This window comes from Cibotium barometz, chromosome 31 (genome assembly GCF_041138505.1).
Source record: "Cibotium barometz isolate CiBa-2024 chromosome 31, ASM4113850v1, whole genome shotgun sequence".
NCBI lineage: Eukaryota > Viridiplantae > Streptophyta > Polypodiopsida > Cyatheales > Cibotiaceae > Cibotium > Cibotium barometz.
The window spans coordinates 35595109-35736447 of NC_141076.1; the positions used below are offsets into that span (position 1 = coordinate 35595109).

Here is a 141339-nt window from a genome sequence, read left to right on the forward strand (position 1 = left end):
GTCGTGTTGTTTTTATCTCTTTGTTAACATTGAGTTGAAAGCAAGTATTGAGGGGTTGATTATATGGTGATTAATTTGAGAATTAAGATTTAAGTTGTAATATTGGTGAAGGTGACGATTTTTAAACAAGGAATTTTGCAAAGCATGGGGGATCCATTTCATCAAAATTGACTAGATCAACACCTTAATCAACTATGGGTGAGCAGCACACATTAGCAGCATAATTTAAGCTGTAGGGAAAGTTTAATTAAGCATAATTATTGAAAATTCAAAGAAAAACCCAAAAAATTTACTTACAAAGTACTTGGTTTGACTTTGGGAAAGTGAAATTCAGCCTTCTAGCTAGCTCCAAATGTCACCCACAAAAATCACCAAAAATATTTTGTTTCTAATTTTCTAAAATAATATGATATTTTCTTTTGATTTTCCATGCCCAGCTCAAAATTAAGATTTATCATCATAACTCCCAATAATGAGCAGCTTTAGATTTTTTAAAGCTTTTCGCCCAATAAAAATTCTCACACCTAATATTTACCACACCGTTTTTCTATAAAATTTAAATAATATCTATTATTATCTATCTCTCAGTCTCAAAATTTGAAAATAATTTTATATCTCAAGGAAATGGCCAGCTTAAGAAAAATTTCCGAGATAAAATTCACAACTTCAAATTTAGTAAGCTACATATAGTATCCTGGGAGGCCCTTTTCGCTCTTCTCTCTCTCTTTTTGCTCTTATTATAGCAACTAGATAGCTCTTTTTCATAAATTAAGTTATGAGAATTCCATTAATTATGATAAGTAATTAGGGTTATTGATTAGAGAGAGTGGAGAAGTGAAATCGCATGATTAGGCTTACTGATTAGAGAGAGTGTGGAGAAGTGAAATCGCATGATTAGTGCAATTTTACATCTAAAGCAGATTATAATGTTGATTTGAAATGATGGTAAATAACACTAAATATGTATTGCAGTATTATTAAAACTTGAAATGAGTCTAATGGCCCATGCTAGTCTCGTGGTGGTGGTAAGGAGAAGTTCTGGTCGAGGGTCTGACCAACCCTGACCCCGGGTCCTCAACTTTGGCTTATCTAGGTCTCATGTACAGGTAGAGGTACCAGCAAGGAAGCATGGTGAGTTGTGTTGTAGGCCTACACCTGGGTGGTCTGGATTAGTCCAGAGCTTTCCTCTTCATATGAGGGCCTTTACACACTGCCCAATCTCACCAAATGCGTGCTCATGGTCTAGGCATGAGTTGGTAGTCTTCAATGGGCAGGGGGTTTACACACCACCCGAGCCAGAATCTTTCAAAAGGTTAGTATTCAATGCATTATTGAGATAAAAGACTACAACTGTACTTCAATTTGATTGGTGGGATGAGCGGGTGTCCAAGTTTGGGCAGCCAATGCTGGCTGCCCATGAAATTGCTTATCTCATGGGCGCCAGTCAGCTGCCACCTCACCTTTTGAAGTCTGCTCAAGTTTGGCTGTGTAACAGGGGTGCGTCCATCCAACCCAATTTAAGCATCTTAATTGGCTCCCAGCATTACCGGTGGTGGGCGGGTAGACCTTGGTGTGTAAAGGCCCTGATTTTGGATATATATAGTTGTCTTCCTTGGGTTGTTGGAACTACATAAGCACGATGTACCTTCTTATAGCATACTTACACGATGAAGCAACTTTGTTTATTTATATTTCACAAGTAATGACTTGATAAAGGAAGTTTCTTTTTGAATGTTTTCCAAATTGTCATGTTCCATGTAAATCCTTATGTTGTTGAAATGAAATCCCCCTTGGGCTCGGAGTTGGTTTGAGACCCAAGTGGAGGCAACTCATGCATGCGAAGTGGTTGAAGGCCCAAGGGTAGGTGGGTCAGGTACTCACAATTGGTATCAGAGCACTGATCCATGATTATACATAAATCCTTGTCCTTGTATTTCAGACTAAAGATGCTAGGATTCTTAGTTACTCGTCGGGTTGAAGAAAGGAGTATGGATGGTCCTATTACCTCAGTTTCTATGATGGCGATCTTATCTTTGAATGGAAGCAAAGCTACAAACACTCACTCACTCAATGTAGGATCATATTGCTTATATACTAGCTAACCCTAAGGCACCTATTCACACTTAGAGATGGCCATGGGGCAAAAACCCAATAAGACAAAAGTGCCCATGGCAGAAGTACATGACCTTATAGTGTAATACTACCAAATATCTAACAAACTTCCCCATAGTACAAATGTGAGAATTATAGAGATTACAAACCACCTTTGAAAAAGGGAAGGGACCCAAAGCTTTGCGGAAGGCCTCAAACTTTTTGTTTGATAAGGCTTTAGTGAAAGATCTGCCACATTGTGATGTGTACTACAATAGATCAAATTGATCTCTCTAGCATGGAGTCTCTCTCTTACATAGGGATAATGCACTTCAATGTGCTTAGTCTTGGAGTCTCTCTTTGACATAGTGATAATGCACTTCAATGTGCTTAGTCTTGGCATGAAAGATAAGATTCTTTGCAACTGCCATTGTGCTCTGACTGCTATAGAGAGAATAGGAGTAGGGCTGTCGACACAGACATAAAGATCCTGCATCAATCTTCTCAACCATACACATTCAACTGCCACCATGATAATGCATTTCAATGTGCTTAGTCCTAGCATGAAAGACATGATTCTTTGTAACTGCCATTGCGCTGCTCTGACTGTCAGTGAGAATAGGAGTAGGGATGTTTGAAGGGACACAAAGATCCTCCATTAATCTTCTCAACCATACACATTTAGCTGTCACAATGAATGCACCCTCTATTTAGCTTCACACGATAATGTTGCCACAGTTAGTTGTTTCTTGCTTAGCCAAGATATGCACAAATTGCCAAGGAAGAAACGGTTTGTGGATTGTTATCGTGTATCATAATCACCTGCCCAATTGGAATCATTGAAGGCATGCAATTCTAAATCACCATCCTTGGCATAGAATAATCCAAGATCTTGAGTGCGTTGCAAGTAAAGATATGTTTAACTTCTTGCCAATGCTTAGAGCTTGGGAAATGCATGAACTTTAAAAGTTATAACACACCATAATGGATGTCTAGCTAAATAGATTAGACATTCAAAAACTTGATCATAAGTGGTTATGTGGAATGGATCACCGGCATCGTGCAGACTAAGTTTTACACTAGGTTTCATTGGTGTAGAAATTGCTTTGTAACTTTCCATATTGGTACTATCACTAGCGTGTCATCTATGTAGAGAACGATAATAAGTAAAACTTTCACATATAAAGTGCTTTTCGTAGGACTGTTTTGAAATCCTAGTCTAGTCAAATAGGCATGAATCTTTTGGTACCAACAAGCTTTAGGAGCTTGTGTCAAACCATGTAAAACTTTATTAAGCTTGCATAACTTCTAACCTTGACCAGGTTGGTCAAATATAGCTGGTTGACTTACCTAAACTTCTGTAAATCACCATTCAAAACATTGAAATGATGTTTACCAGGTGCACTTTCCATCCATGATGGGAAAACAAATCAAATGGTGGCCATATGGGAAGTGGGAGCAAAATTTTAATCATAATCAATCCCTTTCTATTGTTTTGCTAGGGCATAACCTTTTGTAACAAGTATGAACTTGAACCTGTCACTTAATCCATCTGCCTTTCTCTTGACTTTGAAAACCCACTTAGTACCATTAGCTTTTTTACCAAGTGGTATATCCTAAGAACCATTTTTGTGAATGGAATGAATTTCATCTTGCATGGCTTTTACCCAATTTGGATCTTCTTGAGCCTCTTTAAAAGACTCAGGTTCATCTATATCATGTAGAGAACTATGAAATGCAAGGTGCTTCTAACCCATCTAGGCATAACCCTAGATTCATTGATTGCTGATCTTTTAACATTTACTGCATCTTCTAGCTGATCTAAAGTTGGTGCATCAATTCGTGGAGCATTTCCCCCTTGCAACAAATAAAGATTAGTAGGTAAATTCTGCTGAGATATAATAGAAACTAGCACATGTAACAACCCATCAAACACGTCTGAAGAATTGGCATAAACATTCTTATTGAATTCCATTATTAGATAGACAAAATCCTCTACAAAAACGACATCCCTATTGATTAGTAAGAGGATCGTAGATACGATAACTTTTTCTTTCAACACTATAACCAATAAAAATGCATTTCACTGCCCTGTCATCAAACTTAGTTCTGTTTTTACTAGAATGTGTATATGCTAAACAACCAAAGATACCAATGTGTTCAACCCTAGGTTTTGGATTGAACCAAGCCTCATAATAAGGAGTGATATTTTTCAAAGCTTTAATGGGGCACCTATTTAATACATAGGTAACATAAAGAACTACTTCCATCTAAAACTTGTGTGGAAGCTACTGACCTTTAACCATGCATCTAACCATCTCCATGAGAGTCTTGTTCCATCTCTTAGCAACACCACTTTAGTGTGGTGTATAAGGAGTTGTACACCTCTAACATCTCATGTTGTTGCAAAAGCATCAAACCACCAATAGAAGTGTGGCTAAACCTAGCAAGGTGACAACTAGGCATCTTTCATGGCATTAGAAATGTGTGCCAAATCGACAACATCATGCTTGTCATACATGTCCAATTTATACAAATCATTGGTGGTTAAAGATCCAGTAAGCACAATTTTTTTGTCATGTTCTGTGTAATCATGTGCAAATTCAACATTAAGACCCCACCTTGCTATAGTGGGTACAAAAAGCATATTCTTTTTAATTCCTAGAACAAAGTTACATTTTGAAGACAAATATCCTCACCACTTGCAATAGTGAGAACTATCTCACTAATAAGCATTGTTGGTGCACGTAACAATGTGGCCAACTTGCACAGTCTCCATATGTTTGACCAAACTTCATTGGGAAGTTATGTGCATAGAAGCACCATTGTTAAGAAACCATATCAGTGATAATTGCACTGAGACATGCATCCTGTTCTGCAAATATCCCCATTAGTGAGAAGTCTTGATAAACAACGGCATAGCAGAGTCCTCTTTCTTTGAACTTTGATTGTCTTATGAGGTAAAACTACTAGAACCCTTGTTGGATTCCTTCTTCTTCTTTTCTTTATTTGGAAGTTTGAAGCAATTTTCAATTGCATGTCCATGATTTTTGCAATAACAATACCTTTGTTGGCTATTTGAAATCACCCTTAGCCTTAGAAGTTTTGTTGAAATTGGTCTTCCACTCTAATTTCTTGCCCTTATCCTTGGCTGCTAGAGCTTGATCACTACTAGAACTCTTAGAGACACTCCTGTAATAGTAAGCTAGCAAGCTCTTGATAGGTAAGAGTGGCTGCATTGCCTCCCAATAAAAGACGGAGGGAAGTATTAAAACCCATATAAAATTTAGGCAAAGATTTAAGGGTCATGTTGATCATGTCCTTTCAGGAATGACTTCATTTATATTGGAGAAGTTACTCTTTCAAGTCCTATTATTTTGTTAAATGCTCATTCATGGACCCTTTTCTTGCATATTTTCATTTGTTAAGTTGCCTTTTGAAAGGCAATTCTTGCATCGTTTTCAGCATGATACATAATTTTTAGAGTGTTCCAAGCAAGCATGGATATTCTACAAGAACGAATGTGCAGAATAGTAGACCTTTTAACTGACAAAGAAATCAATGCCAAATCTTAAGCATCATGAGAATCCCATCTTTGTTGTTTAATAGTAATTTGAGTAACTTGTTGTTAGATTTGTTGCCTTGGCTCTTTGAGGACTAGCCGGAGTAGTTGTAGTAGGGCGGCAAGGGCATTGACAAGTCCCCTATAAGCCTTTTGCAATAAGGACATTTCTGACCATAAAAATCCATTGGGAGTAATTTGACCCATCTAATTTATTCTCTTTGGAAAGAATACCAAACAAATCATTTGCAAAGTTATTGGCCATACTCGATTGCTAGCGAATTTCAGAAGGAAAGATGTAAAAGAAAAGCTTGAAGTGAGGTCAGTTAGCTGTTGTGCTAATGGGCTCACTGAAAAATTGTCAGATTACTGATTGAAGCCTTTGATTGTGCGATTAGAGAAGAAGAATCGTTGATTAGAGAAGGACAATCAAGGATGATTGAAAATCACCGATTGGATGATCGAAGGTATAATCGGACAATTAAAGAAGCCTTAATTAAAGAAGCCTTAATTGAAAAAGCCTTAATTAAAGAAGCCTTAATTGAAAAATCAGAGCGATTGTTGGAGAAGTGGATTATTGCACTATCTGGCGATTACTGAGTCAACTGATTAGAGAAGTTGGCGATTGGAGAACTAGTACAATCTTAGCGAGATGATTGGAAAACCTATAGACGATTGGAGTGTAAACCAAATGTAGAACCATGTGATTGTATAATCAAGTTTTAAAAATGATTACATAATCAAGTGTGATCATTTATTGCAAACTTGAGTGATTGGATTGTTGAGAGCGATTGGAAAATCGCAAATGATTGCAAATTTTATCTGCCACATGTCACACTATGGTGAAGTGGTGGAAAAACCAATGGAATTAGACATTGACATCCATCGATTGATTGACAGACTATAGTGTGATAAAAATTAGGAAGTTGAGACCTACCACCTCTGTTGTGCTTGATTGAACTGTAGCCTTTGATATAACTGTAAGCTACTGCCGACTGCACTTTGTTGAAAACAAATAGAGAAGAAGACTCCAAGCAAGAGAACCCCACCTATAATGAGAGCTTGGAAAGCTAAAGCTTGTAACTAACAAGCTATTAAATCCTTAACCAAATTGAAACCCACATCATTTTACAATAGAATAGAAGTTATGAAAAGCTTAAACAAATAAGCTTTGAAACTAGAAGCATTGTCTGTGATACCATTGTTAACTTTGAATGCAAGGAAAGCTACAAGCACTCACTCACTCAATGTTCACAAATGAAAGAGATTACAAAGGAGAGAGAGTGTGTGTAGAAGGACTAGTTCACTAGAAGCAAGAGCTTAAGGTACAATGAAGTACAAAATGAACAATAACCCTAAACTAAGGATGAGGTTGCTTATATACTAGCTAACGCTAAGGTGCCCGTTTACACCTAGAGGGCCATGGGGAAAAACCTAGTGGGACAAAAGTGCCCATGGCATAAGTGCATGGCGTCACACAGTGTAGTACTACCATCATCATATCAGGATGCAAGGATAATAAGTTCACTTCTCGGTTTTGGACTACTTTATTTGAGGCCATAGGAACTCATGTAAATATGAGTACGGCCTATCACCCTAACATAGATGAACAAACTAAGAGGATTAGTCAAGTTATTGACGATATGCTTAGGGCTTATACAGGGTAGTCAAGGACCTAAGAACTGGTTTAAATTTTTTTACATATGATTAAATTTACTTATAATGCCTCTTATCACATAGAAGCTTGGGAGTGTCTCCATTTAAGCCTTGTGTGGGCAAGAATGTATTACACCCTTAACCTATTTAGACCCTTGATTAGATTTAAGGTTGCAAAGCGAATGCTGACAAAATAGATCGTTAAGTCAGTTGATTCGGCAAGATCTTAAAGCTGCGTAGGATCGATAGAAGAGTTATCCAGACCTAAAGAGATCAAGAGACTATATTCAAAGTACACCTTATGTTTCTCTGAGTTAACACAAATGAGTTACCTATCCTTGGGAAAGTTCTGCGAACTCTTTCCTAGGTATTGTGGTCCATATGTGATCACAAGGCAAATTGGTGATGACCAAGCCTACGAGTTACTGTTGCCTACTCATCTACGATTCATAACATCTTTCATGTAAGCCTCCCTTAAGAGGTATATGGCTTACCCCTCCCATATATTAGATAATGCTAAAGTAATCCTCCCATATATATTACCCCTCCCATATATTAGATAATGCTAAAGTAATCCTCCCTAAGCAAGAAGAATTTGAAGTAGAGCTAGAGCACATATGAAGCAAAAGAAGTTCTATAGTTAAATTGATTTCATGATTAAGTTTAGGATTTAATTCCATTATTAATCACTCATTCTTATGAGCATTGGGTTAAGTTGCAGCATTTAATCTAGGGTCTATTAATGAGGTGGAGAGAGGCTTTGGTTTCCCTCTCTTATACTATTTGCGGTTGACAGGGGGAATTGGAGAGAGTAAAAAAGTTATTCTTTTAAGTAGTTAATGTTAAGCATGTATGCATAATGAGTCTTATTACTCAAGAAAGTGTCCTTTCATTTTTGATTTAAAGAAGAAACTAATAATATGCAAAAGAAATCAAGGTGTGTGAGTTTAAGAACAAAAAGAAGTTAAGGGCAATGAGTCTCTTAGATAAGAACCACATGAATTCATGATTATATCTTTGTGCAATTATGAAAGGATGTTATGTTGTAATTTAAACCAAATGGATATCAAGCAAGAAATGGTGCAAGCATGCTACCCCTTTGATAAGAGAAATTGGCTAATCTATGTATGGATACAAAGAGATGGAAGAATTAAGCCATAATTTGTACTGTTACATGTAAAGTATATTATAATGTTGATTTGAAATAATTATGAATAACATTGAATATGTATTGAAATATTACCAAAACTTGGATTGAGGCTAATGGCCCATGCCAGTCTCATGGTAAGGAGAAATGGAGGTCAAGGGTATGACCAATCATGACCTCCTCCATTTTGGGTAGGGGTGAGATTAGGATTAGTGGTCATTGGGTGTGGGGGATAATGTATACTACGCAAAGCAACCCTTGGTGAGACTAGCTGCCTGATTGGGTAGACCCCCTTCCAAATGTAGGAGTAAAATAGGGGAGCGAGTCTACCAGAGGTGTAGGGGTTGATTGGGGTAATTCCCACATATAGCAACATTTGGTCATGGGGGCTGGCTCTGTCAAAGTCTCTCAAATTAACACAAAGATATGGGGGGGCTGATCGGGGTGATTCTCTAGATCTACAACATGGGATGGCCATGTTGTAGACCTACGGGTGGTCTAGATTAGACCAAAGCTTTCCTCTTCATATGATTTTGGATTGTCTTCTTTGGGTTGTTAGAATTGCACAAGCACCTAATGTACCTTCTTATAGCATACTTGCATGATGAAGTAACTTTGTTTGTTTATATTCCACAAGCAATGACGATAAAGAAAGTCTCTTTTTGAATGCTTTCCAAATTGTCATGTTCCATGTAATCTTTGTGTTATTTTGAAATGAAATCCCCCTTGGGCTCAAAGCTGGGCATCTAGGACCCCAAGTGGAGGCAACCTATGCATGCCAAGTGCCCGAGGGCCCGAGGGAAGGTGGGGGTCAAGGCCTCACAACAAAGCTCAGCTAAGCCTAAGAAGTTGGGCATCTAGGACTCAAGTGGAGGCAACCCATACACGCGGGTAGGTGGGGGCCGGCGGGGCCTCACAAAACAAAGCTCAACTAAGCCTAATAAGTTCTTCAGAGAAAAAGTGCAATTTTAAGGAACAAGAAGAATTGTGGTAAGGAAAAAATAAGAGCTTTAAATCAAAACACCTTGCCTTCTCGTCGTTCGCAGAGGAACATAAACAAGTGGTGCATGGCTTTATTCCCCTCTGCTGCTAATTTCTCCTAATTCCTAACTTGATTAGGCTAGTTCGATGGATCATTTCCTTAACCTACTAGTCAATGTCTTAAAAGTAGGCAATTTGGTTTAGAAAAGGTTATTTGAATAATTGGATTGGGAACTTGAACCAGGATAGTAGGGCTACTAAAGGTTCTTATGATGTGAACCATGAGTAGTAGTACAAAGAGATATACACGTTTGGGGGTGTGCCTCCTTGGAGACATACACTATAAACATTCTCTCTAGAAGTTATAGTGATTGCATGGAAATCCTTTAGTCCCTTGTTTTGATCACCATAATTTTTCATGTGAACTCTAATGGTAAGGATACACTTGGCAACAAGGGTAGTCATGGATCCTTCAAAATCCTTTAATCATCCAGTATGATTGCTAAATTTTTGGACGTAAGTGTAAAATTTGTCATGCTAACTAAAAGATGGGTGCAATAAGAAGGTGTGCTTAGACCTTCTCACCATGCATGATATATATGGGTTTAAATTTTATGGTTTCTACATATAAGAGGGTACAAAATTCCTACACTTATTGCCTATATAATGCATATTTTTAATGACTCATGCATGCAGCAAGAGGCAATCCTTAGGCAAATTTCCCTTGCTATAGCTTGAGTAGTTCTCTCCCTTGCCTCATGCATGCAAGAGGCAATCCTTAGGCGAATTCCCCTTGCTATAGCTTGAGTCATTCTCTCCCTTGCCTATTCAAAAAAAGCCTCACCATGTCTTGGGTAAGAGGTCCCCCCTAGATCATGTTTCACCAACTTTGTATAAGTTTTTCAAGCTATTTAGTTTGGAGTTTAGGTTGCATGGCCTCTATCAATCTAACGACCACAACATCATTCCCTTATCCTTGTGCTAGGGAGGCCTTGCACATGCATCATAGAAGCTTCTAAGACATACTATCTAAAGATATCGAGAGGTAGTTTCACCAACTTTGTATAATTTTTTCAAGCTATTTACTTTGGAGTTTAGGTTGCATGGCCTCTATCAATCTAACGACCACAACATCATTCCCTTATCCTTGTGCTAGGGAGGCCTTGCACATGCATCATAGAAGCTTCTAAGACATACTATCTAAAGATATCAAGAGGTAGTTTCACCAACTTTGTATAATTTTTTCAAGCTATTTAGTTTGGAGTTTAGGTTGCATGGCCTCTATCAATCTAACGACCACAACATCATTCCCTTATTCTTGTGCTAGGGAGGCCTTGCACATGCATCATAGAAGCTTCTAAGACATACTATCTAAAGATATCGAGAGGTAGTTTATTATCATATGTCTTGTAATGCTGGGATTTTTGTATGACCTAAGGTGATTACACAATTAGAAGATCTAGAGAGCTTGCCAATGTGTGTGCAAGTACCATGATTTAGGTTAAACCCATTGCACTAGACAAAAGGGTGTAAAGACTAAGGTATTGAAGGGCCATTTGGAGCACATTGAGCTAGGGGGAGAATACTTCCCCAAAAGGGGGGATGAGAGAAAAAATATGAAGGTACCCCATAAGCCTAAGTGGTAAAATTGAGGGAAATCCTCTTTGTGTTGAGAGTAGTGTTGTATTGTTTCTCACCGATTTCCCTCTTGGCGGAATGGCAAGACAGCAGCCTGAAGTAATAGACCAGTCACACAGGCAATGCCACGGGAGGCATGTTCCCACCCACCAAAGCTTTTGGATTTGAACATCATCTCTAGAGTGGTCATGGGGACACCCAAAACTCTGCTCTGCTTTAGAAATTCACACTCTCACTCTAATCTCTCTCTGATACATAACTCTCTCACTCTCTCTCTCTAGTGCACATCATGTTTATTAAAATAGAGACACAACACTCTTATTCAACACATTGCAGAGAGTAACACAAAGATATAATGAATGGCAACATTGCTCCTTGTTACTGGATTACTTCTGGAATCATTGCAGGATCATTAGAGAGCATCGACACAGAGACTACTACTTCCTAAGTACTATGACCATGTTTGCATCCAGATTAAAGGGTTGCTGATCTGGAGCAATAGGGATATTGTTGAACCGTTGAATCTGTTGATGGGCTGTAGAGCAGGCAGGTGGCCAATGTGTGTGCAAGTACCATGATTTAGGTTAAACCCATTGCACTAGCCAAAAGGGTGTAAAGACTAAGGTATTGAAAGGGCCATTTGGAGCACATTGAGCTAGGGAGAATACTTCCCCAAAAGGGGGGGATGAGAGAAAAAATATGAAGGTACCCCATAAGCCTAAGTGGTAAAATTGAGGGAAATCCTCTTTGTGTTGAGAGTAGTGTTGTATTGTTTCTCGATTTCCCTCTGGCAGAGGCAAGATAGCAGTCTGAAGTAATAGACCAGCCAGGCAATGCCATGGGAGGCGTGTTCCCACCACCCACCAGAGCTTTTGGATTCAAACATCATCTCTAGAGTGGTCATGGGGACACCCAAAACTCTGCTCCGCTTCAGCAATCCACACTCTCACTCTAATCTCGCTCTGATACATAACTCTCTCATTCTCTCTCTAGTGCACATCATGTTTATTAAAACAGAGACACAACACTCTTATTCAACACATTGCAGAGAGTAACACAAAGATATAATGAATGGCAACATTGCTCCTTGTTTACTGGATTACTTCTGGAATCATTGCAAGATCATTAGAGAGCAACTGCTCGACACAAAGACTACTACTTCCTAAGGACTATGACCATGTTTGCATCCGGATTAAAGGGTTGCTGATCTAGAGCAATAGGGATATTGTTGAACTGTTGAATCTGTTGATGGGCTGTAGAGCAGGCAGGTGGCTGAGTCACCACACCAGTACCAAACAACCAAGGCAGGCTCAGAGAAGTCACCACCAATACCAAACAACGGTAGCAATGTATCAAATACATCCGGAGCATCAATTGATGGCTGTAGCTGTCAATTGTCAAGAAAGCATGGGTTGAGATGCATATTCATCAAAGACGGCATCTCTTGATACAATTAGCTTTTGACTAGATGGAACATACAGCCGATATCCTTTGCTTTCATTGCTATACCCTACAAAGATACATTTCAAAGCCTTTACTTCAAGCTTATGTATGTGCAGTGCTAGTACATGCATATAAGCGAGACAGGCGAATACACACATATGAGTAATGACTAAAAATTTGCCATTCCAAGCTTCATAAGTTGTCATAGATTTCAAAGCCTTAATTGGACAGCGGTTCAATACATAATTGGCACACATGACCGCTTCAAGTTAAAATCTAGAAGGTAGATCCTTGCTTTTAAGCATACACCTGGCCATTTTCATGAGTGTCATGATTATGACGTTCAAGCATACCATTATGTTGTGGTGTATAAGGAGTAGTACACCGATGAGAAATGTTGTGGTGTATAAGGAGTAGTACACCGATGAGAAATGTCATAGGACAGCATGAAAGTAATAAAATCATTTGACAAATATTCCCCACACTGTGAGTACGCAATGTCAGCAGCTTATGATTATAAGCATTTTTAGCAAGAGGAAGAAACTGACAGAAAGCTGAGAAGATATTTGACTTGACTTTTAGACTATACACCCACCCAGCAGAAGTGTGTATGACTAGTCATCAATGAAAGTCATAAAGTAGAGATGTCCCGCGTAGGACCACAAAGATCATTGTGCACTAGGTGCAATGGGGGAGTAACATGGACAGTGTCATCTTTTGAAAAGGACTGACGATGCATCTTTCCATACATCCCTCGCATACATGCTTGTGGGGGAGCTATATAGGCAGTAGATCATGAACCATAGCTTGATGCGGTAACTGCATAAGAGATGGAAAATTCAAGTGACCAAACCAAGCATGCCAAAGCTTAGTGTCACACACTAAATCTGTGGCATGGACACAATCAAGGCATCTGCTTGAGGATCAGTACTCCTGTTATACATGTCAAGCCTGTATAGGCCATTGCCCAATGTACCAGACAAGAGAAGCGCATCAAAATTAGTTTTGTCTCGTGAATGGAACAGCAATGATCAGAAAACTGAACCTTCAAGCCAGCTTTGGCAAGTGTTCTGACAAAAATGAGATTCTTGTAGATTCTGGGTACATACAAGGTGCCAGCAAGAGTATAAGGATCCCTAGAGCATGAAGTCAATTGCACATTGCCAATGCCTTTGATGGCATACGATGCATTGTTAGCACACAAAACTATTCCGCCCGACGGAGCATCTCTCAAGGTAGAAAACAGTTACTTGCATGAAGTAATGTGCTTAGTGGCATCAAGGTGGCACCGGAATCAAAGTATCAGTAAACATCTGACAAGGATAGACAAGAGGCAGGAAGATTACATGTATCTGCTCATGAAGGAAAAATCTATGGGGGCTAGTTGAAGGAAGAGATGAATGCCCAGAGGTGAGAGGGGAAAATGAGTGGAAGAGCAGGAATGAGAAAGCATTAGGAATTATCGCACTCAGTTTAAATGATAAAATCATTCATCACATCATAGGGATACAATGGGCAAAAGATGCATGGGATGAACTCAATAAATTATTTGGCACTCAAGCAAAAAATTCAAAGATAAATCTGTTAATACAATTCTACAAACTGGATATGAAGGAAAGTGAACCTTTAATCACACACTTGAACAAATACAAAAGCATTAAGCAACTACTGGCAGCCATTGGCAAAAAGGTAGAAGATGATGAGGCACTAGTAGTAGTGCTTCTGAAGAGTGTGGACAAAGGTGAATATGAAAACATTGTAGCAACATTAAAGAATGTACCTGAATTGAAGCTACATGAGATAGAAGGAGATCTACTAGAGCAAGAGACCAGGGTCAAAGAGAAGAAACGGCTAGACTCAACAGCGCAGGAGAAGAAAAAGCATTCTTCACCCGAGGAGGATTCTCTCAAGGACGAGGACGAGGAAGAGGCAGAGTAGGAGGAAGGACCTTCACTTGCCACAACTGTGGGAAGCCAGGACACATGGCAAGAGACTGCTACAGCAAACCCAATGGAGAAGGAACCACATCGGCAAACTTCATGGAGGCTCCTAAGAAAGTGGAGTCAAATCATCTTTTCTGATAGAGAGAGAGAGAGAGAGAAACCCCACAACCCAATGTAACGTGCCCCAACAGAGTAAAACCACCTCTGAGCCACCGATGATGTAGGCCATGTGGTAGATGTATGTGTGAACACTTTAGTCAAGGTCATGGGCACTTGTAGTAGCCTTGGACACATAGAGAGAGAGAGAGTGTCAAGGACTATGAGTTTAGGGACTTGAGGCACTGGTCGCGAAATATCAAGTAAGAGGGAAACTTGGTATAGGGTCTAGGTGTGCTAGGATTATTTACTTGAGGGGAGGTGTTGAAATATACAAGTGAATAGGGTATGTACGGGAACAAGCCCTTAGCAAGAGGCTGTAAAAGAGAATCTGTAAATGTGAGAGAAGCTGTGAAAAGGTGAGAAGTATCTACTACTGGGAGAGAATAAAGGGTAGCATGAGAAGATTTAGGAGGTGTGGAGATATTCTGGGAAGAGGTGGAGAGAATCAAGCAAAAGAGGTGGAGTGAATCAAGGAGAGATCAGTGGGATTAGATGCTTGGATGTAAACTCTATAAATTGAGGCATTGGCCTAATGAGAATTTGCTGGTTTTTGATTATCCATGCCTACATTAAGCTATCAATTAATTGCTCACTAATCATGTTTTAATTATCATCTAATCTCTTTTCTAATGATGTTGATTCTAGCATTTGATCCACCATAGCTCATCACATTGCTGCAAATTTAACAGTATGGCTCCTTCCCTTAAGTTGATGCTATGTTGAAAGAATTTGGGGCCAATGCCCTCCATGTCCTCATACGACCAACATCTTGATTTTCTTTCAGTAAGGACACCAGCTCTTGCTTGAACTCTTCTTCCAATTCTAGACTAATCTTCACTGGCTTTTCTTCTTTTTGGTTTCCCAAATTCACCTCTTGTAGTTTATCCGGGCTTACTTTTGCAGCATTTCCCTTCTGGTTCTCTTTTTGCTTTTGCACCCAATCACGGATTTCTTGCATTTCTTCCTCTTGCTCAAGATTCCGGGCCCATTCAACCTCTTCTAAGGCTTTCTCCTGCATGGTTTTGCTTAGTTTGGTTCTCCTTGAGCCCTTTGGTTTTGCAGAATTTGATTCTTTTTCCTTTACTTCTTTGGCTGCTGCTTCCGCTTTCCCATCCTTTGTTTCTACATAATAGCACCCCATTACTTCATCTACATGTAACATGTACAAGGGCACCAAGTTGGGATGTTCGCGGAGTATTCTATCCCCTTCATCATCATCAAAGCTTTCAGACATATTGAATGTTTCCGCATGAACTGGCCTTTGGGCAGGTTTTACTGATCCCCTTATTCCGGAAAGGTCAACATACATAGACTTTCTGCTTCCCTTTTCTGATGGAGATTCTGTTTCTGCCCCAGCCTATCTTCACTTTGCCGTGTTTTAACCCTGCAGGGCCTTTCCAATAACACCTGGTAGGACCCAGTGTCATTTCCAGTGGTTATGACCACTAGGTTGACCCTGAAGTCTACTTGCTTGACTTTCATGTGAGGACATTTTTGAACAATTCCCTTAGGAAACCACCATTCTATTATCTACCATTCTTATGTTGAATGGAATGGATTCCCATTTGAGACCCAATCCTACTGTAGTTTCCTCTGTAATAACATTTACGCCATATCCACCATCCAATACTGCATCATTGATGAGTACATTGTTGAGTGGAATTGTGAATTTGGCCACTTCATCATCTCTAGAAACTGGGGTTCCTCAACTTGCATTCTACGACATCCTAAAGTTTCTTCTTCTTCTTCAGAGTTTTTCAATTCTTTACTCAGTCCTTCAATGCCTGCCATCAAGATTTTGGCCTTGAATCTTGGACATAAATCCAGCACTTGTCTCAAAAGGACCTATCTGTCCAATAGCATTGATACCACATTAGTTTGCAACCAATCAACATCCTTCTTGTTTTCTTCCAAGCTTCTTTCATTATTGAGCTCTGATTGCATCTTGTGCAGATTTCTACTTGCCTTCGATAGATTTATACGACTTCACATGAGTTATCCTCCTTCTGCTTGTCTTACCTTCTTTCTATTTCCTTTGTGGCTTGAATCCTCGCCTTTTCTCGCTGATCCCAGTCCACAACTCCCTTCTTATGGGCTTTGGGTGAGTCATGATTATCCACCAGAGTTATCACTATTCCTGATTCATTAGCTTTAGCCCTTGTGATTTGCTAGGATGTCTTGAACCTCTATCAACATGTCGTCCGGTTGCATCATGTTGGCTTGGCAAGTTTCTTTGAGTTGCATTAATTCCTCCTGTCTTTCCTCATCGTGCTTTTTCTTCATGGCATATTCCACCTTGGTGTGCTCAGGATGTTGGCAATAGTAGCATGTGAAGGTGGTAGATCCACCACCAACATGTCCTTGGCTTCTCCTTCATGAGTACATTTTGCAGCCTTTGCTCCCATACCTTCCCTCGGGGGTCTTCTTTCTACTCCTTCCATGCTGTGGGTGCTCTATTTTTCATGTTGTATCTGTAGTTGCATGTACTATGATTGTACATGTTATTAATGTTACACGTCGGTGGCACCATGCATTCCTCCTTGAGGTGGCCTTTCTGTTTGCATTGAGAGCAGAACACATTTTTGCAGAATTCTGAGCTTTTTCTCTTTTTTATTTCTTGCATCATCTGGTTCATCTGCAGCACAAGTTCCTCTTTTGCCTTCTTTCTTGGCTTCTTTTTTCTACCATTTTGGCTAGCTTAACCAGTTCCTCTAACTCCTCTTTAGTTTCGATATCTTTCTGCTATGACCTCTGTATGGATGCCTGGCTTAAGCCCTTGGACAAACCAGTTTGCAACAATTTGCATCAAGGGTCAGGTTTGTTCTGCCACCCTTTGCCTCAAGCTTAGCAATTTTGTTGCATAGGCTTCCACATCCATGTCTTCTTGTGTCGGAGTTCTCTCATTTGATCACAGAGTTGAGTTACATACTTTATCTTATAGAATCTCCCTAGAAAAACAGTCATGACCTCTTCATAAGTCTGGAAATGGTTGTCTTGGTATCTTGATACCCAATCGGTGGCTCTGTCTTTGAAGGTGTTCATGAAAGTGTCTCTGTGGATTTCACTTAGCTCTGGCTGTGGATTTCAATTAGCTCTGGCTCTTCCACATCCCCAGGTATGGCTACTTTCCAGTATTGCTCAAACCTCAAGTCTGCATCTTCCCCTTTCTCTCCTAAGAACATCGGGAAATTTTTGGCCAATGATGCCATGGCTCCCTTGAACCTTTTCCGGGGGTGTTCTTCCGAATTTTGTTGCTCCACCCTTCTTGGGATTCTTGGACCTAGAATGTACACAACTTTTAGCTCTTGGCACTCCTTTTCTTGGTCCAAATTATTCTTGAACCCTAAGACTCCCTCTTGCTCATGTGGTGTTGTGGAAGTTTCTGCACCATCTTCCTGGTTGGAATAGTGTGAGGCACTCCCAGCTGTGCGAGCTGCGAAAGGTTGTCCACGCCGCTGGCCTTCCCAAAAATTTCCCTCCATGTTATGGCTTTTCCACATGCTTGATGTAGAATTAATTGTGCAGAATCAGAGTTCTCCTTTTTAGAGCTTTTCCTTTTCCTAAAGGTGAAAAATGCTCCTCAGAGGAGATTTTTTCGCTTCACCATAGTATCCCACAAGGAAGAGTAGAGATCTTTGATTTTTCAACATGACATTTCCCAGTGGTTTTGCAGAAGTGAATCTCTAGCAGGGTCGCTAGGTGTTTCTCGTTGCTTTCACTCTTAGCGAAATGCAAGACAATAGTCCGGGTTAACAGACCAGTTAGGCAATGCTGTGGAGACATGTAGCCACCCGCCAGAGCTTCTAGATTCAAACACCAACTCTGGTGTGGTCATGGGGGGGACACACAGAACAACGCTTAGCTCTGGAACTTCTCACACTCACGCTCTACTCACACACCACCACATAACTCTCTCACTCACTGCCTCTCTCTCTCTCAAGTACACAACATGCTTCTTAAAAGAGAGTTGCAACATTCCTATTCAACAAATTGCAACAATTACACGACATGAAGGGAGAAGCAACATTATTCTTGTATTACTTCTAGAACCAGTACAAACTCACAATTGCTTGACATAAGACTAAAAACATGCTCTTCTACAATCTTCAGCTGGCACCTTCTCCTCTCTCTCTCGCTGCTTGCCTTGCACCATCCTTTTAAGCTCAGGCTTCTTGATCTTGGCAACGACTACTCTGGTGGTTATAGCCCGCCATCTTCACACGTGTAGTACCGAGGTGGTGCTCACGACATGGAAGGTGGTCAAACTGATCAGACTGCATGCTCTACCACCACTAAGCTACTGGACGCCACCACTGAGCTACTGGGCGCACAACATTAGCGCACCCACATCGAGGAGTTGCATTGTGGCTCCCAACAACACATGCTTTGACAAGGCTACGGTAGGCTCTTAACGTGAAAACTGTGGACAAGTGTAAGTGTATTTATGAATGTGTGTGTGCACATGTAGGTGAGTGTGAGTGTGAGTGTGAGTGTTTTTATGAATGTGTGTGTGCAGGTGAGTGTTTTTATGAATGTGTGTGTGCAGGTGAGTGTGAGTGTGAGTGTGGAGAGGGGTTGCGCATTTTAGAGGGTGTGAATGGATATAGCGGCGGGGACTGTGCACAACATGCAAATGTGTGTTTAAAGAGTGTGCATGTGTAGGTGTGTATGTTTTATGTGTATGCTCGTGTGTGTAGAACGTATGTACGTGGGGGTGTCTGTGTGTGTATGAGTAGTGCGTCCAAACACATGCAAGAAAGAGAGAGTATAGAAGAGAGAGATCTCACTTGTATTCCATTGCAAGGGAATGAATATGTATTGCTTAATGTCAAAAATGACTTATATACAAAATGACTAGCTTGCACACTAGGCTGAATAAACGTAATAGGGTCCATGGCCCACTAGTTCTACTCTTAAGCACTAGTCTTCACAATAGGCCGACGATTAAACATAGTAAGGTCCATGGCCACTAGATCTACTCTTAACCACACTAGCCATCACACTAGGCCGAATAAACATAATATGGTCCATGGCCACTAGTTCTACTCTTAAGCATGTGTATACATGAAGTTTGTGACTTTTCTATGTGGCATTAAGCTTAGGATAAGGCCTCTTCATAGATTCTAGCGCACTTTAACAAGGAATGGGCTTCCCTTCCACATCGGGTAAGATGATGGCAAATCGCCTTACAATAGGAGACGAGCGGGTCAAACTATGTTAATTGATAAAGTGGTCAACAATATTCATAGGAAATTTTTTAGCATACACAAAATATTTTCTTCCTTGACTAGTTCGTTTCGGAGGTATATTTTCTAATATAACTACTCTTTCAAATCATAACTCTCCCACAAATCTATAATGGACTAAACCCTTGTTATTCAATATTTGTATCCACTCTGGCAAGGGGGATGAAATACCAAAGGATCCAAAGATCCACTGTTGAATAAGGTCATTAACCATATGCAAATACTTTAAGTTCAAGGGCAAGCCGCCAAAGAAGCCATTGTCATTAATATTTGTCCTATAAACTCCCCAATGTTCCACCTACTAAGAACTCATAATGGTAGCCCATGGTTGGTTCCTTCATAGCATGGTGACTACGACCAAGTAAGAAGCCATTATCATTAATATTTGTCCTATAAACTCCCCAATGTTCCACCTACTAAGAACTCATAATGGTAGCCCATGGTTGGTTCCTTCATAGCATGGTGACTACGACCAAGTAAGAGGATTTCAGAGTCATGTGGAGATAGAGATCCAATGTTTCAAGCCATGTCAAATTAACTGGTCTCACACCAACTTTAGGGCTACAGGGTGTTTATCCTTATTTTGCCTCCATAAGGGTGTCCTAGGTTGTTTATCCTTATTTTTCCTCCATAAGAATGCTCTAAATTTGGATATAAATATGGGCCAATGAGGCTGCCTTTAGGGCAAGATAGATGTGTGAAATTGCAAGTATGACATTATAAATGTTTTGGTAATCACTATCTTGACATGGAGAGGCACCAATTCTTGGGCCCACTTATTCATTTTGGAGTAAAATCTATAGTAGGGCTATTTAACGTGGTCATTACCTACACTAGATGTCTAAATAACCTCTCTTGGCATCTATAGGTAGCCAAGTCCAATTCTTTTTAATAAAAATTATGTTGGAAGGAACAATCATTAGAATGCCTAGCATAACCATAGGGATTAGGATTAGGAAGCAAGGCTTAGAGGAAAGATCTTAAGTAGCTCTTGTTATCAGTATGAGGAGTCACCAATGCACATAATGATAAAGATGATGAGATTAAGAAACTTATGAGCTAAGAATCAAGATGAGTAATCAAGTATTTGCAGTCGATTAATCCTTGTATGCAAAAACTAGAAAATGGTATGCGTATACAAGCGACATGTTATGGAAATGAGAATTGTGGAATTATTTGATATTTTATGTGATATTTATGGTACACTCATTTGCCACATGGTCGCGACTGGCTACGCACGAGAGTGTGGAGCAGTGGTTACATCGTGTTGGGTGGATAAGTGAGATTTAATGTGTCTTGTGTTTTTGGTGAGCAGATCAGTGCACGGAGTAGTGTGGGTGCGATGGATTGCGCAACTATCGTATTTTGATGTGCGATGATGGTCGCCCACCCATAGTATCATTTAATTAAATTGCAACAATTTTAATGTAAATAGCCAAGCTTGGGGACCAAGTTACTTTTTGATATTAATGGCTCAAAGTGGAATGTATCAAGCTATATTTATGAGCACTTGCTTTTTGCTAATACATAAATACATGCATGAGGAAGAAGCGTGCTCACCCATGCATGGGGGGAGATTGAACCCATTCTTTTTGTAGTGCATAGTTTGATTTATTTATTGTCCAAAGGCTAAAACAAGGTGGAAAACCATTAGTGGGTTTGAGAAAATCATAAAACCACCTTTAATCTCACTAATCCTCTTCATAATCCATCTTTATAGATGAAATCAACTCATTGAGGGAATATTACTCTAGCTTCAGAATTGCTAAGCTTGTCCTCAGCTTGAATTGTATAATGGAAGGCTAATATAAATCCTGCAATTTACAGATTTTTAAAATTATCCCCTTGGACGAAAAACATGCTGCGTTGATTTCATGAAAGGGATGAAGATTAAAGTTAGTTTTATATATATATATATATCCTCCAAATTTTCCTCCTCCTTCTCTATTACGCAGCCATTCTTTTTTTAAAATTTTATTTCCTCCTTCCCGACGATGGCGTGGCTACGAATTTTCTTTGTTTTTCGTTAAAGCGTTGTGCGCTGCTTTCAGCATGGAAAGGCTAGTATATATATATATATATATATATATATATATATATATATATATATATATAAGAGGCTTGTTAATAAGCTTTGGTTAAAGATTTAACCATGGCTAGTTATTCTGCCCAAACGGCTGGCTCTAAAGACTATCACCAGTTATTAAAACTGCAATAAAAAAAAATTGCTGCGGGTGAAATTTCTGTGAGGGAGCCTTATTTAAACCTTGCTAAGAAGCTTTAGAAAGCTTCAATTGTCCTTATTAAAAATAAGACTTTCAAAACCCTTTGCCTATAAGCTTTATATTAAAGCTTTGTGTAAAACCTTATATTCTACAGCTTTATAATATAAGCTCTAAAACACATATTATAAAGATTTCGTTTTAATATTTTAGTTTTAATTTTATTTTATTTTTTTAAAAAAATGTCCACACCACTCAAGCTCAAGCTTCAAGCGAATTCAACATCAAGGATTACAAGAGGAAAAACAAATTTGAGCAAACTCAAAATCTTCAAAGCATTATCCAAGGCTACCATCGAAACTCTATAAAATCAACAATGTCTCATACTTTTGTCAAGACTTATTTTTTACAGATTAAATCAAGGCTTCCTAATTACACTACTTACTCTTCAACATACGAGCTTCCGACTTCTTACGAATTACGAATGAAAGCTAAGTAATAATTACACTTTCTAAATTTTATAAATTAAAAATTGAAGTTCGATAATATTTTAGCTGATATTTTATGTAATATTTATGGTACGCTCATTTGCCACATGGTCATGATTGGCTACAGGCGAGAGCGTGGAGGAGTGGTCGCATCGTATTGGGCGAATAAGTGAGATTTAATGTGTTGTGTTTTTGGTGAGCAGATCAGTGCACGGAGTAACGTGGGTGCGATGGATTTTGGCCGATGCGCAGCCGTCGTATTTTGATGTGTGATGATAGTCGCCCACCCATAGCTTCATTTAATCAAATTGCAACAATTTTAATGTAAATAGCCAAGCTTGGAGACCAAGTTACTTTTTGATATTAATGGCCCAAAGTGGAATGTATCAAGCTATATTTATGAGCACTTGCTTTTTGCTAATACATAAATACATGCATGAGGAAACGTGCTCACTCATGCATGGGAGGAGATTGAACCCATTCTTTTTGTCGTGCATAGTTTGCTTTATTTATCTTCTTCTTCTTCTTGTCTATTTATCAAGCTCTTTGTTATGGCTATGGAGGACTATTGTGACAGCATGACACCAAAAGAGAGAGAGAGAGAGAGAGAGAGAGAGAGTGCATTGAAAGCTGCACTCGATAGAGCTTAAAGAGTTACTGCAAGTCCAAAGTAGTTAAATAGTAAGATTTATAGACACATTTCATGTACAAAAACCCATAAGCATTTGGTTGCCACATAAACCAGTCACAATGGCATATGATACAACATTTTGAAGGGAGATACCATGATGCCACCAGTAACAGATAAACACCACCTTTAAAAATCTGTATTAATCAGGCACAAATTCTAGTTTATCTTCGTAATCAAATACTGGAGGAGGCTCAGGACCAAATGTGTCCCATGGCGACTCGAAAAAGAAGAGCTTGCGACTCCTGTTCCTCAGAACAGGTACCTGCTAACGAACACTGTGAAAGGTCAGAAGACAAGAAAAAGGAATGGCAGATAGAAGATTGTCCAATACTCTGAATAAAAAAAGGTATCTCTTAGAATGTCTGCACGGTAGCAGTCCATTTTGTCTTCGGCCATTTATGTTCGTGATAGGCAGAGCCCATCACCCATAGCTAGGAGTACTTCACCTCTTCCCTGCTCTCTCATTTTTATCTTTTATATTCTAATTTCTATATGTGCACTTGTCAGTTCATGTTTTGGCTACCACGCTATATAATTTGTGATGAATGCCCGTAAAGTCACGGCCACATGATAGAGCATGTATGTATGCATGCCTGTGTATGCAGGGGGGAGAGTGTGCGCGCACGCACATGTGTTGCGCGCATGTAGGTTTGTATGTACCAGTATGTATGTATGTGTCTGTTTATATGTACCAATACATAGATGTGTGAGCAAGCAACGTGCCCACGACGGACACACATACATGCATAGATACATACATACATACATTCATAATGAACAATTCTAAGAAAGTGCTATCAAAAAACAAGTTGGTGGGTGTTCCGGAAGGATTTCTGATGAAGATTGATATAATCACTATATAAATAATTTAAGTCAAGAAGGAAAAATTCAAGGGGAAGTTCAGAAGCAGACATTCACGTACCTCCTCCCACATGAGGGCTTGCCTGATCCTTTCCAATCTTTTCTGGTTCCTTCCATAATCATTTGAGGACACTCTACGTGAAGCAGAGTGGATATTCACAGTCGCATCAATGGAAGGGATGCTGAACAGGAACTCCACATCATCAATTGTACCATCCTTGTCAGTGAAGACTACATGTATATACCTAGATGAGGTAACACAAACAAGTTAATAACTGTAAATTCTTTAACAGACCTGCAACAAGATTAACTTCATGCTTAACAACACACTCTGCAACCTGCCTGTTCCCTTGCTCGGCAATTATGCCACCCTCTTCCACAAGAATACGCTGCATTTGCTGAAAAGCTGTGGTTAACTTTCCAGGAAATTCCCATGGTGCAATAAAAAAGCCAGGCCTGCACAAAAGAGCAGAAATGGCTTCATATGCTTACTCCAAAACTATCATTGGATGCTGAATGATGTGGTTAGAATGCCCTCGTGGAATGCTGGTGCAGCGCTTTGCGCATCCGGATCGAGAAGTCCGGGGTTCAAGTCCCATTCCTTGCACTTTGGTGCTGTCATGTGAATCATCATAAGGGACTCATGATCTCATGCATGCATTAATCATCCTGAATTCAAGTCCCATTCCTTACACAATGGTAATGTCATGCGAACCATATGTGGTCTGTATTACATCATCTCATGCATGCATCAAACAGAAAATCAACCCACACTGGCATCTTTATCCTCGTGAAAGAAGAAACTCAAAAGTGAGCATGGTGCATGTATGGATACAAGTAGTATAAAGATAGATACCTGTCATCAAATGTGGAGACACAATTGGGGACAGCACCACAGGCACCAAGGGTCTCATCCACAACTCCGAGACACGTGGCACAGTTGCCTTTGGTGGGCTCCACCTGCTGCTGCTGCTGCCGTTCTGCTTGCCTGTCTCCTCCTGAGAATCCCAGCTCAAAACCTGCGGCTCTTGCAGTGTGCAACTCGTTCAAGCTGCCCAGAAAGAGGCAGCTTAGCAGAAACCCATTAAAGCATTTGGACACGAGACCCATCTGCATCTTTGAAAGCTGGCCTGAGCGGCAGAATTGGGCGATTGAAACCTGCTGCTCTCCTCCTCCTGAGTGGCATGTAGAAGCTCCCCACCACCATCGGATCGCAGAAGCGTGGAGGGCGCCATAGCAAGAGGAGGAGGAAGCCCCCCAATGATTGCACAGCCGTCGCGAGATAAACGTAAGCTGAAGGCGAGAGCAAGAAATCACGCTTGGCGGCAAAAACAGCGCTGGGAGAGCCATCGAACACAAGCCTGCTACCTCCCTCGCTCTCTCTAGCCTACTACCTCCCTCGCCACGTGTATGGCTTTCAAAACCTTCCAAATTTGATCTTTTACCTTCCAAATTGATATTCCTAATGGCTCTTTCTTTTTTAAAAGATTAGGACCTTTAGCAGACACCATCGTCGTTTTACATTGTGCTTTTGCTTTTATTCACAAGCCAAGAGCAAAGGTCAAAGACAAAGGTATACACCTCATAGCTGCCGTTACGATTAGGCAATGCAAAGGTGTCGCGAGAGAGATTCAGACCCAGACCCTAGCTAGAGTAGTCGAATATTCTATCGGTTGTACGACAACATCCATGCTTTAATGGCTATTTTTTCCCACAAACCATAGCTCCCACTAATGAGATAAGCCGCATTAATCCACACAAAAAATTGAAAGGAAATTCTTATGGAGAGGGGTTTTTATTTACTAAATTTTATTAATTCAATTTTATTACTTGGTATGGAGATAAATTTTATTAATTCAATTGTTCCTTCTCAAAATCGATGGTATGTATGGTTTAAGTATTCAAATGTTCCTTCTCAAAATCAATGGTATGTATGGTTTAAGTATTCAAATGAAAACTTGACAAAATCAATGGCATGTATGGTTTCAGTGTTGACAAAAAGCAACACGTAATCAGAAGGAAAAGAACAAATCACACTATTGTTGCCTAACCAAATTCATTCCCACAGTGGGCTTCTTGTCACAAGGGCTTTTGGTTGACATCATATTACAGCTATGGTATGCTCATGAGGCACGGAAGGTAGGATCAACCAACTATTGTGTTGAACAGCTAGGTGGAAGGCTTTGAGCTAGGCCTTACAATTAGCATGACACCATTGGCTGACCCTACAATTGGCTAATCAATTGCCTTGAAATAAATATCATTAGTCTATATTTAAATGCAAAAGCATTCTTGTGTGGAGGCAAAACATGGACAAATAACCTATGGCCCTATTAAGATGGGCAAAGTTGGTGAGATCAAACCGATTTGATAGGATGGCAATATTGGATCTACCTCTGCACTTGAGTGCAAAATCCTCTCACTTGTTGGTCACTATGCTACTACAAAGGAGCCAACCATGAATGAGGAAAATGCTTGGACTAGCAATCAAGAAGCATTATAGAATGCACGACTGTGAGTTTTTAGAGAATTTGGTAGTTCTGGTTACTGCATCTGTCCTCCCTTGCTATAGTGGGATACCAATATTGCAAGGAAAGAGGATCTCTGGGATATATGAAGTTATGATTGATTGGAAGAGCAGTATACAAGGATAGAGATCTATAAAGGAACTAAATGAATTAGACATGCTCCACCAAATTCCTGTGAATACCAATCTAGACTTTCAAAATTGGGAAAGGTATGGTAATTGGAGAATAGTGTTAACTTCAAGCATGTACATTCCCATGAAGTTTCTTGTAGAAGAACTTAAAAAGCTTTTGGGGGATTAGAGTGGAAGGCAAATACTTGGAGAAACAGATTCCAATGGGTCGAGCTAAGCTGAATCCACCCCAATGATTCAAGAGATGAACACATAACCTAAAGATTCCAATGAGCCTAGCTAAGCTCGATCCACCCCAATGATTGCACTGTTGGATGTGAAAGAAGATACTTTGCATAGACTCACAGACAAAACATGCACACGAGCTCAGTGAACAACAGAGACGATAGTGATGTAGCTGGAATGTACTCGAATGAGATAACAAGTGAGTGGAGTATAACTCTAGTAGCCCTAACACTAGGGCTGACATGTATGTTAACTCACTAAGGGTGTTTTCTCATGGGGAAAAGAACCCTACCCACCAGCACAGGGTAAAAAGTACCCGTGATAGCTCAGTTCACACTTGAACTTCTTGGAGGCAGAAAGCTAACAAACCCCCTGCTGATGTGAATGGCGTGAACGGATACACGGTGTGGCAGACTATCCTGGTATAGGTAATAAGTTCAGAGCTTGTTGGAAAGCTTCAAACGTCTCCCTCGAAAAGGGCTTGGTAAATCCATCTGCCACATTGGCTTGTGTTGGCACGTAGTAGGCCAAGGCTATCTCTATAGCATGAAGTCATTCCCTGACATAGTGATAATGCACCTTAATGTGCTTTGTTCATGCATGGAAAACTGGATTCCACAACACAACTTCTAATGTGCTCTGACTCTATCAGTGTAAAGGGTGGTAGCAGACTGTTGTCTGATACCAAGATCAGCCAAAAGACGGTAGAGCCAGACACACTCCACAGTAGTTATGAATGCTACCCTATGTTCAGCTTCACAACTGGATGTGGCTACAGCCGGGGCTGCTTCTTGCTGAGCCATGAGATGCATGAGCTGCCAAGAAGTAAACAGTATCTATTGGTTGACACTCTTATGTCAGAACATCCTGTTTAGTCACTATTAGTGTAGGTAGACAAGCATAAGAAGATGCATTGCTATTAAACAATGCTAGTGCTAAGTGCCTTGTGAAGGTAGCGAAAGACACGCTTCAGTACTTGCCAATGTAGAGTATCGGGACAATGCATAAACCTACTCAATTGTGACATTGCATACTGAACATCCAGATGATATTGCATAGATATATAAGGCATCCGATAGCTTACTGATAGAGGTGGCTACATCAAAGGGCTCAGAAGAGTCCTTAATTGACAATCGGGAGACTGGGTTCCACAGGAGTAGAAACAATTTTACAATCTGTCATTTGAAATAGTTCCAAGAGCTATTAAATGTATCTTCTTTGAGATACCATGATGCCCCCCTCGGCCGAAACAAACTGGAAACTCAAATAATAATGTAGAAGACCCATGTCAAAAAACGTAAAATGTATTCTACAGGTCAAATGAAAGGTGCAATGTGCCCCTTGTCAGGGCCTATCACGAACAGATCGTCCACATAAAGATTGAGGATAAGGAGATGATCCCATTCTTTGTGTGGACATAAAGAGTGCTTTCAGTGGGGCTACTCTAAAATAAGCAAGAGAGCAAGTACGCATGTATCTTCTAATACCAAGCATGAGTGTTAAATTTGCAGCAATATGATGAGCTATGGTGGATCGAATGCAAGAATCAACATAATTAGCAAGTGATTAGATGATTAAGATGAGATTAGTGAGCAATTCTAACAGCTTAATGTAGGCATGGATACTCAAAAACTAGCAAATACTCATTAGGCCAATGCCTCAATTTATACAAGTTTGTCCATGATCTACTCCACTGATTTGTTCCTTGATTTGTGCCACCTCCCCTATATCTGGGGGGACACCTCATCCTTGATTCACTCCACCTTTTGATTGATTCTCTCCACGTCTTCACTTTTCCCAGAATATCTCCACACATCCTAGATCTTCTCATGCCACCCTTTATTCTCTCCCAGTAGATACCTCTCACCTTTTCACTGCTACCCACTCATTTACAGACTCTCTTTTACAGCCTCTTGCTAAGGGCTTGTTCCCGTACACACCCATTCACTTGCATATTTCAACACCTCCCCCTCAAGTGAATAATTCTAGCACACCTGGGCCCTATACCAAGTTTCCCTCTTACTTGGTAGCCCGCGACCAGTGCCTCAAGTCCCTAACTCACAGTCCTTTGACACTCTCTCTCTATGTGTCCAAGGCTACTACAAGTTCGTGACCTTGACTAAAGTGCTCACACATACCTCTACCACATGGCCCTACATCATCGGTGGCTCAGAGGTGGTTTTACTTTGTTGGGGCAGGTTACATTGGGTTGTGGGGTTTCTCTCTCTTTCTCTCTCATAAAAGATGTCCTGAGTCCTCTTCCTTATTAGGAGTCTCCATGAAGTTTGCTAATGTCGATCCTTCTTCATTGGGTTTGTTGTAGCAGTCTCTAGCCATATGTCATGGCTTCCCACAGTTGTGCAAGTGAAGGTCCTTCCTCCTCCCCTGCCTCTTCCTCGTCCTCGTCCTCGTGAGAATCCTCGTCGGGTGTAGAATAGTCTCTCCTCATGGTCCAACCCTTTCTTCTCTTTGACCTTGGTTTCTTACTCTAATAGAGCTCCTTCTCTCTCATGCATGCCTCAATTTATACAAGTTTGTCCATAATCTGCTCCACTAATTTGTTCCTTGATTTGTGCCACCTCCCCTATATCTGGGGGGGACACCTCATCCTTGATTCACTCCACATCTTTTGCTTGATTCTCCACCTCTTCACTTTTCCTAGAATATCTCCACACATCCTAGATCTTCTTATGCTACCCTTTATTCTCTCCCAATAGATACCTCTCACCTTGTCACTGCTACCCACTCATTTACAGACTCTTTTTTACAGCCTCTTGCTAAGGGCTTGTTCCCGCACACACCCATTCACTTGCATATTTCAACAACGAGGAGCCTCTTAAGGCCATATAGTGCTTTGTGCAATCTGCATACCTGATGCTTTGCACCTTGCTGAACAAATCCAGGAGGTTGTGTGACATAAACCTCTTCCTACATATCACCATTCAAAAATGCACTTTTGACATCCAACTAATGCACTTTGAGGAAATCAAACTCAGTGACACTTTTCATGATGCATCTACTAGCCCATGATGATAATGGCAGGAATCATGCTTTCTATTCACAAAGGGGATTTAGAGGCAGGGGGAGATTTGTATCTCGAGGTCATGGTAATGGTCGTGGTAATGGTCGTGGATGGCAGGATAGGTCACCACAATAGAATTTTCAGCCTTCATATGGTGCTAGAGGTGGTCGTCGAGATACACCTCAGAGAGGTAGAGGTAATTCTCGTGGAAGAGAACATTGTGGGGCAAGGCCAACAAGCATCTATGCAAAATGTGGAATGCCATTACTGTGGAAAGCTTGGTCATATGGCACATGATTATTACCGTAAAACAAAATGATTTGAGAGGGGGTAGAGCACAACAGAGCACAACATGGTGGAAATTTTGCACAACATGGTGGAAATTATGGAAATGGTGAAAATTTTGCATCAAGCAGTCATGATGGTAGTGCAAATCACTTGCTTTTTCCATGAAACATGTCGTGGGATCTATGATGACACATGGTGACAGTGAGATGACACTTGGTATATGGACTCTGGAGCATCAAACCATATGACTTGTCATGTGAATGGTTTGAACGTATGAAGCCAATTGATGTGAAAGGCTATGTGGAGACAGGTGATGATTCCCAGCATGCTATCACTCATATTGGGAGTGTACCATTAGTGATGCGCAATGGGCTAATGTGCATGTGAACTTGCCACTACAAACAAGTTCTATTTCTATGTCTTAGCCAACAGAGTCTGAGAGTAGCACTATACGTCCATGGTCAGGTTGAGACATGAGAGTGTGAGCACTGGCAGTAGTGCTGTGGATAAAGGGAAAAAGAAGGTTGAAGGAATTGGCATTACAGGTTATGAGTCATCAAGTTCAGAAAGTTTGGATGAGGAACTTGGCATACCAGCTTTACGCACACCAGGTGCAAGGCAGGATAGATATGTGCCTCCACATGCTAGAGTGACAGGTGTTCAAAGTGATTCACATGCATTGGGGAGATCCCAAAGCGTCAAGTATCCAGTTGACGGGGGACTTTGCTATGCATTACACATATATGACCTCTTTGGTGAAGCATGTGGAACCTACATACTATATAGAAGCTATTGGGAAGCATGTATGGGAGAAGGCAATGGATGTTGAGATGGACACATTAGTCCATAATAATGAAACTTGAGATTTGGTTGCCTTACCACAAGGCAAAAATTTCATTGGTTTCAAATGGGTTTATAAGGTGAAATGCAAATCAGATATGGTTCCATTGAGCACCATAAAGCGTGGCTGGTAGCTAAGGGTTATGCACAAACCCAAGGCTTGGACTATGATGAAACATTTAGTCCAGTTGCAAAGATGGGAACAGTGAGAGCAGCCATTGCTATGGCTGCAGCAAATGGTTGGGAAATGCATCAAATGGATGTGAAAAATGCATTTCTAAATGGTGATTTACAAGAGGAAGTTTATATGGCACAGCCAGAAGGATATGTATACCCGAGGTACCCCACTCATGTAAGCAGTTAAAGAAAGTATTATATGGTTTAAAGCAAGCACCTCGTGCTTGGAGTATTATATGGTTTAAAGCAAGCACCTCGTGCTTGGAGTGATAAGATAAGTCGATATCTTATCTCCCTTGGATTTCAGGTTTCTTCAGCAGATTCTGAGCAGATTCTTCATTCTATGTGAAGAAAACAGATCATGGGATTGTCTTGCTTGTCATCTATGTGGATGACTTGATTGTCACAGGAGATCATGCATATCAAGAAGGCATTGAGTGGGTAGTTTGACATGAAAGACCTGGGTGAATTGAGATATTTTCTTGGGATTGAAGTGATCACACAACAACAACAACAACAACAACAGTAGCAGGCAGCCGCCTACTACAGACCAGGGATCTCCTAGGCCAAGTACTTCCAGAAAAGAAAAGCAAGGAGGAGAGCCTAGTGCAAGCCCTGAAGGCTACTACATGGAAAGCAACACACTGGGAGAAGGAGGCCAAAAGGCTGGCAGAGAGAAACAAAGAATTACAGGGTGTAACACCGTCTAAGGAGTATACATAAATTTTGAGAGAAGCCTATAAAGACAGAGACGAGGCCAAATCATAGGCAAAAGAGTATAAGGAAAAACTAGAGTAGAGTACAAAATTTAAAATGGATATAATCAGAGAACTAAACACTCTGGAATTGGAAATGCAACATTGTTTGGAAAACGAAAATCGGCTTAGAAGAGAAAGGGCCGGATTGGAGACTAGGTAGAATAGACAGACCTCCACCCAGAGGTAGATAGAGGAGGCACGTCTAATGGCGAAAAAGATACAATTGACCCAGAAAACAAGATTGCAGTGGAAACTGGAGTTGAGAGAAGCAAAAGAAGAAGTCGCAATGCTATAATCTGAAATTGCCAGGTGAAAGTTGATGCAGAGCTTGCCACAGAAAGCACCAAGATGCTACCGGCCGGTGTGCCAAGAAAGGAGTGAGGGGAGCTGCTAATTGAGGTTCGAAAACTGTAGGACGCCACCCAAGCCCTGAAGAAAGAAAATGAGCGCGTGAAAGATAGCTTATTCAACAGCTCAATTACTCCATGGGCCAGCACAGATAACCCATTTTTCGAAGCCTCTCATGTGATGTTCTCAGAGCTACTGAAGGCTAACATGGAGTTACCACAATACTTTCATAATGCAAACAGAATAAGGTCTATATTGAGCAGGAAATCTCTTCCTTCGAAACATCCTTGCTCTCAATTCTTGTAGAAGTGGAGCACCAGAGGCCAAGATGTAGAAAAGTTGCAAAGCCCACCTCTAGAACATCAAGTGGAATACAGGAGGTCGAGTGGAGGCCTATTCCAATGGAAGAAAATAAAATTCTAAGCAAGACCCTTCAACCTATGGTGAGAGTTTTTGACCTGAAAACTTCGTAGACCGACAGCAAGGGTCTTGGGTGTTCAGAAGAACAGGTGTCAAAACTAAAGAGGTTACAAAAGCACGCCACATACTCTGATAATGTATACATTTTGCACTGCACTCCCTCAGAAATGTTTGAGAAGTTTCAGGAAAAGTTTATCACAAGGAAGTGGATTCCAGAGAAAAAGCTTCAGCATATCAGGTGCGCCAAGTGTTGCGCCTAGCACAGCTGAGTGCGAAAGAGCACTCATCTGATTAGTCTGACCACATTCCGCATCGTGAGCACCACCTTGGTACTACACATGTAAAGATGGTAGACTGTAACCACCGCAGTAGCCATTGCCAAGATCAAGAAGACTAAGCTTAAAAGGATGGCGCAAGGCAAGCAATAAGAGAGAGAGAGAGAGAGAGAGAGAGAGAGAGGAGAAGGTGCCAGCCGGAAGAGCATGTTTTTAGTCTTATGTCAAGCAATTGCTGTAAGTTTGTATTGGTTCTGAAAGTAATACAAGAACAATGTTGCTTCTCCCTTCATCTCTATGTAATGGAATTGTGCAATTGCTTCTCCCTTCATCTCTGTGTAATTGCAGTAATGTGTCGAATAGGAATGCTATAACTCTATCTTAAGAAGCATGTTGTGTACTTGAGAGAGAGAGAGAGTGTGTGTGAGAGAGTTATATGGTGGTGTGTGAGTAGAGCGTGAGTGTGAGAACTTCCAAATCTAAGTGGTGTTTTGTGTGTCCCCATGACCACACTAGAGTTGGTGTTCGAATCTAGAAGCTCTGCAGGTGGCTACATGTCTCCCATATCATTACCTGACTAGTCTCTTACCCTGGACTTCTATCTTGCCATTCCGCTAAGAGTGTAAGCAACGAGAAACACCTAGCTTGTCCATAATGTCCTCACTATGTTGTCACCAGAATGCTCCTTGTTGCCAATGGGGTGAAGGGAGAGCTCTCTTCATCTAGATGGAGGAAAATTGAGATCTATCTTCGCACAGTGATTCTCTCTTACAAAAGGTGGGGCAAGAAGGAGATAATGCAACAGGGAAACGTAGAAACAATCCTATCTAGAAAGTATCCATCAATCATGCAAGATTCAATTGAGCACGAACAAGCAAGAAGAAGGGGGGCTTACAAGGAATCTATTTTGCAAGAAAATGATTGGGTATTGCTTCTTAGTGGTAAAAATGACTTATATACAAGTGACTAGTTTTCACACTAGGACGACCAAACTAAAAATGGTACGGGCTCTATTACTAGTCTTATGCAATTATGTACACAAAGCCCTTAGACTTTCTCTATTACTAGTCTTATGCAATTATGTACACAAAGCCCTTAGACTTTCCCTATTAAGCTCAAGGTAAGGCCACTTTATATGTTCCAACATCATCTTACAAAAGATAGCCCTACTATAGATTTTACCTCAATGAATAATTGGGCCCAAGAATTGGTGTCTTTCCATGTCAAGATAGTGATTGCCCAAGCAAGAGTGAAACCAACTCATCAAAATCTGGTAAGCCTGTACTCAGAATAGAGATAGATGTATCAAAAGACTTGTACTCCTTGCCAAGACCATGCAAGGCAATGTCTACCAAATAATTGATAGTTGCCAATGCATCTGCATTCTTCTTTATCTCTTGTACATAATCATGATACTCCTTCCTTTCCACTTCACATTATGAATCTGTTGTCTCAACTGAGACTTACGAGCACTAGTATCTATATCAAACAACTTTACAAAAGTATCCCATGCATCCTTGGGATTCTCAGCATCATGTATATGTATGAGTATAGCATCCGAGATACATATAGACAAGTAATGCAAAACTTTGTATGCTCTCTCTGACTATTGTTTATGAGCTACAACTTGTTGTTGTGTAGGTTGTCGGGGTAGATTTGGCTTTGGCTCTGCACTTGTAACAAGATTCCAAAAACCTTTTCCTTTCAGAAAGCTTTTGATCATGTACTTCCATGCCTGGAAGTTCTTTCTATCCAACTTCTCACCCACAATCTGTAGTACTGGGTTGTCTGACATATTTGCTCAATATGCAAATGCACCTTCTGCACACATCTAATTCTATAAATGAGCCTTTCTCAGCTCAACCACACTCTAATAAGTGTCCTAGATACTCCAAAGTACTCAACCAACTTCACTATTAGACCAATTGTAAAAGTAGAGAGAGTTATTAGTCAATTAATGACCCTCTGTTTCACTAATCACTATTTATAGCCTTTTTAATCAACTCATAATTAGCTCCTAAATGCATAATTGCTCCAACAAACCACATGGCAACCTTCTCCTCTATGTGTATCACACTATTGCTAAGAAGATTTTGAGGTTAATCAACCACCAAGCTAGTATTTGACCTCCACTATGCAAAACTATGCAATTCTGCCCTGTTTCTGGCCTTCAGGCTACGTCGCCTACTATTGGGGGGAGCCATGTCCCATCTCACCCAATGCATAAAGCCATAATCCAAAAGCTACAACACACTACTTGTGTTGTGTCCACAAAAAACTAACCCTAGCTACTGTCCACACACTATGACCAGCTGCGGTCATTTATGTCTCACACATGTTACTACCTAACACGCCAGCACATGATTTAATTGGCACAAGCTGACATCGAGCTTGAATCTCAACGAGACTTTGGTTGGCTTCTGTGTTTCTACTACTTCCACTTTGAGTCTCTCCACTTGAACCTGGAGCATATTTTTCTCATTGGTGAGGGTTCTAATCTTCCCTTCACCCCCCAGCTCTTTTTGCTGGACCAAGGCCTTCTCCAACCAAGGCAAGTTTGTTTTGCATCTCCACATTATGTTGAGCCATGATTTGTGCTTTGTTCTCCAATTCCTTAGCTTTGTTTGTAGCTTTTGTGAGTAGACCGTGTTGTTGATGGTTCAGGGCGCACATCCTATAAATAGTGTTCCGGGGCTTTGACTCATAATCCTCCACTGTAGCGATGGCCTGAGAAAGAATGTTATGGGCCATGGTCATCAACCCTTTGTTCATGCTCAACTGCTGAGTGGGGAGTTGCACCTCTAGTTCTCTGGGCAGCTTTGGGCTGTGGCTTGGATCTTCCTGCATTATTTGTGTTAGAGTTGCCACCCAAGGGCAAAGTTCTCCAGGCAGCTTTGGACTGTGGCTCGGACCTTCTTGCATTTTTTTGTGTTCGAGTTGCATCCCAAGGTCGAAGTTTTGGTGGTATACAAAGTTTTGCCCCTGCAACCATCTTGCCCTTCTGTGCCTCTTCTTCTCTATTTTTCTGTTGTTTCCCTTCTCTTTTCTTTTTCTCTTCCTCCTCTTTTCTTCTCTTCTCTTCTTCCTCCTTTTCCCTTTTTTCCTCTTCTAGCTTCTTTTTCTTTTCAGCCTTTGCACAATAGCTTCTCGCTTCTGTCTCTCCTCCAGTTGCCTTTTCCTTTCCTCTTTCACTTTTTTTTCTTCACTTCTTTTACGAGTCTGGCAAGGTCTTCATCCACTCTATGATTTCTCATTTTGCTTGCCTTTTGGGCTATCTTATGCCATTCATCTTCATCATCCACATGATGTTCGAACGATCTGAAGGTTAGTTTGGTGGTCTTCGAGGATCCTCTGGCTTCGTGGTGTGATCGTCCCACATTGGATTCTACAGACTTGAGATCCAGAGACTTGGCAACTTGGGTGATTGCCCTTAAGTGCGCATGCACCACCGTTGGCTGTTTTTCTTTGGCCCATGTGCCTACTCATTTCGCCAGATTTTCCTTATAGATGGCTGCCCAATTTATTTTCTTCTGCTACTCTAAGCAGCTTGTAATTCTTGTTTGACATATCCTCCAGCATTCCCATAAAAATTACATTCTTGCTTCTGTTCTCTCCTCTAGTTGCCTTTTCCTTTTCTCTTTCGCTTTTTGTTTCTTCACTTCTTCTGGGTCTGGAAACAGGTCTTCATCGACTCTATGCTTTCTCATTTTTTTGGTGGCCTTTTGGGCTATCTTTTGCCATTCATCCACATCATCTTCCAACGAACTGAAAGTCATTTTGGTGGTCTTTGAGGATCCTACGGCTTCGTGGTGTGATCATCCCACATTGGATTCTCTAGACCTAAGATCCATAGACTTTGGAATCTTGGGCGATTGCCCTTAAGTGCGCCTGCACCACTGTTGGCTGTTTTTATTTTTCCCATGTAGCTACTCGTTTTGCCAGATTTTCCTTGTAGATAGCTACCCAATTTAATTTCTATCCTGCTTCTATAGCTCTGAGCAATTGTAATTCTTGTTTGACATGTCCTCCAGCTTTCCCATGAACATTACATTTTGTAAAAAGAAGACAAATTGCTCTCGTCGGGTCTCATTTGCCATGTCCTTCACTTCACCTGGTACATATTACATGTCTTTGGGATTTCTTCCTCCACCCTGGGCTTTATGTTCGTGTCCAATGCCCCATCCATTGGCAACCCTAGCACGTGGTGCATTGCGAGCTCCGAAATCTTTATGGGATCCTTCCTCTCCACATGCATCGCGTTTATCTCAAGAAACTGATTGATCAGTTTGCTCCCATCCTCAGGGTCTTGTAGGTCCTCCCACACCAGTGATCCAAGAGCTTTTTGAAGCCACACTTCTTCGCCCACTCCTAGTGTTCGTTTTTCTTGATGTTGGGAACCATCATCGGCATCATGCAGAGGCTTCTCTCTGGCCTTTTGTTAGGCCTTTGTGCCTTGTTGATCTTTGGCATGGTTTTGTCTTTAGAGAGAGTGCTATGAATTGGTGAGAAAGCTAGGAGCAAGAAAGTAGGTTGTGAATGTGCGTGTTTTGGCTCCTTGTGCTCTTTTTTGTGATGCTTTTTTCTCTTTACTTCCTTTCTTGGAGCGTTGTCATTTTTGACTTGATGCTTTTTGATGTGACTTGACCATTGATTCATATCATTCCTGCTGTCTTAGCTTAAAGGCATTAAACGTTGCTCGTCGCCTCCCCACCTTACCATTGCATGTGGAGTTTTAATGATATTGTGAGTGACAGTTGTCCTCCATGCAGTCATTTATTTCGACATTGTGGCCATTTGCATTGCTAACATGGATCTGGTTGGCGTACACTTGGTTGTCTTTGCTGACCTAGCCTTGTTTGGTTGTAGAATTATGATCTTTTGTGGACTGGCCAAGCATGGGGACTCCTTTCGCGGCTTTGTTGCTTTGTGGGTTTTCCACGTTAACTTCCTGACAGCAGATGCTCCGTTGGTCCTCCGCTCGTTCTTCTTTTGGTGTAACTACCACCAGTTGGACCACGTATTTTCTCATCCTGAAGCCGTTCACTATTCTGGGGAAAGGTATTCCATCCAAGCCTTCTAGTGTAAAGGCGTTCTGACTTATGGGGTTTTTTACCAAGAATGGGCCTATCCAATCGGATCTTGATTTTTTTGGGGTGCGATCCCAACTTGGAGTTGTAGACCAATACCAGGTCTCCTTGTTTGAAATTTTTGTGCTTGAGATGTATGTCAATCCAGGCTTTCCTTCTCCGCTAGACTATCTCCTCTTGTAGAGAGCTGAGTTGCCTTTCCTCCTCTAAAGCTAAGAGCTCTTGTATTCTGTGCTCCCGAGATTCCTCCATTGGTAGCATCTCTTGGATGGTCACTGTCAGACTGTGTGCTGCAAATTCCAGTTATAATTGCAATTTCACACATCTATCTTGCACGGAACAATACCCAACAATATCTTCATTAATCAAGACCGATCGAAACAAAATTGCTAATCATGGCTTGCAAGCAAACACAAAAACCATGTGTTGCATTGTCCACTACATACACCAAAACAAATCAAGTTGAGTCACACTCATCATCTATAAAAACATGACGAGCGTGACATCGATCTACATGGTCCTTCTCAAAACGTGCATCTCCAGCCATGGTTCTTACCATTGCTTCAGCATACTCTAGCAGAACACTTTGGATAGAAAATAAAGAATAAAAATTGTTTAGTTTTTACAAATTCACATGTTTAAGTATATCTGTGTATTGTAGATCAAACTTGAATGTTCTTGTCTTTAAACATATGCATGAAGGCAACCAAAATAACAAAATTCATAACAAAATAGAATGACAGTAGTCCAAGTGCATCAAATAACAAACCAAAATAATAGTCATCAATGTAGCACTGAATAAGGTCTAGTAGATGCTCACTAATGACAGTAGTCCAAGTGCATCAAATAACAAACCAAAATAATAGTCATCAATGTAGCACTGAATAAGGTCTAGTAGACACAAAACCCTCATCAAAGTCCATCAAAGCACATAAACGACTAGACCTCAAACATGCCTTAAGTAGAGGAGCTGTGCCACAGCCCAACTCAAAGGCAAATACCACCAGGACGACATAACAACTCTAAATATCATGCAATGAAAGTAATGCTGCGCTCCAAAACCCCACGGATCTCCACACCCCTGAGATGCCTACTAGCATGAGACACACCTGGCAAATAATGGTATGCCACCGAATCCATAGGATACATATGAAGCGCTTTGAAAAGAGGTGCACTCTCCAAGCAGTAAATCATAGGAATCATACCTTATCTGCAAACTACAAAGAGCATAGAAGAGGTATACTGCAGTAGGATGACAATAACCAAATGAGGCAAGAAATGAGGTATACTGCAGTAGGATGACAACAACCAAATGAGGCAAGAAAAATCATATATACCGAACAAATTTCCCTGGAACCACCACTAAACACACTACCTCTATTATCCTGAAACCACCAGTCTCATTGTATCCATAGGGTGAGTGATGCATGACAATAACATGGTGCCGAATCTCCAAATTTGATACACGGCAATAATGCTCAACCCAACCCACTTTCTCTCCTATAAAACATAACATAACTTTTATCAACCAAATTGCAAGACAAAAGTAAATGCTTGTAAGCTTCACATGGAATATTACCTCCCATCAATGCCATAATCAACAACCAGCTAGACGCGGCCTATTTCTAGGGTTTTTTAATGGTTTTATAGCTTCCAAGACAATCTTATTAGTGCTTTTGGCAAGCTCTTATTAGTGCTACCTTTGTGCTATTTTTTAAAAAAATGGTTTTATTGCTTCCGGGAGCTCTTATGCTAGGATTTATGGAGTCGCTTGGCATATTCCAAAAGGGGAAAAAAACCCAAAAACAAGCCACGTGTGTTTCTGGGGTTTTTTTTCCCTTTTGGAAATATGCCCAAGCCACCGATTGTAATGCTAAAGCTTCTTCTACCTGGGGCTACCTTAGTCATTTTTGAAGAGAGAAAAAACCCTCAAAAACAGGCCACGCCAATGCGGCCTGTTTCTGGTGTTTTTTTTAATGTTTGTTCTAGAGCTCCAATTCATACTAGGGCTTCTTCAAGGATAAGCTTCAATATATGGCACGCATACAATAAATATCTAATAAAACTATTTATCTAATGCATACAATATCTAATGTATAAGATATCTAATGTGTAAGCTTCTTCTCCTAGGACGGAGCCGCCTTAATCATCTTAGAAGAGAAAAAAAAACCCCCCCCAAAAATAGGCCGCGCCGACGCGGCCTATTTCTGGGTTTTTTATATATATTATGTTTGTTTAAGCATAGGCTTGTTCATAGAGCTTCTTCAAGCATAATCTTCAATATACTAGAGCATGCAGCGCAGCCTATTTCTGGGGTTTTTTTAATGTTTGTTCAAGCATAGGCTAGTTCATAGAGCTTCTTCAAGCATAATCTTCAATATACTAGAGCATGCATACACTATCTAATGTATAAGATATCTAATGTATTATGCTCTTATTAGTGCTCTTATGCTTACTTTTATGCAACACGTAGTAGCTATGCATAAGAGCATATATATGTATAGATCTTATATATTTTTAGATCTTATGTGTATGTATATCTTATATATGCTCTATATACAATGCCTTAGAGCATGCTCTTATATCATATAAGTGCATAAGATCTAAAAATAGCATAGCATAGTATAGCTTATACACATAAGAGCTAGGCTGCATAGAATCTAATTCTAGGAAAATATGCCCAAGCCTGGCATTGCTGGCTGGGCTAAAGCTTCTCCAAGAGCCGCATCGGTCATCTTTGAAGAAAAAAAAACCCCCCAGAAATAGGCTGCACCGGCGTGGCCTGTTTTTGGGGTTTTTTTTATGTTTGTTCAAGCATAAGCTTCTTCAATGTACTAGCTCTTATATATGTATAGACCTTTTGTGTATGTTTAGCTCTTCAGTCATCTTTGAAGAGAGAGAAAACCTCCAGAACCATATGTTTGTTCAAGCGTAAGCTTCTTCAAGTACATTTTATGCTGGAGGTAAGAGTCATAAATCCCTACTATGTTTCTTTTTTTGGTTATGCCACACCCTTACATGCTTGTGTGTGATTTTTAATGTTGATATTTATGCATATGTGCTTGCATATAGCTCTCCAAGTACTAGAGCTCTAATGCATTATGCTCTTACATCCATAGAGCTCCTATGTATGAGAGCTCTAATTCATTATCCCTAATGCATTATGCATAAGACCTTTAATGCACGATTTCAAGAGGATAGCACATAATGCAAAATGCATGCATGTATAAGATATCTAATGCATAATCCAAGTTTCCAGGGTTTTTTTTTATGTTTTTATAGCTTCTTCAAGTACATATTATGCCTATATAATGTCTCTAGACATAGTATGAGTTTTTTGCTAAGTAGCAACTCTATGTGAGATCTTCTTCTTCCATTCAAGGTTGATGTTGTTAGGCTATGGGGGAAGATCTATGTGCTTTTCTACTCTCTTAGGGGCAGTGCATGGCATGGAAATTCACATTCTCATCATCCATATGTTCTATGCAGAAATGTTGGCATTTATCGCCTATATTATGCCAACTTGTTACATCTAACCCACACTTGGATGCAACTATTTTACCCAAACAAATCTAAAATAGAAAAATGTTTGTTGAGGGCATAATTAGGACAGTTAAGTGAGCATTAAGGATGCATGGAGGGTTTGAGATGAAGTTGAAGGGTTATGGAGCTGATGTTTGAGACATAGACAAAGTTCAAGGTAATGCGTAGTTTAATGGTCAAGTTTTTTTGGTGATTCATAGGTGAATGGTTTTGTTTTGAAGGATAAATGGTTGTGTTTGGAATGATTAATGGTTGTGTTTTGATGTGCAAGCAATCCACCACTGTTGGTGAGGGAAAGCGTACCAAGAGAGAAAAGGCACAAGCAGCTAAAAAGGAAGGGAAGTCTCAGGCAACAGTTAGTTTGGATCAAATTCGTCGTGTTGTGGAGAGTAATATTGAGGGTGTTCAGGATGCTGAGGGTGTTGTGGAGACTAATATTGAGGGTGTTCAGGATGCCCAGGGTGTTTGTATGCTAAGGAGGAGGTGGACAGTCAGACAGTGGACTGAATCTATGCCGGGTGGCTCTCTTATGGATGAGGGTAGTGGCAAATAAGCTTTTTTACAGGTTGTACCTTATGTGATGAGATCGGAGGTGCCTCCATTGGAGGATAACAAAGATGAGAATAAGATTTACATTGACAAAGATGAGGATATCATGCAAAAAACTAGATTGTTTATTTGTTTTCAATGTCCTATGATACCTTTGTGCAGACTTATTCCTTATGCCCGTGCTAGGGGTTTAAGGGAAGATGTTTTTGGTCTAAAGATTGCATTTGGCAAAGAGGGATATTTGCTAGAAAAGGGAGTATTTATAGTTTCCATTTGGACATGTGAAAAAGAGACTACCTATGTGAATGATGACATTACTAGTGGATGGGATGCTATTTGGCATGACATCAACAGGGAGTTTGAGGAGTTAAGAAGTAGACCGGAGTTGCACATCCTTGTGGGTAGGATGTTTTATGTGTGGGAGGGAAACCATCGTACGGTGGCTTGGACACAAGCTATCAAAGAAAGATTTTCTCAAACAAGAGCAAAGCACCACCGTGTATTGTGTACGATCATTGATCCTACATGTGTGAGCAAGATCACTCTCTTGGCAAGCCTTCAAAGGATGAATTAGTAAGTTGCATATAAATTTATAATTGAGATCTTGATCATGTGGTGTTTTTCTCGAGCAAATTGTAATTTTTTATCTTCATTTTTTAAAGCTTAAATACTCATGCTTTGGTGACCACAACCTTGTAGGACGAGATTACGAATTGTGCCAACATTAGTGTTGTTAATCATGATGATCACATGAAAGATTTACCAGAGAGAGATAGAAAGTTAATTACTTTGACTATAAAGAAGAATACAAAGGGAGCCGAGCCTTGGTACCCTCTTATTACTTGTAGATACTTGGGAAAGCTTGTTTAGAATGTGAGCATTTGATAGCTTAAGATTTGTTTGATACTCATGCTTTGCCTTAAATTGTCATGTGATGATATTTAATGTTATGTGAAGGTTCAAATTACTCAAGACTTGAAAAAAAGCTTGAGCAAGTGTACTTGACCATGGGAGAAGATGAGGTGAAAAAATTTGAAGCCAAAGAGATAGAGGAATTGACCACGAGATATGGTGACCACATAGGGAAGGTATTTTGTCGTGTGTTTTGCAATGATGAATTGCATTTCTATTGAGATTAGTATAGAGTGACTCTATTTGCGTTTCAAGACAATGTTAATTTTGGACATAGTGTAATGAAAATGATATCCATTTGTGTAGAATCATGTCTATAGAAAGTAAGTCATGGTTTTCTATAGCTACTTGTGTTTAGTGGTTTACAATTTTCAAAACTTACTCTTATATCGTATGCATACTTTCCTTTGTGATGTGATTTCTTTTTGCTTTGAAGCTGGCTTTGAAAAGAGGTCACTCTTAAAAAGATTTTACAAGGGGCAAATGCTATCCTTAAAGATTTTGTGGAAGAGCCTAATGGCATGGTGGTGCCCAATGATTGCTTGCTCTATGATTATTACGAGGAGATAAAGATTTAGAAGAGGAAGCAATTGTTCCCTCTTGAGATAGGCCAAGACACAAGGGAAAAAAAGAGTGCTGAAAAGGCAACAAAGAAGTCTGACATGGTCCAGATGGCTGCCCAGAGGTTGATTTACAGGTTGATGTTTTTTGCAAGTGGTGTTGGAAATGTTCTTAAGAAAATGCTACATTCTTTTTAGCTCAAAGATGCTTTCTCAATCATATGTTGCTTTTCAATGTTTTCTGATATTTTGTGTGTTTGAAAGAAAGGGGTAATTTGGCTATCATGCCTGTAAAAGAGCAAAGAAATGTTTGGCTATAGATAATGAGGCTTTGTGTATGTATCCCCAAAGTATGCATAAGTTGTCCAAGTGGGAGCTGGAGATGTTCCCTTGGTGGACTGACTTTGAGAAAGGTCATGTTTTGGAGAGAGCGAGAGAAAGATCTCCACCAGAATTTCAAGCTTGGGCATCCTCTCGATGTGGAGAAGGTGGTTGATGAGGAGGTGGAGAAAAAGAGACCTACACAAAGGAAAGGTAAGTTTGGTTATTTATCAATGTAGGCATTTTATAGCTATTGGTCATTGTCTTGAGTTGGTTGTTGCTTTATTTTGCATGTGTAACATAAAGGTAAAGTTGTGGAAGAGCAGCCAAGGGTGGACTTATTGGATGCAGAGATAGACATGAATATTGAGGATGCTCATGATGATGGTAACTCTTTTCCAACGTCTCTAAAATTGAGCTTGGGATATTATTTTTTGTTGTGTTGATACTACATTATGTCAGGTTATGATTTTGGCTTTCTGACTATCCTTTCGACAATGGCATGAATAAGGAAAGTTGTTTTGATAATGAATCTTTCTTTGGATTGTCTTCAAGATGAGGACCTTTACGGTAAAACAACCTCGATCATTTCTAAAAGATTGATAACATATGTCTACCAGCCACATGTGCCAGTTTCAAATGTGTCATGTGGGGATAGTCCAAAGTGTTTGGCCATTGTTGGGGATTATATTGCTATTGGCAAGTGTTTTATAAATGGCACAAAGAATGCATCTTACACCATAGCTCATGAGCACATGCAAAAATCCACACCCAAGGGTAGACACTATGCAAGGAAACGGAGATCAGTTTCTTGGGTGACTGATTTGATATATTTGGACCTCCCTTTTGGTGAAGTGGTACATGGTGCCGCCGACTCTAGGCCCATGTGGGATATAGTGTCTAAGGACCATGTGTGGTATGGAGTGGGTTTGGCTACATCGACTCTTGAAGATAGTCATCGGCCAGAGTATGTGACTGTGTGACAGTAGACCGTCCCTAGGATAGTATGTAGAATGCAGAGAGTGTGGAGAAGTGCATGTGTGGAGACTTAAATGCCCAAAATAATGTGGTCAATTCGCACAACTACTCCTGGTAGTAGCAAAGAATGCCAGGAGTAGAATGTCGCATGTGGCTCTCAAATTATTGATGTGGGGTTGGATAGAAATAGTAGAGTGCTAGCTACATGTTTTTGGGGTCGCAGAAAGTATCTTGATGGAGTTGTTGGGGGGTATGTGTGGTTCTGCAATTCGTCTCTGACACACTCTTGGGCTGTTGACGAGGATCATATGATATGCGCACCAGGACCGACGCCGTCTGGGGTTTGCCATGTGGTGGAAGGTACCAATTTGGATCGTCATGAAGTTCAGATGCTTGAAAGAAATGGATTCATCTTGCAAAAAAAGATTGTTGTTCCACAAAGCACACAAAATGATATGGTTGCAAATGGTACGGTGTCTAGTGCTTTTCATCCACGCTTTCATGTGACGGGAAATGGTACGGTGTCTAGTGCTTTTCATCCACGCTTTTGTGTGACAGGAAAATTGTGAAATGGAGGACAATGTTAACAAAATAATTTAATGAGAATGTTTATAAGGGTCAAAACTTGGACGAACAAGTTATCCATGAGGCCATAGTGGTATGCAATGAGTCTCATACCTTCTACGTAAGCACTAATGGATCTAGAACACTGGGAGTGAACTACTCTGTTATGATCAACAATTTTCCAAGATGCTATTAATCCCATTTTGAATTAACAAATATGCTCCTCCATTTGAGGACATTAATAAGTGTTATGCAAAGGCACTATAAAAGTTGTACATTATGAGATATTGGCCACCCAAGGCCTTAGTTAAGTAAGTTTTGGGCACCCAAGTGTGAATAAGGGCCAATCATATATAAGGCATTTTCTCATAAATGAATGGACACAATTCCCCTTTGTGCCAGTTTTCTGACATTTCATGCCGTGAACTATTCTCTGCAATCTCACGGCCTCAGAAAACAAGTCGACAGTATCTGACCAGAATTTAATTGGGGCAGCAAAATAGCTTATCAAATCCTATTCACATGCACTTGAGATCTGGAACGCTCATCAGAGATGACCTCACTCCTTTTAACGATAGTGCATCAAATCACCTAGGATCTTCTTATCAAAAGAGTGTGGGTTCAGGCCACTCAGTAAGCACTCAATTGAGTGTCTTAAGGAATCTGACCACCATCGAAACTAGTAGTGAAGAATCCATGGAAGAAGGGCTACGATACTTTGGGTTTGGGGAAGAGGAGAAACCACCCTTCCCTACCAAATCCAACGGTATCATTAATATAGCCCGAGGATTTTTTGGTCTCCAAACCAGCAATGATGAAGAGGCACAATATGCGGGCTTGGGTCCGTCAACCAGCATTGGACTTGGTCCAAGGCAAGAAGTACCTATCCAACCTTCCCCCCTGAATGATGAGAAGAGACATGGAAAGCGCAGCCAGGACTGGTCAAGTATTCTTCCCAACCTCAAAGGAAGTAGAATTAGATCTGAAAAGGATTGAGGTAGAACGACAACTACGAGAATTGAGCTTAAGGAAGCAAGAGCTTGATACTCGAAGGGCTAGAGCCAAACAAAAGGAGATGGGAAGTGTGAACTTACTCCAATCACGTGGTAAAGAGCATGAATTAGTCATGGGCAGGAGTGAGGGAGAAATTCCAAACTTAGAACCCATTAATGATGAAGAGCCAAGAGCGGAGGAAGGGTTTGTAACCCTAAATGAAGGGGGATAATCTACCAAGGGAAGCAGGTGAAGTGGAAGACCGCCTGTACACCAAGAAAGACATTGAGCAGATGATCAATCATCCCACGTTCCTATAGGACATGGAGCTCTTAATTCTATAAAGGTGTACAGAGACGACTAATGATGAGCCATTACAGAATGACATGGCCGAACCGTCCCAGATACAAAAAATACCTAGAAGAGCCAACATAGGAAGGGGACGAGGTTTAGCTAGGGGGGGAGTAGCTCCTCAAATACCAAGGGCATATCCAACCATAGATCTTAATGCGGCCATGAGAATGGATTTGTTGAATATGGCCGTAGAAATGGACCGAGGAATGGTCAGGGAACTAGGCACTACTCTAGAATCTCGACCCTCCCAAATGAAGCCACACATCATTTCAAAGCTCGATCAAAAATTCTCTGGGGATGGGTATCCTATTTAACATGTAGAGATCTTTGAGTCCACATGTAAAACATGTGGGCCAATAAGTGATGTAACAATGATTCATGCTTTCTCACTCACCCTAGAAGGAAAAGCACATCAATGGTTCCAAACCCTCAAACCCAATGATAAAGTCAATTTCACACAGCTCAAGAATGTGTTTGTGCCCAGCTTTGCCAGAAGTGGTGACAGATGGAGTCTTGTGGCATAGCTGCACAACATCAAACAAAAGGAAATGGAGTCGATGCGAGACTGTGTGTCGTGGCTAAAGCACTTACATTCAAGGTAAAAACTACACACACCAAGTCCTTATAAATCTATGGGGTCTTTTAATTATTTTTACTTTTTTTTAATTATTATTTTATTTAAATTTATTTTTTAGAAAATAAATAAATAGAGAGAGCCTTTTTTTAAATTTTAATTTAAAAAAAAGAAATTAAGGGGGAATTTTAAAAAGTAGTCGAGGGAGGGGTATTTCAAAACTTTAACGGATAATTTTTTTCCAAAAAGTGTGTTTGTGTGTGAGAGAGTATAAATTTGTGAATGTGTGTGCGATAGAGGAACGTGTAGGTGTTTTAGGATTGTGTATGAGTTTTGTGTGTGAGGGTTATGCACACGTGTGCATGTGTGTGCAGAAATGTGAGAGTATATTTGTGAATGTGAATGTGTGTGTGTGCCCATGTGGGTGAGTGTGGATAGGGGGTGCACATGTATGGGTTTTTAGAGGGTATAGATGGATAGCGAGGGGGTGTGTGTGTGTTTTATGTGTAATGCTCGTATGTGCAAATGTGTGTGTAGTGAATATGCACTTGCAGGTGTCTGTGTGTGTGCATATGCTGTCCAACCACAAGCAAGAGTGAATATGCACATGCATGTAACATGCCCATCTTTATTAATAAAAAAAAATGTCCCTGTAATAATAGATGAATTTATGAGTTTCCATGGTGTAAAAATCAGTGATTTTAATAAACAACTCATTTTCACTTAGAATCTTCAAATTTCGAGTCCAAATTTGGAATCTGTGTGTAATTTTACCCTAGTATAGGATTTTATAGCATCCAAAACAGACACCGGATCAAGCTTATATGCAAATTTTAGCTATTTTTAGTCTTAAAAATGATGACCTTTAAACTTTAATAAATGCACGACCGAGCGTCCGATTGACGGACGGTCTGCACTCCAAATACTAGGGGAACATCTCAGACATTTTCGTTGGAAAAAAAATTCACCCCCCAGGCACTCCGGCACCTAAATTGAGGCGGACACCCCAAATTTGGGGACCCCACCCCAAAAAGGAACGTACACACTCACTAGGGTGCTCGTACAATGGCCGCGTAAGGACCAAAGGCTGACCGCCCATTGTATGGTCCGCACGTACTGCCATGTGGACATCCATGCTGCCTCTGACCAAAGGGTGCATGCGTACCATAGCTTTTCCTGTGCACCACCACCGTATCTTTCCTAAGGCTCATGCAGACCAGTGAGACCAGTACACTTTGATGGTACACCGTCCCTTTCACCTGTACTTTGCTCAGTACCGCAACCGTACCCTGCACCTATATAAACCCCCGAGTGCTCTATGACCAGTACCTCACTGCGTGTAGAGCACACCCCTAGGCTGCACGCTACACAAGGCCATATCACGAGACCGTACTACCACCCTGCGCCTGCATACTATACTTGTTGGTACCTGCAGTCATGCCTCACAGCCTTCCTCTCGTCACCTCCTAATCAGCTATCTGTGAGATAAGCCCATTTTTAGTCACCCCACTCTTGTGAGAGGAGAGGGTGTCCTTAACTCTTCTCCCCTCGCCCCTTGGTGTGAAGAGACTTATAGCAGCCCTCACCCCTTCAAGCAAAATGTTTTTGCCTTTAAGACATCTCACAATCCCCCCCCACTTGCGTAGAATTTAATAAGAGGTTTTTGAGCTTAGAGGAGGTTCAGACGTTGCGGTTTTTTTGCTCATAGAGTGAGCAAACGATCTCGGAATCAAAATCTGACTAAAGCAATGTGATTGTAGCATCAAGCACTACAAGGCGGTGATCAAGATGGCCCCATCCCAGAAACGCCAAAATGTCACCTCGGGAGGGAGAAGCATGCAACAATGAGATTAGAGAAAATGCTCCTATTGCGGCTTCAACCCTCCCGTTGCAAGCTTCACAATGGAATGGGGGCCAAGTTAGCTTGGTTATCATTTAAAAGGAGTTTTAAATTATTCTTTAATATTAATTTCAATAAATCAAGAGAGAAGATGTAAATTTTTCCATTGAAAGATGTTGCCATATATATAGGCAGTGATGTGTGTGAACACACTTAGGACCGCCGGGGCACTTTTTCCCTCTTTAGGAGGTTTTTTCCCCCGGCTTGTATATACGCCCATCCTTCTAGGGCTAACTTATCTTTGTACATTGACACAATCTAATACACTTGTGTTGTGTGCATTCTTGCTTCTTCTTCTCCAAGCTTTGTGTGCTTTCCTGCAACCCTAATTCCAACAATTGGTATCAGAGCAGGCATCGGCTCCCAGGGCTACGCAGCCAGCACCCTCCGACTCACGTTCTCCGATTGAGGTGAGTTTTCACGAGCGCTTGCAGGTCCCTATACTTTGCATATAAGCTCGTAGGGCTTTGCGTTCTCAGAATTTGCATCTGAGGTCGTTTCGGGCTCCGTTTTTGCATTTCAAGTTCTGCACAGGTATTTTCGTCATTTTCTGCAGAAATTTCGACAGCAGTTTTCTGCAAAACAGGCATACATACTCTATTGTGGACCGTGCTACATAGCACGAGTTGTTTTCTGTTCAGTCTTTGCTTCATTACAGGCAGCTTTTGCATCAGTTTCAGTCAGTGGCCATGGCTGATAACAGCAATGATGTATTTCGCATGTTGTCTGCTGAAGACAAACTGGATGGAGACAGCAACTACCCACTTTGGGCATACATGATGCAGCATGTTTTGGTTGCAAAAGGAGTGTGGAACATTGTGCAGGGTACGGATGTACGTCCAGGCTCTGTGGATGTAGGATCTGTTGAGGATGTTGCAGGTTCTAGCAGCTCTACTGTTGCTGCTGTTTTACCCACTGCTGAACAAGCTCGTTGGGATGGTAAAGATGCGCAGGCTCATGCCTTGATTGCACTTTCTGTCAAACGTAACATCACCCCACATATTCGTTCAACTAAAACAGCAAAACAAGCTTGGGATATTCTAGCTGGTTTGTATGCAGGTCGTAACGAGGCAAAAATCGCTTACCTGCGTAAAGAGCTAGAATTGAAGATTATGCAAGAAGATGATGACATGAATGTTTTTCTTGCTGAGATTAAAGATCTCAAAGAACAGTTGATTTCTACAGGTGAGATTATTCCTGATCATTCTCTTGTGCAGACTGTTCTTGATGCTTTACCTGAGACATATCAGACTTTTGCTTCCACGTGGAGACTTCTTAATGAGGACAGACCTGATGCTGTCAAGTATGATACTTTAGTCAACAAGCTCTTGCAAGAAGCGCAGTCCAGGCAAAACAGGGCCAGGCAGCGTGCAGTTGATCAAGCATTTATTGCTGCCCAGCAGCAGAGAAGAAGTGGTAAGGCAGCCCCTTCCACTGTTTCTTCTCCTATTAGTAGGTCTGCAACTTCTTCTCCTTCCACAGGTAGCAACAATAAGTCTGAGAAGGCTCTTGATAAAGGCAAGAAAAAGACCAGGTGCAACTATTGTAAGACAAATGATCATGTCATTAAGAATTGCCCTAAGTTAAAGGCTAAAAAGGCAAAGAAGAAAGAGTCAAATGCAGCCACAATAGCGGATGCATCTACAAATGCAGATTCTGCAAATGTTGTGCAGGATACAGAATGGGCATTTAGCGTGTATTGCCAGTATGACCCATCTGTACATGATGCATGTTTGGCAGTTTCTGTTGACTCTCATGTTTGGTATTTTGACAGTGGTGCTACAAAGCACATTACCTCGCATCGTGATATGTTCACTTCTCTTGAGGCTGTCCCTAATGGGAATACTGTCACATGTGCCAACAATGCTTCTTACCCAATGAAGGGCATTGGTAAAATTATGCTTACTGCTGCAAATGGCAGCGCTTTCACACTTTCAAATGCTTTGTATGTGCCAGGGATAAAGAAGAATCTATTGTCTGTCTCTGCACTTGCTAGACTTGGACTTGTAGTCAAATTTGTGGATGACAGATGTACTGTTCATGATTTGACTTCTGGTGATACGATTATTGTATCTGGCACCTTGTTTCGTGGGCTGTATAGGCTCAATTCTTATGACAAGTGTGTGGAAGATTCAGCAAATGCAGTTTCTGATGAAAAGGCAGTTTCAGATGCAAAACTATGGCATGCTCGTTTTGGTCATCTGAACTTTGCTAGTTTGCAGCGTTTGCAGAAATTTGATATGGTTGCTTCATTGCCCCCTCTTGAGGCACCATTGAAACATGTTTGTGAAGGCTGTATTTTGGGCAAAATGCAGCGTTCTGCGTTTCCAAAGGATGGTTCTGTGCGGGCCACTCGCAAATTGCAGCTTGTACATAGTGATGTATGTGGGCCTATGCAAACTCCGTCATTTGGTAAACACTTGTACTTCGTGACTTTCATTGATGATTACTCAAGGCATGCATGGGTATATCCACTGAAGGCAAAGTCCGAAGTGTTTTTGTGCTTCAAACAGTTTTTCCTTATGGTTGAAAATGTATCCAATTGTACTGTGGGCACCCTCCGTACTGATCGAGGGGGGGAGTACATGTCTAAAGAGTTTGATGCATTTCTGGCTAGTCGTGGGATAAAACACCAATGTACAGTGCCGTATACCCCTCAGCAAAATGGTGTTGCTAAGAGGAAGAACAGGTCACTTATGGAAATGGCACGATGTATGGTCAAGAGCCAAGCTTTGCCACATGCGTTTTGGCTTGAGGCTGTCATGTGTGCTGCATATGTACTCAACAGGTGTCCCACTAAGGCCTTGCAGTCTATTACTCCATACGAAGCTTGGCATGGCAGGAAGCCTTCTATTGGTCACTTGCGTGTCTTTGGTTGCTTGGCCTATGCTTTAGTGCCTGTGCAACAACGCAGAAAATTGGATGATAAGGCTGTCAAATGCATTTTTGTTGGTTACAGTGCTGAGAGCAAGGGTTACAGATTGTATCATCCGCAGTCAAAGCGTATCTTGATTAGTCGAGATGTTGTTTTTGTGGAAGATGCTGTGCAGCCCTTGTTATCATGTACCAAAGAGACAGGTGTGAGCTCACGAGATGTATTTGATACGTTGTTGCCTCTCTTTACAGGTGGGAATTCAAATGTAAGTCCTAATGAGGCAAATATTCAGCCTATGCAGATTTCAAACGACATCATACATCAGCCTATTTCTGATGCAGATTTACAGGATGTAATTCATGAGGATAGGGCTGAAAATGAGCAGGCTAGAGGTATGCCTAAATGGCTGGTGCAAACCTTGCGTGATAGTAAGATTGATGCACCTATGACTAGTCGTACTCGTTCAGGTTTTCAGCATGCCTCTTATGCATCAGATTGTTATGCTTTGGCTGTGTCTAGTATGTGTGAAGAGGAAGAACCTCTTTCATTTGATGAGGCACAAAATTCAGAAAATTGGTTGGCTGCAATGCAAAGTGAATATGATGCTATAATGAAGAATGGTACATGGTCTTTGTGTGATTTGCCTCTTGGTAAAAAGGCCATTGGATGTAAGTGGATTTTTAAATTGAAATGAAAGCCAGATGGTAGTGTTGATCGCTATAAGGCTAGACTTGTTGCAAAGGGTTATGCTCAAGAAAAGGGCATTGATTTTGATGAGACCTTTGCTCCCACTTGTCGTATGACCTTGAAGACTGCAAGCCTATTGCTACTCCAATGGAGACAAGTTTGAAGTTGAGTCTTCATGATGCTGGAGATCACTTTGATGTCACACTCTATCAGACAGCTGTTGGTTGCCTCATTTATGTATGCATTACAAGGCCGGACATTCAGTTTGCAGTCTCACAGGTGAGCAGGTTTATGCATAGCCCAGGGTCTCAGCATTGGAAGGCAGTTAAACGCATCTTTCGCTACTTGAGTGACACCATACATCTTGGGTTGTTTTATCCCAAGGGGGGATCGTTGCCGCCAGATTTACATGCTTTTTCGGACTCAGATTGGGCTGGTTGCTATGACACAAGAGTGTCCACAAGTGGTTTTTGTTTTATGCTCGGTAGCTCATGCATATCTTGGTTGAGCAAGAAGCAACCTACTGTGGCCACTTCTAGTTGTGAAGCTGAGTACAGGGTAGCTTTCACAGCTACGGTTGAGTGTGTGTGGCTCAGACGGCTTATGGCTGACTTGGGTGTTGGACAGGAGTCTGCCACCTCTATCTTCACTGACAGTCAAAGCGCATTGGCAGTTGCGAGAAACCCAGTTTTTCAAGCTCGCACAAAGCACATTGAGGTGCATTATCACTATGTCAGGAAGAGACTCTCAGCAGGAGAGATCAGCTTGGCCTATGTGCTAACACAGGACAACCTCGCCGATCTTTTCACAAAGGCACTTCCTCGTGAGAAGTTCGAAGCTTTCCGCAAAGCTTTGGGCTTGCTCCCCTTTGTGGATTCACCTTAGGGAAAAGTAATAGAACACAACTATCGTAGGGCACTTACCAATGCTTCAAACTTGTGTCCCTTGAGGTCTCCAAGCTCGATCTTCACATGTGCATCTGTTATGGGCTTCCACACCTCCAAGAGGGAACTCAATGCATTCACCTTAGGGAAGAGCAATAGAACACAACTGTCGTAGGGCACTTATTACCAATGCTTCGAACTTGTGTCCCTTGAGGTCTCCAAGCTCGATCTTCACATGTGCATCTGTTATGGGCTTCTACACCTCCAAGAGGGAACTCAATGCATCCACCTTAGGGAAGAGCAATAGAACACAACTATCGTAGGGCACTTACCAATGCTTCGAACTTGTGTCCCTTGAGGTCTCCAAGCTCACTTGAGAAGCTCCAATCCTCCCAACTCCACCTCTACGCTGTCACCACCGTAGAGTCGGTCACACCACCACATAAGATAATCACTCTCTCTCACTCCTCAATACAAGCATGCAACATACAAGTATAAAGAAGGCACAAGTGCTAGAATGCTCTCTCTCAATCTCTCTCTCAAAGACAAAAGCAAGAGCTCTCAATAGCACAAAGGGGGATTGTGTCCATTCATTATGAGAAAATGCCTTATATATAATTGGCCCTTATTCACACTTGGGCACCCAAAACTTACTTAACTAAGGCCTTAGGTGGCCAATATCTCATAATGTACAACTTTTTAGTGGCTTTGCATGACACTTATTAATGTCCTCAAATGGAGGAGCATATTTGTTGATCCAAAATGAGATTAACATCCCCCTCTACCGGATGTAGGTTCTGTTCTCAGAACCTGTTATCAAGGTTGAAAGACATGGTCGCCAAACTCATGACGATAGAAGTTACGGCACGACTGAAGCTTTTTCAGGGTTTTTCTAAATGCAGCGTGTAATCTCTAGAGCCCAGTGTCGACCATGTCTTCGAATGTGACATGCATATAGGTTGGTAGACACCTTAGGCGATGATAATACAACATCATGCTTCTGTCACTTGGTCCTTGATTCATGTCGAACTGATCAGCACCATATCCATCATATCTTTCCTTGGGTTTATCTATCAAGACCACGAGCAGTTTTAGGAACCGAACACGCCACAATTGCCGAGTCCGAGATACGGCACCATGCCCGTATCCAATTCATCATCTGCTTTCTTTGCTCTCCTATATCTGTAAATGTTGCAGGCATGAAGATTGGGATGTTATAACAAACATGTGAATCCCGTTGCTTCTTGAAACTCCAAAGGTGTCCATCTTCTCTTCAGTGGCATGTACAAGGGAGCTACTCTTTGAGTTGGTGGCACACACATATATTCATGGGTATATTCTAGGATTGTGAGGTACTCTTTTCTCCAATCAGGCTGTATTTTGAAATCCTCCGGCTTGGGGTTGGCATCATCTGTGATAATTGCTATATAACCCCCTCTTATGTGGACTGGATGAGCCTTCCTCCACCTGCGGAAGCAGTAAACTGATCATAAATGTCACAATTCTTATTTCCAACAGATAAGCCAATTATGGATTTGCTAGCTTTGTGTGCCGTGCCACGTTGGACCATAAAGTGCCCTCTCTAGCGAAAGGCAGTAGCTCTTCTAATTTTGGTCTAGGTGCTCGGAGAGGGTACGGTACATAGGGTTGCTTTGTTGGTGTGACATCTGAGTATGTTTCTGGTAGAATCCGCCGAGTTGGTTCAAAGGGTGTTATTTGCATTTACACCTTGAACATGAGTTTTGGTTTGAGTAGCGGATTTCTCGATCTTATGAAACCTTCGTACTCTGCAGAGCAGACAAGGACTCAAGAAAAGAATCATCAGTAAATGGTTCAATTGTGTCTTGTGGTAGAGTGTGACGTACCTCCTGAGTTGGCCGTGGTAGAGACGGGTCAGGTGCCTGTAGCTCCTCGGGGGTGAGAGTGTTAGTGGGAAATTCTAAGGGTTGAGAAGGGAGAGTAGAAAAAATACAATCTGCTTGAGATTTATCAGTAGGCGGAGCATTTGGATATGGATTAAATAATTTACGGTGACATTAGAATATACGGGGTAAGTAGGGTTACATGATGAACTTGATGTTTCTTCTTGACCATGGCCTGAACTTGGGGGTGGGTGGCTAGGTTTGTGGAGCTTCATAAAGTTTTGTAGCTCAGTTATATCCTCTGAATTTATGTTGGGATACTCAATATGTGTTTATATCAAAAGTATAAAGGACGTTGGTTAACATGGCTTCTAGATGTTTGTAGGTATTATGATATAGTTTTAGAGTACCAAAAGGATGACATAAAAAGGATTCACATAGATTTACGTGCTAGTGAGTATTATATACCTCTAGCCACCCATGGCTTATGATCCATTCATAACTTCGGGCTACAACCTTGTAGTTGGCCGGTGTGTCAGGAATATCATCTAGAACAAACAAGGCTAGTACATTGAGAAAAAGGTCAGTCCATAGACTGGTGGGGGGCATGTGCCACGCCTTGTTGGTTTCTTTGTCTTTTTCTTCTCTTAAAAAAAAAGAGGTGTCAAGGTTACTTTTGATGGGAAGTGTGTTAGTGGTGTGAGAAATTGAGGGGATCTTAATGTGATGTGACACACGACAGGGTCCAAATTCTTGTGATTTGGTTAAACACTGTGAAAGTGCAGGTCGTGAAAGTTAGTTCCGTGAATTGGGGTAACTTCGTGAAATGGAATTCTGTGAAAGTTAGTTTCCTGAAATGGGGCAATTCCATGAAAGTTAGTTTCATGAAATAGGGTAATTGCATGAAGGTTAGTTTCATGAAACGAGGTAATTCCATGAAATGGAATTCCGTGAAGGTTAGTTTCGTGAAACGGGGCAATTCCGTGAAAGTTAGTTTCGTGAAATGGAATTCCGTGAAAGTTAGTTTCATGAAATGGGGTAATTCCTTGAAATTTAGTTTTGTGAAATGGGGTAATTCTGTGAAATGAAATTCCGTGAAAGTTAGTTTCGTGAAATGGGGTGATTCCGTGAAATGGAATTCCGTGAGATGGGAAAGCCTGTGAAATTGCAGGAGTAATCCCGTGAGATGGGAAAACCCATGAAATTGCAGGTTTTTGGCTTTGAGCTGTGAACTAGTGAAGTTTCGTGTTTGATTAATCTGATTTCATGAATGCATGATGTTATTGAACTGCAGAATGTGGGGTTTGTGCAATGATGATAACGACAGACATTGTTGACAAGGGCAATCAATGATTTCAAATCTTGTAATTTTATGTTTACGAAGAAAACATTTAAAAACATGAAAAGAAAGAAAACGCAAGGGGAAGGCACAAGCTCCCACCTCAAACCCGTATGTGTCGACTTTGCACTTAATGAAGTAAGGAGGAAAGCGATGAGAGAAAGGCTCGATGCTTGCGTTGTGCACATGATGAATCGACGAATGCAAAATGACGAAAAAGGAAGGAATTTTGATTTTATGGTGCAGCCGTCAGACTGAGCGGTTGCCTTACTGAATAATTCCACGTGTCTTCCTACAATTGGTCAAGAAAAAGTAACCGTTTCATGGCGTGAAGCCTTTTGGACCAGTTCACGGTGTGAAGCTTTTAAGACCAGTTCATGGTATGAACTGCTTAGAATGTTTCACGACGTGAACCTTTTTGGACCATGTGTGTGCACGATTGATACCCTATATTTCTCTTCATGCTCAGTCACTCAACCATGCATTCAAAGATTGGATGAAGAGAATGATACCCACTTTTACCTTGTATCCATTTTTTGAGTAATGGATACCTTCATCTTTTTATTGCCATGGAAACCAAGGTGGTACTTTGGCACTTCTGGGCAGGTGTTGTTGCAGGCGTTTTAACTTTGTGTGAGAGTGCTTGATTCTTCCCTCCACCCAACTGAATAGTGTTTCTACTGAGTCATGTGGATTGGGGCTTGTAAAAGTGTACTTGTTGCACCTTCTTTTTTTCAATGTCCTTGTCTAGCTCCTTGATCAAGGTGGTTACAAGTATTGGTTTTGTTATATTTAAACCATCCTGTTGGGTTGGCTCTTTCCTCTACATTAGTGTTTGTGCACTCCTAGCATTGGTTTTAGTTGGGAGTTGGTTCTGAATGCCTTTACTGCCCTTTCCTTTATATTTGGAGGTATTTGCAATAGTGCCACTGGGTGGAGTTTGGGCACCCATACTATTGTATTGCCCTGGTAACAACCTTGTGCCATTAGCAAGTCCTTTCGAACCCATTGCTTATGAAGGCTTTGTGGAGTGCTGTTTTGTTTGGAGTACCGCCAATTTACCTGTGAAGACCATTTCTGTCCCTTGTCTTGTCTTTGAACCTTTCTTGTTGATTCCTTATTAACACATTTTGCATCCTTGTAGAGCTGGTTTCCTATGTATGTCCTTGCAAGTCTTTGAGGTAAGTTATTAGGTTCAACTACACTCATGCGCTCACATTGTCATGTCTCATGTCTATTATAGCTCGTGTGTCATGTCTCACATTTGTTGCAACTCAACTCTCAGGTCTCATGTCAGTGGGGGTGAATTGATTCTATGCTACTAATTTTAATAATGCATTAAAAATATAAAATGCATTGACAAAAATTCAACTTTCTCACTCTAATCCACACTAAATGGAGCTTGTGCCTTTTGTTTTCAGAGTGTTATCTCTGAAGACATGCTAAATGGAGCTTGTAGTTTATGTTTTTATAATGTTATCTCTCCTACAAATGCTACATTATTTCTTAATTTAATGCAACAAAATTAAAGCCTTATGGGCTTCAAAAACATGCAAATCACTAAAGAAATAAGGGTTTTCCCCTTCCAAGTATGAAAATAGAATGACTTAATGAGAAAAAGCTTCAAAACAAAATCAAAACAACATATCCAAAGCTCAAAAACTATATGCTTTTCAGAGTGTGACCTCCTAATCAACATCAAGTAAAGTGATCGCAATAGCTTAGAATGGATGGAAAAAGTAGCTAAGCCCTAGGCTAGTCATCATTGATGGTACCACATATGTTCAAGTCAAGAGCTTACCTTAGCCTTTGTGTTGCAACAAGTGTCATTTGGTACTTTACCGTAGAGCCACAAATCCAACTTTCCTTGTGGGTGCACTAGCCAGTTCATCACGTCCTCACTCCATTGTCAAACCAAAATGCTTCCATGGCTATAAAGTCCATCGCCAACTTACAAAAGATGGGCTTCTATTACCCTTGGGGTAAAATGGCAATTACCTTGAGAGGATGAAACCATGTTAACCTACGAAGTACACGCAGCCATGCCTAGATCCATGAAATTCTACACATAGCTAATGGTAGCCTTCTGCATGTTAGGCACCTCGAGCAGGTGAAACCATGTTAATCTGTGGAGTGGTTACACACGTAGCCATGTTAACACACGTAGCCATGCCTAGATCCATGAAATTCTACACATAGTAATGGCAGCTTTTTTTGGGCACACTTTATGTTAACTCTCCTTTAACCAATCTAGTGCACACTTGCACTCAAGATACATATACCCATGTTAACACACATAGCCATGCCTAGATCCATGAAATTCTACACATAGCTGATGGCAGCCTTCCGCATGTCATGTTTTTTGACACACTTTATGTTAACTTTCCTTCAACCAATCTAGTGCACACTTGCACTCAAGATAGATAGCACTGTCTACTACTTATGTAATCGAAAGAGTGTTAAACATTGTGAAGAAAACGATGACAATGGTCATTTCACCTTTTTATAGCCTTCCACAAAGTTTCAATTGATAGCACTGTCTACTACTTATGTAATCGAAAGAGTGCTAAACATTATGAAGAAAATGATGACAATGGTTGTTTCACCTTTTTATAGCCTTCTGCAAAGTTTTAATTGATTTGGCAGTTCAATGGCTAAGTTTATTGCCTTGTGGTCAAAGGGAGACTGGGTTCAAGCTAGCAAGAGAGCCCAATAGTGTGTATGCTAATGGATGGAGCCAAAGATGGTGTGTGGATGAGTAGGTTCTCACTTGGGTGTGTATGCATAAGACATACACAAGGGGGCTAATAATTGGACCCAAAGATCGTGTGTGGGGCAAGTTGGGTGCCTGTGTTATTAGTGTACATAGGAGGGGGTGGAAACATGCCTTGTTAGTGTGTGAGTTATTCTTTTTGCATGTTGGCTATTTTGGGTCTTCTTCTTCTTGGCTCATGCATGAAGCTTGAGGGCCACATGGTAGGGTTTGATCATGATAAGGGTTCAAGCAAGTGGCTTGATAACCCTTCCTTTTCATCCACCTCTGGCAACCCCATCTCCTATAACAACCTTCTCTAGTACACATCATAGCTCTCTCTCTCTCTCTCTCTCTCTCTCATATGTAGGGGCTACATCTAGGTGCACTACGCCTCTCTCTCTTTCTCTCATCGAAACCCTAACAAAATAGGACTCACTCTTTGTTCATTAGAGATCCCTATCATTCTCTCTCTCTCTCAAGTTCCTCCGCGTGTGTGCGTGTGTGTGTTAAGCGCAACCTGTCCTCTCTCTCTCTCTCACCCATGCAACAACTAGGCCATGGCTTTGACACCCTCTCGATTTGTCAAGGCTAGGTGAAGTGAGCAAGGGGGGAGGGGGTGGCGCAAAGCAAGATAAAGAGGCGAAAGGGCCCCGAGGTTGTGAAGCAGGTCACACTTGCATTCTACAAGTAAGGGTGCAAGGGGCACGAGGCAAGAGCTGGTGCCTTAGAGATGGCCAAAGTGGTCAAATGGAGAGGCACACCTTCAATGTGTAACGTGAGAACCTTTCAAAACCTTCGATGTCTATTATGTAAGGTTTTTAATTAATGCGAATAGGAACATCTAAATAATATCCCTAGGGCTCTATATAGAAAAAAGAAAATCAGCAGCAACGTTCCGTGAAGAGGGCCAATACGGACGCGAGAGGAAAGCTCAACGGGGCCCGCTTCGATTAACCCGCAACAGCAGGATAGTCTGATCGAAGCGGCGACACACGTTCAAGTGAGTATATCCATTGGGTTCTGCTAAAACGGTGGTAAAATTAGGGTTTGTTAAAGCTGGGGTTTATCAGGGCTTAGCAGAACAGCTCTTTTTTTGGTACAGAGTAAGTACTTTTATGTGAAGGGGTGAAATTCGGGTTAATTTTTTTTTTTCAGAGTACTCAGGATTCACTAGAGCGGATGTAGTAATGGTAAAGGTGGCAGTTTCGGGCTGTGTGCATGAATTGTCTGTGTGTACTACACACATATGTATGTGTTTACAATTTTTACACGCGTGTGTGTGCGTGCACATGAGAGAGAGAGATGATGATGATGATGATGATACTGACGACAATGGTAGTACTTTTTTGCCCCCTCAAAAAAACCATTCTATCAGCCTAGAAGGCAGAATACAAAACATGCAACAACCGTAAAAGAAACACAGCATGGGCGCTACCTCCATGGCTGGTCGCTCTCGGAGAAAGGCTACATTGCTAATACAGAAGTAGAAAGCCAAAAGGCTACATTGCTAATACAGAAGTAGAAAGCCACACTAGGGGCCTACTCTGAGTGGCGACACCTGCCTCTCGACCACCAATACCTACAAAGAGTGCCATCTCGGAGCCTTTCTACTAGACTGCTACAAAATAAAATGATAGTGAACCGGTGGAGTGCCGCCTGCTAAAACCTCCATCTGCTCCCTAGATGTCGAAGCAACTGAAGCAATGGGTGCCTCTGAGGCTGGGTAGTCTGCCTCTCCATTGGGTCCAAGAAGCTCTCGAGAGATCGCGAGTGGGTAATCGATCGTCAAGTCGAGGCGAATGGGGTCTTCTGGGCCAAAGCGGGAGCCTGCTGAACCTCTTGCTCTGTGTGACTTGAGGAGGGATCAGGATTGGGGGGGGGGGTAGTATGCTGGCAGCTGGAAGGAGGAGGGGGGCTTCTCGTGGTGAACTTTTTGTTGGGCTAACTCCAAGGGAGGGGTTCTGGGCGCCTTGGAGGGTGTGGGCCGCGGGCCCTAGGTGGCCACTGTCAGGGCCAGTGAGTCTGAATCTTGTGGCCGCTCAGGTCTGGGAAGATTTAGAGCCCTCCTCTCAACTATGGAGGCGGCTGAGGGGGGTGTTTGAGCGTATGACCAATTGTTGGAAGGAGCAGCATACAGTAATAGGGAAGCCTATGGCTCCTGCCAAAGGGACTGAACAAGGAGAGAAGCCATGGTGCCAATGGGCTAAGAACACATGTCCCTCTTGAACTAGTATCAGGCTTGGTGCCAAGGTGCCCTTAGCTTGGGTCGAACTCGATCCTGATCTAACCTTGTCCATGAATTCGATATCAGCAACAAGGTTGATGTGTACGTACTGTACGTAATGTACGGTACGTATTTGTACGTTGTTCCGTACAGATAAAATTTTTGTGTACGTAAAAATACGTACCATTGTAAAAAATATCAATCTATATGGCATTTCATATCAAAATAAACATAAAAAGATCCAAATACATTTTAAATTGTGAGAGAGACCTACAAGACAATCTAATAAGGTCTTTGCTAATACGCATTTGATTAGTAATCACAAAACCCTTGCCGCATGTTGTAAAACTTGTTACTTCAGAAATCAAACATCAGATACCAAAACCATTTTTCAATCAGATGACAGAGATCAATCTTCAATCACCAATCACCACTCTTAGAAGTTAGCTCTATATAAACTGATGAATCAGTGTTCACACAACAAAAGTCTCGACTCTCATCCATGTCAAAAGGCTGCAAATGCATCAAAACAAACTGAATACAATGCACATACTACATAGCAAGCTGCAACACTACATCATAGAAATGTCCTCAAAAGGCCCATAAGGGCTAGTCCAGAGTCTAGACTCCACAATGAAACATGATCTAAGAGTCAAAACTCCTCATCAGATGATGATGATGACGATGCACCAGAAGAGAGCAAGTCCCCATCTGTCAAGACATTGCCCTCGTCGTCATACTCAGGCTTTGCCATCACGGGCACATGTGATGATGTGAAAGATGTATCATGAGATCCATGTGCTACATCATCATCTCCTGGCTCACTGTGAGTATGAATGAGAGTGACAGCCTCATTCGCCCGAGTCCGCTGCGTACGAACAGGCAGCTTCCCCCGACGAATGCTCCTCCGTCTAGCGCTCTCTGAATCTGCAGCCTCCTCACGCAAAGGTATCGCCAAAGCCCGTGCGCGTGACCTTGTGACACGACGATCGATGCTCTCCAACTCTCTATGAAGGAGTCGTATAATATCTGCCTACTCGTCTCTGACACGCTGCTCCACGTCGCCCTCAGTAGAGGTTGGCACCATCTTCACATGGGTCGGATCTGCCTGTGGAAAAGCAAAATCCGACAAGTCAGAACCACAAGAAATGACTTATATTGAAATGTGTCAAAAGACGTACGACAGTTAAAACTTAAATATACCTGCTTGGGTGCCCCCAAAGCATGATAATCTCGCACGAGCTTCATGTTAGCTCGGCAATACACTAATCGCTCCAGCTGAGCGGTACTAAGTCGATTGCGGATCTTCGTGTGAACCAAGGAGTAGGCACTCCAATTGCGCTCACAAGCACCAGCAGAACAATCCTACGATCACGAATCACGATACGATTTCGGAGTCAAAACCCTTAATGAATCAAACTTTAAAGATGGATGCAATTGTGAAAGAGTCAAGAGTACCTGCGAGAGGATTCGGAGAGTAAGATGAGTCAGCTTTGGAAGACCTTGTCTTCCATAGCTCTGCCACCACGTGAGAGGAAATTTCGTCGCCTCCTCTCTCAAAACCACCGCTCTAGCAAAGGATGGTCCTAGATTGTTCATAAAACTCACCATCTCTGCATCAACCTCAAGTTGCTCATCCTCGTCGTACATTATGTTGATGTACTGGTCTTTCTGCGTGAGCAGAGTGCTCTCACTAAACAGCTCTGGCTTCTTGTAGAAGGGATGAAGCAATGCAGCCATCCCATGAATGGGACGGCTCATAAATGTCCATCGCCGCTCTACAATAGCCAGGATGTCACCACGGCTACAAATTGACAAGCCAACATTCCAACAGTCATTATATAATATAACTTTAAACATATTGTTCATTGTTGCAATGTGCATATTATTTAATATTAATATAATCAACCAAGAACAATATCCAAGTGTACACTCACTGAGACTCCGTCAATGACGTACAGGTGGCAATATGGCGCTTCATCTCCATGAAGAGATGATAGACCAGTCCAAGAGTAGAGCCCTCCATATCTGTGATTCGGAGGAGGACATGGATAGGCTGCAATGCCACCGTCAAGCTCTGTACCTCTGTCCAAAAGGCCTCGTCAAGCACTTTCCGCTGAATGTATCTAGTGGCCTCTGTCTGTGCATGGTGCATAAACCTCCATTTCGGGTCCACCACAGTCTGTAGTAGTGGGTCCCGCAATCTAACAAGCCTCTGCAAGACCAAGAACATATAAGAAAACTTGGTCTTCGAGGGTCGCACCATATCAAGTGCACTATGGCTCCTGAAGATGGCCAAAGCCTGATGTTTTTTTCGGAAAAATGTAGTAATCTTCATGGCATCTGCAACATTAGGTTGCACCCATGGCAACTTTCCAATATCCTCCATCAGCAGGTCCAAGCAATGTGTAGCACAAGGAGTCCAAGCAATGCGAGGAAACTCTGCCTCGACCAATTCACCCATACGCTTGCAATTTGAAGCATTGTCTGTCACCACTTGGACCACATTCTCTGGCCCAACATCCAAAATTGCCTGTCTGATGTGGTGATAAATAAACTCAGCACTGATGGATTCTCCTGCCTTTCCTGCATACACAGCCCGCAAGAAGTATGTGCCAAGACATGAGGACACCAAAATATTGATAATGTGTCGTCTACGCATATCACTCCAGCCATCAGATATGATGGTGCACCCAAAAGACTGCCATCCTGCCTTGACAGGTACCAATGCCTTGTCTATCAAGGCTTTCTGCTCTTCAAGCATCGTGGTACGCATTTTGTTATACTCCACCCCGGACCACGAGTCTGTGTGGCCAACCTCTGCTATGGCCCTCACCATTCTCTTCCATTGATCAGTCCTCAGTACATTGAAGGAGATGTTGCACTCCACAAGAGTGCTTGCAATCTCCATCTCAGCCACTTTTTGTCTCTCTTTCACCCACGAAAGAGATGACACACGTGAAGGCAAAGTACTCTGTCTCAGCACATGTGCATCATCATCCTCATCACCCTTCTGCATGACACGGGCCCTCTTTCTGCCCCCTGTAGACTGGCTATCCTGTGTGGAAGAATCACCCATCTCCCCCACAAGCACATCATGAAGTGTATCTTGAGTGTGCTGGCTGCCCCTTACCTTCTTTGAACCCTTTGCTGTTGATGAATTCTCAGCAATGAGCTTGTCTCTGATATCCTGCGGCACCTGCTTGCACCCACCACAATTGCCGGTGGTGCCAATACCTGTCAAGTGTATCACGACACGAGAAATTGTGCTCGTGAGCTCGAAGTTGCAATACTTGCACTGCCATCTACGCGTGCCAGAACCAGCTTGGGTCGGCGTATTAATAACACGGATGACATTCGTGTGCTCCTGCCAGTAGGGGTTGCATGGCTTCGGCATATTGGATCCTGGAAGCTCTGTGACACAAACAAAGAGAGAGAGAGAGCTTAGAGCAGAGTACATACTCCAAAGGAAGAAAGAGAGAGAGAGAGAGAGAGGGAGAGCGTAGAGCATACTCCAAAGGAGGAAAGAGAGAGAGAGAGAGAGAGAGAGAGAGAGAGGGAGAGGGACCCCGGACTCGGGAGGGAGTGAGAGAGACGAGATTAATCATGTAGTACATTGGCAGAGAGAGAGAGAGAGGGGGAGAGAGAGAGAGAGAGAGAGTACAGTACGAGACAGAGATGCATCATGAGGGACCAAGGCCATGAGCGAGAGAGCGTGTGAATTACCTAGTTGCAATGTGCACAGTGTGCAGAGACGGAGCGAAACAGAGCACTGTAGGCGAAACAGGCGAAATTCCAAACAAGGCCAAAATCGCACGGTGAAGGTCAAAAAGGGGTTTTTTTTTAAAAATAAACGTACGGATGGATCCGTACGCGTACGGATCCGTACAGTACGTTCCGTACGGTACGGATCGATCCGTACGTATGTACGGATGCAACCCTGATCAGCAATCCGATCATACTATCCCAGAAGGGCTGATTGAAAGAGATCCCCGATCCGACTACGTGCCAATCTATTATCGACAAACTTGTAGACAAGGTGGTGGCCTCCAACGAGGTGGCCGAAGAGGCTAGGAGCTGGAGATCTGCTACCAAAAATGACACTAGGGATGTGATATGCAACGGAAGTCTTTGTATTGGAAGATCCTGTCACACAAATGCTCACACCGTCTTCTGTATCCTGAGTTTCGTGAGTTTAGCAATCCACTTTAATACTTCAAACTTTAAAGAGATGAGAGAGAGATATATGAGAATTGTACACAAGATTGGGTCCCAACTTACCCACTGAAGGGCCCCCTATCCCGATAACGAGATAGTATTTGCTGTATTACCTTAGAGAGAATGACTGTGGACTGTAGATAAGCCAAACGCAAGGTCTCGGAGGATCTGAAGCCTGGTTGAGCTGTACATGGCTGTAGAAACACCTCAATGAACTGATCTGGAGCCTATGCACTCTTCCCAAGGGCATGAGGAAGGGGTTGCACACGTGAGGCTGAGAAAAGAAGGCGGTGGACTGTTCTAAGCTATGTTAGAATGCTGTAAATGCTTATGAATGATAGAATACCTTTACCAGACGACTGGTGTATGCCTGGATGATGCACTGAATGCTGGATACTGATGTAGACTGATGAATCAAGGCTGAAACTGCTGGGAATCTGCAAACGCAGGTCTGTAGGGCTGAATACTGTTGTAGGGCTGATGCTGGACTGAAACGCAGGGCTGGACTGCTGTAGAACTGTAAAGGCAGGGCTGTAGAGAACTACACACAGGCCGGCTGAGAGGTATGCAGAACAACGCAGATATGATTGCTGAGTTGGGCCTGTGGAGGTACTGTATGGCTGCGCCTATGATCTGCAAGGACTGCTGAGCTGCTGAATGTCTACTGGACTGCTGCGTTGATGTACAAGTACTGCTGTACGGGTGATTGAAGCAAAACGCAGGTTCTCAAGGCTGGAGAAGCAAATGAGAAGCTCTAATGGTGTTGGATTAGTCTAGGGCTGAAGGCAAGGGTACTCCTAGGGCTGAGGAGGAAAGCTCTTAGCACACTGAAGACTGAATGAAGAACTAAGCCCTATGCAAGCCTATTTATACTAGATAGGGGTTGGTCAAGTTGGATGGTCATAATTTAATAAACTTTATGTTTATAAATGACATTAAATGCTAAATAAATACCATAAAATATGGGAAAAATACGAGATAAATTCTAGTAAATTCCCTAAGGCTTCTGGGATGTTCTAAATGATGCACAGGCATATGAATGCATATTATGCAAAATGCTGAGTGCTTTCTGATGCAAACCCTAAGGCTTCTACTAACTCTACATGCATGGATGATTCTCTCCAAGTGGGTTAAGGGACTTCACTGATTGACTGACCCGCTAAGGCTGAGGAATGACCTACGTAGCTCGTGCCTGACTTATCCTGGACTGAGGATGTACAATGGGGTCACGGCGTATGACAAATATCATCCTACTGGGTTCTAATAATGTACAAATGTTGCACTGCTGATGATGAACCCGTTTGTCACCATGCACTGAGTGCAGAGTGCATGTGACATTCCCTCTTGCTTAGCTTGGCGGCAGGTTCATGGCTTCCAAGTAGTCCACTAATAACTGGGGATACTCTTGGAAGAACTCCTTGTCTAGCCATACGGCTTCGTGGGTACCTCGATCTCAGAATTTCCTATAGAACTGACATATTCGTCAACTGGAACCATGCTTCCATCGATGAAGAAGGATTTGCTCAGGCTCAATGACTTCTGCTTCGTCTACCACGTCTGGCTGCTGTTCATTTGAAACATCAAACACTCCTGGACCAACATATGGTTTTAGCCAAGAAACATGGAAAACATCATGCATTGTCCAACTGGTAGGCAACTTTAACTTCATGGAGACATCACTTAACTTCTTAACTATTGGAAAAGGGCCAAAACTACATAATGAAAGCTTGGGACAATGTTTGCCCACTTGTTTCAATCTTTGGTTCATGATGCACTGAGAGACCCAATTCCCTTCCTTGAAGTGGATATCTCGTCTAAACCAACATGCCTGTTTGTGAACTGAATAATGGCCAGGCTCAAAATTGAGGGCCAAACTGGGTTGAGTACCAAACTCTGCGGAATTGACATATTGATCTTCTAAGTCTTTTCTAGAGATGTTGAGAATGGTAGACTCCTGACTGGTCTGGATGCTAGTCTTTCTACTAAGAACATCTGCTACTGGGTTATGCTGACCAGGGATGTACTTGATCATTTTGCCAACCTGGTGGAAGAGTGACCTTGTCTAGTGTGCTGAGCACTCCATTGGGCACTTGGCATCCTCGGGAGCCACTTAAGCGCTTGGTGGTCTGTGGTGATTGTGGAAATGTGTCCATAAGGAATAGGTTTCAAATGTTTGAGAACTGACTGCTGTTCTAGCTTGCCCTTGAAAGTCTTGGAAAGACAAGAGGGAAACTTGCTAGGAGGTTCTGCTAACTGTGGGATACTGGGTAGGAGATCATCCTTAAAAATGTCTGAATGAGAAAGGAGATCTGCCAACTGAGGGACTGAAGATGATGAGATAGCGGTTATCGATGAGATAGAAGCTGTCCGAGCATAAATCAATGCTCCTTTTGCTCCCTTGCAGATAGCTCGTCGGGCCTGGAGATGAGAAATCATAGGAATGCCAAGAATGCTCCTATCCCCCCGAATCATGACAGGCTCAGGAAAACCTTTAGAGATAATAAAGGTGTCCTGCCCCCAATTGAGAATAGGTTCATTTTGACGAAACCACTGGATTCCTAAGATCATGTCACATCCCAAAAGAGGAGAGACAATGAAATCTCGCTGGAATGAGGCCTTTTGAACTTGAAAAGAAAACTGCTGTGCCTGTTGAGATATGTGGGTGCGGAGACCCGGTGTAAACCCGTCTACCTCCAAATGATAGGGCACTAAGGTACAGCTCATGTTGGTAGCCAACTAGGGAGAGATGGCGTCCTCAGAACTGCCCATGTCAAAAAGGATGATGAACTGTCGGCCCTTGGCAGAGCCATAAGCTCGGATTAGGCTTTTCTGTGTGGTTGTTGCCTCACTTTCCTGCTTAGCATCAAGTACCACGGATGGCATGGAATGCATAGAAGGTAAGATCTGAACTGCATTGGTGGTAGTAGGTGGGTCTCGAGGAGCGGGGGATACTGCGGCAATTGTGGCAGAAGGCTCTTTGGAGGCTTGCGCCGCTTGCCTTTTTGGAGGCTTGCTCCGCTTGCCTTTTTGGACAATCCTTCTTACCATGCCCAATGGTATAATAGAAAAAAACATCTATTTTCTGACTGATACTGTCTTTGCTCCTCTGGAGGAAGATAATCTCCAGTAATGCCTGCTTGAGCCTTGCTTGCACCGCTTGCCTTTTTGGAGGCTTGCTCCGCTTGCCTTTTTGGACAATCCTTCTTACCATGCCCAATGGTATAACAGAAAAAAACATCGATTTTCTGACTGATACTGTCTTTGCTCCTCTGGAGGAAGATAATCTCCAGTAATGCCTGCTTGAGCCTTTTCCTCAGGGGTTTTCTTAGGCTTGGATTCCTTACCCTGAACTATAGCTAGGATTGTTGTCTGTCTTAGTGTCTTTAGAAGACGAATTACCCTTCCCTTGTTGGAGTTTGGTACTAAACTGTGATGACTGCTTGGGCTTGCCTTCGTTCATCTTCATTTCTTCATTCTGAGCGAGAGTTAGAGCCTGGTCATATGTACTTGGTTCAAAGTTACGAACTGTGAACCGAATGTTAGAGTCCAATCCACGAATGAATTGCTCCATCTTGGCCTGCGCAGATAGCCCTAACTGATGTGCTAAAGTAATAACCTTTCCGGAAAACTGAAGCACTGGGGATCTGTTCTGTCTGAGTCCATAGAACTCATCTTTCAGACCGGTCATGTACTAGGGCGGGAGAAATTTGGTCTTCAGGTTATGGACGAAGATGTCCCAGTCAAAGGCTGCCACCAAGTGACTAGTGAGATGGGGAGCCGCTAAGCGGACTGCGGGCTGGTAACACCTATGACTGGGGAGACTAAGGAGAGCTGCTGATACCTCAAGTGAATGGCCTCCTTTTCCCGTTGGTGCTCGAGTAACATACGTTCTCGATCAAGCTCATGTTGGTGTTCTCGAGCGGCGAGTTCAGCCTGATGCCGGTATTCGTCGATCCTGCGTTGGGCTTCCTCATAGTCCCGTCTTTCTGCTTTTTCTTCTTTCCTTCGGGCCTCATTCTCTCTCCTTTGTTGTTCCATCTGAAAGAAGAGGGAGATGTAGTCGGGTGTTGCTAGAGGCGGAGAAGGACGTGCTGCTGCTGCCTCCAAGAGTTGGAGACGCTCCATGAGCAGCTGGTTCCGAGCTCTCGGAAGAGCCATGGTGTCTGTTGTAGGGGGAAGAACATGGTCTCCTTCGGGGGATGAGTACTCTCTTCTGTAGACATGATGCTGAAGTCGGTGGTTGTGCTGGAACGCAATCTAACCATCCAAGGATGCCCCCACGCTAGGATACGGTGTGTGTGGACAATCTGAATCTGATACCAACGTGATATGCAACGGAAGTCGTTGTATTGGAAGATCCTGTCACACAAATGCTCACACTGTCTTCTGTATCCTGAGTTTCGTGAGTTTAGCAATCCACTTTAATACTTCAAACTTTAAAGAGATGAGAGAGAGATATATGAGAATTGTACACCAGATTGGGTTCCAAATTACCCACTGAAGGGCCCCCTATCCAGGATCTGAAGCGTGGTTGAACTGTACATGGTTGTAGAAACACCTCAATGAACTGATCTGGAGCCTATGCACTCTTCCCAAGGGCATGAGGAAGGGGCTGCACACGTGAGGCTGAGAAAAGAAAGCTATGTTAGAATGCTGTAAATGCTTATGAATGAATGATAGAATACCTTTACCAGATGACTGGTGTATGCCTGGATGATGCACTGAATGCTGGATACTGATGTAGACTGATGAATCAAGGCTAAAACTGCTGGGAATCTGCAAACGCAGGTCTGTAGGGCTGAATACTGTTGTAGGGCTGATGCTGGACTGAAACGCAGGGCTGGACTGCTGTAGAACTGTAAAGGTAGGGCTGTAGAGAACTATACACAGGCCGGCTGAGAGGTATGCAGAAAAACGCAGATATGATTGCTGAGTTGGGCCTGTGGAGGTACTGTATGGCTGTGCCTATGATCTGCAAGGACTGCTGAGCTGCTGAATGTCTACTGGACTGCTGCGTTGATGTACAAGTACTGCTGTACGGGTGATTGAAGCAAAACGCAGGTTCTCAAGGCTGCAGAAGCAAATGAGAAGCTCTAATGGTTTTGGATTAGTCTAGGGCTGAAGGCAAGGGTACTTCTAGAGCCGAGGAGGAAAGCTCTTAGCACACTGAAGACTGAATGAAGAACTAAGCCCTATGCATGCCTATTTATACTAGATAGGGGTTGGTCAAGTTGGTTGGTCATAATTTAATAAACTTTATGTTTATAAATGACATTAAATGCTAAATAAATACCATAAAATATGGAAAAAATACCAAATAAATCCTAGTAAATTCCCTAAGGCTTCTGGGATGTTCTAAATGATGCACATGCATATGAATGCATATTATGCAAAATGCAGAGTGCTTTCTGATGCAAACCCTAAGGCTTTTACTGACTCTACATGCATGAATGATTCTCTCCAAGTGGGTTAAGGGACTTGACGGACTAACTCGCTAAGGCTGAGGAATGACCTATGTAGCTCGTGCCTGACGTATCTTGGGCTGAGGATGTATCTTGGACTGAGGATGTACAATGCGGTCACGGCATACGACAAATATCATCCTACTGGGTTCTAATAATGTACAAATGTTGCACTGCTGATGATGAGCCAGTTTGTCACCATGCACTGAGTGCAGAGTGCATGTGACAAGGGAGTAGTCTTGCTAGGGGTAGATGGAGAGGCTATCATGGAGTCCTCCAAGGGGAGTAACTAGAAATTGTGCGCCCAATACTGAAATGAGAATAGGCAAGACAGCATGGAAAGCAAGGGAAAAAGGGGAAGGGGGGGCGGGGTTGTGTAGGAGGGAGGGGCGGTTGGTTGGTGGGGGGGCTGCGCAAGCAGTAGGAGGAAGGTAATCATCTAGCCACATTTGGCAGTGTCTAAATTGGAAACTGCCGGGTGCCTAGCTGCTCATTTTAACAACTCCTACTCACGTAGGGAGCCTCAAAAAATAAAGCACATCCCAATAATTACAACATGAGGGTGGAGCATTGACTAGATGCTTTTTCAATCAATCTTTCATATGAAAAGTTTCGCTGGGTGATGTCGGTAGCATTTAATACCATTGGTGCTTGTCCTCTGTTGGCCGACAGGAGTCGGGCTGTTGCAGGCGTAATCCCATGAGCTTATAAATAGAAAAACTTAGTTCATTCATAGATCATTTGATCCCCTGATGGGGGCATGTCAATAGCTGGTCCTTTAGGTCAGAAGTCAGTCCGGTTTAGAAGGCCATGGTAGTCAAAGACATCTTTTTGTATCATACCAATATACTCAAAGACACAGTTCATCTCTCTCTTCGCTCTTTGTCTAATCATTTAGTGTTCCTAATCAGTAGGCTTAGAAGTTAGGCCTGGATCAAGTAAGTCAAGGCTTTTGCATGTCACATTGGTATTAGAGCATTAGGCTCAGCCAACCTATGCACTGGAAGTCTCAAGAAGGTGCACATAATCCATAGCAAGAAACGTAGCTAGGGTGGCAGAGTCGGCGGTGTGCAGACAAGGGATGATAATGGTGTGTGAAAAGGGTATTTTTCCCAGCCCTAAAAAGGGGATTTTTACTGGGTTTATTTGTTTATTCTTGGATTTTTTGGGTCTTGCTGCTGGCCGACAGCCCCTTTACTGGGCCGACCAGCAGCACACCACCATATATATAGCATAGCCTCTTCATTCAGCATTTTGTATCACTTTATAGACCATATCAGGTACCACGATTTTATTTGCTGGTGCTAGCTCCTACACTGCATCTGATTCATCATCCTCGCATGTCAGCTCCAACACATTAGCGTTTCATATCAGTTCACGGGACAACATCCCTCTTTGCTACAGTTCAACTTTTACCTTCCATGCATCCTATGCCATCCGTGGTATTTGATGCTAAGCAGGAGGGTGAGAGTGATGCTGCTCAGAAGAGCCTCATCCGAGCTTATGGCTCTGCCCAGGGCCGACAATTTGTAGTCCTTTTCGATATGGGTAGTTCTGAAGACGCCATCTCTCCCCAGTTGGCTAATAAATTGAACTGCACATTAGTCCCATATCATCTGGATGTGGACGGGTTTACACCTAGTCTTCGCACCCACATTTCCCAGAAGGCACAGCAATTTGCCTTTGAAGTTCAGAAGGCCACATTTCAACGAGATTTCATCGTCTCTCCTCTGTTGGGGTGTGACATGATCTTAGGAATTCAGTGGTTCCGTCAGTATGAGCCTATTCCCAATTGGGGGCAGGACACTTTTACTATTTGTAAAGGTTTTCCTGAGCCTGTCATGATTCGGGGGGATAGAAGCATTCTTGGCATCCCATTGATTTCACATCTCCAGGCCAGACGAGCTATTCGTAAGGTAGCAGAAGGAGCACTCCTTTATGTTCGTGCTCAAACAGCCTCTCCCTCATTAGTAGCATCCCTTACATCTTCAGTCCCTTAGTCAGCAGACCTCCTATCCAGACACCAGGACATTATGCTTAGGGACGATCTCCCGCCCAGTCTCCCACCCTCTCGCCTTGAGGACCGTCACATTGATTTGGTCCCTGGATCAGATCCTCCTAGCAGGTTTCCCTATCGTCTTTCCAAGACTTTAGAGGGTGAGTTAGAAAAGCAGTTTTCTGAGCTTCTCCGAGCCGGATTCATTCGGCCTTCTTCCTCCCCATTTGCTGCACCTATCCTATTTGTCCAAAAGAAGGACAAGTCTGCACGCCTTTGTGTAGACTACAGGGCATTAAACAAACTCACTATCAAGAATAAGTTTCCTATGCCCAGGATAGAGTACATTTTGGAGTGTTTAGACAGTGCTAAGTTTTTCACTAAGATCGAGTGGTTACCATCAGGTCCGCATTTTTGAAGCTGACATTCCAAAAACAGCTTTCCGGACAGAGCGTGGTCACTACGAGTTCGTAGTCATGCCTTCTGGGCTTACAAATGCACCCGCAACGTTCAATAAGATGATGCCTAGGATTTTCGCAGTCCACATTGGGAAGTGTGTTTTCATATTCCTTTATGACATACTAGTCTTCTCAGCCATTGCGGAGCAGCATGAGAAAGATGTGGAGAAAGTCTTGCAACTTTTGCGAGATAATCAGCTCTATATAAACACCAAAAAGTCTATCTTTGGTGTTAAGGAAGTTCAGTATTTGGGCTACATTATCGGTTCCGATGGGATTCGACTGGACCCATCAAAGGTTCAAGAGATCTTAGATTGAGACATTCCTAAGACTGCCCAAGAAATCCGTTCATTCGTAGGTCTTTGTCAGGCCTATAGCACACATGTCCATCAGTTTTCCAACCTTGTAGCACCTCTTACTGACTTGCTCAAGGGGGTGAAGACTCGCAAGCAGAAAGTCTCAGTTTTACAGGTAAGGCACTTGATGCATTCCGTGCACTCCAGAATCCACGGATTTAGATTTGGAAGAGACCATTGTATCGTCATAAATACGAGCAGAATGAATGGCCTCGTCCAAAGTTTTGCATTTGTTGTTTTTGACCTGTAAACGGTACGAGTCGGGTAAACCGGCTACGAAGAAACCCAAAAGAGTAGTAGAATCCATCTCTGTAGCTTTCATCTGCAAGTCTCGAAATTTTTGGAGGTAGACCTCATAAGTGAGTTCTGTGAGGTCATGGTCAAACTGGCAAACTAAGCAACGATATCGTAGTCATCCTCCTTCTTGAGGAATTCTTTCTTGAAGACTTCTTCAAACTGTGCCCAGGTTGTTGGTTTAGGTTTGATTTCTTTCCACCAAAGCAAAGCTTTGTCTGAGAGGAAATCTGCTGCTAACTGAATCTTTTTTCCATCGTCATATGGATGAAACTGGAAATGGACCTGCCACTTATGTAGCCATGTGTCCACAATCTCCTTGGTACGCTGCTTTTTCTCGCCCCCAAACTGTTTTGCAGTTATGTTGGGGCCTAAAGTCGATGCCGAGGTATCCATACCCGAGAGAGTATACAGGGTAGTGGTCAATAAGGAGATGGAATTTTGTAAAGCTTGCATCTGCGTGGCGAATTGTGCCTGGTGTTCCGAAAAAGAAGCTTCAAAAGTAACTTTAAACTCATGAAAATCAGATTTGGATACAAAATCATCGAAAAGATCGCCATCGGTGGCCTCAGTAGCCATCAGGCCTTCACGTTCGGGAATGGGTTCCATCTTGGATTCTTGGGTCGACATCTTGTAAAGGGCAAGATGAGAGAAAAGCTTGGCTTTGAACAAGGAAGAGTGCTAGAGAGTACGAGGAGATGTGGCAAGAAGCCCACTTTAGGCGTATTTTATAGGCCTCCCCAAAAAGCATGTGTTTTTATGTGTTGCTTTTGTGTGCTAAAAAAAAAAATAAAAATAAAAAAAACCATGCTTGAGAGATTTTATAAAAGCCACACTAAAAAAACACAGGCCACACATAAAAGCCATGCTTTTTTTGGGATGAGATCCAGACATGAGGAGATCTACACCAGGCTATGGATTTACCCTTGGCGTAGGAGCTATTTCTTGGAGCGGCAAGAGGCAGCAACTATTGCCTTGTCTTCTATTGAGGCAGAGTATCGGGTTGCTTGTGGTGTTGCTTGCGAGGTTGTGTGACCGCGGAGGTTACTTGGCGAGATTGATTTTCCACAAAAGGAATCCATGGTCAACTAGTGCGATGACCAGAGTTGTATAGCTATTGCTTGGAACCCGGTCTTCCATGCCCTGACCAAGCATATAGAGATACAATATCACTTCGTTCGTGAGAAGATATAGTCGAGTTTATACAGCTTCTCTCTCTCCTACAGATCTGTGTTTTTCTCTCACACCAGTTTGTCTCATTTCCGCTGTGCAATCCGACATCAGCTCTGACATCGTCTGTGCTTCTGCACTGGTCTTCTATTGAGAGTCTCCTCACATCAGAGGGCCTCTTGTACATATTTTCACTCACCATCATGTATACACTCACTCACCCATTTCATGCTGTGGTGTTTTGTTCTGATCTCTCGTACATTTGGTCCTTTCGTTCTCACACAAGAAACATACCTCATTTTGCTGTCCAAGCTGTAAAAACAGTCCACCGATCACCAATGAAGCCCCCTCTCTTGATTGCACCTTGAACTCCACAAGGAAATGCAGGGCAGGAGCACCAGAAGAGAAAACGTTGATGAAGAAGGGGCGTCACTGCAGAAAACGCTGATCCAGCAGTGAAGAAAACGCAGCCACCTTCAAGCTCCAGAAACGAACCGCCACGAGGTAGAAAAATCCACATATGGCATCCAGGTACCTAGGTGTCAGATACCAGCCACGAAGAGGGAAGCACCCATAAAAACGCTGAAGGAGGCCCTAAACTTTCAAAGACCGCTGCTGTAAACACTGCAACCAGCCACCTTGCCTGCTCCAAACCCCTCAGAAAATGCAAGTGCAGAACACTCCACTAGAAAACGCACAAGTGCTGGACAGCCACTTGAAGCCTCCAGGGTGGGCGATTTGCAGAAAAACGCAGATGGAGGAGAGAGGACAGCAGCAAGGCGGCTGGATGAGCAAGAAACTTGGGGGATGATACCATGATAAAGTTGCACAATGTGGAAGCAAGACATAAGAGAGAGAGAGAGAGGCATAGAGAGAGAGACATCAGACAATGAACATCTTTATAATGTGGCATGAGGCTTTACAATGGCAATACCAGCCAGCAGATGGGTGTAGAGTGTATGTGCCTGTGAATGGATTCAATGAATATAACAAGTGAGTGGAGGAGAGGTCCTGTCATGGGCAAGAAATGCCATGACCATTCTTAGAGGTTAATCCAGAAGGGGCAGCCAAGAAAAACATCAGTAGAGCCGGGACATGGAGCACAGAGTACGGTGAGGACTTGGAGAAGGATCCAGAAGATGCTGTCGGCTGAGTACAGAACTTGTCGGCTGCATGGAGGAAAAACAGGTGCTTCAGCGTTTTTATTATGAGGGTCCAGTCGGCTGGCCGACTGCTGGTTGGCCAGCAATTCAATATTCCAAAGGGGCTATATAAGGCCTAGAGTGCTCATCATTGTAACCATTCATTCCTCTAGGGAATGGGTCCAGCATTAGGACAGTTTTTGGGTGTCTCCCACCTTTTATGAAGGCAGCCTATGGCTGTAGATTAGGAGTACTATATGAATATACTGAATTTCTAGCATATCTCTCTCTCTCTACTCTCTTCATGTCTGCGTTTTGCATCAGCTTGTTTCCAGTAGTGTTTAGGGCTGAAAGAAGACTCCCAGAGCTTCCGCGTGTTACAGGTCCTTATATAGGGAGAACTGTAGCTGGCTGACTGCCCCCATGTAGTCGGCCAACAGCAGCCCACGACCTGTAAATCCCCACGGGCCACGACTAGAGAAAATACATATGTGCCAGTAATAAGACCAAGATCCCACCACAAATTCTAATAGAGATGACCCCTGATCGACAATTTCCACCTTGCCTTTAGCTCCTTCTTGGCTGTCTCAGCCCTTGAACCTTGGCTCTTGCAAAGAATATGAGATGGTTGATGCAAAAGATTGAACATCGCTTCACCCGAGTGCTATTGGGCAGCCCTTGCTATTGGCCAAGAGGGTTCCATGGGGCTGGCCTATGGCTAGCCCCTATACCCATGGACTCTTTGGTGGCTCTTGGTGTCATGTGCACAGAGTGTATCTACCGTGTGCAACATGCACACAAGACTAGCTTTGAGGCTTGGGGAATCTTGGAGCTAGGTAGGTTGATTGGCGAGCTGGGCTAGGGATAGACTGACAAGCGGGCGCCCAAGTGTGGACGCCCGGTGACCGGCCAAGAGCCTATAAAAGGGTGGCCAAGGTCAGAGTCAGTTGGTCATAGAGTCTCGCGAGTCTTTGTGAGAGCTCTATGGTCATGAGCCTGGATCTAGTGCAGATGTGCACCTGCTTCATGCAGCCAAGGCGGGTAGCAGTCTCGAGGCCCACGAGGGTAGCTCTGTGGTGGTATGGGACGTCATGGGGTAGAGACTGGTCGGTACGTCTTGCTAGTTAGCTAAACTCGTGGCTCGGTGGGGACAGCCGACTTGTGGGTTTTGCTCACGGCTGTCATGGTTGGGTGGTGAGTCAGGCCTGCACCCCCTTCACGTTATTTGGCTTTGTTTTGCAAGTTTGGGTCATGTTTCAGGAGCGTTCTACGAGGAGATGTGTGGTGATTTGACAGTGGTATCAGAGCATGCCTCGAAGAGCGTGCAAGTCGGTAGGTAGAGAAGAAAGAGGTCAAAGAAAAAGGTATGAGTTCGAGATGATTGCTGTTTTTTTGTATATATTGCTATTTTTTCAGAATTCAGCATGCAGTATTATGTTTGCATTGTTGGAACCCGGGTTGGGTTTTGGTCTTGCAAAGGGTCGATTAGATTGCTTGAGAAGAGCTTTTGTTTTGGCAAGGAGAGAAGCAAGAGTGTAGTCGGCTGTGAATGAGCAAGTGAAAGAGAGAAGAAGAGGAGACCCTGCTAGCTGTATGAAACAGCGAGAGAAAGAAAGGGAGCAAGTGCTGACGGTTGTGTAGGCACCTCGTATGCAGTCGGATCTTCTGCTATCAGCAATAGAGATCCCAGCTATGGCCACCAACAGAGTCAGCCTGTGTGAGAGAAATCGATACTAAAGACTGTCAGCGTGGAGAGGCGAGCTGGTTGGTGATCACTCGGGGGCGGCGTCGCTGTTGTGCGAAGAGGTCGGCGTACGTTTTCCTACAGCCGACAGGTGGCGGGCAGCGGGCAGCCGACTGTGCCGTTTTTTTTAAGGCCAGTTTTTTTATAGCTGTGTTGCTTTTAGCTTTCTTTTTTTTAAAGCACAGGTTGTTTTTGTTAAAAAAAAAAAACCTATAGGGTGGGGTTTTAACTTTTAACAAAACAAATCGAAGAGCGTTTTTTTTAATTAAAATAAAATCGTGTGCCTTCTATATGTGGCTTATGTGTTTTTTAGTGTGGCTTTTACAAGCCTTCGATGTGGCTTTTATAAAAGCCATCTAGCATGTTTTTTTTAATTAAAAAAAAAAACACAAAAGCCATACAAAAAAATCAAAGTGCTTTTAGAGGGACTTATAAAATACCCCTAGAGTGGACTTCTACCCACACATCTCCTCGAGCTCTCTAGCACAATTTCTTACTTCCAGCCAAGATTTTCTTTCACTTTTCCTCTTCAAGATGTCGACCGAAGAATTGGAGATGGAACCTGTTTCCGAATGTGAAGACCTGCCGGCTACTGAGGCCGTTGATGGCGATCTTTTTGAAGATTTTGTGACTAAATTTGATTTCCAACAGTTTAAAGTTACTTTCGAAGCTTCTTTCTCGAAGCGTCAAGCATAAGTCGTCGCGTAGATGCAGGCTTTACAGAATTCCATCTCTTTATTGACCACTACCTTGTCTACTCTCTCGGGCATGGGTATCTTGGCGTCTGCTTTAGGCCCCAACATTACTCCGGAATAGTTTGGGGGCGAGCAAAAGCAGCGTACCAAGGAGATTGTGGACACATGGCTACATAAGTGGTAGGTTGTCAAACCCCCATAGGATCGCCTCGTAGAACGCTCCTGGTACAAGGCTCGAAACCTGCAAAACAAACCAAGCAACGTGAAGGGGGTGCAGGCCTGACTCACCTCCCAACCTTGACAGCCGTGGGCAAGCCCACAAGTCTTGGCTGTCCCCACCGAGCCATGAGCTGAGCTAACTAGTTGGACGTGCCGACCAATCTCTACCTTGTGACGTCCCATACCGCCATGAACCTTCCCTCGCGGGCCTCGAGACTGTTGCCGGCCTTGGCTGCATAAAGTCGGTGCACGTCTGCACTAGATTCAGCCTCCTGACCATAGAGCTTTCACAAAAACACGTGAGACTCTATGAACTATTGACTAACCTTGGCCACCCTTTTATAGGCTCTTGGCCGGTCACCGGGCATCCTCACTTGGGCGCCCGTCCATCCATACTTGGGTGCCCGTCCGTTAGTCTAGCTCGCCAATCAGCCTGCCTAGCTCTAAGCTTCCCCAAACCTCGAAGCTAGTCTTGTGTGCATGTAGCATACGGTAGATACACACTGTGCACATGACATACTCCCCTTCCTCTACGAGCTCACTCCTGAGCTCACTAAAAACCCAGGGTAATCCCTCTGAAGGGTAGTCAATGTCTCCCATGTAGCGTCCTCAACACGATCCTTCCACTTGATCTTGTATTCCGTGTGAAAAGTGTATTACGTAATCGTCTTTCAAGAAATCCAAGGATCTTTTCCGGTTCGTGTGGAACAAATGTCATATCCTCGACATCTATGATTTCTTGAGGAGTAACTAACTGGTGTGTTCCACCCAGTACTTCCTTAAGTCTACTGACATGAAATACGGGATGAACTTTCACATGAGAAGGCAAATCCAGTTCATATGTGATTGAACCAATCCGTCGTGTAATACGAAATAGTCCATAGTATCTAGGGGATAATTTCAGAGATCGACCTGTTCGTAAAGTCTCGGAATCTTTCGGAACTAGCAGATACACCATCGTTCCTTCAGAGAACTCTTTGGGTGAACGATGTCTATTAGAATAAAATCTGTCTCTATCTTGAGCACTTCTAATAGATTCCTTCGCAACTTGTAACATTTCTTGCATATCTTGCAAAAAATTATGCGCTGCATCATGCTGAAGTCCTGAAAATCCCACTGTAACAGGTGATCTAGGTTGAAAACCATACATAAGCATGAAAGGACTAAAACCTGTACTCGTATGCTTAGTACTATTATATGCAAATTCTAACATAGGAAGATCATCCTCCCATGAACTTTGTCTTTTGGAGACATATGCTCGAAGCATATCCTCCAAAATCTGATTTACTCTTTCAGTCTGGCTATCAGATTGAGGATGATCTGAGGAACTTAAATTCAAAGTTGTTTCCAACTTCTCAAAAACAAGTCTCCAAAAATCACTTGTACACTATTACGACCCTGTGTTTTTCCCTTTGGACAACAAGCAGGTGGGCAGGGACACGGGCACGGGCACGGGATGGACAGTGTGAATAGGCATCAGTTGGATGTGAAAAGGAAACTCATGTTGGTGGCCAGCTCGAGTGTGAAAGGGGACAAAAAGGGACTTTAAAATTTATAAGGTTTTTAAACCTTTCATGGCTTAAAATATTAATATATTTAGAAGCATGCGTTTTGCTGTTGCATTTGGCGTTTTTTTTGATGAAAAGCGTATCGCCTCTTTAAAAAAGGGTGAAGGGTGGCGGATTGGAAGTGTGTCACTGTGTGGTACAGGCGGCTACCAGGGGCTACACGAACATGTGAAACAGGCGGTTGCACATATGTGTGCAAGGCGGCTGCGTGTACATGTGGTACCGGTGAAGCGCTGCTGCGCATGGTCTGCAGCTGGTGCTACTGCGCTTGGGCTCCAGGCATGTGCTGCTATGCATGGGCTCCAGGCAGGCGTTGTTGCGCGTGGGCTACAACCGGGGATGGTTGTGCATACGGACTGCATCCAGTCGGGCAGCCAGGCAGGTGACCAGGTGGCTGCGCATGGGCTATTGCCAGCAAAAGGCGACCAGGTGGCTATAAGTAGGGATTGCTGTCAGTCGGGCAGCTAGGCGGGTTCAGGTAGAGGCTGCACGTGTGGAAGACTAAGTGGCTGAGCATATGGGCTACAGCTAGCAACAAGAGCCAGGCAGATGCAGGCGGGTTGCGTATGTGGAAGCAGCCAGGAGAGACATATCCAGGCGACTGTTGGGTTGGACAGCACGACTCTCTCTCTCTCTTGAAGAAGGCGAGCTGAAGGAGGCACCGAGGGGCTAACAGCCAAGGGGTCTCTCTCTCTCTCTCTTCACAAGCAGGTTTTGTTTACGAGATGAGGATGGAGAGGATCAAGCTACATATGCATAGGATGATGTTCTTGGAAGAGAGGTGTGTTGCTCTTTGTCCTTGACTTATGTGTATTCAGGGATTGCTTGACACGTCCTCTATCTTTCTCTCTCTAGGTTTTCGCAACTTTGATTGGATGGTTTATCTATCATGGAAACAGGACATTGGCTTTCGGGAAGAAACAGGATTTTGGTAACGAGGAAACAGTCCTATGGTTTATGGATACAGGTCTTTGGTTTATTGGATACAGGTCTTTGGTTTCATGTGGAAAACATGTCTCTGGATTCATGTGAACAGGTTCTAGTTTTCTCGAGGCTACATGCAAGTTGTGACTATAGGGAGGACATGTGGTTTGGTTCAACGCTACTGCTGTTCGGGAAAAGGGTTTGTGGGATCCATGGTTGAGATGGAAAAGACCTTTTCAAGCAGGGAGGTGACGTACAGGTCTGCCTTCTCTATGGAATGCTTTGCTGTATCGTGTTCTTGGCAATCCAGTAATAAAATCCATGGAAATACTTTCCCATTTATTACATCTTTGGCCAATAAAAAGTGTGTTTCACTAACGATAATGTCCTGTGTACCCTAGGGTGTCCAGTAGAAGGGGTGTCGTGACACTCCTTCTGAATCTTGGACCTAATGTACGAGATCTGTGGTATACAAATTTTGTCATTACAGAATAGTAAACCATTCCGAATTATCCATTGACCTCATGCACTCTGAATGGTAGGCTGCTCAGTCATTGAGTCTTGGTCAATCAATGAGCTCCCGTCCTGGATCTTCTGCCAAAATGGACTAAAATAACTATCAGTCCTATTGTCAAATCCCCAAGGATCTCCTCGTAGAACGCTCCTGGTACGAGACTCGAAACCTGCAAACAAACAAACAAACAAGAAGGGGGTGCAGGCCTGACTCACCTCCCAACCATGACAGCCGTGAAACTATAGTCTTGGCTGTCCCCACCGAGCCACGAGCTGAGCTAACTAGGTTGACGTATCGACCAATCTCCTGTTCGCGACGTCCCATACCGCCACGAAGCTACCCTCGCGGGCCTCGAGATTGCTGCCGACCTCGGCTGCGTAAAGCAGGTGCACGTCTGCACTACCAGGCTCCAAGACCATAGAGCTCTCACAAACTCGCGAGACTCTCTATGTCCCAATAACTAACCTTGGCCACCCTTTTATAGGCTCTTGGCCGGTCATCGGGCGTCCATACTTGGGCGCCGCCCGTCCATACTTGGGTGCACGCCCGTTAGTTTATCCCTAACTCAGCTCGTCAATGAGCCTGCCTAGCTCCCCCAAACCTCGAAGCTAGTCTTGCGTGCGTGTAGCACACGGTAGATACACACTGTGCACATGACATACTCCCCTTCCTCTAAGAGCTCACTCCTGAACTCACTAAAAAGCCAGGGTAATCTCTCTGAAGAGTAGTCAATGTCTCCCATGTAGCGTCCTCCTCATAAACTTGTACTCGTATGCTTAGTACTGTTATATGCAAATTCTAACATAGGAAAATAATCCTCCCATGAACTCTGTCTTTTGGATACATATGCTCGAAGCATATCCTCCAAAATCTGATTCACTCTTTCAGTCTGGTCATCAGATTGAGGATGATCAAAGGAACTCAAATTCAAAGTTGTTTCCAACTTCTCAAAAACAAGTTTCCAAAAATCACTCGTAAACTTAGAGTCTCTATCACTGACTATGTCCTGCGGTAACCCGTACAGTCTAAATAATTGCTCGATAAACTGTCGTGCTAATTGCGTAGCTGTAATAGTCTTCCGGGTCGGTAAAAATCTAGCCATTTTTGTCAAGCGATCTACCACAACCCAAATAGAATCGTGGCCTTGATGTGTTCTTGGCAATCTGGTAATAAAATCCATGGAAATACTTTTCCATTTATTACCTGGGATTTGCAAAGGATGCAACAACCCAGCCTGTCTAAAGCGTTCAGCTTTATTTGCCTGACAAATTTGACACTTAAGAACATATTCTTCTACATACCCTTTCATCTTTGGCCAATAAAAAGTGTGTTTCACTAACGATAGTGTCCTGTGTACCCCAGGGTGTCTAGCAGAAGGGGCGTTGTGACACTCCTTAAGAATCTTGGACCGAATGTTCGGGATCTGTGGTACACAAATTTTGTCATTACGGAATAGTAACCCATTCTGAATCATCCACTGGCCTCCTGCAGCCTGAATGGTAGACTGCTCAGTCATTGAGTCTTGGTCAATCAATGAGCTCCCGTCCTGGATCTTCTGCCAAAATGGACCGAAATAACTATCAGTCATGCAAAGCCCTCTCAATGATTGAAATAAGTCAGTAGAAATCTCAGTGAACGACAAAGAATTCACCTCTCTAATTCGACTAAGCGCATCTGCAACACTATTCATGGACCCTTTCCGATAACGGATCTCAAAATCAAAATCTTGCATTAACTCAGCCCAACGAGCTTTCCTTCCTCTCAAATCATCCGCATCACACACATACTTGATTGATTGATGATCAGTCAATACCACAAACTTGGAGCCATATAAATAATGTCTCCAAACCTTGAGAGCATGAATCACAGCATAAAGCTCCTTCTCAAGGGTTGGCCAACGAGATTGAGTGTCGTCTAGCTTTTTACTTTCAAAAGCAACCGGTCTACCATCTTGAAATAGAGCAGTCCCGATAGCATAGTCACTGGCATTAGTTTCAAGAACATAAGGCCGACTAGGATCAGGTAATGCTAAGATAGGTGCTTCCTTGACTTTATCTTTCAAAGGTCTGAAGGCCATATCCAAATCGTTATTCCAAGTGATAGGCTGATTTGACTTACGTCCACGACCTTTCAATAAGTCGGTCATTCGGTAGTGTGAGCTGAGAGTACTCCTGCACAGATTTCCGAAGAAAAACAACAAAACCGAGAAAAGAACGAAGTTGTTGCACTGTTCGCGGTATAGGCCGGTCCAGAACCTTCTGAACTCGGTCATAGTCAATGCTCAATCCATCTCTAGTGATCTTGTGTCCCAAGTAAATGATGTCTGTCATAAAAAACTCACATTTACTTAACTTAGCATATAGTTGATTCTGTCTTAAAATAGATAAGACAATCGTGAGGTGTCTAACATGATCCTCAAGAGTACGACTATATATCAAAATATCATCCAGGAACACCACCACAGATTTCCCCAAATGTTCACGAAAAAGATCGTTTATCATTTGTTGGAAAGTGGCTGGAGCATTGGTTAACCCAAAAGGTAATACGAGAAACTCGTAATGGCCATACCTAGTTCGAAAGGCGGTTCTTTCAACATGCCTTTCATGAATACGTATCTGGTGATAGCCAGTACGTAAATCTATCTTCGTGAAATATTTCGCTCCTGCTAACCGGTCAATCAGGTCATCTGATTTAGGGAGAGGATAACGGTTCTTAATGGTCAGCTTGTTCAATCTGTTGTAATCTATACACATTCTCCAGGTATTGTCCTTCTTTCTCCTAAGCAACATAGGTGCACCCCAAGGTGATTTACTTGGACGGATCTGGCCCATTCTCAAATAATCTTCGAGTTGTTTAGCCAACTCATCTTTCTCAGCTTGGCTCATCCTGTAAGGTGGAATACTGACAGGATGAGCACTAGGGATCAAGTCAATACGATGATCTACTGCCCGTTCAGGTGGTAAACCCGATGGCAGTTCCTTAGGAAATACGTCTTGAAACGAATCAAGTATCTTCTGTAATTCTTTGCTTTCAAACACACTTAATTCATTTACATCCAAGGAAGGGATGAGAAAGGAAGAAAGTGGAATCAATACACAATGGAAAGCGGTATACAAAGAAGAATCCATTATATTTCCAAAATCAATTGTATTTACAAGAGGTCCCTGAGAGGGATGTATACAATCACCTAAAATACTATACTTGGTGTCCCTATGCTGAAAAGAAAAAATATGACTAGACCAATCTATCTGGACTTGAAGAGTCTTAAACCACTCAATCCCTAATAACAAGTCTACATTTTCTAGGTGCATTACATAGCATTCCAGAGTATCTTTGTAGTCCTGAACTTGGATTGGAAGCATCTCCACCTTTCGATCCCATACTTGCCTTCCCGCAGGTAAGCGTACCTCATAGGTATGATCACTGGGTGTCGTATCAAGACTCAATTTCTGCACAAGTTTGTAGTTAACAAAGTTGTGTGAGCTGCCAGGGTCTAGAAGAATGTGAATCTTATGGCCATTCACTTCTCCATAAACGCAAAGAAGATCATGCAAGCCAAATACTTTAGAGTTGAACAGACAATCAGAACAAGTACTAGGGCGAGAAAGTACAGTAATTGACGTACCTGTCAAAGACAACTGGTTAGTTGCCTTTGGCTTGGGTCGTGCGTTTGTCTTGGCACCCTTTTGCTTTGGGCACTCGTTACGCATGTGTCCTTTTTCTTCGCAGATAAAACAACGTCCTTCCTTCTTGAGCTTTAAAGTCCTAAGGAGTCGTTTTTTCTTCGTTGGTGTTGAATTGGAATTCTTCGAAGGTTGGTCCGAAGACTTACCTTCAGTGAAACCATTGTATCATCATAGATACGAGCTGAATGAATGGCTTTGTCCAATGTTTTGCATTTGTTATTTTTAACCTATAAACGGTATGAGTCTGGTAAACCAGCTACGAAAAACCCCAAAAGAGTAGTGGGATACATCTTTGTAGCTTTCATCTGCAAGTTCCTAAACTTCTGGAGGTAGACCTCGAGGTCATGGTCAAAGCTGAAAACCGGGCAACAACATCATAATCATCCTCTTTCTTGAGGAATTCCTTCTTGAAGACGTCTTCGAATTGTGCCCAAGTTGTTGGCTTAGGGTTGTGTTTCTTCCACCAAAGCAAAGCTTTGCCGGACAGGAAACCTGCTGCTAACTGGATCTTTTTTCCATCATCATATGGATGAAACTGAAAGTGAACTTGCCACTTATGTAGCCAAGTGTCCACGATCTCCTTGGTGCGCTGCTTTTGCTCGCCCCCGAATGGTTCCGGAGTAATGTTGGGGCCCAAAGCAGAAGCCAAGGTATCCATACCCGATAGAGTAGAGAGGGTAGTGGTCAAGAGAGCGATGGAGTTTTGCAAAGCTTGCATCTGGGCTGTGATTTGTGCCTGACGTTCCGTTGAAGAAGCTTCGAGAGCTACTTTGAACTCTTGGAAATCTGATTTTGACACACAAACGTCAAAAAGATCGGCATCGGTATCTTCCGTAGCCGGCAAGCCTTCACGTTCAACAAGGGGCTCCAACTCTGATTCTTGGGTCGACATCGTGAAGAGGGTAAGTGGAGAGAAAATTCGATCTTTGCACAATAAAAGTGCAAGGGAACTTGAGAGCTTGAAAACTTGAGAGATGTGTGGCAAGAAGCCACTTAAGGGGTTTATATAGCCTGCCCCAAAAGCTACTTGGGTTTTTAAACTTTTAAAAAAATTTAATCAATAAAAAAAAAACAAAAGCGCCTCAAATCGGCGAAGGCTTTCTTTGTTTTTTTTTCTTTTTTCTCATTCCTCCTGGATTTAGCGTTGCTGGCGTCGCCCACCGGGCTAGAGGCACCTGCTTTTACTCTGCGTTTACTGTCGTCGGCCACCTCGCTGCCACCTCGCGGACCTGTTGACGCCGCCTATGTTCAGGCGTCCAAGGCGGCCTGCGCTGGCTTGCGCCCAGGCTTGGCCGACTGCACAGGCCTGGCCGCCTGGCTGCATAGGCCCAGGCGTCTGGCCGCCTGGCTACGCAAGCCTAGACGCCTGCCTACACAGCCCTAGGCGCCCTCCAGCAGGGCCGCCTTCGTACACTTGGCCGACTGCCAGCCTTGCCCGGTTCGACCAGCATGCCACAACCGCCTCTCGTACTCTCTCTCTCTGTCTCTCACTCGCGTTCAACCAAAAAGCATCGTGCTTTTCATTTTTTTCTGTTTTCTCTCAACGTTTCATGCGACTGCACAAACGAATCTTTACCTACTTCATGCAAAGCAAATCGACCCTTCTAGACCACAATCGCTATCATGACGGGTTCTTATGATGAAAAACACAACATACTGAATCTGAAAACAACAGTATGCACAGAAAAACAGCAAGATTTTTTGAACACATACCTTTCTTCGACCTCATCTTCTCTACCTACCGACTTGCTCGTTCACGAGGCATGCTCTGATACCACTGTCAAATCCCCAAGGATCTCCTCGTAGAACGCTCCTGGTACGAGACTCGAAACCTGCAAACAAACAAACAAACAAGAAGGGGGTGCAGGCTTGACTCACCTCCCAACCATGACAGCCGTGGGCAAGCCCACAGTCTTGGCTGTCTCCACCAAGCCACGAGCTGAGCTAACTAGGTTGACGTACCTACCAATCTCCTCTTCGCGACGTCCCATACCGCCACGAAGCTACCCTCGCGGGCCTCGAGATTGCTGTCGACCTCGGTTGCGTAAAGCAAGTGCACGTCTGCACTAGATCCAGGCTCCAAGACCATAGAGCTCTCACAAACTCGCAAGACTCTCTATGTCCCAATAACTAACCTTAGCCACCCTTTTATAGGATCTTGGCCGGTCATCGAGCGTCCACACTTGGGCGCCCGCCCGTCCATACTTGGGTGCCCGTCCGTTAGTTTATCCCTAACTCAGCTCGTCAATCAGCCTGCCTAGCTCCAAGCTTCCCCAAACCTCGAAGCTAGTCTTGTGTGCGTGTAGCACACGGTAGATACACACTGTGCACATGACGAAGGCAGCCAATCAATTGTCTTTAAAAGGTACTTCTGTCATTGTACTTTCTTGTCCTACTTTATGTTCTGATTGTATGTTTAACTCTAAAGTTTTTGGCTTGCACGATCTTCTCCAAGTTTATGGAGAAGTGAAGGGCTATAGAATCCATATTCTTATGGATCTCGTAAGCTCACACAACTTTGTTAATTACAAACTTGTCCAGAAATTGGGTCTGGGCACAACACCTAGCGATCATACCTACGAGGTACGCCTACCTGCAGGTCGGAAAGTGTGGGATCGAAAAGTGGAGAAGCTACTTATTCGGATTCAGGAATACAAAGATATTCTGGAGTGCTATGTTATATGCACCTAGAGCATGTAGACTTGCTGTTAGGGATTAAGTGGTTTAAGACCCTTCAGGTCCAAATAGATTGGTCTAGTCATACTTTTTCTTTTGAACATAGGAACACCCAATATTGTATCTTAGGTGATTGTATACATCTTTCTCAAGGACCTCTTGTAAATAACGTTGATTTTGGAAATATAATGGATTCTTCTTTGTATATTGCTTTCCACTGTGTCTTGATTTTACTTTCTTCATTTCTCATACCTACTATGGATATCAATGAATTAAGTGTGTTTGAAAGCAAAGAATTAAAGAAGTTACTTGATTCGTTTCAAGATGTATTTTCTACGGAGCTGCCGTTGGGCTTACCACCCGAAAGGGCAGTGGATCATCGTTTGATCTAGTCCCTGGTGCTCAACCTGTTAGCATTCTGCCTTACAAGATGAGCCAAGTTGAGGAAGATGAGTTGGCCAAACAACTCGCAGATTATTTGAGGATGGGTCAGATCCGTCCAAGTAAATCACCTTGGGGTGCGCCTGTGTTACTTAGGAGAAAGAAGGACAACACTTGGCGAATGTGTGTAGATTACAAGAGATTGAACAAAGTGACAATTAAGAACCGCTATCCTCTCCCTAGATCAGATGACCTGATTGACCGTTTAGTCAGAGCGAAGTATTTCACAAAGATAGATTTACGTACTGGCTATCATCAGATACGTATTCATGAAAGGCACGTCGAAAGAACCGCCTTTAGGACTAGGTATGGCCATTACGAGTTGCTCATATTATCTTTTGGGTTAACCAATGCTCCAGCCACTTTCCAACAAATGATGAACGATCTTTTTCGTGAACATTTGGGGAAGTTCGTGGTTGTGTTCCTGGACAATATTTTAGTTGCGAGTTTCGAAAGATTCCAAGACTTTACGGACGAGTCAATCTTCGAAATTATCCCCTAGATACTGTGGACCATTTCGGGTTACACGCCGGATTGGTTTAGTTGCATATGAATTGAACTTGCCTTCTCATGTGAAAATTCATTCCGTATTTCATGTCAGTAGACTTAAGGGAGTATTGGGTGGAACAGGCCAGTTAGTTACTCCTCAAGAAATCATAGATGTCGAGGATATGACATTTGTGCCACACGAACCGGAAAAGATTCTTGGATTTCGTGAAAGACGATTGCGGAATACGCTACTCACGGAATACAAGATCAAGTGGAAGGATCGTGTTGAGGAGGACACTACATGGGAGACATTGACTACCCTTCAGAGGGACTACCTTGCGTTTTTACTGAGCTTAGGAGTAAGCTCTTAGAGAAAGGAGAGTATGTCATGTGCACAGAGTGTATCTACTGTGTGCAACATGCACACAAGACTAGCTTCGAGGCTTGGGAAAGCTTGGAGCTAGGCAGGTTGATTGGCGAGCTGGGCTAAGGATAGACTGACGGGCAGGCGTCCAAGTGTGGACGCCCGGTGACCGTCCAAGAGCCTATAGAAGGGTGGCCAAGGTTAGTCCGTTGGTGATAGAGTCTCGCGAGTCTTTTGTGAGAGCTCTATGGTCAAGAGCCTGGATTTAGTGCAGACGTGCACCTGCTTCATGCAGCCGAGGCCGGCAGCAGTCTCGAGGCCCACGAGGGTAGCTCCATGGCGGTATGGGATATCACGGGGTAGAGACTGGTCGGTATGTCTTGCTAGTTAGCTCAGCTTTGGCTAACCTGTCCTTCACAGACTATGAAATCTCTTGTTAAGACTCCATCAAACGGTTGCGTTGGACATAGAAGACAATGTCTTGGTTGACAATGACTGGAAAGGTCTTCCAAACGCTGCCTCAAATGGAGTCTTGCCAATAGGCTGAAGAAAACAAGACATTCAGAATAGTGGGAACGAAAGGCAAATATTGTTTCCACTTACCTTGATTGTAAATCTTTGTCTAGCCATTCGTCTGTGGGTGGAATGCATTGGAAAAATTCAACTTAGTACCAAAATTATCAACCAATGCCCTCCAAAAATAACCGGTGAACTTGGCATTGCAATCTGATATAATGGTCCTAGATATGCCACCAATTGGGTACCAATGCTAGATAAACAGCTTTGCAACATCTTCGGCAGTAACATTAGCCCTACAAGGATAAGCATAACAAACTTGCTAAAACAATCAACAATCGTTAAACTTTGTGTGTTACGCTTATCTGGACTCTATGAAACCTACTTGCAAAAATTCTTGGAGTTGGCGGTCCAACTTTGATTCCATAATCTTGCTTAGGCGATACGGAAAGTTGCTCGGTGGAGCCTAGGAGCTTTGGTCTAGATGGGGGGAGCTTGGGAGGGATATTGTCCCGAAGGAGAATCTTTTGGAACTGGGCATGTAGTGCTTGGTACTTCTTGGAAGCACTGGTAACTATTTGGGTGGTCTGAACATAGATCATTGTAGAATGTGCAGCTTTTCGCATTTGTCACTTAGCCCGCATGTGGCTTTTGAGAGGAAAATTAGGTATCCCTGGTTCACACTTGATGATCACAATATACGCCTCCTCCCCCTTCTCTATCAATGAAGGCTGAAATCTCGCCAAAGAGAGTGGGAGACAGTGGACATCCTTGCTTCACTCCAATGGTACTAGAGATCTCCTCTAATAATCCTCTTGGGCATCTCACCTACCCTATGACTGACTCATATAATGCCATGATTCCCCAAATCATGTTTGATGGTTCCCCCAAATCCTAGAGTCTCTACAGTAGTTACTGTTTGGCTCCAGGCACCGTATTGAATGCTTTGCGGAAATCCACAAAGCAAGAGTAAACCCGTCGCTGTTGTGCTTTGGCCTCTTCTATGATTGCTCGGAGGGTGAAGATGTAATCCAAACTAGAGAATGACCTGTGGAAGCTTGCCTCCCCTGATTCTCTATGCCCAGGTCTCTCTTCTAGTGTGATGAGCTCAATCTCAAGTATTGACCCATAAAGTCGGCCAGTGTGTGGCCAATCATAATAGTCTTGTAATTGTTGGGGTCCATGGGATCTCCGGCTTTATGGATGGGTATTATGATATGGGCTGTCCAGGTGGGTGGGGCCTTCCGAAGAGCCCGGTTGAACATATGGGCGAGGAGGGGTGCTAGAGTCTCCCCGGCATGGGAGATGTGCTCTGCCAAGTGGCCCTCGTGGTCCTGTGATCTAGTGTTTTTGAGTCTCCGGATGGCTTGGGCTATCATGGTGGGTGTGAAGTAGGTGAATGTGATGGGACGTGGATGTGATGGTGGTGGGATGGGGAGCTGATCTGGTACTTCGTATAGGGATCGTGCATATGTGTGCCATATGGATGGAGATGTGAACATGTGCTAGTTTATTACATCTGGTTGTGTATTGGTTAATCCTTTGAGCATCTCACTCTTAGATTTGGCCAGTTGCAGCCTTGCATAGGAGACGCTCACGTGTTGTGCACCATTCCTTGGCATACCAATTGTTCTGGGGCATGGTGCTGGTGGGGGGTTTGGCGGTAGATCGGCTGGTGGATGGAAATGCGGCTATGGCAGAGGTGTGTAAGATTGTGGTGAGCTGAGAGGTGAGGTCAGCTAGGGGGAGATTGGGGTCTACATATGTTGGATGTTGGTAGAGATGGTTGGAGTAAGTCGAGTCCCCATCATGGTGGAAGTGAGTTTGGGTGTAGTGGGAGATGGGGGTGGTGGTGGTGGTGAGGATGGTTGGGAAAAGCTGAGGCTGAAGGAGAGGTAGGCATGGTCGGCTCCAAGGGGGCGCATGTATGGCTGTGGCTAAAGCTGGAGATCCCATGAGGTAATCCACTGTACTCGAGTGTCTGCCATGTGGGAAACATGTGAGAGCTCTGGAAGGAGGTCAACGGGACATCCCGTTGAAGAAGGCTAAGCCATGTGTGGTCCCCAACACGAGGAACTCTCTCCCTGCTGATGCTGTAATGTCCCCTCTGTCCTGTGATACTCGCTGAATGCCAATCTCCCTCGAGTCTATCTCCTGCATGGTCGGCTCCTCTTGGTCATATATAGATGCCTGCTCGCTTTGAGTCCTGTAGTTGAAGTCCCTTAAAAGGAGAACTTTGCCCAAGCGTGAGAACTCAATGATGTCTGCATGGAGGGGATAAAACTGCTCTCTCTCCTCTAGAATAGCATATGGGGACTTCCTAGGTGGGAAGTAACATACTGCAATGCATATACATCTCTCCAGTGTGACCTGTAACCTCACCCACATAAAGCGTGCCTCTGCGTCCTTGTGGACTAGGGTGATCATGGGCTGTAGATGTGTCCTGAATGGTACCGCCACTCCGCCAGAACCGGCTACCCCACCACATGTGCGTGTCTCCTCTTGGTAGGCAGATGCCCACTCATAGCCTGAAATGCATGGTAGCCCTCTCTCCGGGGTCTGGCGGGTCTCTGTGAAGAAGATAATGTCCCTCTCTGTAAAAACTTCCCTAAGGCTGGAGGAGCCGGGTGCACAGCGGGCACAGGCGCAAAGCTGGCAGAGGGGGTGTGGGCAGAGAAACAGCGCTGTGTGCACAGGCGCATAGGCATGGAACGAGCAGAGGGGGCACGTGCAGTGAAGCGGCACCGTGCACAGCAGGCACAGGTGCGAAGCTGGCAGAGGGGGCATGGGCAGCGAGAGCGACAGAGAGAGACCACCAGCGCGCAGCGTGAGCAGGGAGGGGGGCCTGCGCAGCTTCACACCATGAGAGAGAGAGAGAGAAAATGAAATGATATATTAACATCTTCAGAAGGACAAAATGACCTATGAGACCAAAAAGGTTACAACAATTGGTGGATCTGATACAATGTGTGTGTAAGAAAAACTAAAAACAACTAAACAACTAACTAAAACTGAAACAACTATGAGGAAAAGTAAGGTACTAGGAGCTCCTAATGGATAACATCTGGGAGGAAAACTCCAGCAACAAAGGTAAGCATCATATACATCACTATCCAAAGATGTCTCTCATCGGTCGATGGCGGATATCCTCAATGTCCTCCATGGTGAGTACTCTGACTGGACGTCTCCCATGCCGTGCTAGTATGGTCCTGATCCTCTGTTGTAGTCTCCGCCGGTGTCGAGATGGGCCTCTCATCTTGGGGCGCTTGGACCGCCCCAGCTCTAGAGCCCGATCAATCAGTGTACCTCTGGTGCGGCTATACTCTGGGGCTAGCTGCAATGCCTACTGGCCTGACTGCTCAATCTCTGGTCGAAAGAAGTCTGTAATCTGCCTCTGTAGGTGTCTCTCCCTCTCTGATCCCCTCGCTCTCAAGAGACCCCCTCTATGTCTACGCAGCGTCGCCCTAATCATCCGGGAAATCATAGAAACCAAGGGCCTCTCCATACATCTCCATCCATCAGTGCTACCAGCTCGGCTGTGGTGATCCACTGAGGGTCCCCATATCTCCACTCCATACAGCATGGCTGAAGTGACCAAAGTGTCAAAGAGCCAGAGCTTTGTTCGAGGTTCCTGAAACTGAACATGCGAACACATCCTCTCTAGTCTCCCCAATGCTGCATAAGCTCTGGTCAATCTGGTCTCCGCTGCTCTCCTCAAGGAAAATAGTGGGCCACTGAAAACCACACCAAGGTAAGTATATGCATCTGTATACTCCACTGTCTCCTGACCATATGTAAAGGTGGGTACTGACCTCCTAACCCACTGTGCTGTGGTGTTAAACACCATCACCTTGGTTTTACCAAGGTTAACAGACAATTCACTGTCATGTGCAAACGTGTGCAATGCATCCAAATGACGCTGCATCCCCTTTGGAGAATCTGAGATCAGCACAATATCATCAGCATACAATAACAGCGGAATCCATGTCCCTGCTAGCTGTGCTCCTCTGTCACCGTCCCGCTCTACATAGTCCGAAACCTCATCCACATACATCTCAAATAAGGTGGGAGAAAGGGGGCAGCCCTGTTTCACCCCAATAGTGGAGTGAACCATCTCAGATATACCATGAGTAGTACGTACCTGCCCCACAACTGTCCTGTATAAAGCCATGATTCCCCAAATCAGCTCTGTGGGCACTCCCATCTCCTGTAGTCTGCGCATCAGTCTGGCTCTCGGTATTGTGTCAAAAGCTTTGCGGAAATCCACAAAGCAACAATAAATCCTCCTGCCATATAATCTGCCTCCTCAATAATAGCTGTGAGTGTCAAGATATGGTCAAGAGTGGAGAAACCTCTCCTGAACCCTGCCTGCCCTGATGCACGTATGCCCTCTCTCTCTGCCCATCTACTCAACTCCTGCTCAAGAATAGATGCATATAATCTAGCCAATGTGTGACCAATCATGATGGTACGATAATTCCCAGGAAGCATGGGATCCCCTGACTTGAAGATAGGCACAATCGTGGACATATTCCAAGTCTCAGGAAAACCCTCACACATGGCTCGATTAAACATCATAGCAATAAGCTCTGCAAGCATATCTCTGGCATGAATAAAGTGTTCTGCTACCAAACCATCATGATCATATGCTCTCCCAGTCCTCATCTTGTCAATAGCTTTCCTTACCATCTCAGCAGTAAAGAAAGCACATGTCTCTGGGCATGGCTCCGATGGGTGTGGCAGGGGCGGTTGTCCTGGTGCTATGTACAGGGATGCTGCATACTCACCCCAAATCTCTGTGGAGGTAATGGCTGGTGATGGTCAAGGCTCATGGAATATTCTCCATGCCTCGCCTGAGTCCTGACTCATAAATAACTGATACAAATTCCTCTCTAACTGAGCAAGATAAGCCCTCTTCTTCCGTCGCACTAGGTGCGGGAAGGTAATCCGTGTCTGTCTGTGAGTGGTAACACCCATGAGCACCTCTCTCTGTAATCTGATCCTCATCTCTCTGCACTCATCATACGAGCTGTTCTGGGGCATGTTCCCAGATGGTCTCTGTGTAGGCTGACTATGGGGATATGCCTGTGATGCTGCAGCATGAAGTGTCTCTATCAATATCTGAGTGAGCTCATCTAATGGCCGTCCTAGCTCCTCGGCACATAAGCGTCTGTATATCTCATCCGTGTACACGGTGTCAGTCTCCCTCGTAAAGGTATAACGAGTGTGTGTGGAGACCTGTCCCAATGGAGCGGTGCTGAACTGAAATGTGAGAGTGAAGGACAAGATAGCATGATCCACTGCTATTCCAACCGGCCTAGTGCCTACCATAAAATCCTGAAAAGAGGGAATGAGACTGGGCTGAGCCATAACATAGTCCACTGTACTAGCACCATGCCGATGTGGAAAGCTAGTGAAACCGCCCGATGTCGAGAATCTCTGTAGGCCATTCAGGATGGCCAATCCATGTGCAGTCCCCATGTCTATCAAATACCGCCCATACACTGTATGTTCCTCATCCTGTGAGAGTCTAGATAGGCCCATATCCCTAACATCAAGCTCCCTCAACATCTCCTCTGAGGTATCATAAAATACTGTCTGGTTATGGGCGGTCCTGGCATTCAAGTCCCCCAGGAGAATGATGTCACTGAAACCGGCCTCTGATAGAAACCAGAGTGCGGTAGACTAGCAGTCACCCGTCCACTTGTAGTCTAGATATGAAAACAGAAAAGATTGGGACTAGAGTGCCCAAATCTGAAAACAAAGCGATACCTGTTGGCCCCAAAGCTTGGCGCCCCTTGCGGTATTTCTTTATTCAATTCCAAAAATATGAATGGCTGAGTACAACAAAAATCAGCCAAGAGATTACACCTGTATGTCCAATCTGACGGCCCACAATACCTCTTAGCACAGAGGATCTATGCACACAGATCTGTGTCTCAAAATAACACACTTTGCCTCCCTCTGATCAGCCAAGACCACTAAGCAGGGCAGCCATGAGCATACATCTGGCATAACTCAAGTACATGATTCAACATCTCAGCTCATACATACATGTACTGTCCAAACTCTGTCTCAACCCTTGTCAATCTGCCATACCCCTCCTCTCACAAGGGGCCAGATAGCTCATATCTGCAACAACAGACACCAAGCAGTAGAAAGAGAGATAGATGAACAGATGAGGAGCTTACCAAAATCAGCTTGTGAATCAGCACTGGAGGAAGCAACGGTACCAATCTATACTTGCAGGCACTTGTTTCCACAACCCTGCTTCACACGCATGCACGTACTTGTCTGTACCCTCCTCCTTGTGTTCACTTCTATGCTGTCTTTGAATGTACAGATCTGAAAAACAGCCCCGTACCCGTCTGTACTACCTCGGGATACGTGCCAAGAGTTGTACTTGCAAACGCCGCCTGCTGTCTACACTTGTACTCGCCTGAACCTGCGCAGCCAGACCTGTCCAGCGCCGCCTACTGCAGGTCAGTCCAGCACAGCCTGTGCCAGTCCTGTCCGTACACTGTACGGCAGTCGTACAGTACTGTACGACCAGTACCTGAACCAGCAGCCTGTCCATACAGTCGCCTGGTTCAGCAGATGTACACGCAGCAGTTCCTGTGCGCCGCCAGTCCCAGAGAGAGAGTACTTGCAGCAGCCTGTCCGTACAGGGCTGTACGGCTGATTTGCACTCAGAAAAACAGCAGCAGCACAACTTCTCAAACGACTCTTCCTCTTCCTGCTTTTCCACGCATGAGAACCCACAAGAGTGCTCCACAACTCTTTTTCCCAAAAGCTAGAGAGAGGGGGAGGAGAGAGAAGCACACACTCCAAAAGTGGAGTGGCCTCCTCCCCATAAAAATCCTAGGGCCCCAAACTTTAAAAGTCCCTAGGGGCCACTAAGGCCTAGGGGCAACTTTAATAAACATTAAAAGCTTAATGTTCTAGTTCCCCCCTTCACACCTAGGGATGTCCACACATCATTAACTCTGTCCACCCCCCATGTGAATCATTCAATATTTTGACTCTGCAACCACCATGCCCACACTTGTGCTGTTCCATTTTCACAGGGCCATGACATACCCCCCTCTTGAAAAATGGCAAGCGTCCTCGATTGCATTCTGGTGATACAGCAAAATATCCAAAGTGAAATATACATTATGGCAAGATCAGCGTCCCAATCTCTCTAAGCCATGCACATGTAACATCATTCACTGCAAACCAATGGCATAGTAATAGTCCAAGTTGTATACCACTGTGAACCATACATATCCACCAAAATCTCATGTGACTAGTACACATATATCATAGAAATCCCATAAACAGATGTACTGTCAGCCTCAGTACCTTCGGGTGAGATAAAAACTGCACCAAGCGACCTCTAGATGTCATCTGAGCCTGTCTGTATCAAGGGAGTGGAGGTGCTACCCCCCTCTTTAGCATCAGGTAATGCTCCAGACCCATGCTCTGCTGAACCTGAATGAGCCACAACAAGAGTCGGCTCTAACTCAAAGGCATCGAGATAAAGCTGCAAAACCTGAGGTGAATCTGTTAAGTCACCTTCCTCCATCCACTTTGCATCCATCGGTGAATAGTTCTTGAACTTCACAAGATAGCGACGGGAAACTTTACCTCGTACCTTCCTTTCTTTATGTGCCAGTATCTGCTCTGGAATTAGAACCTCATCAAGTTCCTCAACTTCCGGCTGAGCCTCATCTGATACATCCTCAGGCACATCCCCATGGAAAGGTCTAAGAAGACTCACGTGAAAAGCATTGTGAATCCTCCAGTGATCTGGTAACTTCAAACGATAGGTTACCTCACCAGTCTTTTCCAAAACCTGAAAAGGCCCATAATAACGCATACTCAATTTAGGGAATAAGCGCTCTTTACCCTTCATCTTCTTGAGTCTAGCCTTTTCAAAGCGCAAAAGAACCCAATCACCCAATGCAAACTGTAAATCACGTCTGTGACGGTCTGCGGCTTTCTTTTGCTTCTGCTGAGTTTTCTGGAGTGCCAACTTAACTCTCCGATAAGCTTCATCCAAGCTCTCCACATACTGATCAGCCTCAAAGATCTTATCCTTTGTATGCAAAATGGGTGGTACCTTCTTCCCTCCTTCCACAATCTCAAAAGGCGCCTTGCCTGTCGAGGTATGTACAGTGTTGTTATATGCAAACTCCACCAAAGGAAGATACTTTTCCCATTGTTGCTTGTGCTCTGAGACATAACACTTGAGAAGATCCAACACTGTAGAGTTAGCCTCTTCTGATTGACCATCTGTCTATGGATGAAATGACGATGAAAACTTGAGAGTTGTACCCATGTTGTCAAACAACCCTCTCCAGAACAAACTCGTCATCCGTGGATCACGGTCACTAATGATAGACGTAGGCAAGCCATGATACTTGAAGATGTTCGCCATGAACAACTTCACCATATGATCCACTTTGATCGTCTTACGCACGGGAATGAAATGTGCCTGCTTACTGAACTTGCATATGATAGTCCAGATGCCATCATTTCCCGTTTGTGTCCATGGAAGATCAAATATAAAATCCATGGCAATGCTCTCCCAAGGTCTATCTGGAATAGGTAAAGGCTGTAATAACCCTGGTGTCTTCTGACGGTCAAACTTTACCTTTTGACATACGATGCATTGCCTCACAAAGGCATCAACATCTCTTCTCAAGGTTGGCCAATAAAAGAAAGTCTCCACTGCTTTGACCGTGGCGTCAATACCTCTATGACCTGCATACGGTGGAGCATGACTTTCAATTATAACCTTGAGTCGCAATGGCCTGGTAACACACAGTTTGCCATGCATCAATAAAAACCCATCTCTGAGAGTATAGTGCTCATGCCGCTGACCCTCAAACATCTGATCATACAACCTTTCAAAGTCCTCATCATGGGCATACTGCTCTTTCATTTCATCAAGCTCATGATGATAAGCAAGTGAAACTGCAGAGACCTGTGGCTTGCGTGACAAAGCATCTGCCACTACATTCTTTTTGCCTTCCACATGTACAATCTGGAAGTGAAACATTGACAAAAAGTTTGCCCAACGCATATGCTTCTCTGAAAGCTTAGTTTGCGTGAGGAAATAACGCAAGGTTTGATGATCTGTCTATACAGTGAAATCAGCCCCAAGCAAGTAGTGTTTCCATGTAGAAAGAGCGTGAATTACAGCCAACATCTCTTTCTCATAAACCTGTAAATGCTTCTCGGCATCTTGCAATACTCTACTCTCATAGGCTATGACATGTCCCTCTTGCATGAGAACTGCACCAATGCTAGTTCCACATGCATCACACTGGACAACAAAAGCCTTTCGGAGGTCTGGTAACACCAATACTGGGTCCGAAGTAAGCTTTTCTTTGAGCTTTTTGAATGCTGTAATTTCCCGATCAGCCCATCTAAACGGAGTTGCCTTCTTCGTCAAAGCATGAAGAGGTGAAGCAATTTCAGCAAAGTGCCGTATGTAACGCCTGTAATAGGAACACAATCCTAGAAAACTGCGTACATCATGCACGGTCCTCAAAGCTGGCCAATTAAGTATTGCTTCCACCTTTGCTGGATCCATACGGACTCCATGCGCAGACACAATATGCCCCAAGAAATGTATCTCTTGCAAGAAAAACTCACTCTTCTTGCCATTAACAACCAGCCTATGGTTCCTGAGTTCTGCAAACACAATGGCTAAATGCCTTCTATGCTCTTCCTCAGTTTGTGAATGCACAATCATATCATCAAAGAATGTGCCCACAAACTCTCTATGAGGCCTGAAAATCTTGTCCATCATTCTGTTAAATGTGGCAGGCGCATTTGTCAAACCAAAGGGCATAACCAAGAACTCATACAACCCAAACGTGGTTCGGAATGCTGTCTTATGCACATCCTCGGGTCTAATGCGTATCTGATGATACCCGCTTTTCAAGTCAATACGACTAAAAACGGTGGAGCCCTGTAAGCGGTCCAAGATGTCATCGATCCTCGGTATGGGGAATCGATTCTTGATGGTATTCTTGTTCAGCGCCCTGTAATCAATACACATGCGCCATGAACCATCCTTCTTCTGCACTAAGAGCACAGGTGAGCAAAAGGGTGATGAGCTAGGCTGTATCAACCCTTTATTCAAAAGCTCCTGCACCTGACTCATAATCTCTTCCTATTGGGCTGCACTAACACGGTACGGCGGTCTATTTGGTGGAGTACTACTAGGAATCAGATCAATAGCATGATCTTCTGGCCTCTCAGGAGGAAGTTCTCCTGGCAATGACTCGGAAAAACAGTCTTGAAACCCACATAAGAAATCAGTCCTGTCCTTATCTAACATAGACAAATTAGACTTAGACTCATCATCCTGTGCATCCTTTACATAAATCAAGTACGCGGAAAGATGCTTTTTCATTACTGATGAAATCGCCGAAGCGGGTACAATAGGAACAGATTCCCCTTTGAGTTTTACATCCAATACATGTTCTTTCCCTCTATGAGTCAGAGTGATTTTCCTATTGTAAGTATCCACCACCGCATGTACTCTGTGGCACCATGGCATCCCCAACAAAACATCACAGCTATCCAAAGGCATGATGAAGAACTCTTCGCTGTCCACATAACCCTGCAAATGAAGCCGAAGCTTCCCAATGATAGGAGTAACGGGTTCTGCATACCCTGGACAAGCCATATTAGCCTCATGTAACGGCCCCATCTCCTCTGCGCGAATCCCCAATCGGCCAGCCAAATCTGGTGAAATGAAGTTGGCTCTAGCACCTGTGTCAAAGAAGATCAAGGCATTCTGATCTCTCACTTTGCCCCATGCCCTGCACAACTCTGTCGCTTCACCACCTGGCTGTTCCCCCACAAGATCAGGAACTAAGTCTGCAGAAGGCTTTGGTTTCTTTGGCTTGGGCTCTCCTTTATTGTCAGAGTCCTTTTGGGACAATTGAATGACATATGCCCCTCTTCAGTACAGTAAAAACACTTATGAGCATCTCTCAAAGCCTGTCTTTCCTCAGAAGTCCTCTTGGGCATTGGCAACTTCTTATACTTTGTCTCTGAAGACCCTTTAGCATCACGAGAAGCATGCCCAAATTTTTCAGCTTTCTTGCTCAATTTCTTACTGCCTTTAAACCCAGATGAACCACCAGTGAGTAACACATTAGCTGTCATAGCATTTTCAATCATCTGTGACATGTTCGTTACTCTTGTCTTTATACAATAATCTCGTACCTCTTTGGGCAGCCCACAACAATACTTCTCTACCTGCTCAGATAATGGCACCGCACGATAAGAAGTCACTGGGAGTAAAGCTTCCCAAAACTTCTTGTTATAATCCTCCAAACTATCACACTTTGAAGCATCCAGTTTGTGCCATGCGGTCATAACATCCACCTCAAATGTAGATGTGAGCCATACGGAAGAGAAAACCTGTTTAAATTGGACCCATGTGGTGGGTGCTATGCCCTGCAAAAGAAGAGTAGACCACCACTGCAAAGCATTGCCCTTGAGAAAAGTGGCAGCTTTCCTCACCTTAGAAGACTCTGTGTAATTCCCACCAGAAAAAGCAGCATCAAACTGCTGTAAAAAGGTAAGTGCTTTCAATTTATCTTTGGCCCCACTGAATGTGTCAAACTTCACTGCAGCTCCCCCTTCCTTGTAATCCTTCGCCTTTCCCATAGGCGTTAGATTATCATATGGAAGTGGCTTCGCAAGATTGCTACCCCCAACATTCATACCCATCATTGGGTCAACATTTCCCATTCCCACACCAGGCATACCATACATTCCAGCCATGTTTCCAAACATTCCATTATGCATACCTGGCTGCATACCACCAAACATATTGCCTTGCATCCCAGGTTGCATGCCTCCAAACATATTTCCTTGCATACCGGACTGCATACCACCATACATATTTCCCTGCATACCAGGCTGAAAATTAGCTCCAAAAGGCCCGTGCATACCCATGCCTCCCTGAGGGTAACCCCCAGTCATAGATTGGAACACCGAGCCACCACCAAAATAACCTGGATGCATGTTCTGCTGAGGAATAGGTGGCTGTCCATAGAAGGAACTCTGAGAGTTTGCACCATAAGCATGCTGCATGTTTGGAAACTGGCCAAAAGATGGTTCCTGTGGGATGGCACCACTATGACCCTGCGGAAGATTCTTAGAACGAACCTTCTTCTTCTTTTTCTCGGGCTCTGTGCGGGATCTCATAAATTCAGCAAATCTCTCACTCTGTGTGAGCTGCATAAAAGTATCCATAACACTAGCCAAGCGATCTTTGAACCGAGCATCATCATCCTCTTTACCATGCACATCCTCTGGCTGTGTTACATCCTCATAAGGCTCAACATCTGCAGCCTGTTCTCCTGCAAAAATATCCTCAGATACATCTCTCTCAGGAGAAGTCTCTTGCTCTTCTTCTTCATGATAGAAGTACTCATCCTGTGTATCAGACATGTTTGCTAAATTTTCAGCGATGGCTTTCTTCAAAGCAACCACGAGCTCACCCCCTTCAGAAAGTTGATGATTGGTCCCGGGGACGGAACCTTGAAACCGGCCTCTGATAGAAACCAGAGTGCGGTAGACTAGCAGTCACCCGTCCACTTGTAGTCTAGATATGAAAACAGAAAAGATTGGGGCTAGAGTGCCCAAATCTGAAAACAAAGCGACACCTGTTGGCCCCAAAGCTTGGCGCCCCTTGCGATATTTCTTTATTCAATTCCAAAAATATGAATGGCTGAGTACAACAAAAATCAGCCAAGAGATTACACCTGTATGTCCAATCTGACGGCCCACAATACCTCTTAGCACAGAGGATCTATGCACACAGATCTGTGTCTCAAAATAACACACTGTGCCTCCCTCTGATCAGCCAAGACCACTAAGCAGGGCAGCCATGAGTATACATCTGGCATAACTCAAGTACATGATTCAACATCTCAGCTCATACATACATGTACTGTCCAAACTCTGTCTCAACCCTTGTCAATCTGCCATACCCCTCCTCTCACAAGGGGCCAGATAGCTCATATCTGCAACAGACACCAAGCAGTAGAAAGAGAGATAGATGAACAGATGAACTTGTCTGTACCCTCCTCCTTGTGTTCACTTCTATGCTGTCTTTGAATGTACAGATCTGAAAAACAGCCCCGTACCCGTCTGTACTACCTCGGGATACGTGCCAAGAGTTGTACTTGCAAACGCCGCCTGCTATCTACACTTGTACTCGCCTGAACCTGCGCAACTAGACCTGTCCAGCGCCGCCTACTGCAGTTCAGTCCAGCACAACCTGTGCCAGTCCTGTCCGTACACTGTACGGCAGTCGTACAGTACTGTACGACCAGTACCTGAACCAGCAGCCTGTCTGTACAGTCGCCTGCTACAGCCGCATGGTTCAGCAGATGTACACGCAGCAGTTCGTGTGCGCCGCCAGTCCCAGAGAGAGAGAGTACTTGCAGCAGCCTGTCCGTACAGGGCTGTACGGCTGATTTGCACTCAGAAAAACAGCAACAGCACAACTTCTCAAACGACTCTTCCTCTTCCTGCTTTTCCACGCATGAGAACCCACAAGAGTGCTCCACGACTCTTTTTCCCAAAAGCTAGAGAGAGGGGGAGGAGAGAGAAGCACACACTCCAAAAGTGGAGTGGCCTCCTCCCCATAAAAATCCTAGGGCCCCAAACTTTAAAAGTCCCTAGGGGCCACTAAGGCCTAGGGGCAACTTTAATAAACATTAAAAGTTTAATGTTCTAGTTCCCCCCTTCACACCTAGGGATGTCCACACATCATTAACTCTGTCCGGGCACCCCCCATGTGAATCATTCAATATTCTGATGTGACATGTGAGAGCTTATGACTGTAGTAATCACAACCTTAGTCTGACTAAACTGCACTTAATGATGTTTAAGAGATAGATAAATTGGTGTCAATGCAATGCAGCTATATTAGATGAATGAATGCGGTTACAATGAGATCCAAATGGATCTGTACTGCTGAATATGCTGAATATATGCTGAGAATGCGGGATGAACTGCTGACCACTCTTTCCCTTGTCTCCTGGAAGGAAACGCTGAAGGGAGGCTTTGGGAACAGATGCTGAATGCTGATGGGATGATGAAACGCAGACCTGTTGGGCTGAACTGGCTGCGTTTGCTGATGATGATGGCTGAACTGATGATGCGTTAACTGAATGCTGCTGATGATGATATGCTGAAACGCATGATGCTCCAGAGGAGGCTGCGTTTGCTGATTATGCTGCTGAATGCTTCTATCTGATATGCGCTGACCTCTATGCTGAGATAAGAGGCTGAAAACGCATGAAGAACCAGATGATGATGTGTGTATGCTGAATGGAGAGGCGCCTATATATATGTGTGTGAGAGGGCTGGTCGGCCAGCACTAATGCAGTCGGCCAGATGTCATGTCCACCACTTGCTGTCGGCTGCCCCATAAATGCCTGGAAAATGCCTATTAAATTGCATAAATGCCAGTAAAATACCTGATAATGTCTGATGATGCTAATGATGCCATAGAGTGATGCCATGTCACTGTACACCTGACTGGTGTGCACGTGACATCTGACTTTGCAACCACCATGCCCACACTTGTGCTATTCCATTTTCACAGGGCCATGACAGTCACCATCCCTGGAGAACTCCCAAATGTCATCATCCAAAATAGAAAAGGGAGACTGCCCGCTAGGTGATGCATACACTGATGTACTAGGAGCAAAATAGCATATAGCAATGTAGAGATATCTACCCGTCTCTGCCCCTCAGTCTAACCCACATGTACCTAGCCTGCTCATCTCTGCGGACTAAATGTATCAGTGGCTGTTGCGGACTATATGTATCAGTGGCTGTAGCTCCTCTCTAAACAATACTGCCACTCCTCGTGAGCCCCGTCCTCTATGCTCTGAACGAGAGAGAGAGAGAGAGAGAGAGAGAGAGAGAGAGAATATATATTAACGTCTGCTCCATGTTAAGAGATCTCATGTTTTTCATGTCTTTGTGTTTCTTTGGTATCCGTCAGGCACTTTCGCTTTAAAAGTCATGGAGGAGGAGCATGAAGTCTATGGAGGAGATATTCCTGAGGATGTAGAAGGAGACATGGAAACAGATTTAGAAGGCAATCTAGATGATAGGACGGGGAAGGGAGAAGATGGCATTGGCGAAGATGCAGCTTCTAAGGTTAGCCTTACTCTTTTACTGTTCAAATATGTTCTTGACACATGTATTTGCACTTTTAGGAGCTCATAGTTGACTTTTCAAACCTGAGTCTGATTGTTTGCAGGGGTAATGATGTCTATGCCATGGTTATGCTTGCTGTCAATGTTGTGGTTACCTGTTTAGAATTGCTGTAAAGAAGAAAATGGGCACCAGGATATCCATTTGTTGACATCATGGATGCCGTCAAGTCCACCAAGACAGCATCACTCAGAACATATGCGTCCTGCTGCATGTGGGGAGTCCGCCAAGTCAGCATTGCTCAGAATGTACGCATCTTGTTGGCTATCCTGTTGGACATGTCAGCACAACACGTGCAAACATATCAAGTGAAGGGCCAAATTGAACTCCTGCCCAACATTGGTGGCTGGCTTAACTCTGCTCTCTTTCTGTTTTATTTTCCATCCCATGATGAGAGATGCCATGGACATCATTGTATCACTTTGGTCTCATAGGCCCATTTGGTCTTTAGTAGACGCTTAATATCTCTCTCTCTCTCTCTCTCTCTCTCTCTCTCTCTCTCTCGCACTCCTTCCTGCCCATCTGGAGCTTTTTTTCTCCGCATGATGGTATAAACTGCTGAAACTGAGCAAGTGGAATCAGGGTCTTACTTCTGACCGCAGCAAGATGGAATGTGTCCTTTTGCTCGTGTTCATACCATTCACTGAATGCCTGTTTCACATACCCTCCACTTATTAGTCCCTGGAAAGAAAGAAGTCGTGGTTGCAATTGTGCTGTCTTAAGAGGGTCTCTTTGTGTGTGTGCGCGCCGTGTGCACGGGTCTCATGCAAGTAGAGAGCAACACGTCTTTTTACTTACTTGATTAATGGTTACTTTCATAGACAACTGAATGACTCTCTGGCATTCTATTAGTATGCTGAGCAATATCTTCTTTGTGTCATGCATGTGCATAGTGAAACCTACTCTTCCTTGTCAATGTAGGAATGAGAATCAACAGAGGATACCTGCAGAAAAAAAGAGAATCCCTGTGGTTTCTGTGTGCAACCCACATGGATATGCTGAATGCATGGGTTACTGAGTTGTAATTCCTTTTTGGTTCGGTGGGAGAACTGCAGGTTTTTTTAGAATGGGAGTGATTCAGGCTTGACCCATGTGCTAGCTCATGATTGAGGCTGGCTTTAGGAAAGGTGATAATGCATATATCAAAATCCATGAGATACCATCAACAGCAATCATGCACCTTAAGCATCCAATGTCTATGTCTGCAGTCTAGTAATGGACTCTGTGAAGGTTTGTGATGGTTTGGAATGATGCACTATACATCAACGGGCATTGGGCAGATGAGATGTGGGATAGAGGATTTATTGTGGATGAGGCATGACATTATATTCTCTCTGTTAGCTGAGGGATGTTAAGCAGCTGTAAATATGGGGATCAAGTCTTCCACTTAGCTTAGGGCAAATTACATATTGTAGCATATTATTAAATATTAGCTGAAGGCTATGCATTTGGTCATGTCTGGAGACATATGGGACTTTATTGGTACTCCAAAATTTGGCTATTACCAATGAAATCTTGTGTGTTTTGGAAACCTATGGAGGCATTTTGAGGTGGGAGGATGCCATGCAAAGATCTCAAGATGGGCATTTTTACGTACACATCTCCAAGAAGGGGAATTGGTGTCACATGCACTCTGCACTGTAGTGCATGGTGACAAGATGGCTCATCATTAGTGCATCATTGTATAGTTGAAGGACCCTTTAGGATATGATTTTGTTGTATCCCAGATGGGGGAGCCCCCGTCTGGGATAGGACAAAATCATATCCTAAAGGGTCCTTTCAAGATGAGCATTTTTACGTACACATCTCCAAGAAGGGAAATTGGTGTCACATGCACTCTGCACTATAGTGCATGGTGACAAGATGGCTCATCATTGTACAGTAGGACCCTTTAGGATATGATTTTGTCGTATCCCATTGTACAACAAAAGGACCCTTTAGGATATGATTTTGTCGTATCCCATTGTAAGCCCGTGTCTGGGATATGTCAGGCATGAGCTACGTAGGTCTTTCCTTAGCTATAGAAGGAAGGTCAGTCAGTCAGTCAAGCAACTTAACCCACTTGAAGAGAATCATTCATGCATATAGAAGTTAGTAGAAGCCTTAGGGTTTGCATTAGGTCATGGTTTGCATTGCATAGCATTCATCTCATGTGCATGTGAATCTTCCCTTAGCATTTCTAACCTTTAGCCATAGCATTTAATTCATTGCATAAGCCTTAGCCCTATTATCCAAGCTTTATACCCAGTCGGCAGCATTAATGCTCAGTGGGGCAGCATTAAAATATTATATTCAGCATATATATCATATTCAAGTCGTGTAGCTTTATGAAGTCCGCTGACCTGCCCTTCAGCCAGCCGACCAGCTCCATTCAAGCATATGAATACGTAGCGATTGCATTCTCTCATCCATCACCATCAGTCAAGCATCCAAGCATTCAACCAATCAGAAAACACATCATCATCAGCATTGTGAAGAAGCGCTTCAGTCCATCTGCCCTTCTTAGTCTCACATTAGAATCCAGCATTCATATCTTCATTGTTTTCTTCCCACCCTCTTGGTGAAGGAAAACACAGCATACATAGCCCTCATCGTTTGCATATTCAGCCCTAGAAAGAGTCCCCAATTCAGCCCTTCTCTCAGCCTCAGTTTGCAGTCCTCCTACGGCCCCTTGGAAGATTGCATTGGCATTGAGATTGGTCATCATTGGTGCTTCTACAACAGTTTGCAGTCAACCCATGGTTTGGTCTTTGGAAGGTCTTGCGTTTGGCTTATCTACAATCCCAAAGTCAGTCCTAGAGTCATTCTCTTCAAAGAAATAAAGCAAATTCTCCTAGCAATTGGAGGGGACCCTTCGGTGGGTAATTTGGGACCCAATAAGGTGTACAGATCTCTATTTCTCTCTCTCTCTCTCTATCTCTTAAAGTTTGAAGTGATAAAGTGGATTGCTAAAGACTCACGAAACTCAGGATACAAAAGGTGGTGTGAGACTTTGTGTGACAGGATCCTTCATCTGCGCATAATTCCGCTACATGTTACATTGGTATCAGATTCAACTTGTCCACACACACCGCATCCTAGCGTGAGAGCATCTTTGTATGGTCAAAAACTTCACTCTGGCACGACCACCGACTTCAGCAAAATGTCTACAGAGGAGAGTACACATCATCAGGAAGACGTCTCCCTCGAAGGAAACCATACTCTTTCACCAACAATAGATACCATAGCTCTACTCAGAGCTTAGAACCAACTTCTCATGGAGCATCTCCAACTCTTGGAGGCCATTGCAACAAAACCCACTCCACCTACCTCCGACTTCATCTCTCTTTTCTTTCAGATGGAACAACAAAGACGAGAAGATGAGGCTGGACGGCGGAAAGAGAAAGCTGAAGTAGAAGCAAGAAAGCAACAAGAAAAAGCAGAAAGACGGGAATATGAGGACGCCCAACGTAGGCTTGAAGAAGACTGGTGTTAGGCTGACCTCGTAGCTCGAGAGTACCAAAAAGAGGTCGATCATGAGCAACTGTTACTCGAACACAAGCGGAAAAGGGAGGCCATGCATTTGTAGTTTCAAAATACTCTCTCTTCATTCTCTCCGCCCATAGGTGCCACCACCCGCAACATCAATGATCGTCATCCGGATTAACCAAACTTTAGTGAGTATGACGGTAAGTGTGATCATTCAGCTGCTGTCAATCAATTTATTCATCATTTTAATGCATATTTTCCTTTGGCTAAGTGGATAGATCCGCAAGATGAAGTCCACGTAGCGGCTCCCCACCTTATAGGTGAGGCAGTCACTTGGTGGTAGCATTGGTTTAGTTTACACACAGACCCGACCACAGGTGTCACAACTTTTCACTGGGACACCTTCATCCACGACCTGAAGACCAGATTTCTCCCTCCCTAGTATATGACTAACCTGGCAGATGAGTTCTATGGACTCAAATAGAACGGGTCGTCCATCCTTCAGTTTGAATGGAGGCAAGCCAAACAACCGCTGTCTAGTACCAAAACCCAGTTGGAGAAGGGTACTCCGTCTTCTAAAGACTCTAAGACGGACAACAATTCTAGCTCTAGTCCAGGGGGTGAGAAGAATAAGGAATCCAAACCTAAGAAAACCCCCGAGGAAAAGGCTAAAGTAGCATTACTGGATGCATAGTTGTCTGCGGGACGTGTACTGCATTAATTGCACGTAATGTACGAGACAAAACAAAACACCGACGAAACGTATTTTTTTTCTATTCGCGTTTCGCTGCTGCCAAATGAAACTAAATGTACGTTTTGTACCATACGGTACGAAAGCGAAACGAATCAGAAAAAAAAAAAGCCGTTTTCAACCACTTTTTTCCGCCTGTTTCTGATCGTTTTTTTCGCCTGTTTGGGGCGTGGCTTAGGCTTCCTTCACCTTGGTGCTTGTATAAGATCTCTGACGCTTGCTCTCTCTTATGCTCTCTCTCTCTCTCTCTCTCTCTCTCTCTCTCTCTCTCTCAAGGCTCAAGCCTCAAGAGTCAAGCTGAAGGCTCAAGCTCTCAAGCTCTCTCTCTCTCTCATCTCAACTCTCAAGGTTCAAGCTCTCTCTCTCTCTCTCTCTCTCTCTCTCTCTCTCTCTCTCTCTCTTTCCCCCTAGCTCTCTCCCTTTCCCGAGCCCCGCTTTCTAGGGCCTAGCTAGGGCCTAGGCTTTAGCCTCTCTCTCTCTCTCTCTAGACTTTGGCAATGAGGTTCGGAGGAAAGGAAAAGCATGAGGCTTTTGCCTTATATACCATCACTGGCATGAAATCTACCGGTAATTCGGGGTCATGGAAATGGACGTGCAACTTTTGCGGGAACGGTTACACAAGTAGCGCCACGAGGCTCCTTGCACATGTGTCCAAGCGTGGTGGGAAAGTGCGCCGTGCAAGGAGATTCCTCAAGAAATTGCGGATGGTATAGTGAAGAAGTACTCGCTCATCCGCAACCAAGGCAAAGGTGGACGTGGGGGAGTTTCCATGTCAGGTATCTCTGCATCCGTGAGTCCTTTCCCCGTTCCATCCGGCTCGGGCTCTGCCTCAGGCGGTTCCAATTTCCAATCAAAGAGGCCAAGGGAGGAGAGCTCTCCGGCAATGAGGCAAACCACGATCGGTTCAAACATGGAGATTGCATGCCGGTCATCGATTGCAATCTCTCCTTCCATGTGCTCAAGGTTCCACAATGGCACAAAATGGTGAAGGCCATTGCGGAGGTGGGGCCATCCCATGGCGAATGACATAGTATCACCTACCATGAGATGCGCACCACTATGCTTGATGACGAGAGGCAAAGGATCAACAATAAACTCACACCCGTGCGGGAAGGATGGGCGAAGTATGGTTGCTCTATCCTCTCCGATGGATGGAGTGATCCGAAGAAGAGGGGTACCAAGAATATCCTTGTCTCGGCACATACTTCTTACGCGCCGTGGATACCGGAAAGGCGGGGGAAAGAACATCCAAAGACTTTATCTATCGTCATATCCGACAAGCCATCATAGAGGTATGTACTATGTGCATTGTGATTTAAGTTTTAACTCTCAAGTCTCTAGTATCTATGTTCAAGCTTCTAAGAATGTCATTGCATTTGCCATTGTGTTACATGTAGGTCGGGCATGAAAATGTCATTCAAGTCATCACGGACAATGCGTCCAATTGCCGCAAAATGGGGCGCTTGGTAGAGGCAGAGTTCCCATCCATTGTATGGACTCCTTGTGTCTCCCATTGTCTAGACCTACTCATGGAGGATGTGGAAAGCTAGAGCGGGTGAAGAGGGTGGTTGCACAAGACCTATCAATTGTGAATTTCTTCACAAAGAAGGTAAAGGTGCTCGCTATGTTTCACGAGCAAAGCGACTTGGCGCTTAAGAAGCCCTCTTCCACGCGGTTTGCCTACATGTGGCTTCTCTTGGAGCGGACGTGCAACCGAAACTCCATGTGACTGTGGTCTCCCGGGATTTCGTCGCATGGCTAAGAGAGGAGATGGTGACTAGTGCGGACGAGGCCCGAGTTGTTCAATGGCTATGCATGAGAGAGTCCTTTTGGCGTGAGGTGCGTGCCATAGTCATTGCGGTGACTCCCTTGTATAAGGTTTTGCGCATGGCCGACGTGGAGGGCTCCACATTGGGGCTACTCACCCACTTCATGCGAGAGGTTCTAGCTGCGATTCGTGAGACCACCGTGCTTGATAAGGAGGAACCCGACATTCCTATGGAGGGTATTAGGTAAACCCATTTCTCATGTTTTCAAATCTTGTTTTCACATCTCTTTCTCTTTCTCTTTCTCTTTCCTTAACCTTAAAGTGACCTTTTTGCATTCTAGGGATCCCACCGATCCTCCACCCACTCCACGGCGCGATTCGATTGTGGCACTTGTGGAGCGGAAGCGGTGGGAAGCCTTCTTGAGACTTTGGAGGCTAGGCCCTTTCCTCCCAGATAGAGGCGGTGACCTCACTTGGCATCAGACCACCTGTATGGTTGTTCCCCCCCTCTCCCCTCCCCCTGTATGAGATAGCCTTCTCCTCAAAGAGTAGCTAGCCGTAGGAGAAGCATTTTCCCCTTTGATTATTTGTTTCGCGCCCTTATAGAAGGCGAGTTTGTATCTAGCCCGTCGTGGTTTTGTACTTAGCCCTTTGTGGTTGGTTTTTTCTTTAACTAATTTTTCCAAAAAAAGGAAAAGTATGCAGGCACCAGAAAGCACTTTATGGTCTGAAATAGGCTCCCTGAGCTTAGTATGCGAAGATACATACTTATTTCGCCAGCTCGGGATTTCGGAATAGTCCAACAGAGAGCACCCTCTATGTGAAAGAGGATCATGGCACTTTGATAATGCTCATTCTATATGTGGATGACATGTTGCTAAGTGGGAATGACGAAAAACAGATTTCAGCCTTCAAAACTGAATTGAAAACCTCATTTGAGATGACAGATTTGGGAATGTTGCATTACTATTTGGGAATACAATTTGTGCAGACAGATGTTGGGATATATGTACAACAGTCAAACTACATTCAGAAGCTTTTGCACAAGTTTGGGTTTCGGGATTGTAAGCCCATCTTTACTCCAATGGAACTAGGGCTCAAATTGAGCATGCATGATGTTGGAGGCCTTTTGACATGAGCGTTTACAACCAAGCAATACGCTGTCTCATACACTTATGCAACACATGCCCAGATATTCAATTTGGTGTTTCCTAGTGTAGCAAGTTTATGCACAGCCCAGGTACAAAGCATTGGCAAGCAGTGAAGCGGATCTTTCACCATTTTCAGGCACCTTGGATTTTGCTTTGGTATATCCTAGGGGTAGCTTGCAGTTTCATGCTTATAGTAATTCAGAGTGGGCTCGTGACTATGACACATGACAATCCACCAGTGGGAATTGTTTCTTTTTGGGAAATTCATGCATATCATGGTTGAGCAAAGAGCAACCCACTGTTTTCTACTTGTGAGGTTGAGTACAGGGCAGTCTTTACAGCCACAATAGATTGTGTATGGTTGAGGAGATTAATGGCTAATCTTCGTGAGTGTCAAAAGACACCCACTAGCATACTCACTGACAGCGAGAGTGCTATAGCCGTGGCACGAAACCCAGTGTTTCATGCACGCACTAAGCACATTGAGATTCATTATCATTATGTCAAGGAGAGGATACATGCAGGGAGATCACACTTACTGCTCTATGTTGTAGATATATTCACAAAGGTGTTGTCTCTAGAGAAGTTTGAAGCTTTCCGCAAAGCTTTGGGCTTACTCTTCTACATAGTAATTTGCTACCGACCTTGTATAGGTTCACATTGCCAATACAAGGGGGGGGGGGGGGGGGGGGGGGGGGGGTGGTTTATTGGAATATCACATGGTTGTAGTACCACATGTGAACAGGGCATAACTAGGGGCACTTTTTTCCCTTGGGTTTTTCCCCCTAGCACCATGGTGTGAAAGGACACCCACCTTTTCATTATTGTTGTATTTTGATATTATATGTGGGTTGATTTTTGAGCTCCACATATTTCAATGCAATCTATAGCTTTGCATCTCTATCCATCACCATCTCTATGATCTTTATGTACATGTTTGCTTCTTTGTGTAGCTCTAGCATCCTTGGGTCAACAGACATGACCAAAATGGGAATCATGTTTGGAGAGAAAGATAGAAGTCAGTTGTTTCCTCAGCCAAAGATATACCATCGATCTCGGGGATCCTACTAAGGACATCAGCAAACCGATTGGTTGCCCCCATACGGTAACGCCTGTAGGAGAACGCTATGGTGATGAAGAAGTTCTCCAATAAATATGATGATGATGCTCATGTGCTCTCACACACACACACATATATACATGCACATGCATGTTCCTCCACATGCTTTTGCTTTTTATGTTTTTTTCCCAAAACTTAATGCTAAGGTCTAGGCCTTATTAATGTGCACAAAAACCTATTTTGACCCTGTTTGCCCCACACAGTTGTTGGCATACGGTCGTACAATACCGTACGGAAATTTACCGTATTGTATGAAATTTTGGAATACGATACGGTAAAGTACGGGTAAATTTACAGATGATCAATTTGAAAGGCTATGAGAGCTTGGGCTTGAGAGCTTGAAACTTGTGATGGAGAGAAAGTTGGAGGAGAGATTTTTAAAGGGAGGCCAAAGAGTCCAAGGCACCCACCCAAGGCCAAGGTCCAAAGCAAGCAAGCCCCATAACAGTCAAAAACAGCCAAAAACAGCCATGTTTTTTTTAAAAAGGGGTAAAAAACGGTCAAAACAGCAATGATAAAAACAGGGGGCGGGGGGGGGGGTAATAAAATCGTTGTTTCGGACCATACGATATCGTACGGTACCATATGGTGTACGATAGCAACTATGTCTCCACACTAGTTGGGCACACGCCCTCAATAATTGAAGCCTTGTGTCCTATTCTCAGGTACCCATCAAGATGTCCAGGGTGCCGGAACCCATATAACCATCCATTCCCAACGCTTGTCCAAAAGTCCAGTAAATCTGATAAATGCCTGCAAACCGTGTAAATCCCGAAAATGGTGACAGTGGCCTTTCCAACTTGCCAAGCAAGGCTTTTCAATGTTGGTGTCAACAGTGTTGGAAAGGGTTGGTGGGGACACTTGTGGCTTAACGGGGATCCTGTTGGGCAAAAACGTGAACAGGGTTGGGACTTGCCATTGGCAAATTTTGACAAGTATGATACGAGCATAACAGGTCGAAAGAACTGCTGGTTCAGCACATTTTTTTTTGAAATCAACAGCTAGTTTGCAAGATAAATGGTCTGATGGGATCATTCATCGATTTAGGAACTAGAAGAAATGAAGAGACGCCTCAAGGAAATGAAGAAGAAGCAGCTGCTCTGAGAGATATGCAAGCCAAAGTTGAAAAGGAGATGGGTGTGGTGCAAGGTAGTGCCGATAGCATCTGCTCTTTTTAATATAGCTTAATTTATAGCTTTTAGCTTCTTTTGATTGAGTCCGAATCTCAAAGGGCGTGTACAAATATGTCCAGATCCAGCTAGCGCTGCAGCGCAGCAGCAGAACAAAGAAGAAGCTGATGCACGCTCAGTATATGTCGGTAATGTACGCTTTTTGTGCCATGTCTGATGCTTTGGAAGTGTTTTATGTGAGGCTCAAGCAAGTTGTTGGGTTTTCTTTGCTTTAGCTTTACTTGGTTACATGCTTGTGGTGGTCAGGTTGATTACTCGTGTACACCAGAGGGAGGTGCAGCAGGCACTTCCAGTCGTGTGGCACCGTGAATCGTGTGACGATTTTGACCGATAAATTTGGACAGCCAAAGGGGTAGTTTTGAAGTCTTGTTCTCCATCCTGCTACTATTGGTTGTTTCTTGAATGTTATGGGCAAAGCTTTTCTTTTGCTTTCTTACAGGTATGCATATGTGGAGTTTTTGGAGGTAGAAGCTGTGCAAAACGCGCTTCTACTAAATGAGTCAGAGCTCCATGGTCGTCCCTTGAAGGTGAGTTCATACGAAGGAAATCAGTTCTTGAAAGTACAGGCTTGCATATCACTCCGCAAGGAGCATGCAATAGGCTCATTGGGCTGGTTACAAATGAAGGAACCACCCGTGTGGGGTTTCCATTGTGAGGCTATATTACCCCTCCATGGGTTGATTACACAAAAAAGGGACCCGCCTGGGGGGGATCCACTGTCAGTGATTTATCTGTATCCAGCCTCAGCTGCACCATGCAGTCCACGAGTCTCTGTGTAGCTGTGATAGTTTCCCTCTGGGCGATTTATCAAAATTGGCTTGTTTTTTGCAGGTGTCAGCTAAAAGGACTAATGTTCCGGGTATGAAGCAGTTTCGTGGGCGCCGTTTCAGCCCTTACTCTGGTTATCGCCCACGAAGGCCCTTTATGCCGCCCTATGCATATGGTTACGGGTAGGCGCAACGTGAGAGAGCCATTTTGTGGATCTAGAAAAAGACAAGTGTCACTGACCCATTTTTTGCCTCATTGCAGGAGGATACCGAGGTTTCGTAGGCCTGTTCGGTACAGGCCATATTATTGATCATAGGTTCTAGTTGAGGCTTTTCATATGGGAATTTCTAAGGACCTCCCAGGCATGCTTTGCGGTTGATGCTTTATCGATATAGTTGAGGCTACATGAAATCTTTATTCAGTATTGGCAATTGATTTATTTTTCGCTTGTCCTCTGTATGAACCTCCATGCAGCATCTTAGTAAACTTGGGCTTTGTCTCGGGTAGCAAGTACATGGCCTCTGCTTGGATGGGCTTTCATGCAGGTCAACTTTAATGTTGCCATTCACTGTAGAGGATTATGTATGTGAGGGTGGAGAGAGGGCGGCCTTTCCTAGGCCGCTAACACTTTCGACTTTATTCTCTAGTATTACACTTATACTAGGCCCCTAACACTCTCCACTTTTTACTCTAGTATTACACTTATACTGCTCATAATAGATCTGATTGTGCAGTAGTTGTGAAGAAGCCATGCTACTGTAGACATTCAGGAATTTTCTCTTGTGAACTGTTTTTAGTTAATTTTTTGAGAAACACTCCTTGAATGAAAGCCTAAGAGCAGATAATGAGATAGATTGGCTGAAAGGGCAGTACAACAGTGGTCTGTTGGCTTGAGAACTTAGCGAAAGTAGTCCAGTTAACAACTACATACGCTGGCCTTTGGCTCCAGTGTTTTAGACCTCGTCACTGCCATCAGTTGGAAGGGGTTGACATGGCTGGGGGAGGTCAGCTGGACGAGAAGTGTGCTGGAAGGTGTTTACAAAAAGTGCAATTGCATGGACAAATCTTGGTAGCGGTGTCAGGGGTTCGAATAGTGCCAGCAAAGATATGCTGTCAGGTGTCTGCTGGGTTTCTGGCCTCGGCACACTGGATTTTTTAGTCCTTCTGCTTGGTGGGCCCTTTTCGCCCTTCCCCCCCCCCCCCCCCCCCCCCCCCCCCCCCCCCCCCCCCCAACACACACACACACAAAAAAAAAAACCACCACCGCCTTATTTTTCTCTCATGTTTTTCCACGCCAGCAGTTCTCCATGGCAACTGAGACTCTTTAATTTGTTTAGTAAGTACCTTCAGCCTAAACTTGTGTAGGCAGTTGCCACATTTAAATTGACCAATTTGAACATGTGATTTACAAAAGCTTTTAGTCTGACCACCAACAACACAAGGCTAACTCGTGGCAAGAGATGTTCTTGCATGGTAACCACCAACTGATGGCAAGAGATGTTCTTGCATGCTTATGCCACCATCTTAGACCCCGGCTTGAAAACAAAAAGCTTATGTAGATGCCATCCAAGCCTCAAAGGAACCTAGAATATGAAGGTTTTCGTGTTAAACCAAGAACCTCAATTCCACACATCAAAGAAACCTAGAATGTCAAGGTTTTTGGTGTAGACCAAGAACACTAAACAAACAAAATAACTTAGTAAAGGATGAATGCTCACACATTTTCTTGCTACAAGGAACTTCAAGGTTGCTTGCTGGTACATACAAATTGTATAATCTATCAAAATATACTGTCTGTACCTCATGACCCTAGAGGGGATCAGTACCTCGTTGGCCGTCAAAACTTTCACGAATTGTGCTACACTCACTTTCGCCAGGAACTGCCCACATAGCTTTGAGGGTGGAGACTCCCCCAGATCAAGCTCGGATTCCCTTGGTAAGTAGGAGGGGGAATGTCAAAAAGAGACTCACTATCAAAGCCCTAAAAATGATGGCATTGCTACTCCCAGCAAGGATTCTCAGGACATGCAACTGCCTGAATCGTCAAGAAAGAGAAAACGAGGATAATCCTCAGCAAAGGAAGCTTGAGTCAAGGGGATTGAACTTAACATTAGGTATGCACTGCTGAAAAAGGGGGAAATGGACCCCAATCAAAATGAAGAGAGATGGATGCATGAGAGTGTTTGATAGTCTGGTGCACAGAGGAACATGCAAGGTCCTTGTAAGGTCTCCATAGACCATGTTTGATCTAGAACCGAAACCCTAACGAGGTTTTGTAGACCGGACATCGTACCCATTGCACGACCGCGATAGATTGTGGCTAGCGGCTCACCACCCTAAGGTAGGTTCAGTGCCTGGAACCACCCCCGAGCTTGAGGTCTAATTGCCATGAGCATGCTTGGTACCAACGGTCCCAACCTAGCGTCCCATACCGCTAAGCCGAACCACCCACCTTGCAGCTCCATGGCCATGAGGTCTTCCACGCCCTTGGTAGCTCTCGTCTACCGCGTGGATACCTCAATAACTCAAAGTTACCCCCAGTGTCACTTATATGGCTATTATTGGCCCTTGCTTTATTTATAAGCTTTTGTGCTTTATTTATAATCTTTTAGCCATTATGAGCCCTAGGCTATTAATTATAAGCTCTTAGCTAATCTGGATCTCATCTTGCTAGCTCCCTTAGCCCACGTGTGAACCCTCCAGTTCCCCATGTCCCAGCTAAGTCTTTAACCTTAATCTTGGGTTAACCCTAATCCTAATCTTGGGTTAGTACATTTCCCTAGTCTTGAGCCTAGGCTTGTTGGGATGTAACATACTTCCCTCCTTTAGTTCAATTCACGTCCTTGTGAATGCATAAGGAGACAAGCCTATGTAAGCGAATCCTCAGATTTGGACATCCGTCCACTACATCTATTCAAGTCCATTGTCTCTTATCTAGGCTAGTTAAAGGCTCCTCTTATTGTCAATCCAACTCTCATCCAAGAGCTGAATCCCAATAGGACATCTAGTCTTAAATTGCAACAAAGTCTACCGTAACAACCCTAGCACAAACCCACAACACAACTCACCTGTCATACCAAATGGCATCTTGCTTTAGTTGACCTAATGCACAAACAAGTATTGATGCCATTTACTTCCAATACAATATTGCAGCCACAAGATCTTCCGTGTTCAATCCTCATCTAAGACTGAATGGAGATAGTGTTTTCACGCATAATTAGTAGATATTTACTTCTACTTTAGCGCAGGCATGAAACTCCCCATCAATTTCTCTGCACGTCCCATGTCCTTGAATAGCTTGAAGACAATATACCGCTAACAACCACTTTCTCCCCACCAAATTGGTATTGGTCCAAACTCCACACAATCCCATTAATAGAGATCTTGAAGGACAATGGTTATAACATATTCCACCTCTAACATGTCCATGGGTTTCTCACCCCATTGAACATGTGGAAGTCCACTTGGCTCGAAAGTCTTGGAATCAAAATAACCTTGTGGAACTGCGTCCACCTTAGAGTATCAAATGGTCGCGAACCGTCAACGTGTCTAGACATTCGTTCTAAGACTGAGAAGTTCCAAATGTCTCCTCTCTCTCATGTACAATATCATTTGGCTATCACGAGAGAGTGTGATGAATCATAGAACTTGTTACCCCACGAGTGACATAGACAGCCAAGAAAGTCCCCTATCTTGTTGTAACTCATAGACTAGCACTGCTCCTCACACTTACTAGAGGTTAGCCATGGTGTGTGTGTGTGGGGAGAGAGAGAAAGAGATGACAAAGCTCAAGGGAGAGATTGCACAACTGAAATGAAACTCAATGAAGCTCCAGTTATGAATAGAACCACCCAAGTACCTGCTTTTATAGGCATCAAGCTTTGTCTTTTGAGCTAGACTTTAATAAGGGCTGTTCACACCCATAGAGGGTGTTCACACCAACTAACTCCGAAGTACCAATACCTCACCCCAATGTTGGGGGTATGCCCATGGTCATGTCTTTCGTCTATATAGGCTGCCCTAAGGGGGTTGACATTAGTGCCAAACAACGCTTTGACTGGTAGAAAGCACACAGTTCACCTGTCACTTGCTGGATGGCTAACAGTTATCAAGCACATTCTGTCTGCAGCCTTGGTTTACGTAGCATCAATCCATGTGTTTAGTAAGACTCTGTCGGCCAAGGTGGAGAGAGTGTTCAGAGATTTGTGACATGGATGGCATTCTATTGCATCATTCCACTGCATGGGAATAGGTCACAGTTGGGAGGCATGGGGGTTCCAAGCCTACCCCGTGTGTCCTCAGGACACGTGGTGGTACAATTGGGCAACCAAGAGAGGAAAGCCTCTGGTGAAGCTTTGACCCAAAGACTCGGCTATGGGGATGGAAGAAAGCTCTGGCAGGTGGTAAGAAGCGACTTTTGTATCTAGTTTACATATGAAATAATCTCTCCCTTCACATTTTAAAAAAAAGATTGTTTTCTAAATAAAGTTGGTGCTAATTTATAAAAGGGTTTTTTTAAAATAAATGTTAATTGAGCAAATCTAAATCTATATTTCAAGATAAGACTTTGCAAAGCTTGCTTTTTAGGCTCAACACAAAAGTATACCTTGAGCTTGTGGGTCACAGTGTCTCCCTTCACAAAATCCTTAGTGATTTGGGGCAATGTATACAAAAACTTTAGCCAAGGTTAGAATTATTGAGGAATGTTTTTGGCTATTTGTCCATCCTTTGAATTTGAACCAAATTATCCATGAAGATCTTAAACTCTTGAAAAGACATTGCATTGTAATAACGTCACTTCCTCGTTTGGGTCAACTATCAAAGGATGGTAGACATTATCTTTGAATATAGAGAACATGATGGCAAGAGCAACCGGTATGCATGGACGGCAAATGACTCTTTTTCTATAAAACTTCCCAACATTGACCAATATAGTGCTATGTTTTTCTTGCAGCATGATCAGGACATGAGGGTTTGCTTATTGTGATCTTGAATTCACAATTTCCAATCCTATGTGTGTAAATTTTATCCATATTTATCACGTGGGTTTGCTTATTGTGATCTTGAATATTTGGAAGATTCACAATTTCTAGTCCTTCGCGTGCAAATTTTATCCATATTTATTGGTGGGGAGAGAAATGTCTTTTCTTGGTAGCTATGGAGTACTTTGTCCACATTCTAGGGTGTTTAATATATTGATTATAGGATCTTTAACGTCCTTTTTTTTTTTTTTGAGAGAGAGAGAGATTAATGTCTACTAAAAGCCAAAGAGACTAAAATAGTCACTATGTAGACACTATATTATAGATATGAGGGCATCTTTGTACATGCATTCATGAACATGTCCATGATCCTCTTTTGTGTTGTCCTCTAGGGAGTGGATGTGGCTCCATGAATTGTAGGTGTGCGGGAGGTTGTGTATCTTTATGTTGTTGGATAAGTTTGAGGGCATCTAGGTGGTGCAAATGATTGTCAAGTGTTATGATACTTTGTTTGGCCCATGGAAAACTTGAATGTGTGACATGTGAATCCCAAAGTATCTTGGAATCTAAATACATCCATCTACCATGCTATAAGTCAACATACAAGCTCATTATGGAATGTAGAGTCTCTAGAGTTATCCATATCATATGAATATATAGATTTTTCCAAGTGTTGTCTCTAATGAACCAATTATGTTTGTTCCTTGGTAGTGCACGTAGGTAACCCAAGTAGTAAAAAGGTGCATTGTACCCCTCGAGAGGCCATGTGTTATCCATACTAGTTATTATGTAAATCCTATGATAGACAAAGCCAACCATGTAAGTCAAAATTTATTGTTATTTTTGCCAAGTTGTCATATCCAATGTATGTAAATGACACACTATAATTGGGCATCCTAGGTGGCAAAATCTCCTAAAATGACACGCATGAATGGTAAAGGCATGTTAGAGAATCATGCCATGCGAAGCTTTAGTCAAGAGACATGAGAGCAATTGCCCAAAAGGTGGCCCATACATGGTTGCTCTTTTGACTAATGAGTTAAAAGAAAAGAGAATCCAATTTGGCATTCGTTTGGTAACACAATACGACGTAAAAGCGTCTTTTCAAAGGTTTGGAAAAAAAAGTAGTTCTTTTACAAAAAAACTAATATTACAATTTCCTTATCCATTCTCAATCTAACATTATAAAAAAATTATAATAATATATCGTAGTTATGCAATGTTAAACAGGGATTGGTACAACGAGGACTTAAAACAAGGAACATTTAGAAAGTAATTCATTCCCTTAGGAAAAACATCACTTAATAATTTGTTGACCATGTTCAATCTACATGACCAAAAATCATAACACAATTATTGACATGGGAAGAAAAAATCATACATCATGGTTACACCATCCTTTTTATCTATCTTCATCATATGCAACTAAGGTGGAATATTGATTCTAAATTTGACATTGAAATGGATAATTAGGTGGCAATCATCCTAGAAATAAATCAAGTTTTTAACAAAAATTTACTGCTCATGATTCAAAAGAGATATGCAGAAGACATCTTTGATGTGTTGAAAAAGTTCTATGAATTTTCTTAATTGGAAGGACATAAAAATGTCATAGGATGTTACCAAACTAGTGCTAATGTTTGTACTTGTTTGCAAAAATTCTATGAAAATTTTAAATTGGAAGGACATAAGAATGTCATAGGATACTTTTACATGATGTTACCAAACTAGTGCTAATACATTGTTTTGATGTGTCAAAAAAAGTCTACAATTTTTCTAAATTGAAAGGGCATAAAACTGTCATAGGATACTTTTATGTGATGTTACCAAACTAGTGCTAATGTTTGTACTTGTTCGAAAAGTGCTCAGAATCATTTCTTCTCTAAAAATGCCAAAGTTGCATACTCTCTATCTAGTCTTGCCTCAATCATTGGTGTCATGTGAAACTCTGGGTCTAAAATCAAATGCAAAAGCATCTTTTGGCAACCCCCATAACTTATAACTTTTGTGTAAGACCATGACCTTGGTCTTCCAAAGGTTCACACTTAAGCCTTGTTTTCTCTACAAAAGGAGTGTAATGCATCCAAATGTCTTTATAAGCTCTCTATTGTAGGTGACAAAAAAGTTGTATCATTTTACATCAAAGAGGATGGACACTACTTGAGCTAGGATAGATATGTGAGAACACAAGCTGTTAATCAAATTGTTTGAGCTCTTTTATCTAGAGCCTCAAGAGTGTAGGAGAGAAGGGATAACTTTGATTCACCCTACCCGAGCTATATACGTGATATGAAAGCCCTAGCTTGGTGGTGCTCACCAACGACCCATTAATAAAGTATTATAAAGTGTGCCTATGGACCATATGACCTTCTCTTCCTTTACCTCTATATGTCTCAACAAGTTGATTAGTCAAGCATGTTGGATCGGAACAATCTAGAAATGAATATTAAAGCTTTTCACCCATGTGTGGCTCCCTCATTGATGGCTCTAAACCTGTCCATGGAAAATCATCATGGAATACTAAGAACATAGAAACATGAGAGCAGCATCAGCTTCGGCTAGATGATATACCACTCTCCAAAATATCAAGCATGGGGCTAATGAGTATGGTCGAGAGGATTCCCTCAGCTATGTCACATGGAAAGGTAGCTCGATGGCGGTGGAGCATGTCCTAGATTTGAGCTGATGAGGTGATCGTGGCCGATGGCCAAGGGGACGGGGGCGTTGGGCACACTGGAGTGTGGAGGCTTGGTCCAAGGTAACTTCTCTCGGGCAAGGTAGGTCTGGAGCTGCTTGTGGAGGGTCCACAAGATCAACTATATCCTTGTCCTCCACCTCCTAGGTTTGGAAGAAACTCGTGATGGTTGGCTTGGCGATGGAGGGGGCGGGGTGGCTGGGGCAGCTCTCTCAATGAGGTGTCCCTGTCTCTGCGGAGCTCAAGTAGGAAGAGGCCTAGGCAACGCTCATCCTGGAAGTCAATGATCTTGGAGAGTGGACCAAATCCCTCACGAAATAGATAGTGAAACCTCCTGCGGATCTCATAGTATACTGGGTAGTGGCATATGTAATGCTCCTCCGTCTCAACATCTGTGTGACATAATTGATAGATCCTCTCCTCTCTAGGTCTCCGTATGAGCTTCCTGGCTTTGAAGATGCACTCAGTTCTACCTGTCTCCACTCTGAGAGGCGGTGGGATGAAACCTGTATTTGGCCAATCTTAATCCGCATGGCATGAGACATGTGAACACTCAAGTAGCCCGACTGCGGGATGAATCCATACTCAGTGAGTGTGAGGAAGTGATCTCTGTAGAAGTGCATCTTCATGGGGAGCTTCGGAGGCGTGATCCATGTGCAATGGGTGTAGAGGCTGAGAAGATCTAACCGGATTACCCAGTTGGTATCCTCGTGAGAGAGCCTGAGAAAAAGGGAGTCCAAACTGTACTGAAGGGGGGTAGGCGGTCCATTGTGGAGCCCATATATACTGAGAACCAAGTGGAAACTAGTGCATACCATACTCTAGAGTGGCCCTCAAGTGCTAGCTATCTTGAGGACTCTAGGGCAGTCCTTGGGTACCTGTGGAGATCCATGTGACTGATGTGCGAATGGAGGTATGTGACTGTTTGGAAGAGTGCATCCACTACCATCGGGGCTGCAACAAACTCTGCCTGAATAATTTGGTGTGGGACTGATGGTTTGTTGCTGCGGATCATATGGGAGAACATCATGACTTGGGGCCTCTCAACTCGCTGTGCCAATCCTCATCGGATAAATCTAGCCCCTAGAAGGCTGCTCCATACATCAAGGATGGTGTGACGAGGGTGTCAAAAAGCCAGCCCTTTGTCCTGGGCTCCTGGAAATGTGCCTGGAAGCACTGTCGGCTCAAGTAAGCTCAAGGCTGCATATCCCCGTGTCACTCTGGCATGTGCTGTAGGAAGCATGGTGAAGCGTGGGCCACTGAAAGTGACACCAAGGTAGACATATGATGAGACAATCTCCATAGGATCCCCTCTATATGTGAAGCTCAATCTGGATGTGAAGGGGCGAGAGGTATTGAAGACCATTACCTTGGTTTTATCAAGGTTAATAGAGAGGTCCCGCTGAGTGCAAAAGTCCTATAAGGCATCCAACTATCTTTGAAGCCCCTTGGCTGGAGTCTAAGAGGAGGACGATGTCATCTGCATAAATTAGTATGGGGATCAATATGCCTGCCTGTAGCTCGAGATCTCATCAATGCAGAGGCCGAAAAGAGTGGGTGATAGAGGGCAGCCCTGTTTCACCCCAATAATGCTGGAAATCTCGTGTGATGTATCTCTTGGGGCTCTCACTCATCGGTTGATGGACTCATAGAGGACGATGATGCTCCAAACCATGTCAGATGGACTCTTATCTTGTAGAAGACAGTGTAGGAGGCGGGCTCTACCCTCCTCGATAATGGCACAGAGGGTGAAGATGTGGTTAAGGGTAGAGTAGCTCCTCCGAAAGCCAGCCTCTCTTGAGGCTCTACATCCTTGGCTCTCTGCAAATGAACTGAGCTATGCCTCTAGCACTGATCCATAGAGTTTGGCCAATGTGTGGCCAATCATGATCGTCCCGTAATTATTAGGATCAAGTGGATCTCCAAATTTGAGGATGGGGATGATGGTGTTGGTGGACCAAGAGGGTGGAAATGCTTCACAAAGGGCTCATGTAGGCTAGTAGGGGCGCTAGGGTATCATCGACATGGTGGGAGATGTACTCGGCAGTGAGTCCCTCATGATCCTGGGCTTGCCCATTGCGTAGTCTATGAATGGCCTTGAGGACCATGCCCTTTGTGAAGAAGGTGGAGGTGGTGGGACAAGGATCTGATGGTGGGGGTAGGGGTGGCTGATGGGGGATATGATAGAAGGAGCGTGCATAGGAGTGCCATGTGTCTGAGCAGGTGATAGGTGTGGGAGGGCGATGTTCTCGGAGTTTCCTCCAGGCCTCTTTGTAGTTCGGCCCTAAGAAAAGTCTGTATAACTCATCCTCTTTCTGAGCGTAGAACTCCTATTTCTTGCATTGTGGGTGCGCCATTGCGCTTGGCGCTTTGTGATTTGCCCAATCCATACCTCATGCTTAAGACGGGAGCGTGTGGCCCGATATTCGTCATCATACTTACAGTTCTAGGGCATGTAACCGCAAGGTGGCTTGGCCGTCATGAAAGAAGTGGTGGCAGATGTGTGGAGTATGGTGGTGAGCTGTGATGTGAGGGTGGATAGGGGGACAATAGGTCCCACATCCTGGAGTTGGCGGTAGATGTGGTTGGAATAAACAAGGTCAAACTCATGGTGATAAAAAAGGACCTGAGTGTAATGTGAGATGGGGGGTGGTGGTGGAGGGACGGGTGGTGTGCATGTAAGAGTGAAAGAGAGGTAGGCATGGTCAACTTCAAAGGGGGGTGGCGGGATGGAGAAGTCGGGTAGAAGGTGTGCCAAAGCCAGAGACCCCATAAGGTAGTCCACAGTGCTAGTACCTCCTAAGTGAGGGAAAGAGGTGAGGGCTTCGAAGGAGGGCCATCGAGACATCTTGTTATAGATAACGGGACCATGTGTAGCTCCCAGCTCTAACAAATATCTCCCATACACTGTGACCTCCTCACGGTCCTGTGATGATCTCTGTAGCCCTGTGTCAGTGATGTCCACCTCTTGTAGTCTGATAGGGTTGTCCAGATCGAGTAGTGGGGCCTACTGACTTCCCTACCTGGTGTTGAAATCCTCGAGAAGGAGGACTTCCCCTAGCTATGAGAACTCCATAATATCCCCATATAATGGTAAGTTTGACGATTGGCCATGCTGTGTGGCGTAAGGGGAGTGGCGTGGTGCAAAACAACACACAACAATGTGGATGAATCTGTCACTGTAGCTGCACCCAAAGATACTGTGCATCCTCGTCCTTCCGGATGATGTTGATAATCTGTCGAAGATGGTATCTAAAAAGTACAGCTACCCCTCAAGAGCCACATACTCCTCTTGATGTGCGAGTCCCTCGAAAAGCTAACTCCCACTCATACCCATGGTAAGCCCCTCTCAGGGCCCTGATGACTCTCTATATAAAAATCCATGCCTATGAGAATCTTGCTCAAGCCTCCTAGATTCGACCACAGCATGCTATTGCAGTTCCATATTTTCAACCTTAGGTGTTTGGTCTCATAGACCCCATATCCCTATTTGGGACGACACTCAGTGATAATGACCCTACCATCTCTGTAAATAGCCCACTTGCCTGCTCTACGGGCCTCATGAACTGTCACCATCGCCTCACACCGGTGTGCCACACACATACATATAGACATATATCTATCTCTCTTTCTCTCTATAGATAGATAGATAGACATATAGATAAATACAGAGATAGATATATAGATAGATAGATATATAGAAAGATACATATATACATACATACAAGCATACACACATAGCTATATTTATATATATGTATGTATGTACATATATATATATATGTGTGTGTGTGTGTGTGTGTGTGTGTATGTGTGAAAGGTATATATATATATGTGTGTGTGTGTGTGTGTATGTGTGTGTGTGTGTGTGTGTGTGTGTGTGTGTGTGTGTGTGTGTATGTATACGTATATATAAATATGTATGTATGTGGTATTAAGGTAGCAAAGGGAAACATGCCTCAATAGCACCCTCTACTTCCTCATTGAAAGGTAACAACTCAAGCTAGAACAGAGCACTCCCTCTACTCTCACCATAAATAGCTCAAACTCATCAAGAAAAACTTGAGAACACTCAGCAAAGTATACCGAGCTTGTAAACTGAGAACTAAGTGAGATAGACAAAGAGAAAAGACATGAAATTCTATAGCATCAACAAATGTGGACAAGATTCATGAAATGAGAACAAACTACTATCAATATGAAAGGGAAACCCGTACAATCATATGATGTGAGGAAAAGCTCCCCTTGCATCGAAATTTCATAAGAAACAACATGAAAAAAAATATTTCTACTTCATCGCTCTATTTCTCTAGCTCAATTCATCCTCCTCTACTAGGTGAAGCAAATGGTGGTTTATATAGGGTTTTTAGGGGTGGGAAAGTGCTCTTCTTTTACTCCCCTCCTCTACTTTTCTACCACAAGGAATGGTTAAAACACTCCTCTTTTCTACTTTTCTTCCTTTAATTTTAGCCATACACCACAACTGCTTGTCATGAAACTAAAAAAAGAAAAAAAGGGTGGTCGCCGTTTGAATATTTTTGGAGGATGGTCTTGCCTTTTGCATGCGCATAAGTGGCGTTGAAAGCACCATAGGCCACATTAGCCAAGGCCAATGAGCCACTATGGGAAAAGTCAATAAAAAAGTGTCCATAGGGCGCTTAATAGGCTACACATCTTTATGTCTTCTAGCGCCACACATCTTTGTCTTCTCTTGCTGTTGCGAGTCTTGTAGAGAGATCCCCCAAAGGCTATCTATATCTTCTTTGTCTCTCTTACTTCAATTAGCCGGGCGGCCAAGAATGGTCAAGAGTTCTTCTATTGTTGCCTTCATTATATAAGGCTCACAAGAGTCCACAAAACAAGCATGTGGATTGATTTGAGAGGTGCTCTTGAGGTTTGGTATCATGAAGAGGTAGATTGGAATGGAGGAAAAAACCACGTCACATGTTAATGAATCCATAGATGTAGCCGTAGAGAGGATTGCATTGATACATGTGAGAAAAAGAGCAACAAGGTTTCAAGCACCAAGGAGAAGCCAAAGTGCTAGGCCATTTATCTTTGGTTATGTATATATCTTACATTCACATTATGTTTTGTGCCATCCCCCTTGAAAGTCAGGCATTCATGCCTTACGCCAACCATAAAGGCTCATGCCATCTAGTAGTCACCACAGAAAACCAATTGCCTCCTACCGCATAGGCTTAGAGACAAGCCATCCCCCTTGTATTCATCTGCACCCTTAAAAAAAAAATGCAACCCTCCATAGTATCAAAATCACTGGTATGTAAGAAAAATACATCCAAAGCATGAACATAGGCATCCGCTATTCCAATAGGAGCTCCTTGCCACCAAACATAACACCAAAGGTACCAAACACCATAGCTAGGAACAATACAAATCACGACAATATGAGGTAGATCTAAACATAGAAACCATAACATCCATCTACAACCAAGAGCAATTGAAAACTTGTTAAGAAAACACCTAGGAACATCTATAACCACATGCACAACATCTAGAAGATTCTGACAATGCTCATCAACCACCATATCAACTGAAAGAATAGATAACTCCACCAAGTTCACATCTAAACACTTGTCAATCTCACAAAAAATAGAGACAAAAAAAACCAAATAGTGCACCTTTAGGGCTCCTCACCAACCAAAAGCTCACTAACAAAACCAACATGGATCATGGAACATGGGCTAGGAATCACATCTACCACCATCAAATTGACATCACTGTCTAGAGTATTCACATCCTCAACAACATTCAAAACCATAGACTTATCCTCCTTGAATTCTTCAAAAATGGCATCACCACATAGGTTCATCACAACATCCATCTTGTGATTATATTCAACAATTTTACACACATTATTGCATGTCTAACAATCACCATTCTAACAATCACCATCCTCATCTACATCATGGACTGGCTCCTGACTCATATTGAGAGATAAATCATCATCATAACATACCTCTTGAATCACTCCCCATGATAAAGTTCACAAGTTGCATACCTATCTTCATCACATAGGGCATAGTTCACCTCTTGAATCACTCCCCATGATAAAGTTCACAAGCTGCATACGTATCTTCATCATAACATACCTCTTAAATCACTCCCCATGATAAAGTTCGCAAGTTGCATACCTATCTTCATCACATAGGGCATACTTCACCTCCACATGATAAAGTTCACAAGCTGCATACCTATCTTCATCACATAGGGCATAGTTCACCTCCACATTGGTACACAACAAATTAGCACAAACACCAACACCATCATCCAAAGCCACTTGTCTTCTTGGTCGGCTCCAAGACCATAGTAGTCTCCTTAAGAATCTCCTCATTTAATAGGAAACCATCCACCCTTTGCATCTTGAAAGATGAACTCAAATCACAACCTTCCAAAGAAATAATTTGTGGAAAAGCACGACCAAGCCCTACAAGATTGAACTCAATACTATGTAGCTGTCCTCATGCCAAAAAAGGAAGCACATATTGCTGAATTTGTGGAAACAAAGCTTGAACATAAATGGCCAACAAGAAGGAATGGTCCAAATCACCAAATAATGCTACCAAATGTTTCCACATCAACACAACTCTGTCTCCATAATCTTTAAGGCACTCTTGGCCTTGTTGTTTCACATCTTTAAGCTGCACCCACAATCTTTCTTGCCTTTGTGCAAAGACAAAGTTGTTCATTAGTGTTTAAAGAAGTTCCCAATCATCATGGATGTTCTCATCTTGCCTTTGATACCAATCCTTTGTTCATTAGTGTTTAAAGAAGTTCCCAATCATCATGGATGTTCTCATCTTGCCTTTGATACCAATCCTTTGCATAATCGTGTAGCCACTGACTTGTATAAATAGCCTTCTCATAAATAGCCAACTGACTTGTATAAATAGCCTTCTCATAAATAGCCACTGACTTGTATAAATAGCTGTTAAGGCTCACCCTAACCCTCCTTGAAACACATCCAAAAAGAGATTACCCGGTGAACCGCAACTGTCGCCGCGCCGTGAGGATCTTTCCAATGATCGAGCTCATAACCCTCAAGGTCTCCAAGCTCTACAACTCCTTGAGAAGCAATTCCATCGCGTCTCCCACCGCGAGCGTTGTCACACCGCCACGTTGCACTCGGGTCCTCGTCCCTCCTCTCACCTCACTTCACTCACACACACTCATTAGCGTATGCATTGGGGAGAGAGATTAGCAAGAGAATTAGCAAGAGCAAGACTCAATTGCACAATGGAAGAGTCCCTTGTATTATGAGAAAAATTCACTTATATACATAGCCATAAGTGTTCACACTCAAACTATGGGGCCAGGCACTTTATGCTTATAAGAGGCCTAATGCTATTACAATGACTACTCTCATAATATATCCATGAAGTACATCACTTAGGACTTCATCCTAACTTGCTACCACACGCTCTTGAAGTGGAAATCGCTATAAATACTTCGTCACACCTGGCCGCCCGTCCAAGTTGTAGCTTTGGACACTCTTGCTTCATATCTTGAATTTATGACCCTTTGGTGTATCTACCGTGACTCCTTGATGTAAGATAATGGCGGTAGCTCTTGTTAATCCTAGAATGGGATTAACATTCCCCCCTTCCTAATGATGATCGCGTCCTCGTGATCGTGTTGAAGACCTTTGTGTGGGGTGAATGAACAAGCTTTGTCGATGGCTTTGATGTTGAATGATGTTCAATGGTCTTTGTGTTCCTCCGGAAGGAATAAGAAAAGCTAGTTAATGAATGAAGAGGTTATGGTGTATTGGGAATTCCTAATGGGGTGGGGGGTTTTTGTGAATGATTGCATTTTTATATTTGTGAGTTTTTTTTTCCCACTTTGTTTTTTGCAATCATCATCGACAAGGTTACATGTGATTTTTGTTAGTGGGGACACTAAGAGATATTAATAATGGGAGAGAAGAGAGAAGGATCCGGAGGAACGTACACTTAATCATCAGAATGAGATGGTGATTCTCAGTTTCTCATTTGATTCATTGAAGCGACATTCATAATTTTAAGTAATTGGCTTGTGATGATGTCCCTTTGTGTGACAGGATTCTTGTCAAATTTTGTTGAGTAGGACCTGATCCTGTCTTCTTCTGCCCATGTGCTTTTTATGTTTCTATGCATATTTAAGTGCTCTTATGAAGCTGATTTTCATGAAGTACAAGAATTGAGTCATATAGACTCTTATTGAACTGCTCTGTGTTGAAGTAGCCACTTGTTGGTGAGGATTGAAAGAATTATGTCGACTTGCAAGGCTAATATAGATATCTTCACTAAGGATTGAAGATCATTGATTTGTGAAGATGGTGGCGTTGTTTGGAGGGGTTTGTAATTTGAAGGAAAATTCCAGGCGATGGGTTGTACCATTGACCAGGTTCTCACCCACCATGGCCCCCCATCTAGAGATGTACCTGGAATTTGTTGATGGGGGTGAGGCTTTGGTGTGCAAATGTTCTCTAGTGCATGAGTATGGATATGTACTCATGGAGCAACTGCTACATTAATTTAGCCAAAAGAATAGTAAGAAATAAGCTTAACAAATATATAGTGGCTATTGTGTGATATGGCTTAATCCATGATGAGAATTAAATCGTGAAAGTGTAAGTTCTTAAGCCTTGAGATGGACTCCTTGAATTTGTAAATTTTAAACTCATTTTTTTTCTCCACGTGAACTGTTAAGACGTGAATGTCATGACATGAAAGAGCAAACGTGAAAGTCATGACATGAAATAGCAGATGTGAAAGTCATGACGTGAAATAGCAGACGTGAAAGTCATGACGTGAAATAGCAGACGTGAAAGTCATGACATGAAAGTGCAGGGACTGACATGGGCCGTGACTTTACAACTATGTTTGCACTTGCTTAGGATGGATCATTTATCATTTCCCGAGGGGTGACAAGAGCATTGTTATTTTGTTCTTGATGTGCTCTTAAGTCTCCATATTTGATCTTGAATTTGTTGCTGAAATGATGTTGAGGAAGTAGGGAAGACTGCTGATTGTTTGCTTGAACAGACAAGCTCTTGTGTTGGTGCTGGATGCATGAGAGTGGTTGAGGGATTTGTTTGCTGTTTCTTGGGCCTCCATTCTTGTCGAACTATAGGTGAAGTTGTTGGGGTTGAAGTCGGTGGTGAGGTTTTCTTCACATTGTTTGATTTTGGCAACCATATGATAGAATTACCATTATAGTATCCTTGTTGTTGAAGTACATGCATAGGCACCATCTTTGATGAACACTGTAATTTGGTTGCCGATGTGCTTGGTGTTGAGGCTTTCTTCTTTGTGTGAGCTTAGGGGACTTTGTGATGCGCTTGGGGACCCAAGATTTGGTATTTCTTTTGTAGTACCCTTGTGCTTGCAGCAATGTTTTTGGTACCCACACTTGTTGCATTGGTGGAGTTCTTTGAGGAACTCGCATAGGCTTTTGTGGACGGTGTGGTGGAGTACTCTTGCTCTTCCTTGGCTTTTGAGTTCTTCGTTGAGGAAGAGGTTTTGACTATTAAGGCACCCAAATGTGATTGGCAACTTCATAGTAGCCTTGAGCTACACGTAGTTGCGTCTCCACCCACATTTTGATACTATTAAGATATCTTGATTGTGGTTGTCGTGGTGGAGTTTTCTTTTGGGGTGATGTGGAAGGTTTGGGGCCCTCCTTGACTTTGGTTGGTGTTGACGCTGTAGGTTTGAGACTCATTGGCATTGTGGATGATGAGGTTAGAGTCTCTTGTGGAGTGGTTTTCGATGAGGGACGAGGCCTTTGAGCATGTGGTTGTCTCCTTTGGTGAGGTTTGTCGATGAAGATGCATAGGAGCCAGGGCCTTTCCTTTGAGTTCCCTGCTAGAGTTAGATGGTTGGGGCTCTGGAAAATTCTTCAGGAATAGTTGCTGATTGCGAGGTTTTGGCATCAAACTTCGTAGGTGAGGATGGGGTTGATGGAGTAGAGGCTTTATCGGAGTTGGTTGTTGATGTGCAGATGATAGGTCATTGTGTAGAGGGGCTTTTGTGGGGAAGAGGCTTGTATCCTTTTGCATTCAGCATCATAAATATCCATTAAAGTTGGATCCTCTTCCTGGTAGTATGGTATTGTCAACTTCTTGTCGTTGACCATCATGATGACTCTATCGCTAGCAAAGCACAGTGGTGCTTGGGCCGCAATAGTCCATTTATGCCCCAAGATTAAATCTTCTTCCAACACATACTCAATCACAAAAAACTTGCAAGTGAGGGGGTTAGTTTCAATATACATTGTATGTTCAAAGTACCCCAGACATGGCATGTTCAAGTCTTGTGTAAAGGTAATCCTTTTAGGATGTGCCGTGAGTGTTGGTTGACCTAACAAATCCCATAGCTCGAGGGTCATGAGATTGTGTTCTCATTTTGGATAAAGCTATGCTTGAGCTGTGGTGATTTCATTTGAAATTTCCAATCCAACCAAAATCCTAGGGATCTTTTCAATAAGATATGTGGGAAGTTCCGGCTGCAAGGTTTCTTCCTTCCTTATTAATAGCAATTGTACATTGCAAGCAGGAGTGTTCAAGGTGATTGTTTTCATGGATTCATCTAGTGAATACAATGATTCACTTATCCAAGGGTCGCCAATGATGACATCATCCTCAAGGGAATCTAGGGCGACATGAAATGTAAATTCTATATCGCCACCATCGATTGTTCGAGAGTAACCTGGAACTTAAATGTTTTGTTCAGTGGTTCCTTTTGAAAGACTATTGCTTGTCGGGGTGAGTTTAGGTTGTCCCAATGACACCCAAGTGTCTGTTGTCATGATGTTATGAGTTGCTCGTCAAAGGCTAATCAATGTACGTTTGCGTTGAACATCATTTCTTGTAGGGAAATCCAACCATACCATGATAGAGTCTTCCAAAGGAACCATGGGTGTTGCGGTTAGTGTTTCAGCTTCAAATCCTGTGTCTGTTTCATATTCCCATTCACTTTCATCCTCTGTAGTATGGGTCTCAACTTTTTCAAGAGTACCCAATGCGTACAATAGCACACTTGGCCCTCTAACAATCCTTATGAGAGCTGTTTGGAAACTTGCGAATCTTGACATTCTTGGTTTATGTAGTTCGTTATGTCCTTGTATAACTTAGGTTGAGCCATGAAAGGTGCAAGTGTTGATTTGATTTTGGCTTTATCATCAGAGAAGAGTATTGAGGTTTTGAGAGATTGTTTTAATCTTGTAAGAGAATTATCGAATTCCTTACGTGCTTTCTCAAGCCTATAGTTCGTACAATCTATCTCAAATGACTCTTCTGTAGAGAGTATGTCTTCCTCTTGAAAGGGAAAGCGGTACTCCTCTAGGTTTTGTATCTTGGTTGCTGGTGTAGGTTTGGCATTGTGAGGCTCAATCACAACCGGTGACCCTGCAAGACATTCAACCATGCTAAGCATGCACTCCTGAGCTCTTTTGTTGCGTTCTACATATGTCATGTGATCATTCTTATGCATTTGGGGTGGTTGGGTGGGTTCTAGTTTCTTGATTGGTCTATGTGGTGCACTGAGTGAAGAGTAAGAACTTGTCTCATCCTCACTTAGTGATGTACTAGAACTTGTTTTATTCTCTGACTTCCTTTGGTTTGTCAGTTTGTCATTATGTTTACCCATGCGACGGGATCGAATTTTCTTTTGGTTTTTTATATCTTGTGTCGCACGTATGGGTGTTGAGGTTTGTGTGGTGGTCTTTAAGGTGGATGCATCTGCATTTTGTATAGCTTTTGGCTCTGTCGTGTTTATGTCCTCTATAGAGTCCTTTTCCAAGTCTTTTACTTCGACCTTGGTTTTGATAGTTTTTTGTCCTTTGTTTTTCTTGGGTTTAGAAGTTTTTGTTTTCTCTTTTGGGTTCTGTTTTAAGGCATGTTCTTCTACCCATGTTGAGGTATTTTCTTTTACATTATTTTTGATTGCTTGTCATGCCTTGGCTTGTAAGCGTGTAAGCACATTCAATGACACTGTGGACAATTGCCCATTTTGTACACTTAAGATGTTAAGAGTTGTATTTTGTGAGACAAGTTGCATTGTGAAGAAACTCATCTTGGGCAATCTTAGAACATGTGATCTATGCCACATCGTTCACACATTGGTCACAAGGTGTCAGTGACTATGGGCATGGAAGTATTCCAAATTGTATAGTCTGCCACCTTGTGAGGTCCACGACAATAGAAACACTGAAGTGTCCTATTAACTGCCTCCTGAGCAGTTTCTACCCTTTGGACTGTTTTTGTTTGGTGCACGGGAGATGGAGGTTTTGAGTCCATTGTGGATGAAGCGGGACACTTTTTACTATCATGGTCAAAGGTTTTACAATACATGCAGTATAGAAAAATAGGTGCCTTGTATGCACAATGAGGATTGGGATGGTCATAGTGATTGCATTCAACACAAGGCATTTCGCTCGTCATTTTTATAGGCATTAAGGATGTCTGGTTTTGAAGGTTTTCATCCTCTCTTAGAAATGTTGGCCGTAAGGGTTTTAAGCAAGGCTGCATAAAATTATGGAAATGTCAATTCCGAGATTAATCTTTCTTTTGCCATTGCTTCATTTGGTTTAGATGAGTAACATCTCGTAGCATAATCATCTTCTAGCATGTTGTCATCTAAACGTATTGCTTCTTTGCAACATTGATCGAATGTTTCTGGATTAGATACAATGATCAAGTTATGTAAGCTGTTATTCTTTAAGCCCATCATGAAACATCTCCTCAATTGAACAACGTTTAATTTTTCCCATGACTCACAACGTGAGTCTAAGAGTTTTATCCGAAGGATAAAATCTCTAATGGATTCATTTGGTTGACGTTCAATTGAATAGAGTTGTGTTGTTGCACTCCACTGATCACCTTGTCTAGAAAAGCCATGTAAGGTTGATTTCAAGGTTTTGAAGTTGGTCTTGATCGCTGGCATCAATGCGATTAACCATCGACTAGCTTTTCCTTCTAAGCATAAGTTCAACGCATGTAGCTTAGTGAGGTAGTTGGGATTTCCAAAGTCTTCACATCTCTGTTTAAACATTTGAATGAATTGAACAGGGTCTGTTGTTCCATCGTATTTGCTTATAATTTTGGAAATTTGTATGACCGTATTTCTATATGAGTCACTGAGGCCGTATGTGAGTGCTCTTGTTGGAAGAGACTCACTGAGTCCTTGGGCCACCCCCCTTCCTAGACTAGTCAGTATGTCCAAGGTGTGGGCATCCAGGAAAGGGTTGGTACTTATAGAATTTGCAGGAATGTTAGGCAAGGGGCCAAAACCTAGTGGAATCGAAGTGACAGGGGGTGTAAAACTGGATGACACGCTTGTTATAGGCATAGTCAATGGCATGGGGAGGTGAATTGGCGGCATGGATCTCAATGGCTCGAAGATGTCAACCATTGGGTTCAGTCCTTGTGTAATTGCAGGCAATTACACGCTTGTTATAGGCAGTCAATGGCATGGGCAGGTGAATTGGCGGCATGGATCTCAATGGCTCGAAGATGTCAACCATTGGGTTCAGTCCTTGCGTAATTGCAGGCAATCCCTCTATTGTGGCCATGGTAGAGTGCCTAAATGCTCCTTAATGAGCAATCCCAAATTTTTTTTGGTGCTTTTTATACTTTCCCACAGCCCATTACAGCCTCAAGAGGCTTGGCGTACTCTTCGTTGGATCAAACGGGTGTCCGTTTGCCCTAATTAGCTTAGGCACTATACGCACGTGAATGACCTTAGAGATATTTTTCGAAAAAAGCGTATGCTAGGAACTTCCCAAATGGAAGAGGAGGTCCTAAAACCTATTTTCCACCATCACTGTCTCAAGACAAAAAAAATTTCCAGAGAATTTTTCCTTGTTTCGCAGCACGTTTTTGAGGGTGTTCTAAAAGAAATTTTGAAAAACTCTGTATGAGGGAGTTGTATTTTTGGAGTACTACAACTTTGTTTCCTAGATTCGTTTGTGATTTTATCATTTAGACCCTAAAAAAGTAGCCCGAATATGGCTCATCGTCATTTTCGCACTGTTTTTGCGATTTTTTTGTGGTTTTTGGGTTGTTTTTTTGCCTCGAATTTCGGGTTGAATTTTGAGGCTGCTGGTCGGAGGCCAAAATGATCGATTTTGACTTTGGACGACTGGGTCCAAGGTCGAAGAGCTCGATGTCAGCTTTCCGATGAGCCATAGAGCGCCTTCATCGGATATACAGTTTAGCAGATACAGGCCTCCAAACAGGGGTGGTTTCCAGAGTTTTTTTTTGCCGCGTGAACTATTTCACACCGTGAAACTCTTCACACGTGAACCGGACTTCACGTGAAAATTAAATTTTAAATTTTTTTCCACATTTTTGTTCACGTGATTTTTTCGTTTACGTGAGATTTTTTTTCACGTGAACTGGTTTTTCATGCCATGAAACAGTCTTCACGCCATGAAACAGTCTTCACGCATGAACCAGACTTCACATGGGATTAATTTTTTTAATAAAAAAGAGTTTAGTGGGAAATACGAATTTCTCTTTTTTGGGGGAATATTTTTTGAATTTAGAATGAAAGGGATATGGGCATTTTCCCAAAAAAAGGTAAATGGAATTAAAAAAGTCAACCCTTTAATGACACACCTTACACCCTTCATTAATGACCCCCAAAATGGACAAATTAACAACTCATGAGCATCTTCTCAGTGAATGCTCATTAGTCTTAATGAGTTATGTAATGGGATAATTAAGGATTAATCCAAGATTAATCCTTTCACTAATCTTTCTCTCTTTTACACTATCAAGGACTCTAATTAACCACTAATTCCTAATTAATTCACACAATTGAGCACACCATTGGATAGAGCAAGGAAAAACTAATCTATGTGCATCAATAATTGTATAAATTGATCTAAATTAGTAAATTAATTAGACTCTTAATTATAGTCTCCTTTTTAAGGAAAATTAAGCAAAGAGAGTCAAATTTCTCCAATTGATCAAAAAATTGATGTGATTAGGTGTTTTGATGCATCTAGATGCTCTCAAAACACTTAAAAACCTTAATTTCTACTACTTATATGATCAATTTAGACCCCAATTAACACATTTTCTAAATTTTTAGCCTCTTTGAATAAGATTAATCACTCTTAATGATAAAAACTAGTCCATTAAAAGAAATTAGTCAAATTCAAGGTTTTTTGATGGTTTTAAGAAATTTTTTGAAAGATTAAGCTACTCCTAATGCTTTCTAACATTCTAATGCAAATAATTTCAATAAAAAACACACAATCAAACTAAAATTAATAATATTAGATCTATGTTTAAACTAAAGAGAGCTAACCTTCACTAAGAAATGCATTCTCTTGCATTGTTTGATGCAATGGATGTAAACTAAGCCTAATACAAACTATGTGAAAGCCCTAAGAATATGAAAAACCATAAAAATAACAAATTAATCTAAAAATTAAACAAAAAGCATTCTTTTCAAAAACAAAAAAGAGATCTATTCTACACCAAATCTCACACAAATCACCATCAAATCCACATCTTTTTCATGGAAAACCACTAATCAAGATAATGGGCAATGGGTTATGTGTAGATTAGAGATAAAACAATGGAAAAAGCCAAGGGATAGCTCCCCGGTAGCAACGGCGCCAAAAATGTTAAGGCTCACCCTCCTTGAAACACATCCAAAAAGAGATTACCTGGTGAACCGCAACTCTCGTGAGGATCTTTCTAATGGCCGAGCTCGTAACCCTCGAGGTCTCCAAGCTCTATAACTCCTTGAGAAGCAATTCCATCGCGTCTCCCCGCGAGCGTTGTCACACCGCCGCGTTGCACTACGGGTCCTCGTTTCTCCTCTCACCTCACTTCACTCACACACACTCATTAGCATGCATTAGGGAGAGAGATTAGCAAGAGGATTAGCAAGATCAAGACTCAATTGCACAATGGGAGAGTCCCTTGTATTATGAGAGAAATTCACTTATATACATGGCCATAAGTGTTCACACTCACTTAAACTATGGCCGGTCACTTTAGGCTCATAAGAGGCCTAATGCTATTACAATGACTACTCTCATAATATATCCATGAAGTACATCACTTAGGACTTCATATTAACTTGCTACCACACGCTCTTGAAGTGAAAATCACCATAAATACTCTGTCACACCATTACGGGCGCCCGTCCAAGTTGTAGCTTTGGACACTATTGATTCATATCTTGAATGTATGACCCTTTGGTGTATCTACTGTGACTCCTTGATGTAAGATAATGGCGGTAGCTCTTGTTAATCCTAGAATGAGATTAAGAATAGCCTTCTCATAATCATCACTAATCCCAATTTGCCAAAAGTATTGTGTAGCACAAAAGATCCACTCATCACACAGACATTCTCTTCATCTTGCCCATGAAATAAGAATCGATTCGGAGAAGACGCCATATGTAAAGTTGGTTTCAAGAAATACCCAACATTAGTCTTGGAAACTGAAGATCATCGATGAAGAACTTCTCTCTGGAGGCACCAAAGGAAGATAGGCCTCTATAGCACCCTCTACTACCTCATTGAAAGGTAACAACTCAAGCTAGACCAGAGCACTTCCTCTACTCTCACAATAATGCTTAACACTCATAGCTCAAGCACCTTAAGCAAAACTTGAGAACACTCAGCGAAGCATACCAAGCTTGTAAACTGAGAACGGAGTGAGATAGATGAAGACAAACGAGATGAAACTCCATAGCATCAAAAAATGTGAACAAGACTTATGAAATGAGAAAAAATTACTATCATTATTAACTTTTACCTCAAAGGGAAACCCATACAATCATATGATGGGAGGAAAAACTCCCCTTGCTTGCATAGAAATTTCATAGGAAACAACACGAAAAAAAATCAACGTCATCACTCTATTTCTCTACCTTAATTCTCTATTCTCCATCCTCCTCTACACTAGGTGAAGCAAATGGTGATTCATATAGGTTTTCTTTCCCACCTGGGGGCACTAAAATAAAGGCAACAAAGGGAAACAAGCCTTTGTAGTACTCTCTACTCCTTCACTGAACGGCAACAACTTGAGCTAGAATAGAGAACTCCCTCTACTCTCACCATAATGCTTAACACTCATAGCTCAAACCCATCAAGAAAAGCTCGAGAACACTCAGCAAAGCATACCAAG

At 43.1% G+C, this 141339-nt stretch overlaps 1 protein-coding gene, 1 long non-coding RNA gene and 2 pseudogenes across 4 annotated transcripts; 2 read left to right on the plus strand and 2 right to left on the minus strand.

Annotated features, from left to right (window-relative positions):
* Window positions 1–23249: 23249 nt before the first annotated feature.
* On the minus strand, window positions 23250–25543 carry LOC147620799 (uncharacterized). Its single transcript, XM_086825071.1, has 4 exons — window positions 24985–25543; window positions 24471–24584; window positions 24190–24373; window positions 23250–23529 (listed from the first exon to the last, which is right to left on the minus strand). Exons 1-4 carry the CDS (start codon window positions 25476–25478, stop codon window positions 23407–23409), a joined length of 915 nt encoding a protein of 304 aa, XP_086681197.1. The 5' UTR covers window positions 25479–25543; the 3' UTR covers window positions 23250–23406.
* Window positions 25544–40504: 14961 nt separating this feature from the next.
* On the plus strand, window positions 40505–44637 carry LOC147620800 (uncharacterized). Its single transcript, XR_015269994.1, has 3 exons — window positions 40505–43407; window positions 43668–44325; window positions 44419–44637. It is a non-coding gene; the product is annotated as an uncharacterized LOC147620800 (long non-coding RNA).
* Window positions 44638–60739: 16102 nt separating this feature from the next.
* On the plus strand, window positions 60740–117277 carry LOC147620801 (polyadenylate-binding protein 2-like; annotated as a pseudogene). Its single transcript, XR_015269995.1, has 8 exons — window positions 60740–60877; window positions 106074–106231; window positions 115594–115695; window positions 115799–115869; window positions 115983–116088; window positions 116176–116263; window positions 116568–116686; window positions 116766–117277. The product of XR_015269995.1 is annotated as a polyadenylate-binding protein 2-like (transcript).
* On the minus strand, window positions 62536–66373 carry LOC147620802 (uncharacterized; annotated as a pseudogene). The gene is made up of 4 exons (XR_015269993.1): window positions 64039–66373; window positions 63560–63905; window positions 63305–63466; window positions 62536–63209 (listed from the first exon to the last, which is right to left on the minus strand). The product of XR_015269993.1 is annotated as an uncharacterized LOC147620802 (transcript).
* Window positions 117278–141339: the final 24062 nt, after the last annotated feature.

Excerpts from the sequence above, each read along its gene's own strand:
- LOC147620799 (XM_086825071.1), bottom strand. The coding sequence starts at position 25,478 with ATGGCTCTCCCAGCGCTGTTTTTGCCGCCAAGCGTGATTTCTTGCTCT. Across the intron at positions 24,374-24,470 it reads ATTGCCGAGCAAGGGAACAG|GTATATACATGTAGTCTTCA; the intron begins GCAGGTTGCAGA and ends TACCTCATCTAG. Across the intron at positions 23,530-24,189 it reads AAGCCCTCATGTGGGAGGAG|GTACCTGTTCTGAGGAACAG; the intron begins GTACGTGAATGT and ends GTTCGTTAGCAG.